The sequence below is a fragment of the Coccinella septempunctata genome, chromosome 3 (assembly GCF_907165205.1).
Source record: "Coccinella septempunctata chromosome 3, icCocSept1.1, whole genome shotgun sequence".
In the NCBI taxonomy this organism is placed as follows: Eukaryota; Metazoa; Arthropoda; class Insecta; order Coleoptera; family Coccinellidae; genus Coccinella; species Coccinella septempunctata.
In genome coordinates this window covers 41935258-42077482 of record NC_058191.1, presented here as the reverse complement: position 1 = coordinate 42077482, position 142225 = coordinate 41935258, and the positions used below count along the sequence as shown (strand labels likewise).

General features: G+C 36.7%; 16 protein-coding genes and 1 non-coding gene across 20 annotated transcripts; 8 read left to right on the top strand and 9 right to left on the bottom strand.

Moving 5' to 3' along the window:
* Positions 1–1800: 1800 nt before the first annotated feature.
* On the bottom strand, positions 1801–31761 carry LOC123309993 (protein decapentaplegic). 2 transcript variants are annotated; one of them, XM_044893331.1, is made up of 3 exons: positions 31391–31761; positions 5237–5548; positions 1801–3075 (listed from the first exon to the last, which is right to left on the bottom strand). In XM_044893331.1, the coding sequence occupies exons 2-3, from the start codon at positions 5535–5537 to the stop codon at positions 2219–2221; spliced, it is 1158 nt and encodes a 385-aa protein (XP_044749266.1). In that variant the 5' UTR covers positions 5538–5548; positions 31391–31761; the 3' UTR covers positions 1801–2218. The 2 variants fall into 2 exon arrangements, with proteins under 2 accessions (XP_044749266.1, XP_044749267.1); XM_044893332.1 differs by lacking the exon at positions 31391–31761 and adding an exon at positions 13194–13405.
* Positions 31762–34542: 2781 nt separating this feature from the next.
* On the top strand, positions 34543–35522 carry LOC123309491 (protein cornichon homolog 4). The gene is made up of 3 exons (XM_044892642.1): positions 34543–34684; positions 34756–35078; positions 35134–35522. The coding sequence occupies exons 1-3, from the start codon at positions 34607–34609 to the stop codon at positions 35198–35200; spliced, it is 468 nt and encodes a 155-aa protein (XP_044748577.1). The 5' UTR covers positions 34543–34606; the 3' UTR covers positions 35201–35522.
* Positions 35523–37967: 2445 nt separating this feature from the next.
* On the bottom strand, positions 37968–43211 carry LOC123309014 (chromatin-remodeling complex ATPase chain Iswi). Its single transcript, XM_044891854.1, has 8 exons — positions 42996–43211; positions 42746–42939; positions 42289–42670; positions 41272–42045; positions 40792–41033; positions 40498–40732; positions 39267–39509; positions 37968–39017 (listed from the first exon to the last, which is right to left on the bottom strand). Exons 1-8 carry the CDS (start codon positions 43044–43046, stop codon positions 38103–38105), a joined length of 3036 nt encoding a protein of 1011 aa, XP_044747789.1. The 5' UTR covers positions 43047–43211; the 3' UTR covers positions 37968–38102.
* A 260-nt stretch (positions 43212–43471) lies between these two features.
* LOC123309015 (caltractin-like) lies at positions 43472–44253 on the top strand. The gene is made up of 2 exons (XM_044891855.1): positions 43472–43647; positions 43722–44253. Exons 1-2 carry the CDS (start codon positions 43645–43647, stop codon positions 44241–44243), a joined length of 525 nt encoding a protein of 174 aa, XP_044747790.1. The 5' UTR covers positions 43472–43644; the 3' UTR covers positions 44244–44253.
* A 208-nt stretch (positions 44254–44461) lies between these two features.
* Positions 44462–45397, bottom strand: LOC123310439 (ribose-5-phosphate isomerase). Its single transcript, XM_044893906.1, has one exon. The coding sequence runs from the start codon at positions 45215–45217 to the stop codon at positions 44462–44464; it is 756 nt and encodes a 251-aa protein (XP_044749841.1). The 5' UTR covers positions 45218–45397.
* A 1479-nt stretch (positions 45398–46876) lies between these two features.
* On the top strand, positions 46877–54514 carry LOC123309844 (ETS-related transcription factor Elf-5-like). The gene is made up of 8 exons (XM_044893129.1): positions 46877–47318; positions 47375–47453; positions 47974–48042; positions 51064–51372; positions 51770–51844; positions 51959–52027; positions 53445–53640; positions 53936–54514. Exons 1-8 carry the CDS (start codon positions 47271–47273, stop codon positions 54039–54041), a joined length of 951 nt encoding a protein of 316 aa, XP_044749064.1. The 5' UTR covers positions 46877–47270; the 3' UTR covers positions 54042–54514.
* A 132-nt stretch (positions 54515–54646) lies between these two features.
* Positions 54647–78341, bottom strand: LOC123309842 (soluble guanylate cyclase 88E). 2 transcript variants are annotated; one of them, XM_044893127.1, is made up of 13 exons: positions 78155–78341; positions 69159–69337; positions 67404–67685; positions 64659–64864; positions 64181–64304; positions 63967–64129; positions 63786–63912; positions 62819–63023; positions 62295–62441; positions 61664–61796; positions 60967–61194; positions 58491–58724; positions 54647–56206 (listed from the first exon to the last, which is right to left on the bottom strand). In XM_044893127.1, exons 2-13 carry the CDS (start codon positions 69324–69326, stop codon positions 55416–55418), a joined length of 2808 nt encoding a protein of 935 aa, XP_044749062.1. In that variant the 5' UTR covers positions 69327–69337; positions 78155–78341; the 3' UTR covers positions 54647–55415. The 2 variants fall into 2 exon arrangements, with proteins under 2 accessions (XP_044749062.1, XP_044749063.1); XM_044893128.1 differs by having other exon boundaries at positions 63967–64105.
* Positions 78342–83704: 5363 nt separating this feature from the next.
* On the bottom strand, positions 83705–86199 carry LOC123310155 (transmembrane protein 165). Its single transcript, XM_044893563.1, has 6 exons — positions 85868–86199; positions 85602–85815; positions 85372–85547; positions 85149–85322; positions 83981–84086; positions 83705–83920 (listed from the first exon to the last, which is right to left on the bottom strand). Exons 1-6 carry the CDS (start codon positions 85976–85978, stop codon positions 83847–83849), a joined length of 855 nt encoding a protein of 284 aa, XP_044749498.1. The 5' UTR covers positions 85979–86199; the 3' UTR covers positions 83705–83846.
* A 287-nt stretch (positions 86200–86486) lies between these two features.
* On the bottom strand, positions 86487–87386 carry LOC123310156. The gene has a single exon (XM_044893564.1). The coding sequence runs from the start codon at positions 87236–87238 to the stop codon at positions 86522–86524; it is 717 nt and encodes a 238-aa protein (XP_044749499.1). The 5' UTR covers positions 87239–87386; the 3' UTR covers positions 86487–86521.
* A 110-nt stretch (positions 87387–87496) lies between these two features.
* Positions 87497–88580, top strand: LOC123309884. Its single transcript, XM_044893183.1, has 2 exons — positions 87497–88001; positions 88135–88580. Exons 1-2 carry the CDS (start codon positions 87681–87683, stop codon positions 88513–88515), a joined length of 702 nt encoding a protein of 233 aa, XP_044749118.1. The 5' UTR covers positions 87497–87680; the 3' UTR covers positions 88516–88580.
* Positions 88581–88718: 138 nt separating this feature from the next.
* LOC123309883 (sphingomyelin phosphodiesterase-like) lies at positions 88719–97368 on the bottom strand. 2 transcript variants are annotated; one of them, XM_044893181.1, is made up of 14 exons: positions 97028–97368; positions 92428–92636; positions 92118–92223; positions 91836–92006; positions 91559–91689; positions 91326–91474; positions 91162–91240; positions 90823–90995; positions 90578–90769; positions 90415–90515; positions 89993–90145; positions 89820–89929; positions 89110–89294; positions 88719–89056 (listed from the first exon to the last, which is right to left on the bottom strand). In XM_044893181.1, exons 1-14 carry the CDS (start codon positions 97074–97076, stop codon positions 88918–88920), a joined length of 1947 nt encoding a protein of 648 aa, XP_044749116.1. In that variant the 5' UTR covers positions 97077–97368; the 3' UTR covers positions 88719–88917. The 2 variants fall into 2 exon arrangements, with proteins under 2 accessions (XP_044749116.1, XP_044749117.1); XM_044893182.1 differs by having other exon boundaries at positions 92500–92636; positions 97028–97358.
* Positions 97369–99259: 1891 nt separating this feature from the next.
* Positions 99260–100448, top strand: LOC123309318 (programmed cell death protein 2). The gene has a single exon (XM_044892371.1). The coding sequence runs from the start codon at positions 99398–99400 to the stop codon at positions 100418–100420; it is 1023 nt and encodes a 340-aa protein (XP_044748306.1). The 5' UTR covers positions 99260–99397; the 3' UTR covers positions 100421–100448.
* A 299-nt stretch (positions 100449–100747) lies between these two features.
* Positions 100748–100819, top strand: Trnae-uuc. Its single transcript has one exon. It is a non-coding gene; the product is annotated as a tRNA-Glu (tRNA).
* A 536-nt stretch (positions 100820–101355) lies between these two features.
* On the bottom strand, positions 101356–103302 carry LOC123309850 (putative mediator of RNA polymerase II transcription subunit 26). Its single transcript, XM_044893138.1, has one exon. The coding sequence runs from the start codon at positions 102872–102874 to the stop codon at positions 102161–102163; it is 714 nt and encodes a 237-aa protein (XP_044749073.1). The 5' UTR covers positions 102875–103302; the 3' UTR covers positions 101356–102160.
* Positions 103303–103828: 526 nt separating this feature from the next.
* Positions 103829–105116, top strand: LOC123309316 (40S ribosomal protein S2). The gene is made up of 4 exons (XM_044892369.1): positions 103829–103956; positions 104140–104416; positions 104473–104706; positions 104764–105116. The coding sequence occupies exons 2-4, from the start codon at positions 104141–104143 to the stop codon at positions 105070–105072; spliced, it is 819 nt and encodes a 272-aa protein (XP_044748304.1). The 5' UTR covers positions 103829–103956; position 104140; the 3' UTR covers positions 105073–105116.
* Positions 105117–105252: 136 nt separating this feature from the next.
* Positions 105253–106229, top strand: LOC123309317 (protein FAM177B). Its single transcript, XM_044892370.1, has 3 exons — positions 105253–105372; positions 105431–105631; positions 105685–106229. The coding sequence occupies exons 2-3, from the start codon at positions 105455–105457 to the stop codon at positions 105949–105951; spliced, it is 444 nt and encodes a 147-aa protein (XP_044748305.1). The 5' UTR covers positions 105253–105372; positions 105431–105454; the 3' UTR covers positions 105952–106229.
* A 72-nt stretch (positions 106230–106301) lies between these two features.
* LOC123309315 (queuine tRNA-ribosyltransferase catalytic subunit) lies at positions 106302–107943 on the bottom strand. Its single transcript, XM_044892368.1, has one exon. The coding sequence runs from the start codon at positions 107875–107877 to the stop codon at positions 106690–106692; it is 1188 nt and encodes a 395-aa protein (XP_044748303.1). The 5' UTR covers positions 107878–107943; the 3' UTR covers positions 106302–106689.
* Positions 107944–142225: the final 34282 nt, after the last annotated feature.

Here is a 142225-nt window from a genome sequence, read left to right as displayed (position 1 = left end):
ATATTCTGAAAGGGCAACTCTTCTTATGATAAATCTCAAGATTTCATCCATTTCGACTCAACCGTTCGGTCTTGTGGAAGTTTTAACTGACCCCATCTTTTTGGGAATTTTTCGTAGGTCAACTTCCTTTTAAGTCGCGTATCTTCCAGGAAAATCATCGCATATCCGAATTTTATACATATTCTGAAAAAGCAACTCCTCTTGTAATAAATCTCAAGATTTCATCCATCTCAGCGCAACCGTTCGGTCTTGACGAGTTCTCAAGTGAAATTTGCAATTTTTGAAAAATGTTTCCAAGATGAAAATCTAAACGAGGGGAGATAGGCTTCCGAAGTTGCTCGCAATAGATTCAGCGTGTTCGAAAACCTATATTTTCATACCAAAATTTCAAATATCTAGCTCTGTTTAGGAGAAAATAATTTGTTTTGTTTTTCACTTATTCCTCGAGTTCTACGAATAGGTACCCAGAAAAGTCTAGTCTCCTCTGATACCACTTCTGAAATAGTTCTTTCAGCTTTTCCAAGAAATTTTCAGGGTGTTAAGTGGGGGCAGTTTCAGGTAAATTCAAGATATATATTATTACAGAGGTTGTTCGGAGACAGTCTTCATGTTTCTTTTGTTCGGGTAGGTGTAAGCCTAATTTTTTTCATTTTATTCATCTCCACTCTTAAGGTACCCAAAGAAATCAGGTAAATAAGTAACATATATTGCGTTTTAATACCTTATTTTGTTTTCTTACAAAATCATTGTGAGAGAATATATATGTTTCGATTTTTAAGACTTCATCTATTCACACGATTGCTAAGTATATGATTTATCATTGGATTATAATTTCTTATGACAATACTAGTCATTTATGTGAAATTAAATATTTACTGATATTTTTTCCATGTTTTCTCAACTTATTTCTGATTATCTGGAATTTATTTTTCTTATTTTCGTTTTGTTTTGTAATTTATTAGGTTGAGTTCTACCAATAAAGTATTTTAAGGATTGTTGTTATCAATTTTTTTGCTCATCTGAAATTTGGAGAAAAAATGAATTGAAATATATAAAATTATCATCTATCATCTACTCGTTCTATTTTCTAGAAAACTTATGATTTATAATTGTTTTTCATAAAAACTATTTTACCGAAAACCATATTATTTAGTCTGTATCAATTGTTCATTTTGTATTCTGGACTTGTTCAGTTGAGAAATTTTTTTTCTATGAAATGTTTGTTTTTTTAGGGATGAAATAAAAAGTTTTAGTGCCTATACTGCACCTCTTCCTTTTTTTATTCTTCATCTTCAACTCAATTCGATCGATATAGGGGTAAATAAAAAACCAAAACAACGAATAAAACATGTGAACAAATATTTTAATATATACAGTCTGTACAAAATCTTACATTATTCTTCTTACAATAAAAATATTTTCTAATAATTTACATCTAATTTCTGTACAATATGCACATTAAAGTAAATAAATATCCTTAGCCAGGTACTAATATATTACAATTGACTGAATGGAATAGACTCGATGCCCTCAGTGATAACAACATTTTTTCCAAAAGTGGCAGAACATGGGCGTATCAGATTGGGGGACAGTCAACGAAAAGATAACGTTGTTCTCTGGAGAAAACGAATTTAACGTTACAAATTCAATATATTATAATATGGATCTAAACAACTATACAAAACACATCAACAATAATTCATTGACTATAGAAATGGAGATTAAATATATGGTGAACTATTAGAGTGGTTTCGACGGGTTACATCAAAAACTGAATATTCCTTGAAATCTTTTTGGAATTTATTCAGTTATTGTCTAGCTCCTGTCGAATTCCTACATTCTCATTCTAATTTATACATTTATAATCACAGATGAAGGGAAATGACCATAGTTCAACCCGTTTTGCACTGGGACAATGCACATATACTTCACAAAGCCTCGAGCCTCTTGATCACAGATTCGGTTAAAATTCTATACGCCGTCCTATAACCATCGAAATCTTAATCTTCATTTTCAAAATGGTAGGTTTGACACCAGACAAATGTCAAATCTGTTAGAAAAAACAACAGTGGAAGTTTGTTTCATACTCGCTATATTTAAAGACATAAAAATAGATGATATATAAAAGTTGAATAAATTAAAATAAAATTTGTACAATGAAGAATCGATTATCGACTCGATTCGTATAGAACGACGAAGAATGAGGGATGACCAGCGACTACCGACAGCCACACCCGTTCACAACCATGTCCCTGTAATTTTTCAGGGTCACTTTCTGCTCGTCGTCCACATACAACATGGATATCGAGCTGAGCTGCGTCGGTATGCAGCAAGGCTTAGGTACTTTGGTCGGATTCACCGAATTGATCAGAGATTGAACTATGGCGTGATTGGTGGCGTTCAAGTGATCGGGAAACGGGAAATTGCACTCCCCCTTGCAGTGGAAGGCCTCGTAGAAGGCAGGGGCGACGATCCAGTCGTTCCACCCGACATGCGCGAAGTCTACCCTCATCGCGTGCCTCCTGCAAGGCTCCCTCTTGTCGTCTCTCCTCTTGCCGCTCTTAGCCGCCCTTTTCCTGCGGTTCCGCAGGATCTCCTCGCCTTTTCTGTGGATGCTCCTGCCGTCGTCTGTGTACACGAAGAGTAGGGGTTGCTTGTGCAGCCAATCACTGCGATTGTCTCGCTTCAACCTCAGGTGGTCTTTGGGGGGACGTTTCTTGCCCTTACTGACGTTCTTGACGGTGATGAGGATGCCGTGGTTGTTCTTGGGGTTCTTCAGCCATCTCTGGACGGCTGGGAGGACGTCGACGCTGATGGTGTCGTTGCCTCTGATGTCGATGAGCTTGGAGTCCATCAGCCTGGTGATGGCCTCCTGTTTGCCCTTTATACCTGGCTGGATTATGTCGCTCACCAGGATCCTCTGGAAATAGGACTTGTCCTTCTCTCGGGGCCCTTTGAAAGGCTCCCGGTTTATCGTGACCTCGGCGGCTTTGAGGGCTTCGTTTGGCGGGACGTTTCCAAGGTCGAACTTGAGCCTGCACTTGTGGTAGCTGAATTTCTCATCCATTGGGCTTTCTGGAACAAAAAGGAGGTTCAGGTAGGATACAAATGCAAGGACGCTACATAGAACAGATTGTATCTGTTCACAGATTCAATGTTATATATAGCATACACTCAGAATATAAGAGAGCACAAAAGAAAAATATGAAAATGAAAGAAAACTGGTAGAATAATGGGAACAGATTCAGTATGAAGAACCTCTTGAACCATTATGTGAACTATCACATCAGTAAGTTCTTCAGACATTAGAGATAATCAAAATGGTGATCCTTCACTCAACTCTGCACACTCAACGGTTGAATCAAACCGTTTACGAGTCCACCAGGTATAATAAAACTGGAGTTGGAGTTCAAGACGAAGAAATAATTACCGACTGCCCGAGAAGGATAATAAAAATCCTCGAAAAGCTCCTTGATTGCCATCCACACAGATAATTCATATATAGTACATATAATTCATAATTATAGACACTCTGTATATTGCCCGTCTAAATCAAACGAGCAAAGACGACCACTTGCTCGCTCTAACCGTAGATCTTTGTAGGTGTTCGACTGAAACAATGTAACTTTTACACATGACCTCCAGCTATAGATAACGTAGATAGTTATTATTTTATTTATAGATTGTGGTATGTTGAAATACACGTGTATCAGGTGTCCGTCAGGTCAAACCTTCCTTAAGACCCGCCCTACTTACTCTGAGCAACTCGATCAACAATGTATAACGTGCCTATCAAAACAGATCTCGATATTCTGCAAGTGCTCTTCTAGATTCAGTCATCAACAGAGCTCTTTCCATGATATTAGGTAAATATGTTCATGAAAAATTATTCAATCCAATCCAAATTCTCAGTTGATTGATCTTAGGTCAGGTGTAGAGGGTGTCTCCCAAAATAGATCGACTCTAACACCTTGCCAAGACGTAGGAAGGTCTCTTAAACAAGGGTCAATAATCAAAGCTTCGTTTTCCTTATGGCATCTATATTTCTCAACATAATGAAGATTCAGTTTACCTTCACCCTCCAGAACCATCAGAAGATGCTACTGTTATAGAGAAACACGTATCTTGGTTGAAAAACTTGTGTTAATGAAAACCATGTAATTCAGTTTTTAGTTGTTCAAGATTTTGAGGGAGCAAACCAAAGAGTCAGTTTCAATGTAAAGGATTTGTTGGATCCACAGCGAACACCAGTTACAGCACTTTGTACAATCCAACATTATAAACAAGAAAAGAGCCCAACAGTAGCGAAAGTGGGACGGTCACATTATACAATACATGCAATTAATTGAATAACTTCGTTGAATATTTAATCACCACTCGGACTTTGGACTCAGAAGTGAAATTCGCCCTTCTGTGACATATCTCTACAATTCAAGAAGATTCCGTTGCTGAAACGGATGTTTTGAGAAAGCCATATAAATTCGATGACATAGTAGTCCCAATTCCTCTGATATCCTTCGGTATATCATTGTCGATTACGAACTGAAGCACACAGAGGTTTATAAAGCTAGAAGCTTACAACTGGTGTAAGGATATCTCTAGATTGTAGACTTCAGAAGGGGTTACGTTGAACTGAGACCTTAAGATCTATCATGCCACCCATAAGAGCTGTTTTGGTCTTTGTCCTGTTCCACAATTCTAATGAACTCCAGAATCTGGAATAGTTTCAAGGAGATCAACTCCTCTGACTCCTGCACTCGTCAATTTTTGCTAGACCCCTTCGTATAAGGTTCTTACTGAGGTGACAATGCCCTGTAAAGAATCCATACAGCGTATTCTTGGTATCCAGATCCATAGTATCAAAGTTCCTTAGGAACTTTTTAGAGTGTTCCAGACTTGGAGGATTGCTCCAGAGTAATACTTTATTCTTCCTTCACCTGAGACTCTTCCATGTAGGTTCATTTTTCTATACCAATGGAAGAAGTTTATGCTGCTTTCCTCGTCATCTCAGATACTGAAGCTCATTAAAATTCTGAAACTGGAGGGCAAGCTTGCAGCAAGAACAGCTCTGATTAAACCAAATATGTAGACCTTTAGGTCACAATGTAGTAGACCTTTAAAACAATGGTTCACAATATATATCTAATGTTTCAAAGAAGAGGAGGAAACTTTCTTGACAATCTCTAAATGAAAAATTGACAGAAGAACCGATAAAAAATTGAATAAATGTACTCACCAACATGAGTATAACTCCTTATCGTGTTCGCAGTTTGGGTGAACAGTCCAGGCCTGTTGATGGACGTGATGTCCAGCTTAGAGCCGCTCTGCTGCTCGTACAAGTCGATCAAAGCTTGCGGTATCACCAGTTTGGATCTGTCGACTTTTGGTCGAGCCTTGAAACCGAATAGGGTCCTCAGGTTCGTCTCTACCTCGGCCAAAACTTCCTTGGACATCGTGGACGAGGAATACGTCGATGAATCGCTTCTGTGAGGTACGGCCAAGAAGACAAGCAACCACCAAATGTAATTTCTTTTCATTTTAACAACTCCTGCAACCAAAGAGAAAACGTTCAGGTGAAAAAGTCAAAAAGGGGCAATTTTAGAGAATGATAGTTATGTTTTCGTGAAGGTTTTCAGGTAAAACGTCTAGTAAGTTAAATCTTGGAAAGATGGAACAAAATATAAAGTCTACATCATTTTTCGCGTTTATCGATTAGTCAAATCAGGTTGTCTGCTTCCTCTAATGGTTTTCGAATAAAAAAGATCGATACTATGCTGAAACTCCGGAGCTGGCCCTGAAGGTTAGACTAAATATTGTGCTTAAAAATCACAACAACCGATCCGAACGTTTAGCCGTAAATATCTCCGCAAGTACTCCAATTTGTGTGGGTTCCTTGACGGTGATTTATATCGCCATGAACACAGAATAAATTTCATCGATACCGCTGACAGTTTGTCGATCATTCTCCTCAACCATTCAAGGTTAACACGGCTAATCTCTCGGTAATAAATCGATGTAATTGATACAATTATCTATAACGAAGAATATGTTCTTGAATTCGAAATACACCAACAGGCCAGCGCTCCAGATTAAATCTCCGAACTCTGGGGCGATGATAGCTGTTGGATCCTCGACAAAAAACGGTTTGGAGAAGAGAATTCCTTCCTCTTCGGTTTGGGCAGTGTCGTGAAGGAATGTTACTTAATTAAAATTTGATGTTTCAATGTCACTGACATAGTTTGTGAAATCTCTCGTATCGAAAGGTTGTATTTTATTGCTCCGAGTGATAGGCTCGGACACCGTTTTCGTTCAGGTGTCGAAGAGCGAGAAATTTCACGCACAGAAACGTGCTCGGCTTCGATGAAATCGATGCCACTCAGGAGATGCTCACTCTGGAAGTTTCCAACATTCTTGTATTGTTGGAGTCTGGGAAACACCTGAAGAAGAGCTTCATCGGGGCCTCATGCTACTCAGTTTATGCCCAAAATATCATTCAAGATGTTTCTAAAAACCCAATATTGCCGACCATCTAAATCTATGTCTATGGTCCGAACATAAAGTCGCTATGACAGTAGATTGGTTAGCAACTGACAACCAACGATTTATGATCTTTCTGACACAAAATGTCACGCTAGGTTAGCGAATGACAACCGATGTTAGCATCATAGACATAAATCATAGATATCTCATAGATAAGTATATAAATCTTTGGTGTTGCCAGGGATGGGTATATCAATATATACCAGATCTACCAGGATGTAGGGCCCACTGATACCATAACTCTAACTCATGTTTCTGATCTTAATCATCTATTTGGAGTGAAACGTGTCGATAGTCGTCCCCATCCAATATTCCATATAATTAATCATTATAATCTTCCAATCAAGATAATGGTAGACTTTGGTCCCAGCACCTCCATTGCGAAATTCCATCTAGCATTAAATTTATTCACGCCAGCTCATTCTCGCTGCACCAAAACATGTCCTTAGACTATCAATAAAATCAACAAGAAAACCGCGATCAGCAGCGCGTCTCCCACGCTTTAGAATGCCTGGGATTCATCTAGGGATGGCAAAACCCACGATAACATCGACAAAACACGTCGACAGATCCATTACGATGACTTTTGTTGCCATTTTTTGTTTGGTAAGAGTGGCAACCACCAGGAACTCGCAGAATTTGTTGATTTCAGTCTATTATTAGTCACTTTCACATCGTGCAGTAATGGAGGCCGAATTCAAAGCCAAAAATGTCACCTCTAGAGATACATTGAACCAATTGCTTAATATGATCTGCCCATACGTAAGTTACCATAAGGCGAACAATCTTCTATGATTAATCGATTAATCGATTTACCTACCCCTGAAGTCGACAAGCTGGGTGATTGATTGAAAAAAAAGTGTACCAGATACGCGACGCAAAATCGATGCGATCGTTCGTTGTTTCCATCCCTGGATGGAGTGAAACAATTAAAATTTATTTTTATAACAGTCGAAGGCCAGGTGTGCAAAGGTAGGCATCTAAATAAATTTCATTAATAAAAATATACCTACGCGTTTTACTTCGAAATGATGAATAATTAATACAAAGTGCATTCCTTCTTGTAAACCGAAAGCATCCTTGAACTTTATTCGATGTATGATTAGATATATGCTATATGGGATCCGAGCCCACCCAAGCGGCATAGACGCCAATGAAGTACAAATTATTTGATAATGACGCATCGCTAGAGGTGGCATTAATTGATTACAAACAAGAAAATATTCTCATCTTTCTGATGAAATTGATTGGGAATTCATAGCGACTACACGTGGAAAAAATGATTTTTTAATTGCACGACCAATCTAATCCATAGAAACGGAGACGTTTAAGCGATGTAAACATTGGAATATGCTCAATGCTCAATTACATCTACATTTACCACAATTCAAACTAATGTGAATGAAGAAAAAAGGATGAAATGTAAAGAAGAATACAAGTGGTTCAAATAAGCAATAAAAATCGATAAAATTCTTTTGGGTTTCTAACTGAGGAGAACTCAAGAGGCAAATATGTAGAATTTAAACACACCACACATTTCTGATGGTGAATAGTACCAATTTTGCCGTCGTTCGCCTCGACTGAAACGTCTTTTTTTGGCGTTTGAATCGCGCAAAAACTGATACTATTATTTTTAGCCGTTATAATATCGCTACAGTAACAATTTTAGATCCGCATCAAACCTCGGAATGCGTGTATAATACCAATAATTACTGGAATTACTGGAGCTATAATTCATAGGCTGTTTCATGTCATTTACCTTAATGCCTTCATCATGCAACATCTATGAGTGAAAATAAAGAACTGGACCGATACAGTTCCTTCATACCTATTTCTTGTGAACCACGGATTTAGATTTTTCAGGAATTATGCACGACTGTGAAGAAAAAACATAAGACGACGAAATTTGTGCCCAAATATAGCCTAAAATTTGAATTTGACAGGAGCATAGATAATAGAGACTTTTGTAGATCTTTCAACAACCTGTATCCCTAGTAAGGAAGTGTGAAAACGATATTTGTCGTCATTTATCTGACTCACTCTATAAGGATCACAAATATTGATTAATTCAAGCAAGTTGCAATTTAAATAAGCCATCGGTTGATTCTTGGAATTCAAGTTGATTCAAGTTTAACTGTTACCTAAGAAAGGCGAAAAGTTTCCGCTAGCATTGTGGCATAAACATGTTTACATTTCGTCCTGTAATTGGTTAAGCTTATTCGGTTTGTTATTCGTTATTCTGATTTGTTTGAACGCACGCATGGGGGCATATATACGTACGATACGATGATTTGCAACCTGTCAATTATTGAATCCGTACAAATTGAGCAAATTAACGAGGTTTTATTGATTTTCCCGAGGTAAATAAACATGGGAACGGTAAACGGAGGATGGAATGCGATGTTGGGGATATCCAAGGTGGATAAACTGCCCGACAAAATCGTGGAGATGCATCATACCCCTACAAGTCAGAAACAAACATTTGCTTCTCCTAAATAGTAATTGTACTGCAAAGATTTCAATTTATTTCCTACGAAAAACTATTATAAATTTTTTTTTCGTTTCCTGTCTTTTTTCTTCAAACATGGAATAATTTAAGAATTGTAATCATTTTTCGATAAAATCCTGTAATTTCTGATCTCAAAATTGACTAGTTCGATTTGATATAACTGAAAAAACCAGATTTAATCTACAAGGATTCATAAATGACGATATTTTCCATCTTACTTAATTCTTCAGAATGAACTAATAACACTGAAATATCTCCACAAACAATTCTAAAGCTCTCGCCCTGAATATTAATACAGGGGTTCCGAAAATATGAAAATAATGCCATACAATTTGGTCGCATATTCTCGAGATAAATTTGGTATTTTTGATTTCTTCTTCCCTCTTCAAGAGGGAGACTTGTTGTCTCAGAAGCTGGTCATACAAAAATCACTGAATTTGGTAAACAGGAGTTATGATAAACATGCGACCTCTTATAGTTCTACCCATTTTGGCGATGGACACTTTTTACTAGGCAACAATGTCTGTATAATTATCTAAACTGCGTATTCGAATTTTTCGAAAATTGTTAAAACACGTATTAGAAAACCCATTTAATCAAAAAACTTCCTTGCCTCTTGCAATTGAAAATGCAAGGTCTAAATCTAAAAATGATGAATAGATAAAAAGAAAAGAATACAGGGTCGAACTTCAGGGGGCTGCAACAGCGAAAAAGAGGGCATCCTAGCAAAAATGGGAGTTTTCAGTGTTTGTCTCGAAAATCTGTGATCAAAATTTTGTTTCCAGACAGCCTGTGTAAATAAATTGACCCTCAATTTTCTGAGATTTCCCCAAAAGAAGTGAATTTTTCCATCTTCGATCGAAACATTGCATTAAATTTTGCATAACCGTTGCATATCAAAAGATTCTTTCGCAAATAAATCTTCGATGCTTCAATAACATGAGAAAGTCAAACAGAATAAAATCGCAGCACTTGTTCTACCAATATTTACTTTTGCTTTCAAGTTGAACATTCCAATTCGAGATAAATATCAAGAACGTATAGAATAAATCCCATGTTAATTTTCATCATTTGAACGAGAAACAGAAGTTATTCGAAGATAGATCCATTAAAACGTCAAAAGCAATTCCAGAGGGTCAAGAACTGAAAATAATGAAGAATCGTGACAATTCAAGGCACCACAGGTATTCAAACGACAAATAAATTCAGAGAGTTTCAATTTTCTCCCCTTTGATATTATCAGGAATCAGAAAAGCAGTAGCTCTTAGAAAAAAATGTAAAGGCTTTATGAAGACTTTAGTATCTCAATTTAAGATAACCAAAGTTTCAACAAAGATTTTTCTGTTGCTTAAACGAAAAGTTGACTTCTTAGTTCGAACCAAAATCAATGAGAAATAGGAATCTATCAAGTCATCGACAGACATGGAAGCGAGGTACAGCTTATAGCAGTCCGTCGCTACAGAGCCAAACTGTTAACTTCGACAGACTGCATGACGCTGGGGTCGGTGATATCAAGTTACCATAAACAGAAGGTTGATTGTTTCCTTCTTACACGGTCAATTTCGATGTAATAGCAATCCAGCACCTTATTGACAAATTGGACTAGACACATCGAACGTTTTGAACAATGGACATGGTTATCGATCAACCTGACCACGAAGAGGGTGCAGATCAACCAGTCCTTTAGGTTAAGCATTTAGGGAACAGTAAAAAGGTATTCTTAAAATTCGGTATGAAACAATACTTGCTGATTTGAATCAATAGCTTTAACGCAACCGTATCAAGACTATCAATTTAAATACGATAATCACACAATTGTCTTTCTCAAAAAACTCCCTCATTTCGAATCCAACTTCAGTCTCCTGACTTCCTGTTTGGAAATAATAAACTGAAATATCTTTCTCTGAAACCGTTAGGAGATTCTTCAGGAGGCACTTCCACTTTTCTCTCGCATATGGGTTTTCCAACTGAACTAAGAACGAGTTCCTCTCCAAGTTTGCAAGATGTAATGGGTTAATTTCAGATTGCAGCTGAGATTACGGTAGCGTTAAGTGTTATGAAAGATCGTTTTCTCAGTGGCCGTTCGCAAAGCCATTAAGTGCTTCATTGAAGGAGCCATAGTAGGAGAGTATGGGGAGGTTGATCGATTTCGATGAAATATATTAGAAGTTTATGATAGCTGGTACTATGGGTGGTAAAAGAGTGTGAATTGCAAGAAAGAGGGTAGAAAAATCTCGCCTCATCTCATCGTGAATGTTAGTTCCTTTCAATTATTATCCGAGAAAATTTCAAATGCTATTTTTATTCAGGATATCGCTGCTACGTCACAGAATCATGGCCGGTGTATTATATTAGAGCCTGTCATGTTATATTTCAGGGGTAGATTCTTTAAGTCAAAAGAAACACTTTTTCTCTTTGCCATTTTTTTCGAATCGGCTCGGTTTAAAATATACAGGCTGTTGCAAAACCATACAAAAATGTTATTTTTGGTTGTATCTCACAAACGGTTTTACCGAATGAAATGAATTTCGGAATATAGTTTTTCATTTATTTGATGAATCTTTTTCGAACACAAGATATCACCCACGCCTTCCAGTTTTCCCATTATGACCATAACGTCAAATAAAAATACCAAAAATTCAAAGAACCCAACTCTTGAATCAAAGTTGGATGCTATTTAAGAAATATTTGGACGTTTTGTGAAATAAAAGTATTCCTCATATTTTCTCGTATAATGCGACGTTTTTGAGTAATTTGATGTTCAAAAATAAAAAATATCTGTGAAATTCGGAAAATTGGGTACTTCGGCTGAATGCAACTCTGTTCAAAAGATCCACAGACCTCTAGTGTCATAGATTTAGCTTGTTATTCTGAAGGGAATTTTGTTTTGAGAGGGGCGGCACAGCACATTGTGAAAACTTAAAATGGCTATATCTTTTTATAAGGGCCGAATCGGAAAAAATGCTATAGGAAAAAAGTGTTTCATTTGACCTCAAGAATCTACTGTTGAAATATTTGTACGAGTCAAAGATTCACTCTGTATAACTTGATGCTGCACTAGAACTAGGTTTTGACTAGGTTACGTTGAAAATTATGATTATTACTATTTGTTATTCTATTAAAAAAAAAATCAGTTGTTGTCGTAGATAGAAGACCCAATACATTTGATAAATTTTGAATAATTATGAAATAATTTCCATTTTCAGGTAGTAAGTGTAGTTAATATACAAATCAAGAACAAAATTGATGAGAAAAATACTTCCAGTGAAGAAAAAAACATAAAGGATAAACAATGACAGTTCAGCAAGATATATTTTTACCAGGCAATGAAAAAATGAAACTTGTATCTTGATAGTCATCAGTATTTCTTACATGTCGCGTATTGATATCTAGCCTAAGTCGTGAATAATATGTAATGAAGTGAAAAATGAATTGGATTAGAGTACTCTGAAGAAGAGCTAAACGTTGAAGTTGAAAGATTAAGGTGTGAAATTGACTTTCATCGTCCATCAGCAAATTCAAAAGTCGAGCTTTGTAAAAAATGCCATCAGTAAATTCTTGGTCTCTAATCGAAAAAGATGGGGTAGCTGTTTCTTCCTCTTCATATTGAGCAATGTTATTAGAATCGTTTCTATATTCTCAAGTATCAAACCGACTGATGGGTCAGCAGTGTCGTTAACGATGAACGGTCTAACGTTTTTAGAAAGAATATCGTAATGATCAGTGACAAAAGTGCGGAACTTTCGGAATTGCCACAGGGAAACCAGATAGCTATCACAAACTTCCAAGGTGTCGATAAAAGTATCGTTTACTTGTCATCAGAAAGTGTAATTTCCAGCCATTTCTATTCGACATATTTCGTAACAGTCAATGGTACTAAGAAATTCCACCGAAAACAACGGCCATAGATATGAATATTCCGTGAATCCTTTCAAGGGAGAACACGCCGTAGGTGATCGATCTGACAGGGTTGATATATGGATGATCCCAAGTATCTCATCCTCTCGATCCCATTCTAGCTATTCCATCTCGAATATGACGTTTGGAATGGTAAATACGCATTTTCAAGGTTAGTAGATGCACCACACGAATGCAAAAACCGGCTCGGCAATTACCCAGACATTCTTCACATAACACTACTCACCAAGAGAGCCTGAACAAGATCCCGGGAAGAAGAAGATAATCCACAGATCAAACCACAAAAATCTGGCACGAGCTGCACATAATACGAGACCACCGGGCGTCCAACACAAACAAAACACTGAAAGGTACGTGTGTGTGTTGTGTGTCTGTGTGCGATTAACAATTGAACGATGACGTACGTCGTACTTTAATGATGGCCTAAGAAGAACTGAAGTCTTGGAGGCTCTCAGCCACCCTCTTACCTGGGAATCAAGGTGTGGGATGGTCTGTGACCAATAAGAAGGTACCATAGAGCAGGACACGTGCGCCAACCAATAACTAACAATGCCCCTAAGTGTATATTGTTGGCCCATTGTATTTCTTTAGTGGCTTTTTACCACAATCAGATCGGGGACTGCGGTCAGCTCTCTGATCTCTTTTTTCCTTTTCGTTCCACACATTTCAATCAACCATGGTCCTCTTTCAGTCCTTGCCCCCTTCGAAGGACCAAATGATTTACGACAACTCGATGAGAGCATCTCAATGTGAGCTGATCGTATGATTGAAGAGAAGATTTTGCAGTTTTTGCATGTGGTATTTTCGGAATGACAGTGTAACCCTGGGAGGGCTGAGTTCAGGTGAGAAACATCTCATTTCGTTTTCTCTTATCCTTAATTCTTCATAGAGAAAATTGTGAAAGCACTGACTTGACTCCCCAGCTTTTACTTTCTTGTTCAAATTGATGGGCGGTCACCCATTCAGATCCTGACCCAAATCATCGCTGCTTGATTCCCCTTACAAGAAATTCATTTCCTAGATATTTCCAAAAATACAAATCAGATAGTGTTCAAAGCTTGTTCTTAGCTATAAAATAACAATTTTCAAGTTCGTACAGAGTTTGAGTGTTATCTGACTAATATTTCTCGAGATACATTCGCCTCTATTTCGTAAAGTTTCAGTGATACGAAAAACATATGTAACATTCTATAGACACTTTTTCATGTAGAATGCAATGGAGTAGTCAAAGATTTTCTCACTCCGCCACTTCAGTGATATAAACCCCATGTTTTTCACATATTCCCTATTTTTTTTCTGATTCGTAATAAATAGGTAGTATACTTAGAGGGGGACTATCGAAAACTGTTAGAAATACACAGTAGCTTAAATCACGAAAAAGTTGCGTTATTCAAGGATGAGTGGGTGGGTTTAAGCAGTTCCCAAATATCTCTGATGCTTCCTGAGATATCTCGAAAAAACTGAAAATCAAGATTATCATTTTTTTCTTCATAACTCATTTATTTTTGGAGGTTACTACACGAAATTCGGTGTGGAGTCATAATCCTATATGGCGTGTATACTGGTGTACTAGTTTTTTGTAATTTAGCCACCCTTTATTTAAAACGGTTTTCGATATTCCTCTAGTCAGCCTCTAAATAGTTCTAACCCTGTATATCGTGTCTCTAATTGTTCTTTCTATAAAAAATACTCAAAAACTAGTTCGGACAAGTTGGTAATTTTCATTGATGATTTGATAATCGTATGAGAGATTCTGAAGATCACTTTCATTCCAGATATTTGATAAGATGAAAAATTTTCCAATATGGAAATTTCGTAGAACCTGAATTGAACTGAATATGAATATAAAACTTTTCAAGTAATATATATAATCGATATATTAGTACCTACCACAGCCTTTTTAAACACCTTCACAAATAAAGACGGCTGTGTTAGTACTAGTATCGGTAGGTACATATAAAATAGTCATGGAAATGACAGTGATCTTCAAAATCTCTCATAACCTGACACAGCATGGAAGCATCATTACCATATTATCAATGAACATAACCTTCCAACTTGACCAAACTAATTTTTGAGAAGAACAAAAAGAGAGACGACGAAAAAAATGGCACTGGAATATGTAAAAAAGCATAGGATTTATTCTAAATGAAAAAGTCTCTTTAAAATGTTATATTTGTTTTTCGATATCACTGAAATTTCACGAAATAGAGTCAATAACTCAAAGAGACGAAAAATGAGTTTACACTTATAAAAAATGTTGTAAACAAGATGGATTCACTCAAACTGTATCATTCTCAAGAAACGCGTCTAGTATCTCATAAATCCTTCCAGTTTGACAATATTTCTGTAAAGCTAGCTATATATACCCACTCAACGACAATCTTTAAAATAAATTCAAAGCCATTTATATAATTGAAGCATCAATACTTCCTTTCTTCCCTTGAGAAAGAAGCTATTACCCCGATTAGTTCTGCACTCTCGAATTTGTTTACCCTATACCTAATAGAGATACTCCCCAGGTGTCACAATACCCATCAGTAACTCGTTAAAGATGAATGAACCATCTTTGAAGGGCCAAGTACTGCTCATTTTGGGATTTTTCGCATTTCATGCAACAGAAAGTCTCGTATTTGTTTGTTGGCGGGTAATTAACAATAGAATATAGTACACCAAATATTCCCCTAGCTAGAAGACTTGATTTCGGTTATTTTTCAATTTTTATGTCATAATTTCTTCAAAATATATGTGGTTTTCGAATTGTCAAAACGGACGAAGAATCTGTGGTGAAATTCAATTCTATCTGACCGCAAACAGTCCAATATTCGAATAAAAGTCACTCAAAACGTTAAAAACAATATTCTCTTGTTCCATCCATAAAAATTGACTCATTTGAAAGTCCCACATTGCTAACTTTGTCATAATTTGATTTGCAGGTGAAGAAAATGGTGTATTACAACTGAGGACATTTCCGAGTATGTTCAACATATTTTCCGGTCAATTCTCAAGTAGGATTGATGTTAAATCAAAAACTTCCCTATTTCCCGTACTTCTAAACGTCCGATGAACTGGAGACTCCAACGACAGGTCAAGAAAGAAACCTTAGATTGCAACCTTCCAAGAATAATTCTATCGAAAATTTCACCGAACTTTTGAATCGAAAATTGTCAGGATTGAGATTATAGCTGGTAACCAAACGATCAATATTGATTTCTTTCGCCTATATCCCATGAATTTATCGATGTTTTCGAATGCTCTGAACTTATAGCGCGAATTAAGGCAATATTCTCGAGCCGTGTAGATACACGTTGATTGGGTGTCAGTTACCGAATTTACAGCCTGCTACTTTCATGGATTATATACATTTTTCGATACATTCGGGCAGGTGTTGATATTGCGTAATGATTCTGAAAGTAGATAAATTAGAAAGTGGCATTGCTGCTACACGAAAAGTAGAGAATCGATCAATGGGCTATATGTGCGAGATAGAAGTAGGGGAGATACAGATAACACTTTATTTGTTTTAGATACAGAGGAAAATTGGAAATAAACGTTGAGTTCATAAACCGAGCGGTCACCCATCCAGATACTGGCTACGAAAAAATACAAAGTCGCCCATAAAATGCATTTTAGCAAAATTATGGAAAAGGTCTTTTTTTGAATTACACAACTCCTGTAAATTCAGGAGTTTTCTACAGGACATGAGGGGTGAAGGCTTCTTGAGATTTTTTAAATGGCAACTCTAACTTATTTTGCGAAGAATGAAGATAATTTTTGTTGCTGGAGATGATTTGGTCATTTGTGGGTGTTTGATCAGCCCTTTTCTATCGTTAAAAGTGTTGAATTCGAATTTCAACTCAGAATGTAAAATATTCAAATAGAGCAATGATCTGTGGAAAATATGGATGAAAATAAACAGTCATGTTTTCGTTAACACTTCGAAAATACATAAAAAAAGTGAAAATTCGAATTCAGTAGGTTTATCCAATGATTGAATCAGCCTCAACAACAAAAAGTCTATCGAATTCTACTGCAAAGAGTCTACATGACAAACTGCTCGATTATACAGGGTGTTTTCAGAGGTGAGGCTTTCTTATGACAGAAGGTAGAACTCGTCAAACAGCAGATATGAATTTTGTGCGTTTTCCTTTACGCACCCTGTATTTTTCCCCAACTTTAAGCTCCGATCGAATATTTTGAGAGTAGAAGATTGAGAATTAAAAAAAAAATCATAATTCCAAAATTGTTGATTGGAATCTTAAAATTCGAAGTATGTTTTGCTGAAACGACACACAAGTTTTATAATTTTGATTAAATTTTGACAAGAGTACTCTGTATTAATAACTCACCTGTAATAATTTTGGAAAATTAGCCAAAAGCACTTTCTTACACCGTCACATACGAAATCCTCGACCGAAACCACCATTTTCAGAACCACAAGGACACTAACAACTTTTACCATGATATTCTCTCGTCTTTACTATATTTATAATATCATTCCCTCCCTTCGTTCATGGATCTTTGACACCTCATGACGATTTCTCGGTAAAATTTAAAGTCGTCAATTAGTTAATGTTATGAGACGTATTGAAATGACAACATTAAATTTCGAAGCAGGAGTGAATGAAACCTTTGGTCGTCTGATTTATGGCGGTTATTACATGAAACGGTTTGATGTGACACCAGCATTCACGAGAAGAAACTGCACGAAAGTTAACGTAAGATGATTCAAAGGAGCATCCCGATACAACAGGTCTTACTCAAATGACTGTCGAACTGCTTTTATGATTCCAAATTGCAAAATAATTTCCCCAGTGCTCCAAATATGGCTTTATCTAAGATATCTTCCAGATGATCAGTTGGAAAATAGATCGTTTTTCGGAGTTTTCATATTATTTTCATTGAAAATTCACTGTTTTCTTGCAGAATCGAAAATAATTTTTCAGTTTCAATAGATATCTAATAATACAACTACAAATGGTGATTTCAGAAATGTTGTGACGCCCAAGACCTACCACTCCTGCACAAGATCGGTTTCTGACTGTGTATACCCGTAGACAGCCCTTGAACACTTGTCGAATCATGCAACCGCGGCTTTTCAACTATTGTGGAGTTTCTATTTCGATTGAAACTGTTCGTAGAAGACTTCCAAACGATAATCTACATTCTCGACGACCAGAAAATATTCCTCCACACTTCCAAAGCTCAAATTCCCCCATAATGAGATACCTACTCCGAATATTTATGGCCAGAATCCACAAGGTCTTCTGACCTAGTCCTTGGCTGCCAAAACCACCAGGGAACAATTAATTTCCAAAAAACATACCAAATTGATATCGAACAGCTATTTATGCAGCGTGAATATTTCGAATAGCCAGTGATTTGATCGATGATTATACTGCTTACAGTTATAGAGTGTTGAAATTTCGAAATTTATGGATTTAATTATATATCTCTCCCAGATATTCCTCGAAGACGAATTGTTTTTATTGGTGCGTGGAGAATAAACAATGTAAATTTATGGTCGATCGATTGTTGCCCGCGGCCTAGTACGCGTGGAATGTATTTTTTACCATCCAGCGTGGGCTCAAATGAAACTCGAAACTAACTACACATATAAATTACAATGGAACATCTGCTATTTCGAAAAATCACAATTCATGGAACCTTTATGCTTATTTCCACCTATTTTTTTGACCGTCAGTATGTCAGGTGTCAGGTCCCAATAGATTTGAACAGTAATCTTGGTTACGTAACATAATTCCCAAGGTTACTCTTTTCAGGAAATAGATTTATAAGATAGAGGGAAGGACCTATTGTAGATTCCATAGTGTAGTGAGGTTGCAATTAATATTGGCCACAAAGCAGGGACTTACAAAACTACGAGAAAAGAAAGCAGAAAGCGTTGTTTTGGGATGAAATCTCCTCTTTCCAAAAGTTTTTCTAGATGCTCAAACCATCTCTCGATATCATCAAGTATATTCGACTAGAGTTCAAAGACACCTAACTGCCGATGCTCTATCAAATATCAGCGTGTTCCATTACAGCCTCTGTCGGAGCTGTCCCAAAGCTCGACCGAATCAGTGTACACCTGGTTTAATAGGTTCCCCTTAATTGCATTCTTCAGTTTCATAGAATAAAAACATTAACGATCGAGAAATTGTTTATGGTTCGGTGCGGGCACCAGAAACAAACAATGGGTTAATTTTGATAAGGGCAGGTAACCGGATATTTCAATTAATATCGGACTAGCAGCTCTGATTTATTATGCGGCTCAATAAGATGAGAGATATTCCGGAGAACGGCTCGGACCCTACAGGGCCGTATTGACCACCCAGGTTCGAATCTCTTCGGAGCACAGGGCCGTTTGACTATCAACTGTATGATTGTTCACCTCCCCAAACCGCCCAAATCCTTCTCCCAACATCCTAAACCATTCTCTGGCCTCTAAAGATACCACTCAGTGTTGACAGTTATTCCCCAGAGTCCAAAGCCAAATTTCTTAGCGTCTGAAGCTATTTCCTAGGATCCAAAGCTATTGCACAGGGTCCAAAAGTATTTCTTAGCGTCTGAAGCTATTACCCAACGCCCAAAGCTATTCCTCCGTGTCCAAAGCTATTCCTCAGTATCCAAAGCTATTCCTTAGCGTCTAAAGCTATTATCCAGGATCCAAAGTTATTTCACAGAATCCAAAGCTATTTCTTATGGTCTAAAGCTATTACCCACAATCCAAAGCTATTCCACAAGGTCCAAAGCTATTCCGCAGAGGCCAGAACACTTACCCAACGTCAAAAGCTATACCCCAGCGTCCAAAGCTATTCCCCAGTGTCCAAAGCTATTCCTTAGTGTCTAAAGCTATTACCCAGTATCCAAAGCTATTCCACAGGGTCCAAAGCTACTTCTTAGCGTCTAAAGCTATGACCCAAAGCTATTCTACATAGTCTAAAGCTGTTCCTCAGGATCCAGAGCAAGTCCCCAGCGTCCAAAACTGCGCATGCCAATACACTCAACAGTTATACGTGTATCGTGTGGATTTGTTGAGTATAGCTGGTTCCCCAGAACTGAATTCACAAGTTTTTCCCGGCACATTTTATTTAACGAGTACCTAACTCAATTCCACCAGAATCTCTTCGAGAAAACTACTGGCAGATAATGAATTTAACAGTGTCCATTATTGACACATGATAATTCTTCCAAAACTCACTTGATTACAATTTGTTCATAGAATTTCTTTGATTCATACCGAGATCTATTTATCTTTGATTTCATACCACTCTGTTCGATAAAATAGAACTGACTTTCTGCCATCTCCTTGAGGGTACTCCAACAAAAGTATGCACAAAACCCAACCTCGAACATCGTGGAACTCGAGTCTGATCGATGTTTATTTTCGACGAATTCATGGTATACGTACAGCAATCATTATGCCATGGCTATGCCTCAGACGATATGGGATATTATTACAAACAATAACTTTACGTCTTGCAACGGCGAAACGCTGTAAAAATGTGAGTTATTACTACGAGCAGTAGTAGCTAACAGGTGTTTGTGTTCGATTGTTATTAAAAGGATATTATTTTCGTTTGAAAACATCGTAACTCTTTGGTATTTCGATCGCCTATGGCTCGTTATAAGGATACCATTTTGTCTGGCATTGGCTGAATAGTTATGTACGACTGGGAAAACAACCGACTCAAAGTGAATTATAGTGGTATTGAAGATGAAAGCGTTTTGAGTGATGAAACGAACTGGAGAAATATGCTTCTCCTTCTTCCTTCAGCTCATCTCCTGAAACGTTCTTGGACTTTCCTAGCTCCTGATGGTGTTTCTGTAAGCTTTCTACGAACTAAGACCTAAGATAAGAACCAAGCAGATGTCCAATGGTACAGAAAGTCCATTTTATTGTTTCAATTGCATGACAATTACTGACTTTGAAGTTCAATAGGGTTTTCTTCGCTCCTTAAACCGCCTCTGTGCCACACAAACCCTCACAGCAAATCGATTACCGAGATATAAATCATTATTACTCGTTCCTATTCTAAACTGCCTCCAATATTCCAAAACTAGAATATCAGGAATAGATACAAGACTACTATGCATACCAATTAATGGCTTGTTTATATCTCGAGTCGAGTGTGAAAAAAACGTTGCAAAATATTTTTAGGCATTGAGAAACTTCCAGTAGGAGAATTACATCCAAAGCGTTCCAAAAATAAATGGCGTTACATAATCTGATCGACTAATAAGATAGCCCCTTCCAGCTATTTGTGGCTTTCGAACTGACATCTGGTTCTAAATTGGTCTCATTTTTAAGCAGCCAATAACAATCAGGATATATTCATATTGAACCGATCTATGGAGAAAGCATGTTGCCAATAGAATAGATGTTTTTTGACGTGTTGTAGCAAAACATATCATTGTAAATATTGTTCCATATTTGAGGAAACAAAGGGTAGAGGTCAGGGAAGTATCGAGTATTGCCAACAAAGGGTTGCTTTCCACCGATTAAAACACGCCGAATGCACACTTTGGGTCATTATAAAGTACCAGTATCCCATAATGGAACAACCAAGGCGCTGCCAGGTCTACCAACAGCAATCCCACGGCTCGGCCACACGTGACTCGGAGATGCACACCTGTATCTTTTTATCTTCAATCAGTGAAGCAACCACCAGTGGCGGAGATGTTATCTTTTCAATTTCCAACCGAGATGTATCTCTCTATAAATACCAACTGGGAGCAGTCGTATCGCTTTCGTTGCTTTGTTTTTGTTTCGTGGAGTTGGTAGTATGGTATCAGATTACTTGAGGGATATGCTGGTGGCTTCGGATGTTTGTTATCCGATTGTGTCCACGGATAACCATCTGATTGTGAAGGCTCTTTTCCTGGTTATTCGATGGAATACTTTTGCTTTTAGCGTACTGAAGGTGTATACCACCGAATTCAACCTTCAATGAGGATACATTTCCTCAAGTTATCGTGAATCTTGAGTTAAGTCACGTTTATTTTGTGAAGAAACCACAAAGAGATTGCCAAAAGAGTGAGAGAATCTTAAGGATAAATTGGCAGATAACGCTCAAACCAGAGACTTTCTCTATGGCTCTAATTTGACTTGAAGACAGAGGACAGTTATGTCAACTCAGACCAAAAAGGGATCAATTTCCGGTACAACTTTTGCAGAAACTGTTGTGGAGCTTTTTCGAGCTGAATTCGTAAACTTAAGAGCTCTTATTCTCACATGTATAAAATAATAATCTTCCTTTTCTAATCATGTATCCCATGGCACTTATAAGTGTAGGTATCTTTTGAATCTGGGTCAAAGAGAGGCAGATATATTTGATATTGTATTATGAACCCTTGTGTGAAACTGGCTGCGTATTCTCGGGGGTCTCTCAAAACCTGAAATCTTGGCTTTCAGTGGACCTTCACTATGATCATTTCTCTTCTATTCAGTGTTACCAATCGACATCCTTGTAAGCGCGCCTCTGTGTATACATCTCGACATAACCCTCCCAGCGTGATATCTGTATTTCTTTTGTCCACGTTTCTGTCATATCTGGTTTTGTTTTCCAGAGGCCATTTCAATATTTCTTCTTGTAACTAGGCATCGTATCAAATTCTTCAGCCTCTCTAGATCCCAATTTGAATATGGGAAGAAATCTGAGTGGTCGACAAACATCATGGAAAACAACTTGATCTGAATGTGAAATTGAAGATTTTGAAACCCCATCTATTGAGTGAAACAAATCACCGAACTATAAGGGGCATGAGGAAGTTTTGAAATGTTCCTGGCCTACTGTAGAAGCACACAAAATATGTTAAAGTCCAAGTACACTCCTCAACAACTGATAGGGATCATTGACCCTCTATCAAGAAGTTTATTTTAATCAGATACCAGAGAATGTTCAGTTAATATTCTTGTTTATTTTTTAAAGAATACTGGGGGTAGAAAATTGACAATATGAGATATTTTAGGCTTGAAAGACTGGCTGAAGTTAGCACTTGGGTGATCCCTAAACAGACTTCGAGGCATACTGTTGATGAGATAAAAATGGTCGAATAAACAGAAATCTATAAGTGATCTCGATCAATTGTTGATCAAGAGCCTCTCTTGATGGTCCAACAACAAACTTACAGATGCGTTGTTTAGTTATCATCTGTCAAGAAATGACAGCTCTCAATGTGACAGCTGTCAAGATGAAGGTTTTGTTCCGAATGAAACCTTCATTTCTAAAATTTATTTCATGATGGAAGCGTCCAGCAGCTATATTTTTGAGAGCTTACTCTGTTCAAAATTCTGAATTCGACTGACCGAATATACGTTGGGAAGTCGCGGAAGACGTACAGTGGTCAATAAACTCTTCAAGACCATCCTGAGCCCGTAGCAAATGGCCAAGAATTAATACACCAATCAATATTCCTCTCTAATAGTATTGGGTACAATATCGAAACAACATTGAATAAAATGAATAAAATAAACACTCGATATAACTGACAGACAAGGTTTCCATCGGGCAACACTTCGAATATAAATTTATGTATTTATATAATAGAAATCTCAACGCGCCTGGTAAATGTTAAGGTTCAGGCGGTGTGGGGAAATAAACTGGCAGTTAACGTGAATGTAGATGGATGACCTCTATCTAAAATTTTCTCTTTGCTAGACAGCATGACGCTATTCCAGCCAAGTTCGCCGGAAAGCAGGAATTATCTTTATTATTTCAACTTTACTAACCGTACTTAGGAAATGCCACGGAGGTTTTAAGTTGTACGTGTTCAAAACGAAAGGAGCAGGGCAGAGTTGCATCGGCAGATGTGAAGGGTTTCATTTTGATAGCCCAATAATCAAATATTTCATTTTCTGTGACTCTTAGCTTATGCTCTTATAAATACAGTTGGTCGGCCATGGAAATTTGACATCTTCCACACTCTAAGTGAGGTTACGAAGCTTGTCAAAATATTTTTGGGTTTTAAATCAGCGCTACCTACGTTGTCTGTTCAATTGAAGGTATTGAAGGCTCTTAAAACAGCGTAATAATCTGTATATCCACCTTTTGCCTGAATGCAAGCACGCAATCGTCTATAATGTATGAGTCTTTAAGCGGGTTTCAAAAAACTTTGATTGTCAGATCAACTATTTGACAGTCACTCGACTTCTAAGACGAAATCACTGAAACCTTTCCATTTCTGAGTATATTAAAGAAGTAGCAATTGAGAATAATCGAATGGACGTAAAAACATCATAATTTGTTGCGAGAAGGATATTCTGAATGATCATTACTGAATTATGGATTGAAAACAAATTGACGTCTATTTGTCAATCAAGCGTTGATTCCCAGATCAAGCTTTATGAAATACGGGGATAGACGGTTCAAGTTTACATAATAAGCTGTGCCACCTCTGGAAAAACAAAATTACCTTCAGAATCGTTTAAACAGAGTTGTATTCAGCCAAATTATCCAATTCTCCAGATTTCACAGATTCTTTTAAATCTTTGAAAATCAAATTACTCAAAAATGGAGCTTTATACGAGAAAATATGAAGCATACTTCTATTTTATAAAACGTTCAAATATTTATTAGATATCGTCCAACTTAGTTTCAAGAGTTGGGTTCTTTGAATTTTCGGTATTTTTATGGTACGTAATGGTCATAATGATAAAACTGGAAGACGTGGATGATATCTTGTGTTCGAAAAAGATTCACCAAATAAATGAAAAACTACATTCCGAAATTCATATCATTCGATGAAGCCGTTTGTGGGATAGAACTAAAAATATCATTTTTTTATGGTTGTTTTACAGCCTGTATCTTTTAAACCGAGCCGATTCGAAAAAAATGGTAAAGGAAAAAAGTGTTCCTTTCGACTTCTAGAATCTACCGTTAAAATATTTTTACGAGTCAAAGACTCACCCTGTATATATGAGACTTCTTCACAGGAAAACCCTTTCATTGTTCAAAGAATTCTAGAATTAGTTGTTCTGTAACCATTTCACAAAAATATTCAATAAGATCCAGATCAGGGAAACAAGCAGGCTGACCTAATTCCCTTCACTCAAATAGACGGATATCATCGTAAACCATTGTCTGAACTTTCCACTATTCCCTAGAGAAGAAAAGGAATCGATTATGAGCACACTTTCGAAAACAACTCGCTCCTTCCCTTGGAATTGTCACAATCAAACCCGATAATCTTTCCTTTATCCTCAATTCATCTAGACCGCGTGGTACTCCATCCATTCATAAAAACATGCCCCAAATACTTGTTGTGGAAGCGTGCCAGCTTAGGCTACCTGCCCAGAGATGTTAAGTACACTCGACTTTGATCCCTCAACAAAGGGACCAACCCATTGTCAGAACAAAAAAGTTTTTAGTATGAATAAGCAAGTACTCCATATATTTGTGGAATATTGGAAATACCTGACCTGGGACAAACCTGGTTTGAAGCGTCTTCTGTCGGGAACATTACACAAGTGCGTGTTCAGTGAAAGGGCAATATTTTTGCCGTTATAAGAACGTGAAAGAGAAACAACACAGGTAGTTCCCACGAAAATGGGAAGACAAAAGTTGTCCACTTACAGTAATAGGATATTATGAGTTAGGAAACGTAATTTATGGTGAGAATTAGAACTGAGGGATGAGAAATCGGATTTTCCCCTGTTTCAAGCGATACAGGGCCGTACGAAAGGACCAAACGATGTCCAGAATTTTTTCTGGGTAATTCCTGCTGATACAACAGAGGTATATCCATCTAAAAAATTTATTTCAGAGCATAAACACCCACAGAACATATCAGGGTCCAAAGAGATCGTTTAATTCGACGAGAACTTTAACATTTTCTGCATTCGGAAAAGTTGGTCCGTCGAGACGAGATGGAGCCAATCGAGGCTGTCCCAGGTCCAGATCCACAAGCGAGAGGAGTACACTACAGCGTTGGAATGGCCCCAGGCCCCTGCAACCAGTTTGGTAGGATTGTAGACATCTGTTCTCTCAATTAATGTCATTGCGCGGTAACTTTTCCAGTGAATGTTTATCAGCTTGCATATGTATGAGACTTTAAAGTATTAACTGCGTTGCTACGAGGAAGTTTCACCAATACTTCTCTTACACATGCTTCACATTGCTATCAGGCCCGGCCTGGAGCGAATCGCAAGTCCCAAAAAATTTTGGGAGGAGGTGATTTTGTGCTTGGAAGGGGTTTTCAGGTCGAGTACGGCCCTGTGTTGGGCCGTTTTGGTCATCTAATCATGTAGATACTCTTCTGGATCTTTCTGTATCTGGTCCAGCTTCATACACCTGAAACTGCCATTTTGACATCGAAATTCTCAGAAATGTTTTCGCCACTATTTATTTACACCCTCTACTAAGAAAATATCGCTCTCCAATCAGCCTGTCAGACTGATAGTTTCGTATTAATAAATGATAACTGTGTAGGCTTGAGGACTGATATTCTGTTGAATACCAAATGAATAGGTAAGTGAAACATTTCGAAGAATTAACATGGGAAACTATTGTTCGAATTTGTTTATTTTCACTTTGAAACTCTCGAATTGTTCACTTTGAGTCTTGCAGACTTCTTTGGAGAATAATTTTCCTATCGTTTTTCATTGTTTGAAAGCCAAAGTATCTCAGAATGTTTCGATAAATCGTGCACACGAGCCAAAATTTAGGACGCACGTGTGCGTAAAATACAGTACCCTCAGTTATCAACCGTAAAGACTACCGATAAAAACAATTGTTCTTTCTACTCATTAGATGTTTCTGACCTGAATTTGAAGAATGAAAGTGAAAAACCTCTCAATCAAAATCAAAGATATGGTTATTACGAAGAGTAGAAAAGGATAAGTTTCATTGTACCATATCTTCTAGCCATGAAATCAAGAAGATTAGTTGATAAAAGTTCAAGGAGTACTGATCTAGAACTTATTTGAATTATGATTTTCACTAATATGGGCTGTTTAACCACGACACGTGTTTCACTATCAAAATAGCATCTTCAGTTGGGTGATTATCTGTTTAACTTCACCCTATCTGGTATTCACCATACAAATAAGTTGTTGAGTGAAATAAAAATGACCAAATTTCTCAAGCCGATCCTGACACTGATTCTACCACTACCTTGGATATATGTCGAATTTATTTTACAACACACCTTTATAACGAAATTACGTGTATGAATACATTTGCAAATGGAATGAGGATAAATCCTGGATAAATTATCACCAACGTAAAGACCGTGGGGATAAACTCATTCCTCATCCATTAACGCATCTGTTAAATTCGTTACAGTCTCTTTTTTGGTTCATCTACTATAATTGGACATAAAACAATCTATAAAATAAGAAAAAGTGAGCAAAATCGAATTTCCCTTAGGAAAAATTCACTATTCAAGTACAATACCATTTATTATATTCGTGATGTAAACATCAACCTATACTTCTTCATTTCATGATTCAATTAATGTGTGCATCTCGTTGGAACACCCTTTATATCGAAAAGAGTCATCGATGGCCCAAGGCAGCAGAAACGTTGATTGTACACCGAGTGTGTTTAACAAGAATACCGCTATAGTTTAACAATATACCGTAATATTTGGTGTGATAACTGCTACTGAAATGCTACCACATTTTGAAGAGCTCCATCACATTAGACGTGGTATTTCATTAAATGGAAACAGGTGGTCACTTGAGAAGTGTCCAGCAGGACTGAGCGTTCGTTAGCAATGAAGCAATCGAAATTTTTAGCCTTGATAAGAATCAGGAATGGATCAATGAGACCTACAAACTTCGGTCAGATGGCTCTTATTGACATACTGCGTTCATTGGCTTGTTGGATGGTACCTATGTACCTTTCACAGGTCCAGGACTCCTTTTTTTGACCACAAACTTTCATTGAGTTGATATAAATCATGGTAGTTCGGAAATAAAAGAACAAGCAATGATTAACAAAGATGTATTACCTCGGTATGTTTATGGAATTCCTTGGATTATGGTTTTTCAAGACAAATCGTGGCATACTTGTCCCTTTCAATCAAATTTCCGCTCACCAAACGGTAAATACAGTGTTCCACAATGACTAACTCTAAGTTTAATTGATAATTATTCAAATTTTTCCTGGAAACGGTCGGATTTTTTAAACAATTATGTGAATCACCCATACCCTCGTATTTATAAGCAATAGTTCGCTGATAATTACACAATAGAAATATATGTTATTATAGAGAACAGCGAAGAGCTTTTCTACGAAAGATCCTCGACGACCTGAGGTTTTCTTTCTCCAGAAATCTGAAATCCATTTGAGGAAGAAAAACTTTTATATTGATTCATGTCCTCGTTGAATATATTTTATATTGTAAGGGTAAACCTGTTCAGAATCAGAATATTCGTATACAGATGGGTTTCCGCGTCGGTCAATAACAAAACGTCTCAACCTAAATCATAACCTGACAGTCGGATGTCCAGTTCAAGTAACGCCCTACTATTTGTGCCATAGAAATAATCGGAAATCGTTCGTTACTCGGAAAAATGGATTAGTCACAACATTCTGCGGTTTGAAATATATAATTTCCTTGTAGAAAATAGACGCCACATAAACTCCGTTTTCAGTACCTGCATTCACTGATGTTGAATTTGAATGCTAATCATGATTAAAGTACGAAGCATGCTGCTCAACAGATATGTTGCTGTATTGTGGTCGACAGTTTGATCAGGTAGATGATTGTAATTCATAATCATAACCATTCTTTGAGCGCCACTTCATCGTGCATAAAGATGACTTGCCGACATTATTATTTGATATAAACAAGACGTTTTTGGTTACTGGGACATATCCGTCTCGTTTTAAATGTTCATTCTGATAATTAGTCTTGAGTGAGCCATACCCGTTGAATTCTTTATGAGATGACTAACTTATTAGGATATTCGGGTGTACTCTAGGGTCTATAATGGAATTTAATCAATTGCGACTAATTTCATGCGTTGTGTTTTAATTATGCATTTTGAACAGCAACTAGTATTTTGATTGGAACATTTGGCAACACTATTTCTAATTTATGCCTCAATATTCTGTGATACTACACCAGAATTCAAGTGTAAAGAAAATCCAGAAACCCACAAGAAATTATTGACAGAGAAAAACACTTGTGGATTTTAAAAATCCGCAAATTTTGCGATCTAAATCCGACTAACTATACACCATTACTTAGTGTGCCCAAGAAAGACTGTCTCGTCAAGGAAGAGTTGATGTTGACAATGGTTTCGATCTTGTTTGAACTCGTCAGAGCAACACAACTCCATCCCTGATGAGAACAGTTATGGAATTACCTTAGACCAGTAGAAAAGAAATGTAAACTGGGCTTTGCAGTAATCTCTTGAGACTACAGTCCAAAATACATCATCCAAACGCGTTTTAATCAAATTCAACCAATTTATATGAAGGTTTCTTCTCCGAATCAACCTTAGAAATAGAAGTCTGTTTCACAAAATTAACCCATTTCAATATTTGATCAATTTCAATGTAAGACTCAACTTCCCAATTCCACTCAAAGTTCAAGGATTTCTTAATGAGAGCAAGGTTATCATATTTCTAATCGATCAGTAATTTGTTGAATATTTCCGTGAAAAAAAATTCGATGGATGTCGGAAGTTTGAGTAGAAAAAACGAAAAAATATTTTGGATGCTCAAGAAACTTTTCAGATCAAATAATTATGATTATTATTATAATGTTGATGTTGAATAAGGCGAATAAAATGTTGTGTTTTCAGCTCTTGGAACCTTTGAAAATATATTTGGATAATTTTCCACATATCTATAGCAGTTTTGAGGGAGATTATTATGAAAGTATGAGTGTTAATTAAAAGTTACGATATTAATGTAATAAATATGAAAGGAATAGGTATTCATTTTATACCAATTAAGAATGGAAAATTGATTAAATAGCCATTTAATTTTTGGAATGGACAAAATTTAAAATACCTATTAGGTGTCCGATTATGGTTTCACACAGTTGTTTGAAATCAAATGATATTTGTGACAAACAAGTAGCAACTTTCAAGTTATTCTAGGATGCAGAAATATTGTTATGTGGAAAACAGTTTCAATAATCTGAAATCTATACAGCATACCAGATATTTCAGTTACAACTATTCTATATTGAAATTGAAGGAAAAATTTAAGTTTCCTAATATTGGAAGACCATTGCTAGTTAATAGCATATTAATTCTCAAAGGAGGTGACTGAGCTAAGCTCATGTTGTTGAAGCTTTTGTTTTAAGTATTACGAAACACAATACTTATTCAGGGTTTGATGAATACAGCAACACTCATAAATATTATCATGTTTAACCCTCCATTTTCCAAACCTCGAAATGAGTCGACTGGAGTTCAGAATTGTAAAGATGATTTTGCCCCAAAAAGAAACACTTAAACTTCATGGGACTTATAAATTTTGCTCGCACTAGCTACAGAATTATTATGAAGGTATACCGTAGATGAATACAAGACATTTTTCACGAAATTGGAGGAAAACAATCCTCGCAGTTCTTGCAATTGATACACAAGTTGTTAGCATTTGAAAATTGAGGTAAAATGCATTAAAATAATAATATTTCATTCATTTTCGTGGGTTGTGTGAGATAAACATTGTCAACCAAATCAATTGCAGCTTCGAAATTTACTCAGTTTGAAAACTTTTCAATATGAACTAGAGTTAATTCAGTTAAAATGGGATTTGATAGTTGAGTAGTAAGCTAATCTTCCTAATAATCGTTTATATGGGCTATTCTACATATACAATAGTGATATACTTTTGATATTTCATGGTTTGGAACTTGGAGATATCAAATAAGGGCTTGATTCAGAATTAGGTATTTATAAAACTGAATGACACTCTGAAAGAACCAATTGAATTGGTGTTTTTTTATGAAATGAAGGTATTCATTGAAGAAATCATATTTGTTCGAACTGCTGATCTTGAGTGTAAAAAAAGAGGTATTATTATAAGAATTTCAGCGAATTAGGTCGTGAACAACCTTATAAGAGCGATCATATTTTCTCTGCCGAAAATCGGAGAGTCAGCGACCAAAACTCTCGTTGTTCGAATACCGGAATTGGTGGATTGAATCGGAATTTTAGGTCACGCAAGAAATCGAAACACTCGGAACATTTCAATGCTAAGGTAAGGGTCAAAAATGTTACGATAGAACGACGCGTCAGAGCAGCCAGTCCAAAAGGCCAATTTCTCAGGTCCCTGGCATAATCCAGTGTTCCTCGTCATCATCATCAACCGGCAGAGTTCAACCGACAAGAATTCTCAAGAATGTACATAAACGACAACGTCGGAAACCGCGGACTGGAATACCCGATACTTTTTCCACGATTTGAGCGAAGTTTCGGCTTAAAAACGTCCATATGGGATGGAGGTTTACCTTTTGACGTGAAATCGACCAAAAATCCTGATTTTCTGGGCCGGGTCGAGAGTGTCCAACACTGAAAAGCCACTCACTACATGTCTAACGCCGCGGGAGATCGTTAAAAGGGCATACTCCGCACAGATCTCAATGGTCATAGCACAAAAAACACTGAATATCCGAGTATCTCGTTTGGCGTAAATTAGGATATCACCGCCTACGCACTGCTTATTTCTAAAGTAATGAGACTATTCAAGAAGAGCGGACAGATTGAACCGCTAATTATTGAACTCGCTCTCTGGTTGACGACTGAAGCGAGAGACTCGACCACGGGCAGGTTCTCCTCGCTTATCTCCATCACCATGGAGTATGGCGATAGCTAGTCTAGTCTGCTTTTTGCATCAATCATCCATAGACCATTCTTGATAAATTTGCATGTATTATATAGGTACGATATCTCATAGGAGGCTTATTGGTGAGCCTGGACATCGCCGTTGATGATTGGGCATTGGGTTACGAAATGGCGGGATGTTTAATGGCGGACGATCGCAAAAAATCCAGATTTTCCTGAATAATGCATCGGTTGATGGATTGAGACAGTTGGTGGAGAGTGGAAGGAGCGAAGAAAGCTGCGGGTTTTTTGCCAGGGGCGAAGAATGCAGATGCTAAGGCGTAATCCGCCTCCATTTGTTCTTGACTAGAGCGTGCTTAGGTGCAAAGTAACTTGCTAATGCGATCTTGACCTTGCTGATGGAATATTGAAGGAATAGGCTAGAGTCCTGTGTGAAACACTCAGCCATAAGGGAACTACCTGTCTCTACAAGTTTGCTCAGAAATTTCAAGCTGATAGATAGACGAACTTTCAACTGACCCCATCTTTTTGGGCATTTTTTCGAAGGTCAACTTTCGAATCACATATCTTCCAGGAAAATTATCGTAAATCTAAATGTGATACATATTCTGAAAGAGCAACCCTTCTTGTAATAAATCTGAGAATTACATCCATCTCGGCACAAACGTTCGGTCTTGAGGAAGTTTTAACTGAACCTAATTTTTTGGGAATTTTTCGAAAGTCTACTTTATGTTAAGTGGTTTTTCTTCCAGGAAAATTATCGCAGATCTGAATGTGATACATATTCTGCAAGGGCAACTCGTGTAGTGATAAATCTGAGAATTTCATCCATTTCGGCACAACCGTTCAGTCTGGAGGGAGTTTCAACTGACCCCATCTTTTTGGGAATTTTTCGAAACGAAAGTCAACTTTAAGAGTAGTTTCTCTTCCAGGAAAATTATCGCAGATCTAAATGTGGTACATATTCTAAAAGACCAACTCTTCTAGTAAAAGATCTGAGAATTTCATAAGTTTCGACAGAACCGTTCGGTCTGGAGGAAGTTTCAACTGACCCCATCTTTTTGGGAATTTTTCGAAACGAAAGTCAACTTTAGAGTAGCATATCTTCCAAGAGAATCATCGCAGATCTGAATGTGATACATATTCTGAAGGAACAACTCTTCCGTTGACAAATCTCGAAATTTCATTGAGCTCGGTGCTTTTGTTCGGTCTTGACAGTTTTTTAACTAACCCCAACTTTTTAGGAAGTCAACGTTCGACCAGCGTACCTATATTCTTTTCCGCGCATATTTTTCTTATTATCGGTTTTTCGAGGCAAAACCTGAAGTTGAAGTGATGTTCTTTCAATATTTTTCTGGAAAAGAATTACTCTTGATACATCAACCAACAATCGACAATCGAAATACGTGTCCTTATTCGCATATTGGGGTCCATCCATCAAAGAACCTCTATCCGAACGCCGAGAATGAAATGTTAATATTTCCAGGGTAGTTTTACGACATCCCTTTATGAGTCTCAAGTGGTTCTTGAATGCCAGCACAATGACACTGTACAGGGGTGAAAATCAGATTTGTCAAGTATCACTTCGGCTCTACCTGTGAACGTCCATTGAGACAATCTTCAAATACAGGTGACTTACGTACATATTTATAGGGTGCAATAAAAATTTTTGCTCAATGACTGGGGCAAACCGAGGTGTTTCTTGCAGAGCAGGAAGCGGATAATAAAAACGCTCTTGAAGTACTTCACAATGGCGGTATTTACAGGTGAAATTTTTAAGTTTGCAGGGGCGGAAGTGGCCATAAAATCATTCATGAAAACGGGGTTTACCGGGAAACGTAGTGGGGAAGGGTAAATTGTAGTATTTCGTGTAGAAGGTGAATTACATCCTAGAGCAGTGGTCCTAAACCAATGGATCATTTTGTGACAAAATAGAAACTAGGTAATAGTACAAAAATGTTATTAGAAAGTTAGAACTGGTTTAACACTTAAAAATTTAATTCCATGTTCTAACTTCTGATTCGTATGAATGGATTTAGTAGGAATAGATCGTTTCACAATGCATGAAAAGACGACATACATATCTAGAAATGAAATATTGGGAAATATGACTAGATGAAGCGGCGGGTATTCAATAAAATGATGAAGAATGTCGCAATTACAACATATATGCGTAACGCAATGGAATGTGAAATTTACATTGAAAGAGTATTCATAAATTGCCAGGCCAATGCGGACATGAAATATACAGAGTGTGTCAAATTGAATATAATAATTTCATGACAGGTTAGTTTATTAAAGTTGAAGATCAACATTTTCCTTTAAAGCTCATAGACATATTTGTGCCATAGACGTCTTTATCTCCTCTGGATTTTTTTGAATTGAGCTACTGGTGTAGGTATTCCAAATTTTAAAATTAATTCCTTGTTTTGTTTGCAAACTTTTTGAACCTTTTTTTCGACATTTTTCCGCATCTCTATAACCAGTTTCGAGAAAATCGCTGCTGAACGAAAGACTACCTTTATCAAAATTAAAAACAGAAGGACCTTATGATTTGAAAAACGCCTTTCTACATCCGAAAGAGCTATAAAGAAAAAACTAAACTGCACAATGCAACTGGAGAACAACTCTGTGAAACGACTTTTCAGCAGATGATTATCTCAAGGTTTTCTTCAAACTGTATCAGCTACGACAATATGCACTTCCGTTCTGGTTTCAGAAAAAGAATTTTCGCGCGAATAACTTATTCCGGTCCTGCACATTCTGGATTTCTGATAAAAAACGACGACCAAGTAAACACATGACAGGACCACAGAAAACATACCAGGTGGCAGGAAGAAAAGTTAACCTCAATCAACAACATATAAACAAATCTTTTCGAAATGTTCCTTTCTGAACCTTTCCTATTCATTTTAGCCCTAATAGATACCGGAGCGATACTTTTTCTTCTGATATATTTTGTATCCTTTTACCACGAATTGATTCTTTGATACAGTACGAATTAATATGTTTTTTCCTTAACTCTTCACAGGTGATAACGCTTTCAGATTTAGAATGTGATTACTTAAACGCTCAACAATGTTGCTCGAAACTGAATCAGTGGATGCTTCCAAAACTTATAGCACATACTCTATTATCTTGCCTATTACTAGTACATGGACATTGGTTACTGGTGTTAATAAACTTCCCGATGGCACTTTGGTGTGGCTACGAGATTATATCTGTGCCTAGTGGAAATCTTGGAGTTTTCGATCCCACTGAAATACACAATAGGGGACAACTGAAGAACCATATGAGAGACTGTATGATACACTTAGGATATTATTTATTGTTCTTCTTCCTCTATCTTTACTGGTACGTAGATCTAAAATCCAAGGTATGCAAAAATTAAAACCTCCGTTTATTTCAGCCTCATCATTTCTTTCTTGAAGGGTGATCCTTTAAATAGAGATGAAGAAGATGAAGTGATATTCTGAAAATTTCTCCATGTATATGTATATATTGAATTTAATTTATTCTTAGTTTATATCTTATATATAAGTCATTTTGTTAGAGTACTTATACTATTGTTGAAGTCGTTAAATCTTCCAATCAAATATTGCACTCGCCTAGGGTGTCATCACTAAAAATTCTTCCTTAAGTCAACAGAATTCTTTGAATTTTTCCATTGCACAAATCATATTAACATTAAAAATTAGCTCAAAAATGATACTCAATATTTGTACAATTTTATATCTCTCAAAATAAATTCAATCTTTCTGAACAAATAAAATAATAAATGAAACATTTCGAACATTACTCTTTTGTATTGAATTATTCCTTGATATCGCCTTTTTTAGAAGAAATTGTTGATTCGAGGGGGAAGTGGGTTTTGTTCTTTTCAAAAATTAAAAAAGACGAAACATATATTTAAAAAAACATAAAAAACGTTGAAAAGTAAGTTTTAACAAAGTTGAGTAATAAAAAATACTGGTAACATCAAAATGAGACTAAATATCACAACAACAAAACTGGATCAGTGTAAGAGGAATGTGTTGAAGTCTTGGGTTATGTCACAGAACGTAGTTAAACCTTCATTTTTTTGCTCTGTCTGCCATCTGGACTGGAAACTGTATTTTTTCGTTTTCTGTTTGTCTCACTACTGAACATCTCCGTCAACAATCTCTGCTTTTTACTTGAAAATGATTCCGTAATCGACATGATCCTTGTACTTCTTCTTCTGTTGGATGAATCTAAAATTGTAGGATTATTCTCATCCTGAGGCAAATTCGTGAAAGGACTATCATTAGAGTTCTTCAGAAGCTTAGTTCCCTTGCTGGAATTTCTCTGTAAAAAAAGATATTGATCGATTAATTCAGATACCTAACGTCCATCGATATGAAGAGAAAATCAATAAATGTTACGATTTAAATCGACCAAGTCAGGGCAACACAACTCTCCCCTCGACGGAAATATGGCCTTTATTCCATGCCAATAGTCGTTGTCGTTACATAGTAGCGCCATCTGACAGGAACGAGGTCTAACTCAATTCACTCTCAGAGTGAAGATAGCCGCATGTATCCCTTTGCAGAAACCGCATATTGCGATCACCGAGCATACGAGAAGGAGCTTTTTTCTGTATGTTTGTAAACTATTGTTTATTGTGAAGACGCTCTCAACGGTTACACAGTAACAGACAGAGCAATCAATTGAAAATTGGTGCAAAACGAGAGTACTATGAGATAACCACTAATCGTTGGTTTCGAGAAGTGCAGAAGGCTGAGATCTAACATGCTTATCGAGCAAGATGAATGAACGTGATAATGTATCATGAGAGGACAGATTTATAATGAGTAGAACATACCAATGAGAAGTCACGATAAGTGGCAATAAATACCATATGTAAGTAGATGTTGAGATTATGTTGGGCCACGAACTTTGACTAAAAGCAAACCTAAATAGAAACACTTGGGAAGCATGTTGAGATGATTATCAAAAACAATGTTCGAATTTGACGAAGAATTAATATACATTACGTTGGTCTTGAAGAGTGCTAAACTTTACAATTGAATGCAACATTAACAGAGACGGACTGCTTGCAAGTAAGCACGATTAGAACGTCCATCAGAAAAACAGAAATCACAATTGATAAATTATGAGACGTGCAAAACGAGAGTACTGAGAGATAACCACTAATCGTTGGTTTCGAGAAGTGCAGAAGGCTGAGAACTAACATGCTTATTGAGCAAGATGAATGAACGTGATAATGTATCATGAGAGGACAATTTATAATGAGTAGCTCATACCAATGAGAAGTCACTATAAGTGGCAAAAAAATACCATATGTAAGTAGATGTTGAGATTATGTTGGGCCACGAAATTTGACTAAAAGCAAGCGTAAATAGAAACACTCGGCCTTACTTGAATGGACGGTATGTTAGTTCAGTTTAATTATAGGGTCTCATCAAGTATTTACCACATCAAATCCTCAGAATATCAGTAACCAAATTAGCAATGCGAAATAAACAGGTTTCAGGCTGTTCATTTCTATAAATTCGTAGAAGAATCTGGGATAATAAAAAAAAACTCGGTTTCGACTCTTCATTATGAGACGTGCAAAACGAGAGTACTGAGAGATGACCACTAATCGTTGATCTCGAGAAGTACAGAAGGCTGAGAACTAACATGCTTATCTAGCAAGATGAATGAACATGGGAATGTTTCATGAGAGGACAAATTTATGAGTAGATCATACCAATGAGAAGTCACGATAAGTGGCATAAGAATACCATATGTAAAAAGATGTTGAGATTATGTTGGGCCACGAACTTTTACTAAAAGCAAGCGTAAATAGAAGCACTCGGCGTTACTTGAATGGACTCATGTTAGTTCAGTTTAATTATAGAGTCTCATCAAGTATTTACCACATCAAATCAGTATATCAGTAGCCAAATTTCATTCAATTATTAGCCATGCAAAATAAACAGGTCTCAAGCTGTTCAGTTCTATAAATTCGTAGAAGAATCTGGGATATTAAAAAAAAACTCGTTTGCGACTCTTCATTATGAGACGTGCAAAACGAGAGTACTATGAGATAACCACTAATCGTTGGTTTCGAGAAGTGCGGAAGGCTGAGAACTAACATGCTTTTCTAGCACGATGAATGAATGTGAGAATGTTTCATGAGAGGACAAATTTATGAGTAGATCATACCAATGAGAAGTCACGATAAGTGGAATCTGGGAAAATAAAAAAAAAAACCCGTTTGCGCGACTCTTCATTTATTAAAAAATAATAACAAATGTACTCAAGTAAATAAATCTAACACGCTCAGGATCCACAGAATAAATAAATTTCAAATTTGAAGTTTCACAAAATTCAACTAAAACTCGTCAACGTTCACTTTTTCTTCTTCTTCTTTTCCGGCACGCCACCCATCGAATCGTTTTTCCTCTTCTGTCCGGTTTTAGTCGGAACCTGCGTGGGCGTACCGGAAGAAGACGCGACCTTCGGATTCTTCTTCTTCTTCTCGTTCTTCTCCCTCTCTTCCAACTCCGCGTTCTCCCTCTCGATCAGAGTGATCAGAGTGTTACACCTCCTCTGCAGTTCCATCGCCGTTCGCGACTTCAGGAACCAATCGAACCGGAACTGGGGTGAACCCCTGAGCGCAGCCCTCAGTTCTTCGTAGACGTTCTCCCGATCGAAACCCAACTTGTGCAACATGCAGATTAGGAAACGATCTTCCTCTTCCATGTAGTTCTTCCCCTTGTTCGTACCGTAGGAGATGCGGAGTTGGTGGAAGGGGGCCCTATACCTCGCCATTTTAGCCTCTAACGCCCTTTTTATACCAGCCCGTCTCTGGATTTTAGCCTCTCCTCTTTCTATCTGAGCCATGATCTTGTCGATGTCCTGCAGCTCGTGGCAACGCTCCCAGAACACCGCAGAGTATTCCATGACTTCTTCGGGAGTCTTTCCCTCCACCTCCTTTCCTATATTCTCTATATCGTCCCTGCCATACTTCTCGTTGGCCTTTATGAACTGATTGAAGTCCCTCTTGCTCCAGTTCGTGAAACCCTGGGTCAATAGTTGTTCTTTCTCCTGTTGCTCTTCTTCGGTCAACGGTTCGGAGTCGTCGATCTTTCTCTGTTCTTCTTTCTGTTGTTTCGTCGCTTCCGGTCCCAACTCGAAGTTCTTGGGGACCTTATAACCCAGGGACTTTCTGTAGAAGTAGATCTCTTGGTCGAGGAGCTCGAATAGACGAGGCGGGAAAAATTGGAAGTCTTGGACTATTGGCTGTTTTGGCGGTCTTGGTGCCTAAAAACAAGAATCGATGATAAAAACAACTAAAATAGTCAAAGGAATTAGAAACGAAATGAAGAAAGAAATAAGAAACGAAGAAAAATTTCTCTAAAAGCGGAAGAACCCAACAATCAACTTACCAACAAACATAACATAACCTAACCACTCATTCACTGAATGATCGAAAAAAAATTAAAAAACTTACGAAGCTATAAAAGAAAGAAGAAAAGCGAAAGAAAAAGAAGTAACTAAAAATTATCTTACCTTCGGCGCTTTCGGTTCAGACACTCTCAGAGCCTCCCTGAAATAAGCGTCCACTGCGTAATTAGCTTTCCTCTCTCGTTTAGGGGGTTCGATCCATGTGTTCAAACCGATCGATTTCTGTTTTTCCCTGTAATCCTCGCCTTCGAAATGGTACACCGTCGAGTGTTCGTTGGGCGTGTCCACGGTGAAGTTACGTAGAGAGGACTCGCCTAAGGAGTCCAACTTCTGCTTCATTTCTTGCGTCTGTAGAATAAACGACGTTGGTGAGTACCACGATCACCGGACAGATTAGTTTAATTTGGACCGGACTGTTCGCCAAGCACCTTTATATCCTTCGCGAACTCACATAAAACACTCGAGTTTGGAGTCGGAAAAAAAAAGCGAACTTTGGTTCGTACACTCAATTTGTATCAACCCTGTAACCGTGATGACAGCAACCCCCAAAATCCCAAAAGGAAAAAGGCTGAGTGACACTTTGTTTCAAAGGTGATTCTATTGCCTTTTCGAAAATGCCATACACTTGACCTTTTCATTGGTACTCGCGAAAAAAATAGAACAGTTACGACAGTAAGAGCTGCAATGAAACATGAGAATAATGAAAAAAATTTTTACTATAAAAATTTTAAAACTGTTGTCCATTCTGTGGAGAAAAATATAAACTATTTTCAAATGCGGCCGTTACGTTTCAACTTGAATTTCCGGCATGCTCTGCGTATTCTTACTTTCAATTCTTCTTCATTTTGGGGCTATGTTTTACACACAATCGACTTTGAATGTCCGCAGTGGAAAAAATCTAAAGGTGTCAAGTCTGGGGAGAATGGCGGCCATTCAATCGGCCTTCTATGTGGTGTTCTACATCGATCGGACACTGAACACTGTTTTAAGCCACGTTATCAATTAATTTCACTTTATTAGGTTAATAGATTGAAATTTATTGACATCTTCGAGTGTTTCACGTTTTGAAATATTTTAACATAACGTTAAAAATCAGTAGAAGGCGGGAAATGGCCAAAATCTGGCAACATCCGACTATTTACTTCAAATGTCATAACATTTCTATGTTTGATTCTTCGTGGAAGGGATACACCGGTGAGTTGATAGAACAGCCTTCAAGTTAGGTTAGGTACATAGAACTTTGAAATAAAAACAATTCCATATGTCGAAAACGCAAGAATTAGTTCGAAAATCCGCATTTAAAAAAATGAAAATTGTTCGAATTTTGATCACTCACCTTTTCTTCTCCTCTTTGCAAGATGGTATCGATATCATCGTCCGTTATTTCAGAGTCCTTAGAAGCAAACACGTGATTTGCACCGTGTCTGATCATGTTCAGCATCTCGTCTTTGTTCAAACTTTGCGCTTTGGAATCTTGCAGTCTTCCTTGCTGTATCACGAGTTTATCCAGGCGAAGTTTGATCTCAGCCCTTTCTACGATTTTTTCTTCGACAGTGTTTTCAGTAATGAACCTAAAACAGCAAATTATCATCAAAACTTCGTACATGGTTAAAACCAAAAAGAAACCAACCTAAACACTCTCACTTGCTTCTTCTGACCGATACGATGGGCCCTGTCCATGGCCTGGAGGTCCATCTGCGGGTTCCAATCAGAATCGTATATAATGACGACGTCGGCAGTGGCTAAATTGATACCCAAACCACCCGCACGAGTCGACAACATGAAAATGAATTTTTTGCTGTTGGGCTCATTGTACTCGTTGATCTGCCTCTGTCTGTCTTCGTGGGGCGTTTGACCGTCCAAACGGCAATACTTGAAAAAACACATTGAAAATCAAGACGATATTCGAGTCAAAATGTTCATAAAACTTAATTTTACGTAGAATCGGTATTCATAACATAATAAAAACAATATCTATTGATTTTTCTGTGGTTTTGACTGCATAACCTAGAAACATCCGACAGAGTTGTCAAAATTCAGGAGTGCCAACCAAGACTGTCAAAAAACGTCATAACTTAACCATAGATTCAGGAATTGCCGCAAAACTCACCTGATACTGTCTCCAATGGCAATAATCCTCCAATATATCTAACATCCTGGTCATTTGAGAGAATATAAGAACCCTGGACTCCTGTTCTTGCAACTTCGGTAAAAGTTTATCTAATATCACCATTTTACCGCAATTATAAACCAAATGTTCATCGGTTGTGTAGGGCGGTCCAGGTTCGGCTCCATCGAACAAATATGGGTGATTGGTACATTTCCTCAGTTGCATAAGAATGTTTTGAAGCCTCATTTTTTCTACTTTTCCAGCTCCGTTAACAACGTCGATGTCTTTCATCAGTACCTTCGTGTACCATTCTCTTTGCATCTTACTTAAACCTACGTAAACTTTTATTTCCTTCTTTGGCTTCAACCTTTTCTCCACTTCAGACTTCAACCTTCTGAGCAAGAAAGGCTTGAGCACAGCATGTAAACGTTCAATGAGTTGGTTATCGCCCAAACATTGATTGGTATTGAACCAAGCATCGAAATCCTCAGACGAATTGAAAACGTCCGGTAATAAGAAATTTAACAGGGCCCACAACTCGTGGAGGTTGTTTTGTAGGGGAGTACCTGTCAGCAGTAAACGATTCGTCGTTTTAAATTCCCTGAGATATTCTGACAGTTTAGATTTTTCATTTTTAATACGGTGAGCTTCGTCGATTACCATGTATCGCCAGTTGAACTTTTTGAACACAGATTTTTCTTTCAAGACCATTTCGTAAGATGTGACACAAACATCCCACTCCCCCGGCATCATTACATCTCGAATGAGCGCATTCTGAAAATATTACAGTTATACGAAGCCTCAACTTCACACACAGTGATCGATTACATAAATCAGAGGAATACAAGTATTGGATCACATCAAAAAATCAATTGATTATTCTATGGTTTAACCTGACTTAACCTAAAAAACCCAACAAACTTGTCAAAATTCATGGAAAAAATTTAAAAAAACATGGAATCCCCAAAACTAACACCTTGACAGAGTTGACACTTATACCAATATAAACAAACTCACTCTTTCTTCCTGGAGACCAATAAGACACACAGTGCGCAGAGAAGGACACCATTTTTCAAATTCGTTCATCCAATTCTGCAATGTAGATTTGGGAACGATAACTATGTGAGGCCCAGGGATGTTTTTGTAATGCTTCATAAAACCTAGGAGGGAGATGGTCTGTAATGTTTTACCAAGACCCATCTCATCAGCTAATATTCCGTTGATTCCATTTTCATACAAAGAAACCATCCAATTCAGACCTCTAACTTGATAATCCCTCATTTCACCATTTTTTATATAAAAAGGCGAAGCATCAAAACGAACTGTAGGTTTAGCTTTGGTATTTGTTTCAGCTAAAAGTTCTTCATCTTCTTCTTGTTCTGTCTTACGATGACGATGACTAAAAGACAATAAATATTAAAAACACACCCAATAAATTCACAAACAATATTGAAACATTGAACAGATTAATTACTCGTTAACGGTATCTGGTTCCTTGATCTTCTTGGGTCGTCCAGATTTAACCTTGGAAGGTGTTTTATTCTGGTTCATAAAATGGGAAAAAATCTCTGTTTGTTTCAACAAATAATCAAATCTCCGTCCACGATCCGTTTCAATTTTCGTATCGAAATCTTCGCCTTTAGATGCCGTGTCCGACGAAGACGCACTCTAAAATTTTTGAGAAAGGATTAAAAATGTGCTGTTCAAATTTCGAACAAACATACCGAATTTTCTCCCATTTCAGGATGTTCAATAGGTTCCTCTGTAGTAGACATCCTTACAGATATATGTCACACATTAACAACTAAACACGAACAGCTCGTCAGCTAATAAATCGAATATTTCACAGTGTGAGAAACATTAAACTAATTTATTGATATGAACCGGCAAATTTTGCAATAACACAAGGCAAAACGACCAGCTAAGCTTCTGTAATGGCTCCACTAGAAAATCTATGCTCTACAATTTTAACGGATGACAATTTGGCGCGTTTCTGGACAACGCGTGCGCCATTATTTTGAAGTGTTTTTCGGCCTTTGAAATTACTAGATTTTAGCCAAATGTCTGATTATGAATATAATTGTTGTGAATCGTAATGGCTGAATTACTTTTCGACTTTTTCTGCACTTCATCAATAAACCCCACACTCAGAACAAAATTATCGATATTCTCATTTTAATGACATATGACACATACGTCAACATTTTGTTGTGATAGATTTGAAAAATTCTAATCAATTGCGAATTGAAAAACCATGGAAACTAAATCATAATTTATTATTATTGAACCTGTAAGGTACAAATAGAAAAAAAAATTAGCAGCCAAAATTTGATAAGTTAATTAGACTAGCGAAATAAGAAATATCACATAAATATGGTTAGTACCAAGTGCGCTTTCAAATTAAGTTATGTCTGTTAAGTGTTCATTTTTACTGATAATATACATTTAAGTCTTCAGGATCATCTACCTATAAAAAGAAACCTGGCAGTGGCTCGTACAAAAAATCAGGAGGATTAAAGCTTGAACTGAACGAAGAGCAAAAAAATGATATTAGGGAAGCGTTCGATCTTTTTGATAACGATAACTGCGGTAAAATCGAAAGCAAGGACTTGAAAGTTGCTATGAGAGCTCTAGGATTTGAGCCCAAGAAAGAAGAAATTAAAAAAATGATCTCTGAGATTGATAAGGATTGTACGGGTAAAATTTCATTTGAGGATTTCCTTGAACTCATGGCAGTAAAAATGTCTGAAAAAGATTCCAAAGAAGAAATATTGAAAGCTTTCAGACTCTTTGATGATGATGATACGGGTAAAATAACGTTCAAGAATCTCAAACGTGTTGCTAAGGAACTTGGGGAAAATCTGACAGATGAGGAATTACAAGAAATGTTGGATGAAGCAGATGTCAATGGTGATGGAGAAATAAGCCAAGAAGAGTTCTTAAGGGTTATGAAGAAAACTAGTTTGTACTAAAGCATTCTATTTCTATTTTTTCCACTGATTGTTCCACCTAGTGATTGTTTCTTTGTTAATTAAACTGTATTTTTAATGAAGTGGTTATGTTCACCATATAAAAAATTATCAAGATCTGATTGTCTCTGGTTATTTGGTAATGAAATGACAAAACAACTCAAAGAGGGGATCATAAAAATATATAAATTAAATATATAGGTGTATAAAACTTTGTATTTTCACTTCCGATTGTGCCAATTTTTCTTTACTCTTTTTTCTACCAAACCATCTACAAGTCCAAAATAAACTCTCGCAGCCATATCAATGAATAAACCTGTCTCGACGATCCCAGGCATTTGCTGAAGCTGTTGGTTCGTTTTCTCCCAATCAAATTTATCATCAAAAACAAACCAGTCCAGAATGAAATTACCATTATCTGTAACTACTGGACCTGCTTTGGCTTGTGCCATCCTGAGCAGAACTGTCCCTCCAAATTGTTTTTTTATTTTGTTCATAACAGGATAGTAGCACATAGGTACGACTTCCAAAGGTATGCCCTTCTTGTATTTCTCTCCAAGATAAGTTGAATCTTTGGTATAATCAGCAACAATAACTAGAGTTTTAGCGCAACTTGCAACGATCTTTTCCTGTAGCAAACAGCCCCCGCCACCTTTGATCAAATTTAATTTTTCATCAACTTCATCTGCTCCATCGAAACAAATGTCCAGTTCTGGGTTTGTTTCTAGATCGGTCAGATTCAGATTGTGCTTATGGATCAATTGTTTCGCCTGAAAAGATGTAGGAACGCATTTTATGTTCCAGCTGAGATCCTTCACTACTTCTGCTATACGTTCAACGGCATAAACAATGGTGGATCCACTTCCTATGCCGACAACTGTGTTATTTACCAACAAATCGTCCACTGCTCTTCTACTTGCGACCCTTTTTGCACTTTCCAAACTCATCGTAACAAATTTTCTACAAAAAAGAAACATACAGTGAACTGAATATGATTTATTTCGAGAGCAAGTCACTATAATTCAATACACGTTGAAATGAAATAGATAACAAACACAGATTACAGTAATCTGTGATAACAAAACTCTGCGCCGATAAGCGAGCGAGTTTAATATGTCCAATTTATTTCATCTCAAATTTGAATAAAGCAAAGAAACTAAAAAAACAGAAACTCAGAAAGGTTAATGAATTAGGGATGTCACATTTCAACGAGTTGAGGGCGATAAACGAGAAAGCTACATTGTCGTTTTTGAAGACTGGGCACTCAAATTGATGAATTCAGGAAGTAAAGCCGCATTCACAATCAATTAGCGGGCCGAAGTGCACTTCGGCACGAAATTTACCATTCGCAATAATCTTGGAACCAAATACTCAAATGAATCAAAAATGTAACTGATCTAAACATAAGCATCAGCATCATCTCTAGCCGGCACGAAATTCCTTGCCGAAGTGATAGTTTGCAACTTGCAAGAAATTTTGTCTTGAATTTCATTGTGAATGGTAACGGAGAACGCCATCTGCTAAGCTTCCGTGCCGAAGTGCACTTCGGCCCGTGAATTGATTGTGAATGTACCTTAATTGATCTTTGATTAGGATAAAATCCAGATAATACCACTAAAATGGCACAATAAATGGTCTGGAATCAACAAGCCTTCACCAGATACGTTTTACTCAAATATTCGAAAGGTTTCTTAACTTGACTCGTTGAAAACAGGAATGTGTCGCAGAGCATTACGGTACAATTGCGCATCCACCATATTATCCATCCATATTATCATGTGTTGAACACTCAAATATTGTATGAAGACTACCTACTGTACTGTAGTTTTTATACAATGCTATTTGTCCTAGGGTTGTAAGGTAGAAAACTACGTTTGTCGAGAAGGAAAATAAAATATAGAATTTATATACTTAAACAGTGAACATATACAGGTACATTTTTTCAACTCGGATGTGGGCACATGAATTAAGAGCAAAGTCCATATTCTCGCTATTTACTATTAGACAATATTTTCTTATGAGTAGTTTCCAAGAATGATCGAAGAGTTCCTCATTCATTCCATACTGAGTGTTGGAGAAGGGTATAATTGTTTTTTTTTTATGGCAACCTTAACTCTACCTACTCGCGATAAGTGTCCTAAGTTAAAAAGTGAAAATGGACCTTATCGAAGATATGAATTACCTACTTGATTTCTTGAAACCGAAATAATTTAGTTTCCAAGCATTTATCGATATCATAGATGCTCAATTCTCATATAGCAAGAAGAGAACAGTTTTCGTTTTATGAAAAAAGAAACATCCAGAGAACGATTCAAAATTAAGGTGCCTTTGTAATAAATTCGGTTTGACAATTCGGAAGAACAATTGCATAAATATGATGTTCATATTTCACATTGAATGTTCATTTCTCACTAGTAAGTTTTTGTTTTATACTCGTGAAAAATGAGTTAAATTCCAAGCTTTTTCGTGCTCGATTTTTAATTTCGATCGAATCGTTTCAACGAAAATTCTCATACAATAAATAAGTAAGAAACTATAGAGGCGCTATCGACACAAAAATAAAAGTTCCAAGCGATAAGTTCAAATACCTATTTATTTCCTGGTTGAATCCAAATCAGCATTTGTGGTTATTGGAAAATGGTTGAAAATCAAACTATACGTTTTATCTATTTGCGGTTTCGCACTACTATTAGAGCAAGATGGAGAAGTACCGATGAAAAATCCAGTCCCACATTTCGGGGCAATTTTTTTCTTCATATTCGCCTCCTGACCCAATCTAGCTTCTATCTGTTTACACGCCAGAAAGTCTAGATAAGTGACAAACTCACTCTGAGGTCGCTTCCCAAGAAGATTCCCATTTTAGTGACACCTATCTGGTCGTGATGTCATTGATAAGTCTTATCGTTACTTTTTGAAAAGAAAGAACATATAATAATTGTTTGAAATTGCCGCTGCATAAAGTGACAGACCGCAGCAAGAATAAGGCGTCAAAAAGTTTTGTTGAAACATTAATTGGTGAAATTCGAAAAAATGTATTCTCTAATGGGGGCCAATAACTATTATGAGGGGGACACTAACGTGAGTTGATTCTGCGTGCGTTTTGCGAATTATGGTTTCAATTTTGTTTTTTTTAGAGCTTCGATAATTATTTTTATTATAATGAGGATTTTCAAGCTAACATGAATAGTGATTGGTCATACCTGAATGATATAGGTGAGTCGAAATTATGTATATTTATAACTTCACCACTTTTCCTTAAACTTTGCTTTCTAAAAAATACTAGAAAGAAGTTATGAGCAGAAGAATTTTTGTATTCAGTACGAAATTCAATGTCTAGAAAGCTGTGAGTTATTTAATTCCTTCCTGAAATTAATCCAAAAGTTTGTAATTATTCGTAATGCATCTTTAATTAAATTAGACTTGTCTCAATTTTTATTCTGGTTGAAAATTGGGTAATGATTTAGAATCTCTTCTTCGAAAGAGTTCGAAAGTTGATAGTGAAATCCCTGAATCATTTGAATAAAAAAAATTGTGAAAATTGGTAAAAATGCATAATTGAACTAAAACTAAAGAACTGAGTTTTACATGAGTTTCACTGACGATGTGTTTTACCAACACACGAGTTTCGCTCTATCATAATAGCTTCTTCCAGGTTTGTGAAGATATAAATTGTAGTACCTATTTCGATATTGGTTTAACTTAAAGACCTCTCAAGAAGAATTTGATTTGACAGGTAACAATTACATGTCAAAGCCGCGACCAGATACCATACCAGAATGGATAACACATGTCGAGCATATGAGTAAGTACATTTTTTCATACCTATTTTAACCTTTTCAAATATTCTGGACAGAATTACAAGACGTGAAGAAATCTGCAAGCATTTTTATCGCATTAGTTGATTTCCCTTGCTGTCGCACTTCAATTTGATCAGCCTGTATATAGTTGGGTATCTTTTTTGAGAGTGAGTGTATCAAATGAAGAAAAATTGCAGTAGTTTTCAACTTTGCTTCTTTACAAAAGTTGAAATTCGAGGAACCATGAAGATTCGTAACTTATATTTGAGAAATCCTTCGTGAAAGTTGCAGCACAGAATGATCCATGGAGGTATAGGAAAGAATAACTTCCTTTACCAGCAGTTTTTTTAACGCACCAGAATTTTTCGGATTTTTTAGTGTTTATATAGGGAAATTTAAGGTCAAGATGAATAAATAGCTGACCTGAAAACCTGAAAACGGATTATTTCTGAAAGATTTGAAAGGATATCAAGAGAAAGTTGTACAGAGTACTATTTTGATACGTATCACTATAATAAATAAAAAAATAGGCCCAGAAAAGAGTAACTCGCCCCTTGAAAAATACCTACCTTTATAAATCAGAAGAATCGAAGAAGCATAAGCAGTCATGCAGGAAAAACCCATTATCGTTATGTCCTTTTTAAGAGTTGTATAGTTGCACCCTTAATGAGAGGAGTCGTTTATGAATTTATTAGACAAATCTCCTAGTTTTTTATTTTTATCGACCCTAGAAATATTGCTCGACATTTCCAATTCAACTTCTTTGTATTTTAATATTTAATTTGTTTTATTTTTTGCTGTTTTTGTGGTCTGAAAAAAAATCAACATTGTGTGCAGACAATAAATGACAAAATTTGCAAGAAGTTAATATTTTTCAATGTGTTTATCACATATATTAAACTACTCTTCTTACTTCTCTTCTTTTTGGTACTTTTTAATGATGTTTTTTATAATTTATCAATTTTTTTCCCAATTTTTTCTACCTGGGCGAAAACGTGAATTGGCCTCCAGTATTCCCATAAATCGTTTCAATTGTGCAATAATTACGAAAGACCGGCCAAGAGCTGGGCATCTTGCCGGATGCCCGATACCGAAATTAGATACAGAAGAGATAAAGCTGTTAAAACCGTAACCGCAAGAAGTTCTTATTGTCTTTCTGATAGATAAAATAACCTTTCAATAACCAACCGCCTGACTTGGGGTCTGTATACGGAAAATCGGCAAACTGAGGGAGTATTCGTTTATTATCAGCGATTTCCGATATTATTTATTATTGTCGAAAACCGCAAAACTGTTCATGCATGCATGAGAACCCATTGCCATTGGCATGGGAATTTGGGCATTTCCCATGGACGCCGGTAACTATACTGTCGACACAAACAGGGGTTGAACGATAAGTGATTAATGTAGATTAAGAAAATTGTACCCCTACCATACCCCTACACCCCACAAAGTCCGGAAAAAGAATGTTAGGTATTTCATTCAAAAACATGTATGTCGAACTCACAAACTCGAAATAATAATTATACAGGATACAAGACTAATTAGTCTTTGACTCGTACGAATATTTCAACAGTAGATTCTTGAGGTCAAAAGAAACACTTTTTTCCTTTACCATTTTATCCGAATCGACCCGGTTCAAAAGATACAGGCTGTTGAAAAACCATAAAAAAAAATTATTTTGAGTTCTATCTCACGAACGGTTTTATCGAATGAAATGAATTTCGGAATATAGTTTTTCATTCATTTGATGATTCTTTTTCGAACACAAGATATCACCCACGTCTTCCAGTTCTCTCATTATGATCATTACATACCATAAAAATACCAAAAATTCAAAGAACCCAAATCTTGATACTAAGTTGGACGCTATCTAATAATCTAATGAATATTTGAACGTTTTGTAAAATAAAAGTATTCTTCATATTTTCTCGTATTATGTGCCGTTTTCAAATAATTTGACGTTCAAAAATTAAAAAATATCTGTGAAGTTTGAAAATTTTGGTACTTTGGCTGAATTCAACTCTGAAAGATCCGCAATTGTGTAGTGTCACAGATTTAGCTAGTTATTCTGGAGGTAATTTTGTTTTTCCAGGGGTGGTACAGCTCATTATGAAAACTTGAAATGGCTATATCTTTTCATTAGGGATGAATCGAAGAAAACGGTATAAAAAAAGTGTTTCGTTTTACCTCAATAATCTACTGTTGAAAAATTTGTATGAGTCAAAGACTCACCCTGTTTTTTACAATATTGACTTTCCAAGTCCACAAATTCGAGAAATTAATTATATATAGAGAGTATCAAAATTCAATACAATAATTTTAGGGTTATATTCCTCAGTAATTTTAAGTCAAAAAATTCATACAAATGTATGTGTGCAATATAGCTTAGTAAGAGGTGTTACAAGTTTGATTTTTTTTTAATGGAAGGTTGTAACTTGAGTATAGGGAAGTATTTTCAGCATCAATGTCAAAATACGTTCTTTTACTAATAAATTAAAATGATTAAAAGCAAAAGAAAGGCACATACCTACTACGTTTTCAATTTTGATACAGCCTTCCGTTTAGCAGCAATTTTTTCGAAATTGGTTAGAGATACCAAAAAAATCAAGAATTCATGAAATTTGCGAACGACACAAGGAATAGTTCTGTAATCTACCAGTAACTCACGTTAAAAAATTAAATAAAGGGTGAACTACCCGTGAAAAAATATCACCCTGCAGATGTTTAGTATTATTCGACATGCCAGATTATGTAGGACCTTTAGCTCAGTGAATGATTCAAATTTGAGCCAAATATGTCAGAAACTGCAAAAGCTTTAGAGAAGAAACTAAAAAAAATTCAACTTTTAACACCCTGTAGCTCAGTAGGCATTTGCGGTACTATGTTTATAAAAATTATTTTTCCCCATATTTTCAACCGTTGAAATCCAAATAAAAAAATCAAATTTTTATTTCATTTTTTACTGAACCTTGTTCCACACAACGATTGGTCAATGGCACATAGATAAATGTTCTCATCTTCAGATCTTTTCAACGAAAATGTCACCAACGAAAAACCGACATATGTCGACAATCCCGACTCTACAATCCAGAGAACTTGGCAGGGAAAACCCATGGAAGACTGGACTAACGACGAGGTTCTGGACTTTATCACGTCAGAGCTACTTCTAGAATGTTACGAAAATTCTCCGGAAAAATCGCAAAGATTCAGATGCATCTCCGGTTACATTTTTCAACAGCTGACTGAGGAACATTGCAAGGAGTTGTCCGGATCTAAGGATGTTGGGGAACTCATATACAGGGCGAAGAACATGTATCTCACTCAACAAATTGGTGAGTTGTTTGGCGAGGGTATTTCCGTTTTGGCTTATGAACAGAAATGGCACAAAATTCCAAGGGATGAAATTCTCGTTTTTTAAAGATCCAGAGATGTGTAGTATCACAGATTTAGCTATAATTTTGAAGGATATTTTGTTTTTCCAGAGGTGGCACAGAACATTATGAAAACTTGAAATGGCATAGGAAAAAAGTGTTTTTTTGACCTCAAGAAAATACTGTTAAAATATTTGTACGAGTCAAAGTCTTAGCCTGTATGAATCACAGTTAATTTGAGTAAATCATGGCTCAAAATCTTCAGTTCATTACATTTCTCTGATTCCCGTGAAAACTGTGCTAATTCTCTGAGTTACATTTGGATAATCTGAAATCACAGTTCTTAATTTTTTTTCAGGTAATAGATTCGAAAATTGTACTAGTCATTGGAATCATGATAACAACTGCATCATATCATATCCGGTCAAGCTAGGTATGTAAAATGTGTGTATTATTGTATGATTCTATTATAAGGGAATAAAGATTTTACTGAGAGTTTCTCAATGGTATGTGACAGGATTTTGAATTTCTTTAAATTTTTCTGCAGAAGGCGATGTTATTCAAGCAAGACGACCAGGAAGACCTAGATCAGTAAGCACAATAAGGAGAAAAACACGTAAGTTAAAAACCCTTAAAATTTTCACATGAAAAATCTATATTTTCTATGTTTCCGATGTACCTACATAATCCATAGTTCACCACCAAATGAGAACTGAGAAAAAAACTCTGTTATGTTAATCAGCAACTTTTTCATACTGTACTTAGTTCAAGATTCGAAATCATCATGAATCTTTAAAATTTCTGGGTGGGTTTGATTTTTTTCAGTAGGCATCTCGATCTTCTACCAAAATATTCAGCACTGTCAATACTTTTTTGGATGTTGACACTCCGTTTACAACGAATCTATCGATTTATCTATGAAACGGTACATATTAATATGCATCTTAAATATTTGTTCGTTGAATTTCAAGTAAGCCCGAACTTAACCTTGGCTGATATAATTTCAACGATGATGTTTAGTTACGTTTGAATACAAATATTTTATTTGCATTTTTCTGATCTTGAACTACGATGACATGGCTCCGGATTGTCTAGCAAATTCTAGTTTTACGCCCGATCTCAAAAACGTGCGAATATTTCATAAGATATCAGATCCCCAATTCCCATATTATCATACTGTGCCTTATTAATTTAAACAATGAAATACATAATGTATAACGTTGATGAAAATCCACATTCATTCTCGGGTATCTTATTTAGATGTTAGTTTATCAACAAAGACAAAAAATTTGGGGTGGAACAATTAGACAATGAATGTGCTTAATCCAATTAATTAATTCCTCAAACAATTTCGTCGAACCACTTTATCATTTGGAAATTAGTATCAGTTCCGTTATCTATTTATTCGCCACATTGAAGAACTTTAGTAAGTCTTCTTCCAAAGGATTTACATTTGGTTTGACTTCCGGCGTAGAAATAGATAGTTGGGTGTTCGAATACTTGATGAAGATTACCGCTAGATTACGTAATAGGAATGAAAAACTGACAGCAGTTTTTATTGAATGAACAGCCTTCAGCGAATCAGAACACATTTTCATCCAATAATTGACCACAACAAACTAAAAGTTTCTAATAGTCACAGAAATTTGAGAAAAGGATTGGGAGATTCTTATCACAAATTGAACAAAGATTCAAAACTGATATTAAGTTCGAAATATCGCAGTAGGGTAGCAGTTTTTTCAAAAATTGAGATGCAGATGAAAATATTAATTGCTTGTCGAAAAAGGCACCATAATTACCACTTAAAACCCACCGAATTTCGTTTGTATGTATCAATGTATCGACTAGTTTCAGAAGTTTACAGCACTTATTTACTTACACCCTGTATAACTACCAGACTATGCAATTTCTGGAAGTTTACATGATTAAGACTCAAGATTTGTGAGAGAAGCTCTAGAGCTGAAAACACAGAAATTTTTTCGAATAATTTTAAAAATAATAGCACCTTTTGATAGAGGTTTGATTTGTTCCAGAAAAGAGATCTGAAAAATTGTGGGAGTTCATAATAAATCTCCTCAAGAATTCTAAAACCTGCCCAGATCTGATCAAATGGGAAGATTTTGAAGAGGGTACCTTCAAATTCGTCCAAAGTGAAAAAGTAGCTCAGCTTTGGGGGGCCAGAAAGAAAAATGGCAATATGAACTACGAGAAATTCAGCAGAGCACTAAGGTAAGTTTACTTCATGTGCAGAATATGATCGAAACAAATATAATAATAACGAAAATCTGCAATAAATCTTATACACTGTATTCTTTCGTTGTTTTTCTATTAAACTCTTCATTCTTTCCTGAAAAAAAAACAAGAATATCAACTTATTATTCTCTGATATCTGATTTCTTCGTTCAATGAAAAAAATTTGAAATACAAAATAACTATCCAGTTTCTCAGGACTTAAACGTTAATCATCAGATCCCTTCCCATCTCTCGATTGGTCACGTTTTGAAATTGAAATATATTTTTACAGGTATTACTACAAAAGCAAAATCCTTCAAGCTGTGCCTGGAAAGAGGCTGGTCTACAAATTCGGCCCACAAGCCAAAGGCTGGAGGATAGCCACCCCTTTATACTAAGAACTATTCATCTACCTACCAGAGGTCCCAACTAATTCCTATTCAGTTCAGGATAGATTCAAATCCTCCCTGAATGCCTTGGCCAACCTTCACTAGGATCAGTAATAGTCACTGATTAAACAGAAGAAATTTTTAATATACTCGCAATCTAATTTATTGATTCAATGGAGTCTCTCATCAAGGTAATGTTAAAAATTAGGGAGATAATGACTAGGTATTTATTTTATTGACGATGTGAATGCATTTGAAGATATGGTAGAGCGATGTATGTAGCTTTAAATCGGAGTGTTGGATACATTTCTTGGATTCCATATCTCAGATTCATCTGATTAAATCGAATCTTGTATTTATGTTTTATTAGGATAATATTTGTGGTAGATAATCGTTGAATAGTCATAGGTGTTTATCTGTAATTAGGTAGTTTGTTTTTAAATGTTGTAGTGTTTACAGATGAAATATACTCATGTGTTTAATTTTGTTTTTTTTTCGAGATTGAATACCTCAGTGATGAATACGAGTATTCGACAATTCGACAATGAAACTTTGGGAAATTAAGGGCAAGTTTTTTCGTTGAGACAGGTATGGGGTAAATAATGAATAGCTCATTTTATTAAACATATATATTGAGATATTTCCAGAGAATTAAACAGTTTTATGTATAACATCTTAAAAGAAATAAATAATTTACCTGGAAAAAATTATGAGAATTATATTTCATTCGAACTAAAATAACTTTGTACAAACTCCTTCGATGTTTATAATTTTCACAATAGAGATATTATAATAGATATGTCTTCTTCAAATTCCTTTCAGCATTCTCACCAATATCTTTTTATTTAGAAAAAAATTCATCTGAACGCATTTTTAATAAAGAAAAGTCGAAGCTTTTTTTATTAGGTATATGTACAGTGCGAATCTCTAAGTTTAAATAAATACCGTGAGTCAAACGCATATTTTTTGTGTGAAATATGCTCGGATAGGTCGAGTAGTTATATCTCAAATTTGGGACACGCTATGTGAAATTTTCTTAGATCAAAAGTACAAATTAACCTGTCCTGTTGCAAGAAAAAATTCTCTTTGGTTTTCTGGATTTATTCCAAGTTAGAGACAAGCACTAATATCGAAGAATATACTATGAGATCACGATCCACAGTGCCTACAAAGAGATCCGAAAATAATCGAATGTATTTTGTGAAATTTAATAATTACTAAGGATAAATCACAACAGAGTAGACACGACTATTCTCACAGCATTCGGTTAGAGAACAGAGGATCCCAAACTCCTCAAAACTTGCTCACCAACTATACAACCTATATTTTATTGGTCAATGGGAAAAAATCGTCTTTACCTATAGCAAAACTGAAATATATAGACTAAAATATCACACAAGCATTACTTTGGAATCTATGTCTATTTCCAGCACCAAACCCCGAACAACATTGCTGGTGATGCGGATTGTGATGCCTCATATGAGAGTTGGTATAATGATGATGATGACCAGCTGATTTCTTCAGGTTATGGTTGCCTGAACTGGAGGGAGAGGATGCGCACATATGAGCCTCTGTTTCCTTCACGTGAACCTTCTTGTCGGCCTTGGATTTGCTCAGCTTCTTAGCATATTCATGCATGCTTTTACCAAATTCATACTTGTTCTCTTTAGCGTTGCACTGTTGGTTTTTGCAGGAGTTGGTGGCTTCCTCTTGAAAATTCTCGAAGTTTTCCCTGGCGGTGTACAACACCTGGCTCCTGGTCATCGTCTGGAAGCTGCAGACTGGAGTTTCAACCGTTTGTTGCTCGCAACAACTTCCGCTTTGGATCTGGGGCAACTCTAGCGTATTGCAGGAGGGGTTCTTCTGGATCTTCTGACAAGCGGTGGTTTCTTCTTGATTCGGGCGGGTTTCCCTGTTTCCGGTGCACGCCAGTTGGCCTGGGGGAAGATCCGAAGGCTTTCCCTGGGCCAGCAAGCTGACCTCCGTCTTGTGCTCAGTTCTGGGTGGTGCGGTGGTGCATCTGCTCCTGAAGGGGCAGGCTGGAGGTACTGCTATGTTGGTGGGGGAGAGGTCAAAAGATGTTTCTGGGCTGAGGTCGGATATTGTCGAACCGAAGATTTCGGAAGGGTTCACACTGGAGGCGTAGAAGGCTCCTATGGAGTTCGAACGGGACTCTGTAAAAAAACTATTTTTGTTAGAAGGAAATCTGGAAAACGCTTGAAGTGAAGAAGGAATAATTTGCACTTGGAAAATTGAAGAGGAGCATCCTAATTTTAAACCAGGGCAGACAACATTCCAGGTGTTCTTGATACAAAAAAAAATGATTCCCAAAACTGAGGACAAATGCCTGGTTATGAAAGAGTACTCCTTAAGAGTTCCTCAGAATTCCGGACATAACCTGAAGGAGATTCCTGTGAATAAACTTGATATACACCGTATATCACGTATACGATATTATTACATCCACTTTCTGGACTTATCAGTATCATACTTAGTTCATCTACGAGGATGTATTGATATTCAGTTAGCCTAGATGATTTCTATGCATAAAAATAATATTGTGTTACCATAGAAACGAACAATAACTCATTAGAAGTGTCAATGTGAAGTTCGAGGTCAAAAAAGTAAACCATCAGAGTTACGCAATATATTAAAGGAAAGAAGATGTCTACCGAAATTGTGAAAATCGAAAAATTGAAGTATCGAGTCATCATCGAGTACCTGTATTTAAAAGGGTTAAGATGTGAGCAGATTTACGAAGATGTGCTTAATACCCTTGGAGATCAATGTCCTTCGTATGCGACCGTGAAAAATTGGACTGCAAGCTTCAAAAGAGGTAAATTTTCCATTGAAGAGGATGACCGATCGGGAAGGCCAGTTTCTGTGTCAGTCCCCGAAAATATCGATGCAGTCCATAACATGATTTTATCAGACCGTCGAATTGGTCTGAAACGGATATCTGAAGCACTGAATATTTCTTACAAACGCGTTCATCATATAGTTCACGTCAATTTGACATGAGAAAAATTGATGCAAAATGGATCCCCAAATGTTTGAATGTTGATCAAAAGCGTGCAAGGGTAGAAGCATCGCCTTCGATCTTTGCTCGATTTTAAAACGATGAAGACTTTTCTTAAACCGAATTGTTACTATAGATGAGATTTATTGGGTACATTTCTACGATCCAGAAACAAAGCAACAATCGATGGAATGACGACACTCTGGTTCTCCAAGACCTAAGAAGTTTCGTGTTCAAAAATCTGCTGGAAAAGTTCTTGCTTCAGTTTTTTGGGATTGCCATGGAGAAATCATGATTGATTTTTTTGGTAAGGGTAGAACAATAACAGGAGATTACTATTCGACATTACTGACTACTCTACGCGAAAAAATCGAAGAGAATAGACTCGGAAAGCTATCCAAAGGTGTTTTGTAATTCGTGATTTAGGATTTGAGTTACTAGAACACCCCTTAATTACCAGATTTGGCTCCATCCGACTATCATCTCTTTCCTCAACTGAAAAAACGTTTAAAAGGTCGTAAATTTTCTTCCAACGAGGAGGTAATAAAAGCTGTGGAGGTCTGGTATGCAGAGCAAGAAGAAACAATTGTTTTGAAAGATCTAGGAGTCTAGAGACGTTGCAGGTTCGCTGTAATAAATGTATCTAATTAAGAGGATAATATGTTGAGAAATAAAATATTTTTACATTGAAATTTTGTTTGGTTTTATAGTAGGCTAAGAATTTTTCAATATATCCTCGTATGTATATTATATATGTAAAATTATTCATTAGGAATAACTCTTTGAAAACCACAGAAGACTATATAATGTCGTCCAAAATGATTTTGAGAAGCTATTTTAGTGTTTCATTTCATTTTTGTGAATCCTTCGAATTGAACATGGAGTCTAATCATTGTCTCCCTCAATACAGAATTCCTGGCAATCTTTCCCAGTTTCTAACCGATCTGCTGAACATTTCTTCCCATAACTTGTTTTTCCTAGACTCCGCCAGGGAAATGAGAAAATCTTGCATGCCCTACTCGCTGTTTCATAAACATCCTCAACGTATTTCCTAGGTACACCACTATTCCAGTTTTTCCGCTCTGCTGAATTACTTTCTCTTGGGGCACGAATAAATGAAAAAGCAAACTTATATCGTCCCCATCAGTTAACGGAATTTAAAACCCTTTTCAGGGTGAACCACTTCTGCCTTACCTAAATTAAACTAATTTTACCTTCCCAATGTACTTGGAAACTCAATTTCAATGTTTTCCCGAAACTATTTGGAACAGAGTTAGGAATGGGAACGAACTATCCGCCGTATTTCTACGTTTTATTGGTTTTCAACTTTGACAACGCAATTTTTTCCTTATTCTTCATTTTCTGACCAAAGTGAACATTTTCTGTTTTCGACTACCAGAACTTTTTTTGAATTATAAACAGATTGATAATTCTCTTACCTTTAACTGAAGAATACTTCATTGGGGAATTCGCTATGCTTCTTCTAGCAACATCTTTGAACGTTATTGGCGTATAACTGCCAGTCCTCCTATCTTCACTTTTACGTACGGGAGAAAAGTAAATCTTATCCTGGTTCACCATGATCGATTTGCTGGTTATCACCGGCGGATCCAGATTTCTATCCAAGGGTATTCTGTTCTCTTTGCCTTCCAGCCAAAAAGTCCTCATGCTTCCTGAATTCATGCGGAAAAACAAATATTTCAGTGTAACAGGCGGTGCATCTTTGCTTCAAGGATAGGAAGATAAACATGAACATACTGTACGGGGTTAACTACACACGGTTGTGCAGATATGGAGATTTATTACTAGAAGAGCTGCTCTTTGAGAATCTGTATCACATTTGGATGTGCGATGATTTTCCTGAAAGATACGCGACTCGAAAGTTGACTATCGAAAAATTCCCGAAAAGGTAGAGTCATTTGAAACTTCCTCAAGACCGAACGGTTGTTCCGAAATGAATGAAATTTTCAGATTCGTTACTAGAAGAGCCGCTCTTTCAGACTATGTATCACATTTAGATCTATGATAATTTTTCTGGAAGATTAATCTCTCGAAAGATGACCTTCGAAAAATTCCCAAAAAGTTAGGTTCAGTTGAAACTTCCTCCAGACCAAACGGTTGTGCCGAGATGGACAAAATTCTCAGATTTATTACTAGAAGAGTGGCTCTTTCAGAATATGTATCACATTTGGATTTACGATTATTTTCCTGGAAGATACGCGACTCGAAAGTTGACCATCGAAAAATTCCCAAAAATGTAGGGTCAGTCGAAACTTCCTCAAGACCGAACGGTTGTTTCGAAATGGATGAAATTCTCAGATTAGTTGCTAGAAGAGTTGCTCTTTCAGAATATGTATCACATTTAGATCTACAATAATTTTTCTGGAAGATTAATTTCTCGAAAGATGACTTCGAGAATTCCCAAAAAGTTGGGTTCAGTTGAAACTTCCTCCAGACCGAACGGTTGTGCCGAGATGGACAAAATTCTCAGATTTATTACTAGAAGAGTTGCTCTTTCAGAATATGTATCACATTTAGATCTATGATAATTTTTCTGGAAGATACGCGACTCGAAAGTTGACCATCGAAAAATTCCCAAAAATGTAGGGTCAGTCAAAACTTCCTCAAGACCGAACGGTTGTTTCGAAATGGATGAAATTCTCAGATTAGTTACTAGAAGAGTTGCTCTTTCAGAATATGTATCACATTTAGATCTACAATAATTTTTCTGGAAGATTAATTTCTCGAAAGATGACTTCGAGAATTCCCAAAAAGTTGGGTTCAGTTGAGACTTCCTCCAGACCGAACGGTTGTGCCGAGATGGACAAAATTCTCAGATTTATTACTAGAAGAGTTGCTCTTTCAGAATATGTATCACATTTAGATCTATGATAATTTTTCTGGAAGATTAATTTCTCGAAAGATGACCTTCGAAAAATTCCCAAAAAGTTGGGTTCAGTTGAAACTTCCTCCAGACCGAACGGTTGTGCCGAGATGGACAAAATTCTCAGATTTATTACTAGAAGAGTTGCTCTTTTGCTCTTTCAGAATATGGTTCACATTTGGATTTACGATTATTTTCCTGGAAGATTAATTTCTCAAAAGATGACCTTCGAAAAATTCCCAAAAAGTTGGGTTCAGTTGAAACTTCCTCCAGACCGAACGGTTGTGCCGAGATGGACAAAATTCTCAGATTTATTACTAGAAGAGTTGTTCTTTCAGAATATGTATCACATTTGGATTTACGATTATTTTCCTGGAAGATACGCGACTCGAAAGTTGACCATCGAAAAATTCCCGAAAATGTAGGGTCAGTCGAAATTTCCTCAAGACCGAACGGTTGTTCCGAAATGGATGAAATTCTCAGATTAGTTACTAGAAGGGTTGCTCTTTCAGAATATGTATCACATTTGGATTTACGATTATTTTCCTGGAAGATTAATTCCTCGAAAGATGACCTTCGAAAAATTCCCAAAAAGTTGGGTTCAGTTGAAACTTCCTCCAGACCGAACGGTTGTGCCGAGATGGACAAAATTTTCAGATTTATTACTAGATGAGTTGCTCTTTCAGAATATGTATCTCATTTAGATTTACGATTATTTTCCTGGAAGATACGCGACTCGAAAGTTGACCATCGAAAAATTCCCAAAAATGTAGGGTCAGTCGAACCTTCCTCAAAACCGAACGGTTGTTCCGAAATGGATGAAATTCTTAGATTAGTTACTAGAAGAGTTGCTCTTTCAGAATATGTATCACATTTAGATCTGCGATAATTTTTCTGGAAGATTAATTTCTCGAAAGATCACCTTCGAAAAATTCCCAAAAAGTTGGGTACAGTTAAATCCTAATTTTTCTGGAGATACGTGTGTCGAAAGCTGTGCTTCGAGAATTCCCGGAAAAGACCAGTTCCATTACCTTTACCCTTAATCTGTATCTCTCCCCTCTCGGCCACCTTGTAGCAGGACGGCAGGAACACTCTGGTATACTCCGAGATATGCACTTTCATCTCTTCCGAAGTCGACTCCATCCTGGATGCTGTGTTCACGCTATCTCCGAACAGGCAGTACCTCGGCATTTTCAGTCCAACTATTCCTGCCACAACGGCTCCGGAATGGACCCCAACCCGGATCTTCAAGTGGAGGCCTGCAATAATTCGAGGAAGTTTGTTAGAATTCCCTTATCTCTTCTCGTTCCTTACGGTATTTGAGTTTAGCGAAGTCTTTTGAAGAGGCGGAATGTATGCAATTGTATCGGGTAAGTTAGGGATTCGATTGTGAGTTTGTCGTTCTTTTACTTAAGCGTTTCATTCAATTTTGTAACTTACGAAGTTGTTGCAGTTGGAGGGACTTGGAAGGGAATTAAACTGTGGGGTTTTCATGCTCGTTTTTATTTCTCTCTCGAAACTTGATGAATTTTAAGAGGAAAAATAATCGAGTGACTTTTAACGTCGAAGAATGTTGATGTACAATATAAGACATGAAGAATTTTCGATGTTTTCAAGATGTAAAGAATCCAAACACTTTTTTCATAAAACAAACTACCCCTTCTGTCTTCTACATTGCCAGGAAAGGGGTTCATGTTGTTGTACTCTCAAATTAAATGATTCATTTACCTGTTGATGGATCCTTCAGATCCGTTATGGCCTCCACCATGTCCAAAGCCATGTCACAAACCCTTTCAGCGTGGTTTCCTTCCTTCTCAGGAGCTCCCGACACCACCATGTAGGCATCGCCAATGGTTTCTACCTAGGACCAAGGAATTGTTATAATAACAACAAGATTCTGTTGTCATTCAGTGACCCTAGATTCACTAGCAAGAAAAAAACGTAAAGAACACAGAGGTTGTTTGAATATACAAGGTGTGCTTCTTTTGGCCTCAAGAATCTACTGTTGAAATATTTGTACGAGAACAAGACTAGCCCTGTATATCTCAAGAATAAAAATTCTGTATACAGAACTGTATACTATACACAGAACTGTATATAGAACTCTATACTAAAAACAGAATTGTATACTGTATTGTATGTTGTTTTCTGTTTCAATTTTGTTTTATATCAACTAAATATTTTATGTAATCTTCCTTTATCTTTCTTGTATTTTCGACTCCAAATCAAACAACCATTTATTGCAAAGGAATAACTCTTAATCTGTTCTTACGACAGAATTCCATCAGAGAATACTGCGTACCTAAATCAACAATTTACGCACAATCGGAAACCTGTCGATATGCTGTTATTTTCTCACCTTGTACACATGGTTTCTTTCAGTTAATTTATCGAAAATTGAGTACATTCCATTCAGCATAGAGACAACTTCCATAGGTGTTATCCTGCTACATATTTCGGTGAAAGTAACTACATCGGAGAAGAGTATGGAAACAGAGTCAAACATCTGAAAAAAGATTGACATTGTGGGTGAAAGTATTGGGTCTTTATTCCTTTGGAATGCGCAGCAAATTTCAAACTGTGGTTTCATATCTCACTAGTCAGAATTCTAAAAAAAAGATCTATTGAAATAAGAAAATTGAGAATTTTGAAAAAATGCCATTTCAACGATGAAAATCTGAACAGGAGGAGATAGGCTTTTGAAATTGCTTCCAATATGTTCAGAATATTCGAAAACCTGTTCCGAGAACAGACCAGTAACAGATTACTGTTCTCAATTTTCGTTTTAATTACACACAATGGTGGAACCGGCTCATAAAAAGATGTGATTGGGGAAACATCAAAGCCCTATTTCATTCAGGGGAAATCTTCACCAAAAGCTACCTCACACGTATCGATGGGATTCTCGCCCTTCCTCAGTCTGTCGGCTACTTGTTTCGGAATCATCTGATAAAGAAGCTCATCCGTTCGCCTCATTTCCTCATCCAATTTTCTCATACTCTCCTCCAACTTCTTACTCTTCTGTTGCTCCTGGTCCAGCGCCAGTTTCAGCTCGACCGATTGTTGCGTCCCTGCCAGCATCAGATCTCTACGGAAAAGGAGCCAATTTATGTGGGTGCGGAGACGTTAATTGGATTTCAAATGATTATCTGATTCTTCCGAAGAGTCAGCAAATTAATCATACGAAACTCTGCAGATTAAATCAGGCACAAACTCATGAAGGGTTTTCCAATAAGGGCAGGGTGATGTTGCTACGCAATAAAGCAAGTTTTTCTATAGAATTTCACGAAGTTTCCTCTTTATTCGGAGGTCCAAAGCTTGCCTTTATGTGTAGAATATGACATTGTCATTTAATACTGAATTCTACTGAAGAAATCAGTGACTTCAGGATCGAGCATCCAAATGATGCTGCAGATTATAAATCATTCTGAAGTACTGTTTCGCGATTGATTAACGTTTTTTCTGAAACAGTAGCGTTCAAAGAAAACAAGTTAGTGGTAGACCAATAAGAGAACACCAAAATACCATGGTCACCGCTGCATCTGCATGTCAACATCAACCCTCTCCATTTGGAAAACACTCTAGGTCAGTGGCCTGGAGGTTAAATCTTCGGCTCAGTATTTCGCAACCGCAAGATACCGAGTTCGATCCCGGGCTAGAGAAGAAATTTTCTAGTCTACATGGGTACGGGCCACCATTCACTGTTGGGATAAAATTAACAGTGCTGTGCCTAAGGTTGGCGTAAGGACACAGTAACAAAGCCTACACAGAACACAACTGGTTCTCCGAACTCGAACAAGCCCACAGAGCTTCTGAGGGGTACCTACGGGGAATCAGGATAGCAACTTACCTGCTGAAATCGTGCATGGACAAATCGTTGATGTACAACCCAGAGTTTATAAGCGAGTTCAGGTCAGGCATCACAGGCGTTCCCAGGTACATCATCATCTTCCAGTTGTCCATGTATATCATCTGACCTTGAAATTCAAACCTACATATAAATCATCCAAAAGAATTTCCGTCTACAGTACCTTTGAGCCTGAGGCTCTTGTCCTCAGTGGACTCCATGTCGTCGCTGAAGAGAACCTCGGCAGGCCGATCGTTGGGCTTCTCGTTGATTATGGGTTCGACCGAGACCAGCTCGAAGATGTTGTTCGTCCTATTCAATATCTGGAAAATAGTTTCGAAATATTCCTATGAGGCGTTTACGCATAGAATGTGAAGCTCTATTACTCGAATACTCACAGTTTGGAATTTGAAAGCCGTTAAGGGTCTGACTAGGTCGAACCAATTGGTTATCCTTTTTCCTATGAGATCTGGCATGATCACCATCAAGGAGTTACCTATGCTCCTGACGACCATGTCGGATCTGCCGAAGAACGGTCAGTTGTTAACTGCATCCTGAACTGGATTTTAATTTTATAACTACGTACTATAACTTGGTGCCCCACATTGGGCACCAAATTGCTGTGTTGTTAACCTTTATTAAATTTTGCCATCTATATTCATAAGTATTCTAGAGCAAAAACTTCCCTTGCTTCATAGGAATAAGTATGTATTGTGCTTGCACAGCCAGACACTGTATGAATACAAAGTTTCAGGGCTTTCGCCCATGGTATTTCACCTGGCGTTTCGCACACAACTGCGTTAGGCGTCTTCAGAGGATTAAACTATTCAGAATAATTTCCTGGTGTTGCAACATCATCCCTTTCCCTCTACTCACCCGAAAACTATGCAGAAGGGGAAGATCTCAAAAAGAACCGAGGCACTTATCGGCAGGTGTTTCTCCTCTCTAGTCATCGCCAAAGAAGCGAAGGTGAATGCTCTATTATCGAACGTCAACTGGAAAGTGACGTGCACCATATCGAAGAGAATTTCCTCCCTTATTAGCTCAATCTTCATTTCCTTGTGGTAAAAATGCCTGGCTACCTGAAAGAGATCGTTAATATTAAGGGCGGCAGAATCATAACTCACCCTCGTTTTTCACTTCTACATGGTGGAAAAGTTTGGGATCCTTGTTACCAAAGTGGTGGTATGACGTCCCAGCTTTGAAGTCATGTCACGGATCTTGGGAGGAAAATTGATTTCAAACGGCTGCAAAAAGCTCGGCCACCTAAAATTATGCCGAAGTTCGTTGTCCAAGAACTTTCGTAATTTTTCATCGATTTTGTTTGTTTTTAGGTCAAATTGTAGATGAATTCTTTGGTATTGAAACAAACTAAACAGAAGTGTTTCAAAAATTTTGATAGCTTATTTACACAGGGTGAAAAAAAAGCTATTTATAGTCCATTTTCTTAACATCCTGTGAAACATTTCAGGGAAATTTGTAGAGTTTACGCACAGTTAATTACAAAGGCCATCTGGAAGATGAACTAATGAAAAAACTTCCCTTTTAAACCATAATCTAGATATCCGGCATCAAGGGATCATAAACGGCTAACCGCTAAGTTATTTCAGCATCCTCCCTGCTAACGAAAATCTCTTTTTCGAACGAATAAAGAAACCGTTCGTTTGACGGTTCCTTTTCAATCGGAAAAGGGACACTAAAACCCTCGCGGATTGAAATGAACCTGTGTAATGTTCCATGGAGGAAAACCCGCATAACCTTGAGGGGGATTGAAACATTTCTTCGAATTTCCATCGAGCTCGCATCTCCCATTTTAAAGCGGTGCATTTCTATTCCAAACTCGCGGTTTTCCAAGGATATATCCTTCTATATTTCGATCTAACACTGATTCATGACGGCAACCCTCTCGATTCGAATTAGAAAAAATTGTCCCTCATTTCCAATGACAATAGATTTATCTTCGTGACGTTTATTCGGCCACGAGTCACTTGTTGGGGCGAGGATGAAAAATGAACAATCGAGGTTTGCTCTTTCAGACGTTTTAACATTTCAATCTGTCAAATAGAAAATATTTTTTCATATTCATTTATCTTCCTTCACTTTTTGAGTTATTTACAGAATAAATTACATTCTTCCCTTTGCTATTTGCCCTAGATTTCAAGGCTGGGACCTTCATCCATTTCGGCAGAACCGTTCGGTCTTGAGGAAGTTTCAACTGACTTTTTGGGAATTTTTCGATGGTCAACTTTCGAGTAGTTTTTCTTCCAGGAAAATTATCGTAGATCTGAATGTGATACATGTTTTGAAAGAGCAACTCGTCTAGTAATACATCTTAGAATTTAATCCATTTCGGCTCAACCGTTCGATCTTGAGGAAGTTTCAACTGAACCTATCTTTTTGGGAATTTTTCGATGGTCAACTTTCGAGTAGTTTTTCTTCCAGGAAAATTATCGTAGATCTGAATGTGATACATATTTTGAAAGAGCAACTCGTCTAGTGATACATCTTAGAATTTAATCCATTTCGGCTCAACCGTTCGATCTTGAGGAAGTTTCAACTGAACCTATCTTTTTGGGAATTTTTCGATGGTCCACTTTCGAGTAGTTTTTCTTCCAGGAAAATTATCGTAGATCTGAATGTGATACATATTCTGAAAGAGCAACTCGTCTAGTAATATATTTGAGACTTTCGTCCATTTTGGCATAACCGTTCGGTCTTGAGGAAGTTTCAACTGACCCTTTCTTTTTGGGAACTTTTCGATGGTCAACTTTCGAGTAGTTTTTCTTCCAGGAAAATTATCGTAGATCTGAATGTGATACATATTCTGAAAAAGCAACTCGTCTTATAATAAATCTGAGAATATCATCCATTTCGACACAACTGTTCGGTCTTGAGGAAGTTTCAACTGACCCTATCTTTTTGGGAATTTTTCGATGGTCAATTTTCGAGTAGTTTTTCCTCCAGGAAAATTATAATAGATTTGAATGTGATACATATTCTGAAAGAGCAACTCGTCTAGTAATACATTTGAGAATTTCATCTATTTCGGCACAACCGTTCGGTCTTGAGGAAGTTTCAACGGACCCCAACTTTTTGGGAATTTTTCGATGGTCAATTTTCGAGTATTTTTTCTTCTAGGAAAATTATCGTAGATCTGAATGTGATACATATTCTAAAAGAGCAACTCGTCTAGTAATACATCTGAGAATTTCATCCATTTCGGCACAACCGTTCGGTCTTGAGGAAGTTTCAACTGACCCCATCTTTTTGGGAATTTTTCGATGGTCAATTTTCGAGTAGTTTTTCTTCCGGGAAAATTATCGTAGATCTGAATGTGATACATATTCTGAAAGAGCAACTCGTCTTGTAATATATCTGAGAATTTCATCCTTTTCGGCAAAACCGTTCGGTCTTGAGGAAGTTTCAACTGACCCCATCTTTTTGGGAAATTTTCGATGGTCAACTTTCGAGTAAGTAGGTATATAAGCAACTTATATTGTTGTCATCCTTTCTGGAATTTCATTCCTATTCCCAATATTCGAAATCAAATATCGGATTTCCCGCAATTCTAGTCACGGGAAAAGCAATAAAAATTGAGCATTTCGATTGACATAGACTCACCTCCCTTATTTGCCCCATGGTATAGTAAACAAATCCTCTCCGCTTACTCCTATAATGCAGGGTGAGCCCTTGTTTAGTTTCATTCTCGCAGATAAAACTGGGAGCTCGCATCCTGGGATATGAGAACTTCAAATACTCGTGCAGATTGTCCAACCCGTTGAGGAAATCCCTCATGTGTCTACCTAGAACAGAGAGCACCCTGTCGTAGCCATATTGGCTGACGAAACTTATGAAGAACACTCCCATCTGGTCGAAGAATTCCTTCTCACCCACGTTCAGGATCTGGAAAACAAAATATGGTGTTTCCTCAAAAGATTTACTGCTCAATTACCTATTCGTAGACGGTACACTATGAATCGCAGAGGTACGTGCTTGAAATTAGGTCGAAATGTATATATTGCGCTTTTCCTACACCAGATTTCAATGTAGGTAGGGGAGAGAACGTCGAAATCAATGAAATTAACAATAAACGAAATTAATTCAAATGCTGATATTAAATCAACAGATGTTACGATCTAAATCGAACAAACAAACTAATATCACTCAAAATATTAACTGAAATACTATATCGTCGAGGAAGAGTGGATGCTGACAATGATTTCGGTCTCGTTTGACCTCTTCAGAGCAATACAACTCATACCTCGACGAAAATATAATGGTTCCGTTCTTTCTTTGTTTCTCCGAGAAAGCTGCCATCTTTGCTTTGGCTCTTTTAGTTTACTAGACCCTTCACTGGGCATCTAATCTGGTTTACTCTTTGGTGTCACTCCTGTGACACCCTGTATACGGTATTAAAAGATGAAAAGATATAGTTTTTTGCATTCAAAAGAAATCAGCATTGTAATGAGTACAATATTTAAAAGGATAAGAGATGACGACAAGTTTAATTGAAGAATATGTAGTAGTAATCCTCAGAAAAAATGACGAAATCAGATCTGGGATAAATTCAATGTCAGGCTGAATAAAATGGTGAAAGATTGGACCCAGAAACGCTCCATCCATGATTCATGAAAACAAAGGAAATATCTCTGGATGCTAGGGTGGACATCTGCAAAGAAGAGCGGTGACAGGAGAATAGATTGAAACAATTTTTTCTTATTTATTCATCGCAGTGGCTACCATGGAAGTGCATGGGACGTTTTTTCATCTCTTCTCCGTAGATATCCAGTGTATTCAACAATGTTTATAGTCCGGAAGATAGATTTCATATTCTCATCTAGGGATGCGCTCACTGTAGGTTTATAATACCAACTTGAATATCAATCTAGCCTCAAGGCATATTCCTTCCTTCGAATCGCTACAGGAAATAATATTTTTCGGAAGGTTTACTTTAGTGGAAATGGACATACGGAGAAAATGAGAATTTCGAAGCGGAATAAGCTCAATTCAACAATACCGTGTCTCAGGAAATAGTCCCACATGCCAACTCAGCCAAAATAGACGAGGCAAAAAAGATTTTGAAGAACAATAAAAAAGGTAGAGGACACAACGAATGAGGATGAAGAATATCTCCTTAAAAAATTGTAATTAACATTGTAGTGGATATTGGAGAGAAAACTTTATGCACCTGAATGCACAAAATATGGTCCTCATGACACTTAATGGCTTAATCGAAAAATAAGTTCTTTTTAGTGTATGATTTTTTGTGTGGTCCGTATAACTTTTTATAAAAATGATTTTCTCAAGTGATTGAATCAAATTTTTAGTTGTTGTACTTTTAATTTCAGACTAATCGTCTTTTATTTAACGTCTTACCTGTACTGCTTTTTTCGATAAACGTGGTATGAAGGCTTCCGAGTACACTTGATGGGTACTGAAACAGGGAGTTTCTACGCCTGCAGCCCTTCGTATTTCTTCCCATTTTTCCTCCCCATAAGTCTGTTTGATGTACTCAGCCATATTTTCCAGTATAAGGCCATACATTATAACTTTTTCTGGAAGCAAAAAGTCAGCATTGAATGAATCGTCCGATTTTCTACCACAGATATTAAAAAAGTTAAACTATTCGATTTAATTATTGTGAGCAGGGTGGAAAATTTGTATTGTAACCGACGATGAAAACAATTTTCACCTCCCTTGCGCTGGTCGCGCAATTTATAAGCAGATTAACGTCACTTATGATGAAAAATGTTCTCGATGAATCTGTTCCGGTTTCAAACCCTGCTTTATAACCTTCGATATCGTATTTCCGCCCTGTAAATAAAAAAATCCCTGAAAAACTGCTGTCTACAAGCACGCAATTTTTTCCTCTTGTGAAATACAGCATATACAGGGTGAGATCATCACCTAATTTTTCGGTTTTATTCTAAGTCGCAAAATATAACTCAATTTCGAAAGAATACTTCCAACAAAAACTGAAAAATCGTCATTTTCTCAAGTTCTTCTGATCAAAGAAGACGAAATCTCTTTCAAGTCCCAATTTACTCAACCAATACGTCAAAATCTCAGGTGAAAATGTCATCGTGGGTTGAACAACCTTGAAAGTGTTGAAAGTTGCCAACTTTCACCTAGATAGATCGCTATCTTCGTGAAAACTCATCTCCTCGTGCTGCCAAGGAAACCCTCAACAATTTCCATGGAACATGATACGCCGGGAATATCAAATGAGTCCTCAAGTTCGTCATAGGCATCACGTAGTCGCGCTTTTACAAATTTGGCGGACCTCAAATTAGCAACTGACCTTAAAAGGCGACAATAATTGTAATTGATTATATAAGGTCCATAATAATCTCCTACAACATGCTTGCATACTTTTGCAAGTGATATTCAGTTTGCAATTTCGAATTGTCGAAGCAGGCAATCGATGTAGATATAAATAATGTAATTATTTAGTTGTATTGCTCAAGAACTTCTTAAGCAAGGTGTGGAATTTCTGAGGATGTATGTTGAATACCTGGAAAATGGAACAAATACATATAACAAAAACTGCGTCATACTTTCATTATTTTGTAGGTTCAACCCTAAGACCAGCTATTTTTGTTATATATTTCATTTTCTAGTTATTGAATCTTTTAGCCCACTCTGTGTACAGGATATCCCAAACTGCTTGATATTGGCTTGTTGTAGTTAAACACTTTCAACTCGTTATCGTTCCAAAGGCTGTATCTTAGAAGGGGAGTCGATTTCGAAAAAAAATCATAGGAACTACCCCTACTTATTTTCATCAATATGCAGACGACTGCTCACTTATAGCTAGCAGCCCAGAGGATCTACAGATAATGCTGGACACCTATAAACATATATACGAAGCTTTAGGCCTTAGACTCAATATCAAAAAAACCAAAATCCTGGTAAGTCCGCCAGAAAGCCTTCCAACACATATCAGCCTGGAGAATGAAACTCTAGAACAGGTCGAGCAGTTCAAATACTTGGGAAGCTTCATAAATACTAGGGCTAATCTGGACACGGAAATACACAACCGTATCAATTCGGCATCACGGGCATTCTGGAAGCTAAAGGACAGAGTGTTTCAAAATCACGACCTCAATCTGAAGACCAAGACAGCTGTTTACAAAGCAGTGGTCCTCCCAACGCTTCTTTACGCAAGCTAAAGCTGGACGCCCTACAGGCGACATATTAAACAGCTTGAACAAACGCAACAACGTCATCTAAGACAGATAATACACATCAGATGTTTCACAAAGTTTCGAATGCAGAAGTCTTGCAACGCGCAAGTTGTACAACAGTTGAGACTCAAGTAACGAGGGCCCGACTCAGATGGAGCGGCCACATTCTGAGGATGCAAGACACAAGACTCTCCAAAATAGCTCTGTATGGCGAATTCACAGAGGAAGTCCGAAAACCAGGAGGATAGTATGAGCGATTTGAGGAAATACTACATCAATCCCTAAAATCAGTTAATGCCAATCATAACTGGGAACAACTAGCTTTGGACAGGTCACAGGGAAGGTCTTTGGTACACAGTTATAATGGAGACTCGAGAAGGATACAGCGGCGGCCAAAGATGGTTAGTGACTTTCCATGCCCTGAGTGTGGAAGGATCTGCAGGTCACGGTTGGGTCTCTTCAGTCACAGGAGGGCACACAGTCGCAATTAGCCCTAAGAAATTACAAGTCTGTTCGCACCTTTAATTTTCGTTTTTTGTCTTTTTGTAGATTTATTTCCGGTAACGGGATAGAGCAATGATGATGATGATGACTTAATTTCATCGAGGAATCATCTCCCTAAGTCCATCATCTATAAAAATCAAGCCACCCTCTACAAATATACCCAATTTTTATTTCATTTCCTCGATCACAACACAAACAGAATCAGAGTAAAATTCCCTCGAAGTTTTAAAGACGTACGAGAAAAACTTTCTAGAGTCCTCATTGACTGAGGCTCTCATTTTCGCAAGCTTCGAAACCATTTAATGTTTCCAGAAGCTTTCCGTCAGTTACAAAGCTCAACGCCTACATAATTTAATTGGAAAGTTTGCAGACCGAAGAATAGATTTTGAATAATGCGACTATTGTAACTCTTATTGTGCGCAAAAGTATTTTCTAACATCAACAGGAAATGGACCAGGTAGGTACAATGGGGTTTGAACTGAAAAAACGTCGAGAAATTTCACAAAATTCAGTCCAAACTATTGATCAGAAGGGCTGCATCAGAGAGAGAAATTTGAGAAGGAGCTTCCCAGAAAAAGATGTTTGTGAAAGAGTGAAAGACCCACACTTTTTTTGCCAAGGAAACCATACTTAAACTTTTTCGCAACTATTCATTATGAGTGAGTACCAATACATGCAGATTCTGGGCATGATCTTGAATAGATTGTGTTCCTTCTTCTATAAACTCACATAGAAGCAGTCGTCACGTGGCACTGCAGTCCTAGGATCAATCAATATTTCTTCAAATCGTCCAAAATATTCTCGAAGAAATGCTGTGAGGAATTAATGGCGATGATGATGGTCACTTTCATAAAATCTGAGGAATACCTCGGATTAGAAGTTTACCATTGTCTGGTCATGGCTCATCCAACCTTATGAATGAAATTACCAGTTATCACGGTTATCGAAGATGTCAACAAGGAGGCAATTAATATGAAAAAGGAAACAGGAAATCTGTGCGTTAAGTGCACTTCGAGCACGTACAGAGCGATTAAATAATTGAATGAAACATACAAGCCATCAAGTCCTAAATAAACGAAATGAAGATATTAAATTTCTCCGCGGAACTTGCGGGACATATTCCTGAAATTGGAAGTAGCTTCCTGCATTTCCCCAAGGACGTCGTGGACTCTGACCTCGTAAATTATTGAGAATTTTCCATCAGCGGTATCTTGTTCTGGCATAAATCATGCAAGGGGGAGATTTCGATGGAAAGGTGACCAAAATGGACGATATTTTCGTGTACTTTTATCTGAGTACTGCTTGATTTGTGTGCAGCTTCTAAAAAACCATTAAAATATTTTTCCAAATCGGTCGTTTTTTGGTCTTCTTCGTGTTGGAACCATCCAGCTACAGAAATACACCCCTCAACAATTGGGGGTCAAGTATGTTTGATTGATATTCTTGTGTATGATTATAAATCCCTCCTGTACTTATTTTGATGCTTCCACAATGTAAGAAACAAGGAAATTGGTAGATTATACTTCTTCGCTTCATCCCAGCTGGCAATATCATAGAAGAGGATGAAAAAGAATCAACTGGCAGTCTCAGATGTCGCACCTTGAAAGTTTTGGACTCCTTTCTTGCTCAGTTTCCTCTCTCGATTTGAATTTCCGATGAATTGAATGAAAACATCTTCAACTCATCGAAACCTCGTGAAAAATCTGCAGTATTTTCAAATAACACAGATTCCCACAGACCAAAATTACTCGTGAGTGCTAGAAAACCATCAGCGGAAATCCAGCGTTTCCTATAGCTAGAATTCCATCCACTGAAATCCGCGTGGAATTTTCGACGTATCCGGTATGGGTAGAAAAAAGTTACGCAGATATATCCAAAAACAAAAGACTCCCTCTTCCGCTCCGATCCTTCTCTAGCGTTAACGTGATTACGAATGACAAAAATCGATAAATACGGAATTTTAATCCTGCGTTCACGAAATCGAATATTTGGTAGGGGCCTATGACATTCGTATTTCCCAAGTAATCGAGCCACATATGCTCGATACGTTTGATTTATCTGATCGCTATAACAACAAAGAGAACTTTCAACTCTCACACTCACCTATCAAGGATGGTAAAACTGTATCAATTCATTATCATATCGCTGAACTTATTGAGTTACCTTTGACTAAATATAGGTTGATTAGGCGTATTTGTGATTCTCCTTATTTATAAGGATATGACCTATGCAAGGATGCTTCCATTACATCGACAAAGTTCCACTTAAATAAAAAAATTGTTTGAAATTTTTCATATTCATACACTGCGCAAAAAAATTAACGCACATTCTGAAAATCTCAATTTTAATGAGAGTTAACTCTACATTGACTCTATAACTTATTTTTTATGTTCTCTCGGGAAGGTTTTGAACGAAACAAGACACATTAAATGGAAGAAAAATTCAGGATTTCACCGAATCTTATGTGAAAGAAGAGAAATGAACAATTTTCAAAATACTGAAATGCTGATAAGTGATTTTATACTTGGTATTTCCACCCCTTGCGTTAATTACAGCTCGGCAACGACGGTTCATACTCAAAATGAGTGATCTTGAAATGTTCTGATCTAATCCTTCCCAGATTTCTCCGAGTTGGATTCCTAAGTCATTAAGAGTAGCTGGATGATTTTCTGAACTTCTCAGCCTTCTATTGAGGTTGTCCCAAACCTGCTCAATCGGATTGAGTTCTGGACTTCTTGCTGGCCATTCCATTCAAGTGACTTCAACCTCTTCAAGGTACTCCTGAACGATGCGCGCACGATGGGGTCTGGCATTATCGTCCATAAAAATGAAATTTTCACCAATGTATGGGGCAAATGGCACTACATGCTCTTCAAGAATGTTCTTCATATACTTATCAGCATTCATAGCTCCATTATCAACGACCACTAGGTCTGTGCGAGCAGTCAAAGATATTCCACCCCATACCATAATCGATCCTCTCTCGAAACCAGTAGTATTCAGGAAATTGCACTGAGCATATATTTCATGTGGACGTCTGTATACAAGGGAACGTCGATCACAATGGTAGAGGCAGAATCTAGACTCATCTGTGAAGAGAACTCTTTCCCAATCGGCCTCTTCCCAATGGATATGCTCTCTCGCAAAATCCAAACGCGCCCTTCGATGGGCTGGGGTAAGAGCTGGGCCTCTTGCCCAGCCTCTTGACCTTAAATCATATTCTCTGAGGCGATTTCTTATTGTCTGAGTGCTAATTTGCACCTCATGAGTTTGCTCAAGCTGAATTTGAAGGAGGCGAGCGGTTGCAAACCGTTGTCTCAACGAAGAAATTCTCAAGTAACGTTCTTGAATGGTAGTTGTTACCCGTGGTCTACCCTGTCCTGGTCTTCGGACATTCATACCTGTCTCCCTGAATCGCTGCAACATTCTGGACACACTTGTATGGGAAACTCCAAACCTTTCTGCAATTCTTGTGTATGTCCACCCTTCTTCTCGCAAAACTACCGCTTGGGCACATTCCTCTTGGGTCAAATTGCGTATTTCGCATTGCATAGCGATCGAGTGTAGAAAATCAAACGAAAGAAAAACTATTGATCACTAGAATTGAGCGAGAACAACTGATTTTAGAATGGAGCAATACATTCAAAATCCTGATAATATCATCTTTTTTTATTCCTGCTGGGAAAAAACATCTGTATTGAAGAAAACCGTTGAAAGTGGATAACATATGTATGCATAATTCTGATAGAAATAATTATCATTGAGAACACCTTCAGTTGTAGACTTAATTTGAGATTTCCATAATGTTTTTGCGCAGTGTATATAGGTTGGCAGTAAACTGAAAATGGTTACACCCAGAAAGACCAATATCTTTCACTTGTGATGAAGCATAAAATAATGTTATATAAGGACACATTTTTCTTCTACCTGTACGAAGGAATTATAACATTATTTTATTGAGGAATGAATCTAGTTGAAAACATACCAGGTGCATTGTTTCCAGTCCTGTAGAATGAACAAGAGCTCTAGAAGCTATTAAAATAAGTCAGACTCATCTTCAGCACCTCGAATTCAGTGTTTTTGTTCTATGGAGAATATCATTTCATCAGGTGGATATGAAAATTTCAACATATCACCAAAACCATACGAAATTTGTGCCAATCAAACAAAAACAACATGTTCACACAGTTTTTTCGTTCTTTTAAAATTTTATTCGATTGTTTTATCTCATATGCAGGGTGATATTTTTCTACTGACACCTAAATTGAAGTTTAAACCACCAATACTCATTCAGTTTAAGGTCTTCCATCTCCACTGAACATTTGTCCTTTACGTCACCAGTCATCCTGTAGATACAGCCAAAATTATAATCAGCCCAGTTATTTGCTATGGTCTTTACGTTTATAATTGTATTTTTGAACACAACCCTTTCGAATGTAACTGGATGAAATGAATTCGTACCCTAAAAATAATTCATTGCGGGGATATTTGTGAAATTACAGTAGAAAATATGCGAATTATTGCTCTTTGAACAAAATTGCTGAAAACTCTCCAAACGATTGAATAAATATGTTATGTTTCATCAGGCAAATTAAAACGAGCACACCGCTTCAATTCTGGTTTTCAACTCCGGTAAAATAGAGAAATGGTCAAAATGGAAATCTGAAAAGTCACAGCGATGGGGATGGGTTGCCAGGGGTAGCAGTAATAGATCAATAGTATATGATCTAAATGAATTTCAAACAGAATTCCTTCAGGATTCTCACTTGATGAGGTTACCCGAAAAAATATGTTAAAATGACTACCTGAAGAACCAATATTGAATACCTATAAGTCGATGATACTGTATGAAATTCCATGGTAGTCTTGATTAACTTGTGAACACCTTTTCTCGGTTCAAAATGCTGAAGATGTACTTATTGTTAATCCACAGTTTTGGGAATACCAAACCTCCCATTTTTTTCATATTTTCCAGAATCAAGGACTCTGTTCCATTCCCTCCAGAGCCAAATTGTTGGACTCGAATTTCGAATTCGCCTTCACTTTAATCATAGTGTTTATCGACAACGAAATCTCGTACATCTGTCGAGTTTCTTGAGCAATTATGTTACATTATCGGTTCGGCCAATTCATCCTGATCAAAATAGTTTCATTAAATTGCATGCGGTTAATTTACACACTGCTGGATTGGGTCTGCCCAGCTTGATGAAGATTGACGATATGGAGAGAGTGAGAGCATTGTTTTGCTGAACCCTGAATCCGCAGAGGTAGATCTAGATCTCTGATCTCAGAGGTATCGAAATGATACTAATTTTTTTCTCAATCCAGGTATTCAGGAAGAGGTTTTTAATCGAAATTGGTTGTTTTCCTGTGTCGAGAGTTTTTAATATTCGATATTCGATTGTATCTGAATATACTTAATTGAGCAATCAATTGAATTTTGTAGGTAGATATGTGCAATTCTAATGATCAACAAGTTCTTGAAAAATGTGAGTATTAAGCTCAAACTATATTCTACCAAAAATTAATGGTTAATATTGACACATACAGGCTGAGACTTTGACTCGTACAAATATTTTAGCAGTAGATTCATGAGGTGAAAAGAAACACTTATTCCTAAGCCATTTTTTCCGATTCATCGAAATATGGAAAACTATATATGTATTCCGAAATTCATTTCATTCGATAAAACCGTTTGTGAGATAGAACTGAAAATAAATATTTTTAGGTTTTCCAACAGTCTGTATCTTTCAAACTGAGTCGATTAGGAAAAAATGGTAAAGGAAAAAAGTGTTTACTTTGACCTCAAAAATCTACTGTTAAAATACTCTCCCTGTATAGTCCAGACCTTACTCCAAGTGATTACCATGTTTTCTTACATTGCGAAACTTCTTCAGTGATAAGAAATTGTCATGAAGAGAAGATTGTGAAAATCTATCACGTCAATAGGGATGAAAATTTCCATGAGAGACGCATCATGGAGCTTTTTTCTTTGACCTAAATCGCACAATCCAAAACATGATAAATTGGGTTTTGAATTCGCGACAAGTATTAAAATTCTTTTTCCCCAATCTATAAAGGTTTCAAAATTAAAAAAACATTCAAGTTCTCAAACTATTAGGACACATTTGAATCGTTACAACTTTCTTGCACCACGCTGTATATAACCTATAGTAGAAAAATCTGTATTGCCCACTTCCCCTTGGCTTGTCTTGAAGGTAGATATAGATAGCTAAAAATGCTTGAATTGGTAATTGTCAAAAAACAAATTATATGAAATAATTGAATAAAAAGGGGAGAAGAAGTATTCATTATTTATTTAAACTATATTTGATATGGTACAGAGTGCAATTTTTATTACTCGAAAAAATCTCAAGATTTTCTCATAATTTCTACTTACTCAATTCGACTCTTTCTCAATCAAAGGCTTCGAAATTTTTAATTAATAAGCTAATATGATATGAGAAAGAGACAAGAAAATTGATCCACTATCTCTTATCATTATTTAAATATGATTCTCATGGTATTCGTTGAGTTAAAACCAAAATTTCTCCATTCTTTGTGCACAAGCTTTTCTGTTTCTTTTTTTATTTATAATCAACCTTTATTTGGAGTTCCCAGCCAAAAAATTATCTCCTGTTTCAAGTTCTCGGTCATCATGTTCCAATCTTTTCCACTTACTTGATTCAACTTCCTCTCAATCCAAAAACTTTTTTTTCTACGATATCAGCACACGATCCACGAAACCGCGCAAAAGGTTTTTCCGCCAAGCATTCCGTCCCTAGATCAACGAGCGGGAACGGTTCGCAAAAGCATGCTTTTCCGCTGGGTACGAACAGCTGTTCACCAGTTGATCGGGCGCGATGAATTTTCGTAACTGAAAGCGGGCAAGAGATGATGGGACCGCGACAGAACGCGTGAAAATTCGCGGGCTAACGCAGGCGTGGTTGTTGTTCTTTTCCGGGGCGGGAATGTGATGGGTAAACCATTCCGGGATGTCGCACAATTGAATGGTTAATTTTTCATGAGGATCCCCCTCGAGCATGATTGTTTTTATCGTCAATTTTCCCATTTGCGTGCGGAAAAGCGATGTTTTTCGTGGAGTTTTCCTTGCACAATTGATCTAATGAATTTCACTTGAAAATATTGGTAGTTCTGTACTTTCCACTAACTTCTTTTATGTCATAAAGTTAGCAGACGTTCTTATAGCATAATTCTGAAGTAATCACAGTAGCAGAAATTAATTTTCTCTCCACCAAAGAGCACAGATTGTAACATTCTGTTTGAACTGTGTTTGAGTTGTCCATACCAGGCAGGAATAACGAAAAAATGCCCATCAACTCATTTAGTTTGTACGAGGTTTAATCAATCTCAATCATAGTCGCAGTTCACACTTTTCAGAAGAATAACTTTTTCTATACCCGGCGTATTCGCCTTTTTGCAACTTGTCCACAGAGCTCCAATTTGACATGACATTTCTAAAATTTCCTCATGGCTAGATTCATTGTAAATCCTTACATACAGTGATTCGCAAACCCTTGTACAAGCCTCAAGAAACAGAAAATATCATCAGAGTCGATGAATTAGTTTCTGTATGATACTCGAACAACTAAACAAATGCACCTTTGTTTAAGTTATATGCTGATACAAGTTATCCTGGATTTATAAACTCAATCAAACAAAAAATGGAATTGATAACTAAAAATTAAGTTGGATGAATACAGGAAATTTCCCTTTGGGTCCTAAAACCTTCCATCTCATCTAAGTCTTAGTTCAAAATTCATAGTTAAGTAACGATCTCATCAATTTGAATTCAAACTGATCCATTTAGGCCCGGTACTTTCACCTTCCAATAAATTTCATTCACTGTCAATAGGTATCTGACAAATAATTTCCTATCTGATGGATATCTTATTTCGATGCTTTCAGATGAAATTATTTGACGAATAACAATTCTATGAAAACATGGTATACTACTTTTCACTGATTAATGTAAAATAATACATTGCATTGTAGAAATTGTCATAATTCCAACTAGAAAGCAAATATTTCGAGAAAATCACACAAAGAATAAACATATATCACGAATCTAAAAAATTCAACCAATAATGACGTACCGACATTCGATCTATGACAAATAAACTCTTATTATTGAGTTTCAATGACAGATTTATTCGATGAATAACACTATCTGAAACTGAAAAGACAGCATTTTTACTCATTCTATGAATAAGACTTATCTATAGAATAAATTTATTTATTCGCACGTGAAAGTACCGGGCCTTAGATAACAAAGAAATGATCATAATGCTGAGTTTTTGCTACTAGCTACTGGGATCAACCCCGAACATTTAAACTGTGGTCTATAAAAATTGAGGCAACAATTTTTTTGATGTCTGCAATTTGACTGATAATTGAAACAATTCTATGCGAATCAATTCATTCACCTACTTTTTAAAGTGCAAAAGCCATGTTTTCCTTGAGAGTTATGAATGAAAAACACTTAATTTTAATTTCATGATTTCGAAAGCAAAAATATCAATATACGTGGTTGACCCCAAAATACATAAAAAAATAGAAATTCGAATTCAATAAGTGCAACTATTTCATCCTTCTGATGAAAAAGGGTTGATAAAAAGACCATCAACAGCAAAAGGTCTGTCCACTTCTGATGGCTAAGAAAGTTAGGTTTATTATAAAAACTGTACTACTCTGCTCTTCCCCTTATATATAGATTCTTCATGACGATCTCCTCATTTTCATTTATAGATAGATGAAAAGTTGCTTATTTTCTGGCATTGTTCCTCAAAATAATAAGAAAAAAAAAATTAAACATAATTTTGTATGATTTTCGAGTTATTCAACTACCACACGTGTTTCGCTCTCCCAGTATACTCTTCAGGGGGTAAAGGTAAACTCAAAAACGATCTTCCTTCATTCAAATTTGAGGGGAGGGATTCTCCATGCACAATTCCATATGTTCGTTATTAAAAATAATGAGCCAAAAAGAGCGAAAACTCTCTATTATACTAAATCAATTTTTCCGAGTATTTTCCGTTCGTAATGCCAAATTAATAAGTGAGCTCCTCCATTCAGAACTGAATCGTCTCAGAATAACCGCAATATCTGGGAAATCCCCATCAGAATTGATTAAATTTGGACGGAGTTGATATCATGATTGTTCGAGAACTTTTTCATCCATAATTAAGCCATCCTTCTGCTGAATAAGGGCCCCATTAAAATTAATACAGCCCAAAAAGGGTACAATAGGAAGCACGCTACTTCGTTGGGACAAACAGTAACCAATTAAGAAAAGCATGGCAATATTTCCCTTTTATCATTAAATTCTGAAGATTAATACAATCGTTGCTATTATACCGGAACGTCTATTGACAATAAGCTTCTTGATGTACGTCCTGTACTCTGGAAATGGAACATTAATGAATGATGTTTGGCGTGAAATGATGATGAATTCTTGGAAGTGACACTTTGATGTCCAAAAGCTCCCAAATAGCAATTCATAATACGCTCTGGAATAAGTTTGTTAGCCGATATTCCAAGGATAAACCCTTTAGAATCGAGGAATAACTTCAACATGTACCTATTGCTCGAATGTGCTCAGTAAAATAAATTTTTTAATCCTAGGAACCATATGAAATCTCAAGAATTATGTGTAAAATTAAACAGAGTTGCATTCGTCCAAAGTACCCAATTTTTCGAAAAGCGTAACAAAACGGCGTAGCAGAAAAGCACAGTTAAAAAATGGGCAATTATGACCATAGCAAACTTTCAACAAAATTGCTAAAAAAGTAGTTGAAAAAGTAATTCATCCTGAGTCGATGATTTCTAATGTCACTTTTTACAGATTCGTTAGGGTCTAGTTTCATTATTCATCTAGAAATATCGTATCATTTTCATGTTTCTAGACAGATGCCCATCTTGTCACTAATATCGTCAAAATCTTTCAGTTGAGTGGGATAATTCGAAAGTCCTCAAAGAAAAAATTATCGGAGCAAATCAACAGTGCATCTCGATATCCCGTCAATGAAAATATTGTCCCACCGATCCCGATAAAAGACAAATTTATCCCGACATCTTTTGAAGATGGGACGAGGTGATCCAAGGAAAACAAGGTTTAGATGAGTCCTAATTTAGATCACAGCGCTCTGTTTCGCTCTTTCCTTCGCGTCCTTTCCTCTCGTTTCTAAGTTTATTCGAAAAACGTGGCAGAACAGGTGGAAGTTTCGACAAATTTGGATTATGGTTTTTTTTAAATTGATCTCATACTTTTTCGAGTTCACCATTATAATCTCCACTCGTGGTGAGGGTATAAAATTGAATATCTTAAAATGCCTCTAAATTCGAAAACTTTGCGACCTCCAAATCAACTCATATTGTAGAGTAGAGAATTGGAGAACATTCTCACCACAAACAAATATATTTCAAAGAAAGGGTAGGCAGTAAACTGATTCAACCCTGAATTCAGAAGAACATTTCTTTCAGCTCATCCATACAATCATACTACGCAAATACACCTTATCAATCATGTGATAATAAAGAGGAAAAAATAACAAAATAACAGTCTCAGAGTGATAGCTGATTATGGGGATTTCACACAGGTTAGATTTAAGTCTTACTTCATATTGCCTTGAATTCCATACAAAAACCCTGGGTTTCATTGTGAGGAATATCTCAGCATTTGCAAGAGGTTTCAATTTAAAGAAATTTGCAGCTGAAATACATCGAATGCTTTGTAGAACTTTATGGTGACAATGCTCCAACTGTGAAATCATGTAGGGAATGCTTTCGACGAAAATCCGAGCCAAACACAAGAAGTGTTTGTAGAATCGTCTTGGCAGACTGAATAAAGTATTTCCATACAATTGAAATACACTAGAATCGCTCATAAGCAAGGAAATCAAGTGCCACAGGATCTTAACAATGATACGTTGATATACCTCGTATATCTGTCCTGAAATATCAGAAAAATGCATTGAATTTATCATTAAAATCACTTGGGATGAGTGCATCCGCCATTTTGCTTCCACCAAATGAATCATTATAAGTTCTTCGTCGTAACTACGACTGTAACTCAAATGCCTTGAATTTAGGCATTCGTCTTGTTTAGTAGGACTCTAATTAAGATGAAGAAGTCTTAGTTAGATTGAAGAAAACCATAATAACTTTAAAATCTAAGCTATGACTTATGAGTCTATTTGGTATCCAAATTTCCCAACTAAAAGTGATAGTCACATCTCCATTAGTAAGACTGACAATCTGACGCACAGATCTTTCTCATATATTGGTTCCTGGTTCCTCCAAGTTTCAATATAATGGAGAATAGATCGAAGAAAAAATTTCATAAATTATAATCCTATGCAATGTGAAAACAGCAATTTTTTCCGGAAACGGCAGGTCCACACTTCTTCTTCACTTTTCAATTTCCTCAAACAGGTCGAGCGGACGAAAAATATCCGAACACATGCCCTTCAGTTTCGGTATTTACTTAAGAAAATTGAGGATGTGGCAGTTGGCACGTACACACACACGTTCCCGGTTTCCCTATTATTCTTTAAATATCCCTATTCAATCTTGGCGATGCAGATTTCTCGACCTGCTGGATACATTTAAGGAATTGAAAATCAACCGCTAACAGGATTTAATCAAGTTGAGAGACGCTTCGCGAATTTTTCTCAACTCTTTTTTCTGGGATAACAGAGAAGGAAAGTGGATTTACATATGTAATGTTTGGGAGGTAGGTTCTTACGGATCCGGTGATGTGTTCGTGGGCTCTGGACCAAGAAGGGTTTCATGGCTCTCATTACTTCATCATTTCGAAGATGGGTCGAGCGTTTCGCAGAAGGTTACGATGGTTACGAAGGGATTATTTGGGAAGTGTGTCAAGTACGCGGAGATGCAAGGAAATAAAGGCTTAAATATTTGCAGATTTTGCAATTTAATGATAAGAATCTCGTGATAATCTGTCGCAGGAATTTGAAACATTCTTTTTTCTACCTCAGAGGTAAGGCAGTGAAATTTTCGTTCTGATGCCGTTTTGCGCATGATGCTTCGATGGTGCTTCAGACCGCACTTTATGCACCGGCTGTATACTCTGTTAGCGTGAACTGAATGCCAGTAAAACTGCATCATTTTTCATTTTTGATTCAAGCAGGAAAGACTATTCCTACCTATTTGTTGTTAATTTGTAAGGAGGGGTAAAAAAACGACAACTAAAAAATATCAATTTATTTACATCTTCACTTTTTCTTATACAAGTATGTACTTCGATACAATGAGGCAAAATTTCTCAAATCTATCGTGAATACTATTTCACATATTTGAAGGTCACAAAATGACGTATATATTTTAAGTATTATCCACCATAGGGGTCAATAAATAATGCGGAAAACGCGAAAAGTAAGAATACAACTCCTCCAATGATGGTCACTGAAAAAAAAAAAAAAAAACAGTCATTATGATAAATGGCACTGGAAAACTTGGTCTTACCAGTTCGAACTGATATCTTTTGAGCAATCATTTTGCCACCAAGTACTGCCATGCCTGTACAAATGCTGTGCCCCAAAATTCCGCCCACTATCACTCCATAAACATCCTGTAATAGAATTTCGTCTTCAGAAAAATTAAAATGTGCAAATACCCGATTTTTTAGAAAATATTAAGAAATGAAGTATATAATATGATTTTTTGGCTATGAATGTTGCATAGCTTTCCTTCTTTGATCAAAATATTTGTCGAAAAGTCAAAAGATAGGTTGGAAATTCTGTGAATCCTGACGTGAAAAAGAATGGAAATGGAATATTGCAGATTCATAGACAATTAGACAAATTTATGTTGCAGATGTTAGTTTGAGCGCCTAAGAATTGAGCGGAAGCAGAGTGATATTTCTATTACGTCACTTCTCGATCTACGAGCGGAAAATCAGGAAAATTTAAGAGTCTTCAAATTTTTTGAATGGAAATCGACTAATATCTTTGCCGACTAAAGTTTTCGAAAAACAAATTCGAAATTTCACAAGTCATCAGGAGAAACTATAGAATTTACGGGATTCCGCTAACTTCATGTTATACTACTACTACTACCGATTAGGCTTTCGAAATGACGTGAAGATAGCTCGAGAACGGCTCAGACATGGGCGTAACATACGTCTGGGTATTCACATTGAAAATGACCAGTGACGTGTCGTTTTCGCATCTTTCGGGGATTTTTCGATTCTAACGGATTTTATCGCATTTTTTCGAGCGAGAGAACATAAAGATTGCACAATAGTGATAGATGGTTCTATCGGCATATTTAAGACAGGATTATTTGACGGGTTTTCGTGTTTTGTTTTTTTCAACGGGGATAAAAATGCAAATTATTTCATTTTGACGAGTTGCATTTACTAAAAAAGTGTATAAACCAATAAAACAATATTTACTGACATGGTGCATCTACTGGCAACTAGTAACAACTATTTTGAGTTCATAACTGTTATTAAGCCCACAATATCAGTTATCTGAGGAATATAAATTTGTTTAAATATCAAATCTCTGTGTTTGACAAGCTTATGATGTTATCGGAATTAAGAACGACCTAGATAAGTCAAAAACCTCCTCGCATAATGAATTTAAATATTTACTTCCTGATTTTTATAAAACATAAGATGATTATTTACCTCTCTTGCACCCAATAAGATAGTGGTTAGCTGCGACCTATCGCCCCATTCTGCTAAAAATGTGAGGGTAAAAGACTGCATCAGAATCCGTGATGTTGCTAGGAGAGCACTTTTTGGTTTCGTTTTTTTCTGACCACCCAATTCAGGGTCTGGTAACATGGCTTGTTTTTCATACTGAAAAATATACGAATCAGAGAAAACAACGAAAAAAACTGAAACATACTTCTTCGTCTTGCTTCCTTAAGTCAGACTGAACTTCATCCAGTTCTCCTTGCCCCTCTGTAGGAGACATGTAGTAACCTTCCTTCAACATCTTCAAGCCAAAAATAGCAAATAATGCCGTGCTAATGTAGAAGGTATAAATTCTAGGAACTACATTCACTAACCAACCGAAAACAGCTGGAAGTATCTGTTTTAATTTCAATTATCTCAAGAATCCTTGAGTTAACTCACCTGACAAAACAGTCATCAAAGCTAAAGCTCCAATAGCTCCGCTGAAAACTGTTAACCTTGGATGCCTCATGGCCATTATAGCTGCAATAAAAAACGTTTTGTCCCCAATCTCTGATACTAATATCACGGAAAAGGAGGCCAAGAAGGCATGTATGAAACCAAGGTTTTCAATTTCCAGAAATTTGAATTTGTTCGCTGGTTCATCGTTTGTGTCCTGTGAAGAAATGATTGTCAAAATGTTCTTTTTAATTTCATCTGTTTATTACCTTACTACCCTCCACTTCAATTGGTTCATCTTCTGCTGTCGCAATAGGTAAAATCACGCAAGCAAAATATATTACAGAAAATATAAAAGAAAGAACGGATTCTTTGTTCATATTTACAATATTTCCTACACTAGCTGTACAAATAATACTCAATTAATTGGAAATAATTAGAAAAATGTGGGTTATGAATTTCAAATGAGGTAGTTCCAATGAGATACGATCATTTTCTGTTACAGATAGACATACTTGAACGAAATTACATTGTTTTCTATCTGTTATCTTGGAGTTAACGAGCTACACAGCTGACGACTTAAAGATTTATTCTAACCTCAAAATATACGTCAACCTGACAACAAACGTGTGTTCAGGAGTGTCCAAATCCAAAGATTTCGTCGATATTCCGGATCGCAGTGCCCTCTAGCAAAAGAACATTGAACTACTCAGAACAGTCCTGTAGGTACATACCAATTTCTTTCAGATTGAGATTCAGGAAAACTAGATATTGATCCTGAGTTTAATTATATTAGGTTTCATCAGGGATATTGGGGATTTTTCATTTCACTTCTCGATATGGGCTTCTGGAATTCATCAAAACCAAGTAAATGTGGAATTAGTTTTAATGTTTAACAATCGAACAATTCTTTTTCGATTTATTCAGTTGAAAAACTTCGCTGTGCGATTAAAATTTTTGTAATCTATTGTATGCTGGTTGGTATATGCTTCAGACAAAGAGACCAAAGCATAATACATTTTCTCTGGGTCAGCATCAGGCCAAATTCCAGTTTCTCTTCTTGGTCTCTTCTTTCCTCCATTATTCTTCCTGGTTCTCGTAGGTTTTGTTCTCCTAGGTCTACTCGTTCTTTTTCTAGCTATTTGTTTCTTCAAAATGGCGGCCATCATCTGCATGTTAGCCATCTGGGTCATTTGGTCCATATGTTTGCTCTTTATGGCTTGTACGATAAGGCATAAAAGATAGCCACCAAAGGCCAGGAAGGCCAAGGCTGTGACAGCTAGTTGAAAAAAGTTTTTCACATCCTTACCGCCCTTTTTATGATCGTGCTCATCGTACTCGTAATGCTCGTGCTCGTGTTCATAGCCTCCCCTGCTGGGGTTTTTCAGTCTGAGAGCCACAGGCCCGGGGAAATCTATCCTGCTTTCTGCTGAGTCATCCGTCAGATTTTCGTCATTTATTTCGAAAGATCTCTGCACCAATAACAGCCTTTCCAATGGCAACTCACTCAAAGCTTTGACATCTTCGGATGTCGAAAAATGTTGGGTGTTTGAATTATGGACGAAGATTACACAGAAAAGTAGTGGTATGAGCATGTTTACTTCTTCGAGACAAGGTTTTACAATGGCAATGTGCCTCATCACCAGAAAATGTACCTAGTCTTGTTCCAGACGATCGTTAAATCGAACAAGTTTCACGCCAAGATGAATGAGAAGATGGAGCTGTTTAGGTAGTGAATTATGAGATAACTGTAATTTTAATGGAGGTGCAGTCGGCCATATCAAGATTTTTTCAGTTCCGATAAACGGAGGTGATCTATATTACAAAAAAATTTGACTCTTTGCTTCGAATTCATTAAATGTTTGTCCAAATGTACGTATTTTATTGTCGTTAAACAGAATCATTTATCATGTATCAAGGCGGATGAATAATGATCAAAAAATAATTTCCACGTAACTTGTACCTAGTTCCCCTTTCGATAATTTCGGAAATTATATCACCAAGCCAAGCGGTCCACACCGTTCCAAATCCACACATGACAAACCAAGCATTCAGTATTCTCGCGCATCTAAAACACTCAACATGATCTTCAGGATCGTCTTCATCTTCCTACTTTTTTGTGCCACCGTGTATCCGCAGAAAATCAGGGAAAGCCGAACAATGGGAATGTTCGGGAAGATCAGATCTGGTTTGGAGATGGCCGGCAAGTTTCTCGGACTTGATACCGCTAAAGGAGTGGCCGAGCTGGTCAGCAACGCTTTTGGTAAGAACGACCACAGGAAGGAAGACAATGAGGAGGGTGCGGGAGGTAATATATTCTCGGGGTTCCTGAGGATGCTGGGGTTCGATGCTAGGAGGATAGGGGCCATAGCTGTCAATTCTATCGTGTTTATAGCTCAACTGGTGAGTCCTCTTATATATAATATGGTATATTCGACGAGGATATAGATTTGTATTGAATGAAGTGTGCTTTTTTGAAGAAAAACCACAATAAAATAGTACTTTTAGAATATCTATTTCACTATTTCTTTTTCAGATTGGTAAATCTTTGGCGAGATCAAAACCCTTCCTTGTATCGGAAGTGAAGAAACTCCCAAATGGTTCTCCTTTGGATTGGGTCATAGAAAAACCGGAAGTGAAATCCAAAATGTCATACATGGTGAACCCAGAGCTACCAAACGATATTGTTGAATATATCAAGGAAAGATCCTTGGATGAAAACACGGATTGTATCCAACTCTTGATATGTAAAAGTGCTCCTTTCATTTGGGGTATGCAGAGGTCTTTGACAGGAGAAAACTCGACAGTTGGGGGTATATCTGCCCTTTTTCAACACTTACCATCAACAGAAGAGTTTTTGACGAATGGTGAGAGGTGTGAGAAGCAACATCCGTATTGTTTCCTAGACGTATATTGAAGTTGTTCTCAAAATAATTCCTTAAATCGAAAATACCTCAAACAAGTGTGAATTGCATAAAAATAGGAGAAATTTTCCATATCAATTATTGTTTATTTATTTCATTTTAGTAGTTTTGGTTTTTATTCCTAAGTTTTTTGTTCACAGCTTCACCAGGAAGAGAACTATTGTGTTTCCCATGTATAAGAATAAAAAACCGTATGTTTTCAGTCTATTCTTTGGTAATTGGGGGATTTATTGTAGAAAAATTGTATAAAACTATGTACAAGAAACCGATATCTCAAAAAATAAATCACTGGGTTATGCAAGTGTTTTCTGATGGCAAGAATTAGTCTTCTTCCACTCCATCACAAAAATTACTGGCAACAATTGGACTGATGCGGCTCCCTTCAAAATTCATGATCAACCTCCAAATTTCTCCTCTAAATCGTGACACAGCAAGTGGCGACTTTGAGATTTACCACTCCTCAAGTCGCATAAAATTTGAAGTTTGCATTTATTGTCGCATTTAGGTCGTGCTGGACTGTCCCTGTAGTAATATCTGAAAAAAAGATGATAGATAGGTATTTTTTTTTCCAAGAACAATGTACTAACTTGTAGAATTGGTAGAAGGCATCTGGAACATCTATTAGCTTTTTCAGGTAACTGTTCCAGTCCTCTGGATTGAGGGTTTCTATATCTAGATCTCTTCTGGCAGAGTATAATCTATACCATTCGGGATCCCCATTTTTATTTGCTTCTTCCAGGTTCATTGTCCAAGTTTCATGGTCCAAAATCGCCTTTAAAACCAAAATATTATTCAATGACCTCAGGTATCTCATACACCACAAAGAAGAATAATAATGACCAAATTGTTTTGATAGATATAAAATGGAAAAAACCAAAAGAGGGTCCAAAAAAGTTAGAGGTAAAATACAAGATCTCTGAAATCTGAGCTTGGGAACAAATGAATCTTCAACCTTCATCAAGAAGCTGTGTTTTGTGAAATTTAGTAAGAAGTATAGCACTCACTATCATGACCATAAAGTCAGTTTAAAAGACCAGAAACACCAAAGCATCGACAAATTAGTTAGATTGCAATTGTTATAAGTGCCCTCATGCAGACTCTGCTTAGATTTATACTCATGCAAAAATCCAGCGTTCAAAAACCTGCATTGAGACAGTGATAGAGACTTGAAATACCATTAAAGTCTCTCAGACCAAGAAAAAGAAGATATCGAATGAAAAAATAAAAAAACCAAGCTCATCAACCACCACCGAAAAGACCAACCAAACCCTCCATCCAAGACACCACAACATCTTACCCTCGTCGAATCAGGGTAATCGCCATCCAGGTAATAAACTCTGTAGGCAGGGTTGTGATTCTCGAACGTGGTGACAGAAGGCCCTAGATAGGCGACATTCACAGGTCGACCTGTAAAATTTAACGGGTTTTTCAGATTTGGTCTCAGTCTCCTCCTCTTCGGCTTATTCTTACTCAGATCCTTCGGATCGTAGAACATCTGGAACTCGTCAGCGTGCGTGTGACCATAGAATTGGGCTATGATGGTATTCTCGTATCTGGCGACAATGCTGTAGAAGTTCTCCGACCAAACCTTCATGCAGTCGTGGACCCCCGGTGGAATGTGACCTGTAAAATGATTTTGATAATCTGAGATTCGAAACTTGGCCAAAAATATCTATTTTTAAACCCCCCACTCGTGTTTTCTTGACTTCAGTTGCTAGATTTGCCAATGTAGCCAAGAACTAACAAGTTGTTACTCCTTTGCTGTAAGTAGTTCTCCTAACCTGAACTAACTTATCCCAACCTAGGGACGGTCTAGCAAAACAACTGTTCTTCTTAAGTTAGGTTATTGATAACCTCAAAAGCCTATATAGTATATTATTTTGAGGACTTACCAATCAGCAGAACCCTCTCTTGTTTATTCTCAGCTTGCTGCAGTTCATGTATTAGCCACTGTAACTCCTTCGCTGGATCAGTACTATTTACTAACAACCACCTGATAAAAATTACTTGAGTAAAAATAAAATAGAAGCTAAACAGTACCAAGATCAAGATTACCAGTTATAAGTATGACAGTAGTTAGTATTCATCGATATAAGCCGAAGCTTAGGCCTCAACAACACTGAGTAAAAAGCTCCTCTCATCACTGTAGTGGTGGAATACTCTGGTAACCAACGTTTCCAATGATTGGCCAACTCATTGAACAACCAAGCTGTGGAATTTTCACCCTCGACCCAGGGAGGGGCAAATCTGCGAAAGAAAACGTTCAAGTCCAAGAAGGTCATGAAATGGTTTAAGCTCACGTTCCAGCTGGTATGGATTCATGGTTTCCTACTGCCGGGAATATGGGTTTGGTCGGAAAATACTCGAGCATTTGCTTTGTCGTTTCCTTGATTATAGCAAGGTTCGATTCTTTGGTTTGCCTCCAAATATCGTGTGGGGGTAGATCACCAGTCCACAATATGAAATCTATATCCTGAAATGTGAGAACTCGATAACATAACATCATTCAATTCGAAATATACGTGTTAGAAAATTGAGATCCAAGCAAATCTTGGACGATTAAGCCAGTAGCAAGTGTCAACCTCATTTTCCTAAGACTGTAAGACAACACCCAACACAAATACTTACTATTAACTTACCGGATGTTGTTCGTTGATATGCTTCAACATATGATCTATCAGTATTTTTGGCGAATCGCATTTGGCATAAGCTCCCCACCTGAAACCCGATATCCTACCCTTAGTATGAACCCTTTTACGGATTGAAAAAATCGAATTTACGCCGAGAAACATGGATATCTTACTTTCCTGCCGTTACAACATCTGGAATACCTTCTGTGCTGTCGTTTCGACAGCAAAGTGGCTCATTGCAGTTGGAAACAGTACCTTCCGTATAGTCTGGATCCAAATGGGTGTCTGTCAGATGGAGAACCTTCAGTGTGGGTGACCCCATCTGAGGAAAAAATCGAGTTTGGTTCAGGGGAATTTGGATCAAAGAGATTTCGGTCGTTTCGAGAAAGTTTTCAGGTTTTCTTACTTTGGGTGTACTCAATCTTTTAACTGGTGGCTTCACGGTATCGGGAAACTTGACATCCCATTGGTGGAGAGGATTATCGATCTTTTCTCCACAGGTCTCACCCAACGCTAAACTGCAGATCTGCTGGACATCTGGAAAGTTAAGAAAGAATATGGACCTCTATTTTATAACAACACTCATGCAATCATATTCTTTCCTTTCAGTCTTTTCATTGATAAAACAAGAATAAAGTGCTTAAAAGTACAATTCATGAATTATTATGGATTATCCCACCTACTTAATTCTGTTTTCTTGGCAGCAGCAAGAACAGTAGGGCCAAAAACATCTATAAGACCTGAGCATACTTCTTCGGTGCTCAGGTTGAATTCAACACACATCTTGGCTATTTTGGTCTTCAAGGTATCTGAAGGTGATCCTTTCTTGATTTCATCCATGAAGAGAGAAACACCTGAAAGATATTTTTGACGTATAAGCAGCAGGTTTTTAGAAAGACACACGAAATATTATTTTTCATTGTGGAAATATGATTTTCACCAGACATTCTTTCGAATGGACTTACCTATGTGACACCAGTTACATTTTATCACGCTGTAAACGGCATTTCCCATTTTCTTGGGTAATTTTGGTTTCCTCTTCTTCTTCACCAACACCTGTATGTTGTGCACCTGAAAAGAACTAGGAACATTGTAACAAGACATTGAAAAATCTAGGAAGAAATAAGTAATTTGACAAAAACTAAACGATGAATTATTCTTGGACGGAGAAATAAGAAAGACCAAGAGAAGAACATTAGAAAAGCATCAATTTGAACTAATCTCAAGTTAGAAATCGCTTAGGAGAATATTTTTGGTGCCCCCTCAGATACCTACAGAACTTTTCATTAGTTTGCTCGATGTAAAATGATCCACCACCATATTATCATAGACTTCATCACCACCTACCTTGGGAGGAGGAGGTAATTCATGATTTGTTGAAGAAATATTCAGCAAAGGCTCACTGTGTGGCTCCAAACGATAGTCCCAGTCGTCCACAAAATTGCTGACCTCATTTGGTCCTATCGGACTGGCTGGCAAGCAATCTAGAAAAACGCCATCTTCCATGAAGATTTCGTAAAATCAAAGTTTCAAGAAGATGCAATTTATCTACAACTAACTCCTAGATATGTATTTTTGTTGCTCGTCAAAGTGAGGTAGAAATCCCAAACCATTCCTTAGGTTTCTACATTATTTTACCATTTGAAACATTTTGGGTTGATTTTTATAGAGGTCATAGGTAATATGTACAGATTATGCTTCATCAATTATTTACCTATAATTTTATAATAAATTTCGAAACATAATATGCATGATCATCAAGTAATTCATTAGATTCAAATGATTTTCTATCGTATTAACTACGAATATGGGGAAATCAAAAATACTAGATAGGTATTCCACTAAGTTCAATATAATCATGCAAACTTTTCATGACACAATAGTTTCCAAACAGAGTGATTTAAATGGTAGATTCGTACCGGGAAATTGATGGTGGCCATTCAAAATAATCATTTGTAATTATCATTATGACCTACAATGAATATAAACAAGATATATAACACGAAACACCAATAACAAGTACAAGTTTTTTTTTATTTATTCATGCTACTTCCTTATTCCGTATATGATGGTAAAAGCGAATTCAACAAAATGGTTCTTTGTCAAAATACAAAAAAGTAATTACCCAGTATATTTTCTTTTTTTTCAGAATTTTTTTTATTCTCACCAAAATACATCCAACAGACCTTGAGGCCAAGTATAAGTGTAGGTAATAATAATAACGTTGAGATATTGTTTACAACTGATCATTTTTGAAAATAATGGAAAAACCCTATTTTTTATTCGAAAGATGAAAGGGCATATTTTGCTTCCATGAAGCAAGTGTTAGTTTTTATTTGATGTAGTATATAATTTAAAAATTTCCAGTTCTTCTCTCAATGATGATGTTCATAAACGAGTTTCTTCAAATGATTGCTAGAGCAAAAAAGTTTGAAAGGTTGAAATGAAGTAGTTGAGATAAATACATATATTTTTAAACACATATAGGTAATGGATTTTTAGCATTTTTTCTAATGAGACTAGGCTCTTTTATCTTCTGATTCTACAAATCCTAAATGTTGATAATCTATTTACACTGTCAAAAATTATAGAATGACTATTCGTAATGATGAGATTCAAATTCAAGCAATGAAAATAAAAAAAGAGTAAAACCAACTATTTTCTATTTAAAGCATCAAGAATCAACTAGGAAAAATATTTTATGAAAATTAGCTTGGAATTCATTTCCAAAGATTTTTGAATGCCTCTCATTTTTCATTCTTCATACTCAGGTTTATCCAAAACTCTAAAATTCCTGAAATTCAAAAAATAGACGCAAGTTAAAATTCATCAATATTATCCTCGTGCATGAGAGATTTGCATAATAGGAAATAGTTTTACTGAAACAAATCTCAATATATTCCTTGTTTCCAACGTTAAATTATCTGGTTCATCGAAGGTTATCTACCATACCATGAACTAACCATGAAATTAACCGGATTATACTTCCCCATAGGGAATTAAATGGATTTTTCAAGTACTAGGACAAGAATCTCGACTGTCATCTTAAATCTTCGAGTTCAGAAAGATCCAAATTGTAAAGTCAACGTGGGTACATTCTTGGAATAAATCGATGTTGGTGTTCATTCTGCCGATGACTTGGGTGATTTATTTGCATTTAAATACATCCTTGAGCTAATCTTAAGTCCATATACATCAGAGAGTGAGAATGTAGGTAATCCAAGTGTTTCATTGTGTTGGTAAATGCACCAAGGAAGTCTTTCATGGATAAAATCATAAAATGGTTTTAGTAGAACCAATCTGTCATCGAGTTGTTAGCTGGATGGTTTCGAAGTTATAGGCACATGATTTTTTTTGATTAAATACCTATCCAATTGAATTATAACTGAGTGAAAAAAATTATGTATCTTGGAAACTTCCAGAATATGCGTTATTTTTTTTTGTTTTATTAATCTGAGATTCTGCAAGGCCTGTGCTTTCTTCATTCTTTAGGTATGAATTTTGCATACCCCTTCCCAAAAATATGAACAATCGTAATCAATTCAGAAACTTAATAGTTCAATAAGTTTCCCATGAATTCGATAACGTTATCTTGGCTAAAACTATATAGATAATGAAAAAAATAGTAAAAGCTCAGACACATATACATCAAGGCACTTTTTACTTATCGATAGACCTGCAAATTGTAAAATATTTCCCAAATTAGCTACAGTAGCTTAACTACACCCAATGAATATGGTATTTATATTTCTGACCCTTGAAGAGTTGTAAGAATTGACACAAAGATTCAGTTAGCAAACAACTAAATAAAAAAAAATCCTCAAAAATAGAAATCATGAAAGATACATAGTGTATGATCTGCACGAATTTTTCTTGAATTTTTATTTAATTATATCCCAGTATTGTAAATTTCTTCAGAATGTTGATCACAATGTGTGATAGCTGATAAATAACGAGGTTACTCAATTTTTTTTTGGAGAGGATAGAAAACCAGATCAGCTTGGCGTTTCTGGTTTATTCCGCAAAATACGAAATTTTTGTAACTGGAAATTCACGTTTGTTGAAGGCGTTGATTTGTTAACAACAACGTTTTAGAAGGACAATGATCTCAATCTGGAGCTATTCTATACCTTCGTGAGAGCGATGGACTCGAAAAGAATACAATTATTGAATGTAGACACAAGACAAGTTTATTATATAGGATGATCCTGCTTTTATTCAATCAGCACCACAGATTAATTTGACCGTGTGCCTAATTTAACACGCTTAAAATCTTTGGTTTTGACCGTTGAAGTATTGATCCTATATGGATCTTTCTGACAATGTGCCGAAAGTTCGATATAGTTTCAGTGCAATGTTACTGTATTATAACATAAAGCCATTTTATTGATTTAAACATCGTGAGTTAGAAAGTTAGCCTAAACATACTGGATAAAATAATGCCAAAATCAAAACAAAACTCACTGAGATGTGAAAATTACAAAAATGAATCACTTTTTTTATGTTTCATCTACCCCAGGTAGAAATTTTAGTCTTCAAGACGTCTTTGGTTGGTCATGTTCGGACGTATGGTGACCAACTTGGTGACGTCAGTGAAACCTTATGGTGACGTTAATATGTCACAGCCTGAAGACGTCTTACGGTGACGTCTTGAAGACGAATTTGGAAGACGATTATTCGGTACTTTTACGTCTTGCGTACGTCTTTCTTACGTACTGAGGACGTCAGTATTTTTCAGAAAATTTTAGAATTTCATGGATAAAAATGAAACATAAACCAACATGTTTTTTTTTCTTCCCCCTGGCCTTGTGTTCGAGCATATATATACATTATTTGAAATCCTAGGTACAAGACACCCACAAACATCTATGATATCGGCGGGATTCGAACCCGCTACCTCCGGCATCCTAGCCGAGTGCGCTGCCATTACGGCCGTCGAGGCTGTGTAAGATGTTGGTATTATTGGTATTTAGTATCATCAAAAAGTGTGTCAGAAAAAGTTATTTTCAAGACTATGTACAAACGGAAATGAAGCAAAAGATCAATTATCAATGCGTTGACACATGCATTTACCTAGGATAAATGGAACAGGATAGCTAGTCATATTTTTTTCAGGCTTTTGACTGCTAATAATTTCATTTTCCTTGAATCTAAAGGATATGAATATAGCGATTTATAATTTAACGGACGTTATCCGTTTATGTTTCATATCTACATATCTATATTCAAAATGTCCGATATATATCGAACCTTGAAAAAATTATAAGTCTAAAGTCTCAGAGTGGTCTAAGAATAACGTTATTCAGACGTCTTTTGTGTGACGTCTTACTAGCCCACTTGAATTGACGTCTCGGAGACGTTATTGTACGACGTCTTACTAGCGTACTTGAATTGACATCTCAGAGACGTTATTGTACGTCCGAGTGACGTCGAAGACCAATAAAGACCTAATGAAGACGTCTTCGAGACAACACCGTTCTACCTGGGACATTGGCTAAGTTCAAGAATTTTCGTATCTAAGGAATTGAAAATTATGGATGATTTAAAGAGAAAAAAGGGATCCACGCACTCCTTGAATGAAAGTCCTAAGTCGAGTATTTTTGGAGATATTTGTGAAGAGACTAATCGAATTTCAGAAGATTTTGAGTCTCATGAATTCAACATATTGTTATATGTATGTACCTACTCAAAAAATCAAAGGATATAGTCATGTTTTTTGGATTGTCGATTTTGAAAAATCAACAAGCTCAGTTTTGCTTTTTACGTAAGGATTTATATGAGAATTCCTTGCATTAGTGGTAGATTGAAAATAGTTTAAAAAAAAAAATCAATTGAATATTTTTTTTATTCTAAGATTTCTAAGAGAACATCTTACCAAACCCTTCAACAGCCAGACACAAAAAAATCACCGACGACCAAAACATCGTCAAAAACACCAAAAAAATCACTGGAAACCTCTCAAAGCACGACTACCATCGCAAGTCAGGAAAAACACCAGCGCTATTATGTCGAAATTCGTTCCACAAATGTTTTTATAAATGTTATGATGTACCAAAGATCCCTCTGATCAACATTCAAGGTTGGCAACTGAAACAAAACTAAAAACACCACGACCGGATGAGTTGAAGCGATGATGATCTTCCATAGGTAAAATTGACCTCCCATCACAACAATAAAACGAAGGAAGTTTTGCTATCCCAATTATTGATCACTTTGTTGGGCTTAGTAAGCAATAATTTAATTTTAAACACTGCCTGGGCTTGCGACATTGCATATCCTACATAGCGCAGTCGGGATTTCAAGAAAGTTTCGGTTCATTTATATCAGTTCTTGCTGTATTAATTTCAATACTCACTCCTCCTACACTGAGGAGTATATACGGCCGTTCATTTCGAAAAACATTGCGAATTATCGTTTCCGTTTTGTAATAGTTGTTCCTCCATTCTGAAATAATTGCTTACCTGATATCGTTTCACCGGTTTGCGACGTTTCAAAAAACACGCAATTTTCTTCACACAATATACGCTTTCTTAAATATGAAATGTCTTTTCTATGCCTACTTCATTAGATCCATGTTTTCAGTGAATTTTTTGTGGAAATCATTATATCTCCGAAAGTATCAGGAATAGAAATAGGGAAGTACTAGACAAAAATACTGAGATGGTGATCTGTCCCTACAGAAATATTTTTTGTGAATATATCCCTTTCAAATGACACATAAAAATTCCTCGCACAATTTGCGACTGAAATTATTAACATATCGCTTTGCTACCAAAATATTTATGAATTCAGGATACTCGGATTTACATGGAAGACAGATAATTTAACAGGTAATTAATTCAAAGACCAAACTATATCGTCCATTGTTCCATATCATGCAGTAATGATTCATATCATAATCATATTCGAAGATAGCATTCATTATAGCTTTTATTTCTTCATTATTTCCGAATGGAAATAATATATAAATAAGGAGATAAACGCAGAATTAAACTCAATTCATTATAGGTACAGCTGAAGTAGACAAAATATGAAAAATAGCCTAAGTTTCAGATGAAGCAATTTGGAAAAAAATATTATAACATTATTTCGAATAAATACCGCTGTATGTACTTGTATGAAAATCATGATTACCATTATTCCCATGTATTATTTCACGGTTAGTTCAACCATTAAATATACACTAACTGATCAAACAAAAGCACTAATTCCCACTGATGACCATTAATAAACGTTGGAGGTCGATACATAGTTTATATTTTCGAGGATCTAACAGAGAAAATTATATGTGCTATTCACATTTTCAAACATCTGCAGAGACAATGATTGTATGTAGTTAATTTTAAGGTTGAGAAACTGACGATTATGATTTATTGTCTTCATTAAAATCAGTTGAATATACGCAATGATTGAAACTTTGGAATCATTTCTTTTATAGTACGTGACTAATTTTTAAGTGACTCCACAGTAAAAAGATAAAAGGAATTTACAACTTGCAGAGAAAAAATCAAATTTTGATCAAATTTTGTAGTCGCCATCTAAAATGTTTTCTTCGAACTGATTCTTTCCAGCAAAAAGGAATATCTATTTCGATTCTTTTTCGTCAGGCAAATATTGAAAATAATATTCTCCGAAAGAATAATCGAAGACAGTTCGATTTTTTCCTCATAAATCATATCCAAGAGAACCTTAGAATTTAAATTTTTTGTCGAATCGACTACCGACATCTATCAAGGGAAGGCAGAACACGATCAGTAAAGACAAATTCCTGTGTTGTTTACGATAATCTTTGGCAGCGCCATCTATACGGTCGAAGTGGACGCATAAAGCAACCATTAAATGTACTACCGGGTTTCAGATTAACTCCAAATGATTAGAATTATGAATTATATAGGTTATTTTGCTTCGAGAAAATTATTTCTTTATGCCCTGTAAAAAAATTATTACATTGATATCCTATCTATGATTAGCCTCAAGCCTAACTCTAAAAGAAAGAAAAGAAAGAAGTTCAAGGAGCCCATAGACATAGAGTCTCTATGTCTATGAACGAGCCTAACCTAACCTTTGCCTCAAAGAGTTTGCCTAACCTATTTTTAAAGAGCGACACTTCAAGTAGTAGCACGTGTTCATAAAGTAAGTCATCATCGGTGTGTTCTTTGCACGTGTTCATAATAACCTGTTAATCAGACGTTATATTTTTTTATTTTCCTGTCGCGGATTTCCCCAAGGTTTAAACTGCATCGACATGTCGAAAGTAGATCTCGGTTACTCAGAACCAAGTGAAAGTTGGAAGCTGGAGAGCAAATTTTTTCCAAGTAAAATTGGGGGAAAACCGGCATGGTTAGCTTTAGAGGGTGTTCCATCTGGCGAAGACGTAAGCTGTGCCAAATGTGGTGAACCTATGACGTTTCTATGTCAGATTTATGCTCCTTACGAGGATGAGGACAGCAGTTTTCACAGAACACTTTTTGTTTTCATCTGTCGGAAGGCAGAATGTCACGAGAGGAACAAATCAGATGGCATAAGAGTATACAGGTCGAATCTCCGGAGAGAGAATAAATTTTACTCCTATGATCCCCCTAAGGATGAGCCTGATCCGAGTTTTTCATTGCTGCAATGGTTAAATTTGTGTGATGTTTGCGGATGTGTGGGAACTAAAAAGTGCAGCAAGTGTAGCTCAGTATATTACTGTAGTAAACCACATCAAGTATTGGACTGGAAAGAAAAACACAAAAGTTATTGTGGAAGAACTGACATACACCACAATCAGCTTTCATCCTGTTTATATCCAGAAAGTGAAATTGTAATCGAACAAGAGGAGTGGAATAAAACAGGAATAGATGAAGAGGAAGAAAAGCAAAAGTTTATGAACCTCATTGCACAGAGGGGTTCAGGAACTTTAGCCGACATGAGTGAGGATGACCTCAATCAGTATTCAGCTAAAGATCCTGATGTAACATTTACCAAATTCCGTAAACGAGTGGATGTTAGTCCAGACCAGGTTTTGCGTTATGAGAGAGGTGGCGTCCCTCTTCTCATTTCGAATGAAGGTATACCTGATGAAATTCCGAATTGCGAGTATTGTGGGGCACCAAGACAATTTGAGTTTCAAATAATGCCCCAGATGCTGTGGGTAATCAAAGAGGAAGCTGTGGACTGGGGTACCTTAATATGTCACACCTGCACTAATAGTTGTACAGAATCTGTACAATATAAAAAAGAATACATCATTAGGCAGGATGTATCAAATGTCGATTTAAAATGTTGATATGTGTAAATATATTGTATATATTGTATTATTTATTAAAACCTTGAAATAATGCCTTCAATTTCATTTCGCACAGAAAGTGTCATAATCTCAAAAAAATTTATTTGGACATTCTCAGTGTGACCCATTGTCAAACGATATTGGTACCCATAGTTGTTATAAAATTCTAGGACTTTCATCCTAGCTAGAATAATCTCTACTTTTGATAGTATTTCGAAAAACATGGATATAGAAAACAAATTCAGGAATATAGTCAGATTGAAATAAAAAATTGGCGTTTGGATAGTCTTCCTTGATAATTTACCAAAATCGACTATTTACCAGCAATCCGATATGGTCTAGTGGCTAGGATACCTGGCTTTCACCCAGGAGGCTCGGGTTCGATTCCCGGTATCGGAAAAATTTTTGGTCTAGAAAACGAATTAGTTGCTATTGAGGCTTATTCATAGTTACATTAATTTTTCCATCGCATTTAGCAAATCCAGTGAAATATAGTTTTCTATCCTTTGTTTGTTACACACAAGACGTCAACATTTCTTGGAATATAATCATTTCAAATCACCTTGCATACAAATAAATGAGGTAACCATGAGCTGACTACTTCATTTTCGATTTCCCAACTAAATTTTGCAAGAAAGGTTGAGTTTATCTTAGATTTGAATAAAAACTCTTATTACATCAGAATTTTCACAATGGATTGAAGATTTCCCGATCTGATAAATCAATTGAGTTCCCATCATTTCCTCTTATTAGTGATATCATTTTCATTGATAAGGATATCAGGGATCTACAAACATCGAAAATATAACAAATTGATTGTTTTCTTCTAATCTGATAATGTAATCCAATACAGCAATAAAAAAATCGATTCCTGATACATTTTATGTCGAAGATATGGAAAGCTCTAGATTATATAGATCGAATCATACAAACAGTTTCAAATCCAAACAGTTTATTTCTGAAAATATAGGTATTTTGATTACAATAAAATTTCCCATCAAACAATTTTACATAAATGGCAATTTGAACAGTGTAAAAATATGAAAATATCACGGGTACTATCATTGGAAGGAACGTGCTTGGCAAGTGGAATGTTTCAACTGATAATACTTAAATAAATCTAGCATTCCGAAACTTAATTAAGTAGATACAATACTTGAATTCTATGGGCAGACAAACATTATCTGAAATATATGATAAAATACAGCAGCCTCAATTTTGTAGTGAAAATTCAGAATATACATATGGTTTCAAAAGTTAATATATAAATACTTCTTAATTATTTCAATTAGCTGCAAATCACTTGTACCGACATTCTATACCTAAAAATTTAGATAAATATTTAATTAATGTGATTTCCAAGTTCAAATAGGTTCAATTTAACAACTTTCTCTTAATTTCCTCAGCTAATTGGCAGGTCACATTACATGCAGTCTCATCAATTTCTAACACATTTTTGATAGCACCTTCTTAATATAGTGATTTGTTTAAAATAGGAAAGAAATTCCTTGTTTTGAAATAAAATTGAATATTTCAACAATTCCAATAGCTAAAACCCCAAAAACCAATATAAAATTCCATTTAGATTATAACTAAAAATAAATAAAATAAATTATTGGCACAAACCTGACTTAAGTACAGCATTGGCTATTTACATCATGAAATAATAAACTTGAAGTGTGTTTCCAGAATTAAATAAAACTCATTCTTCGAAATATCAATTGTCCTAAACTCAGAAAACTACTGTATTCTTTTAAGATTCTCAAACTGTTTTATCAGGTTGTAAGTGCCAGGAGCATCTAAATCCTCCTCTGGTGTATTGCACAGATCTGCCAATGATCTGGCTGATTTCATCTCCGAAGCTGAAGATGTAGAACTTGAACATGAAAATTCAGGGTAGCTTTCATCCTTGGTTACATCTTCATCCTCTAGTTTCAAAAGTGCCATCAATTCCGGTTGAGACTTCCTTCTTTCTTTTCTCAGTTCTATTTCTCGTTTCTGGAATTCCTGCACTTCATTTCTCATTTTCACCTCTGCCGGTACAAAGCCATTTCGGCTGAGGGTGCCAGTTTCAGAGGTCACCCTTGGAGGCTGGTAGGTAAAATCAGGAACAGTACCATTTGGTTGAAGGTTTCCATTGAGTGACGGTGTCGAGGCTGTTAATTTTCCTTTAGATTTCAAGAATCTATGCATCACACCTTTAACCTTCACGTTTTGTATGAATTTATTCACATTTTGAGATGAAAAACTTCGCTTATCACTAGTTTCGGAAACTTGTCTTTTCAACATACCATTCACTTTAGGAACATTGTTATTTTTACTTTGTGAATTGTTATTCTCCATGTTATTATTAGATACTCTTTCCAAATCTCGTTTCCATTCCTCTTCTTTCTCCAAATTTTCCTTGATTTCCCTCTGTATTCTCTCTAAAGTTTCGTTTCCCGTGGTATTCATCTCATTCAAATTATCACCTGTTGCACATTAACTGTAAAAACTGGTCGGAATTCAAGTTTGCACTGTTTCAGTTAAATTGCAAGAGCATACTGGGATAAATATGAATAGCACCGTGCATAATCTAGAGGTTTACTGGTTTTACCGTTTATTGGCTTTAATAGCTTTCCCACTTTCCTATCTGAATCTTATCAGAGCCAATTAATTCGTCAAAAATTTCTAATGAGTATAGTAGATCACGGACAATGCGCAAATAACTAAATAACGCCACTATAGCAAAAAAATATGGAAATTCGAGCAGCTTTCATTCGAGCGAAGATAGATCTTTATATCCGATGAAGAATTTGTGATAGAAACTTGAAAGGCTTCATAATAGGGACCAAAGTGTAGGAAGATGGGAAACGACCCTAAAAAAAAACGACTACACTTTGGGCCTGTGTTTCACATACTGAGAAATTAGATGGCGCTGAAATCGTAATATCAAACAGTAAAATTAGAGTTGTCTGCTTTATAATTGAAGGGCGCGAAATTCGAATTTTATTCCTTCTATCGGATTCGAATATCGACTTAGTCGAGACCAGAAAAAAAAAACATCCTGAGCGACAAAACAAAACCAGGGCTTTCTTTGTGATCAGGATGTTTTTTTCATGTAAACATTATTTTGAATCAATTAATATTAATGAAATACTCTGTTAGATTTGCTATATTTTATTCTCTACAATCCTTAGATTAGGGAAATCTCTTCTCTAGTCTAAGCTACAATCTTTGGTAGCCCCATCTAGTAGTCATATCAGTAAGTACGGCCACATGCAAACTAATATCATTTCACTTTGATTCTCAAGAAATCGGGAATTCGAATATTCTATAATTGGAAAATTTCCCCAATTATTTCATTTTTTTTTCCTGAATGTGGATAAATATGCACAATATATCGAAAAAAATAATTAATCTTAGTAGCTGAGGCCATAATCAGGAAAAAAGAGTTGAATATTTTGTGGTTTCTCTTGCGGTAAAGTAGGAAACCGCGATGCTCCACCATTTCTCGTTCACTTTTCCGTAAATCGTAGAACGGTGAAGAAAGACACGTGAGTGTTTGTGGTTATTATTTATATTCTCATTGTATTTTTGTAACACGTTTTGTCTTAGTCTAGATTCATATTTGTAATTTTAGTTCACTTTTTTGCCTTAAATATTAATATTAGTGTCGACGCTTCGAAATTTTTACCACATGGCCGTCTTAGTAATGAGTAAAATAAATGCTGTTATAGAATGGCGGATTCTGCTCCTGCCGGTGGACGTGGTGGATTTCGAGGTGGTTTTGGCGGTTCTCGCGGCCGTGGTGGCCCCAGGGGACGCGGTCGTGGACGCGGCAGAGGACGTGGACGTGGTAAGGACGACCAGAAAGAATGGACCCCTGTCACCAAACTGGGACGTCTAGTTAAAGAGGGAAAAATCCAAAGTCTTGAACAAATCTATCTGTTCTCTTTGCCCATCAAAGAATTCGAAATCATCGATTTCTTCATTGGTTCAACCCTTAAAGATGAGGTATGTTACTTCGATAATACCAAAGGTATCGTTCTAAATTATCTTCTTTTGGTTAGGTTCTCAAGATCATGCCTGTACAGAAGCAAACCCGTGCAGGTCAGCGTACCAGGTTTAAGGCCTTTGTAGCTATTGGAGACAGCAATGGGCACATTGGTTTGGGTGTGAAATGCAGCAAGGAAGTAGCAACTGCCATCCGTGGTGCTATCATCCTTGCCAAACTTTCTGTCGTACCAGTACGTAGAGGTTACTGGGGTAACAAGATCGGTAAACCCCACACAGTACCATGCAAGGTAAAATTTCGTGCATAATTTGTGTTCTTTGGGTTTAAAAGCTTTTGTTTCCACTAGGTGACAGGCAAGTGCGGTAGTGTAACCGTGAGGCTGATTCCAGCACCAAGAGGTACTGGTATCGTTTCCGCCCCTGTACCCAAAAAGTTACTGCAGATGGCTGGTATTGAAGACTGCTACACCTCAGCTAGGGGCTCCACTGGTACATTGGGTAACTTTGCCAAGGCAACTTTCGCTGCCATCGCCAAGACTTACGCTTACTTGACGCCTGATTTGTGGGCAGATATGCCTTTAACTAAGACTCCCTACCAAGAGTACTCAGACTTTTTGGCCATAACTGCCAAACCTAAGAATGCTGTTCCCGAATGAATTGTGATTTATTCTTGAAAATAAATAAATCACCTTTTTAGGAAGTCTTTGTTTTTATTTCAACCTTTACAGGGATTTTTGTGTCGATTTGTTACTTGGGATTCAAAATTTTGTAGATTGAACTGTTCATCTATCAAAACAAAATCCGACCACGGTTGAAAAAAATCCCATGTCAGGTGTCAAAAGCCCAACGACAAGTGACAGATGACAATATGACAAATTGTCATTGTTTATGTTTTTTGGTTAATAAATATAATAATATTCAATTTTACCTTGAAAATCTGCAATTTATAAGGACTGGTGGGAAATTTAATGTGACAGTAAGGCAACACGAAATTTAATCATTGTTTCTTTACAGAGACGTCATCTCTATTTTTTCATAATGACGTTAATCGACCCAGATGAGTATAAAAATTCACCAGAAGGAGATTCCAATTATTCCGCCATAAAATTGAAGACACCTAAGCGTGTACTACACTTTTGCGATGGGGTACTAGAAGAGTACAGTGATGATGAAGTCGATTGTACCCCTAGTCAAACTGTAGCTGCTGTCGATACTGTGTGTTAGCATTTTCATTTCACTCCGATCGAAATTGAATGCTTATATTTCAGGGCTCATTATCTTGGATTCCATGGACACGATACAAATTATGGTCGGCTGGTTCTACAACATTTGGTTACATGGAAACAATGGGTGAATATTTAGCAGCCTTTTTTGGAATAACAACACCAAAGTACTACTTTGAACTTGAAGAATATAAGAAGAGGCAAGCGGAAGAGCAACAATCTCAGAAACTAGGGTGGTCCAAACCAGGTGGCAACGATATAGAATTTCATAACATCAATGTATCACAGCCAACACCAGCTTCAGTTGTATGATTTCAAATATTTAAGCATTGTTATTAAATTCATATACTTACCCTTTTATGAATCGTTGTTATTTAAATTTGTCATATTAATTTCTTATTGTTTTGTGCTCATCATCAAATGTTGCATAATATATTTTTACACTTACTAATGTACTTTTACACTACTGCAAGTTCTAATGTTATTTGGGATTAATATTCTAATGATAATCCTGTGAATAATGATATATTAGAGCACATTGTGTTCCTTAAAATGCATTTTTAGTGAATAATAAATTATTTTTGAAACAATTTTTTTTACTTACTTACTGACGTTACTGAGGGTCTGAAGGAAAAGGCATGGTTGGTTTTGGAAATAAAATATAAAATATGTGTTATATTTATCAAACTTAATAAATACAAATAAGTTAACAAGCTCCTTCGGTGAGGGTGCTTGTTAACAAAGTCAACTAAATTTCAAGTAAAGATTAATTCACAGATAGGAATGTTAAAATTAAAATAATATTACCAACATTATTATTGAAGATAACCCTGTATCATACACAATTAATAATTATATTAAAACAAATGGTCATCATATAACAAATGAAAAAACTTTGGTTATAATATAAGTGAGAAAGAAACTAAGATTTTAGAGTTCAAAAGAACTGTAAGGAACCCGACAAAAACTCACGAGTGTTAAGTAAAATTACTTAGAGTAAATAAATTAAATTGTAAAATACTGACTAAAATCACAAATTTCAAATAAAATTTAGTGTAAACTGATATTCACAGCCCCCAAAGATTCCTTTATCCATGTAGGATAATTTTTATCTGGGTAATTTTTTAACATGAAATCAGCAACAAACTCGGGAAAAGTTCCACTGGTTATGCTATCTCGAATTCCTTTCATTAACCTCAACTGAAAGTGCACATTGTGAATGGTCACTAAGTGGCAAGCAACAGGTATATTAGTAACAATACAATGCAGATAAGCCCTAGTATACCTTTTACAAGTATCGCATTCACAATCTGGATCAATAGGATTATAATCATTTTTATATTTACTTATTCTCAAATTTATCTGTCCATTCATAACTAGGGCACAACCAAATCTGGCAGTTCTGGTTGGAAACACGCAATCGAACATATCGACCCCAAGAGCACAACAAACAACTAAATCCGTTGCAAATCCTACACCCATTAAATACCTTGGCTTATTCTTTGGCAACAAATTGGTGGATAATAAAACCATCCTCCAGAAGTCATCTTTGCTTTCGCCACCGCTCAAACCTCCTATAGCATATCCATGTACATCCCTCTGAATCAAATCTTTAGCACTTTGTTCTCGTAAGTCTTCATACAAAGTTCCTTGAACAATTGGAAATAAACTCTGATCTTCTCTTTTGTGGGCTTTCAAACAACGATCCAACCACCTAGTCGTCCTTTCGACAGATAATTTTATTCTTTCCTTATCAGGATTTGTTGTTTTAACAACATCATCGAGTTGCATCATGATATCAGCTCCAATCGTATTTTGAATTTCAATGGAATGTTCAGGAGTAAGCATTACTTCTGCTTTTTGTTCATTCAAGGACTGAAATTTCACTCCTTCCTCTGTGATTTCAGCCAACTTCAAAAGCGATACCATCTGAAATCCTCCAGAATCTGTTAGTAAGTTTCTGTTCCAGTTCATGAATTTATGTAAGCCCCCAGCTTTTTTGAGGATGTCAACGCCAGGCTTCGTTCCTAAATGATAAGTATTTGCAAGCAGTATTTGAAGATTGAGTTTTTCCAACTGTTCCGGAAGAATGCCTTTGAGGGTACCTTGAGTGCCAACAGGCATGAAAACTGGCGTGTCCACTGGGCCATGAGGTAGTTCCATCCTTGATACTCTTGCCCTGGACGTTTTACATTCCGACAAGACTGTAAAAAGCAGGGGCTTACTTTTACCGCTCATTTCAACGAGTTTTGTATGTACAAGAAAGTTAGGTTAAACTTTAAGGTTAGAAATTTTAGGTTAAGTTAGGTTAGGTTAGGTTAGATCTATTATCATTGTCACCAACACTGAATAAATTAAGACAGAATTTCAATTCATTCGTGCAGAACATTTAACTGAAGTATTTCAAAATTTGCATGGTTGAAAAGTAATAAAGATCAATTTAATGTAGCGTATCGTTGTTTTCGTTTGAAATTATATTTTGCATCGAAGTTAGGTTGGCTTCACTGGAACGCCCGATGGTATGCAACACACAATACACAGACGTGTATCGTTGATAATCTAATCAGCAACATCGATTCATTGAATCTTTCGTTGATTCAATTCAGAGGTTTTGTGAAGTGAATTTGAATTCTATTCGGTTATGTCACGTTTTGACAGGAAAAGTAGAGAGGTGGAAAGGAAAGTTTCAGAAAGTATCTGAGAAGAATGATGTCTAGTAATTCAAATAAAGATTATATGCTTGTGAAAACGTTCTCCTTCATCATTTTGCCAAATACTTATCTGTAATTTTCTAATTTTGAGTCTCAAAATTGAGGGTTGGAAGAATTGATGAAGAATTTGTGATTAAAATAAATTCTGTCTGTCCGCCGTAGAAATATGAAGATATGTGTGTGTCCCTTGGTGGATCATATTCATAGAATAGAATATTCTCAAATAATAAATTCCCTAACTCAGAAAGTATTTGCCTGTAACACTAGCTAACTCCAATATTTCACAATTTTCAATTTACTAAATGAAATAAAGTGATTAAGATTTGCGTCCATATTTTTCACCATGATTTATTTATTAAAAAACTGATGTTTGTTAATGGGTTAATTAAAGTTTATTCATTACTTAGTAAATTTTATTTGAATTTTCCTTTAGTCTATCAGTAATACTACAATACCTCTGAAAAATATCTCTTTGATTAGAATAGACTACCTACTTCGATTTTTTGATTAATTCCTTGCAATAACAAATAAACGCCTAGACGTATGGATGAAAAAAATACCTCCGTACATCCCAGATATTCCCAGGTAGAAACGAGAAGAAAATGTCCTGGAAAATGAGGAGAGAAAGTGAAAACTACAAATGCGATGATGGTGCCGGGAAATCTTAGTCAGCACAACGTTAAGTGGATATATTTCGAGGAGATATCCCGCCAGCAAGCCCGAGAAGCACTAAAACAAAGTTGGAATTTTAAACAGCAATTTAAAAGCTGTCCCGCGCTTGCCAACTTTTTTCAAAAAGGAGGAAAAGAACAAGAAAACGACGGAGAACCCTGACCTAGCCCTACTCTCCTCCAAGTTTTACTCTACGCAAGACTTCCCTCGTTCGTCTTCCGCGATTCATTCATAATTAGCGGCACTTTTTAAACTGGCGAGGTCGATGGATCGTTTGACGTGACGTCATCGGTCGAGATGATGTCGATTTCTTTGGTTGGTACACTCCCGCAGCGAATTATCACATCTCCAGGATTCGGTGAATGGGACTCATCGGCCTCTCGTTCCTTAATTGGATTTTTCCCGTTCTGCCCCATAATTCTTTATTCAATGATGGCTTGATTTTTCGTTTTGCGGTTGGTTTGGTGACCTTCTTTCGTTCATTATTTACGATATCGCGAAGTGCGGGAGTAACATCTGTCGAACAGAAGGTTTTTACCTTGTTTTGAATAGGGTTGATTGTCATGTCACTGTTTGAATTGATTTTTTTTAATTTATTTGAAAGTCACGCAGCTTTGAGTGAGTTCAGTAACTGGATGGGTGACCGTTCCTAACTTCCCAACAGTGCTTTCCCATTTTTCGACACTTACGGTAGAATACGAACCTTTTACACTGCTCTATACAATTGAAGTGGATAATTTGTTTACAGGTAATGATATATGAAGGGAAATGAAAAACAATTCCGTATACAGGTGAGGCTTTTATTGGTAGAAGTTAAAAAAATAAGTCATTTCACCAAATATTGTCTTCTTATATAAAATATTCAAGATGGCTGAACTTCAACCCCTAGAATTTCGACAAAATTTACGGGACTGTGGAAGGTGACTTCGGCATCGAAACAAAACTTAAACCTATGGCTGGACAATGAATGTGGTTCAGTACATCCGAGTCATCTGATTAGTTGCATCAGGTCACTTGAAAAAATTGTTATATCTTGCGATTTGGGCTGAAAACAGTGTGGAAAATTAAAACAGTTTATTGAAAGTGCTTATATTTTGACAAAGTGCTATTATTGTTACATATTTCACCCCTTTTTTCCCATTGCTTCGCGATAGGTAATTCAGATAACAAATGGTCTGGGGTAGTATTAGCATTTATTTCTATTTTTTTTTGCCAACTTTGTGTTTTTTGAAGTTTTTTATAGGATATTTTTGATGAAACGATTCATTTTGACCGAGTAGTTCTAACTACTCTTGAAAAAAGGTCCTACTTTGAATACACCCTGTGTATTACTACCCTCACGCAAATCATTTGGAACGGTGTATTTATTCACTATTATATAGTAGGTATAGGTATATAACCACAAAAGATCAATCGTGGAATATTTTAACAGTAGATTCTTGAGGTAAAAAACTAACAAAACCATAAAAAAATGTTAATTTTAGTTTTATCTAACAAACGATTTTATCGAATGAAATTAAATTCGAAATATAGTTTATCATTTATTTGATTAATATTTTCGAACACAAAATATCACCCACGTCTTCCAGTTTTCTCATTTAGACCATTACGTACCATTAAAACACCCAACTCTTGAAACTACCTAATGAATATTTGAGCGTTTTGTGAAATAAAAGTATTCTTCATATTTTCTCGTATAATGCGCCGTTTTCAAGTAATCTGATGTTCAAAAATAAAAAACATCTGTGATGTTCGGAAAATTGCGTACTTTGGCTGAATGCAACTCTGTTTAAAAGATCCACAGATTTGTAGTGTCATAGATCTAGCTTGTTATTCCGAAGGGAATTTTGTTTCTCTAAGGGTGGCATAGCTCATTATGAAAACTTCAAATGGCCATATCTATTTATCAGGGCCGATTCAGAATGGTAGAGGAAAAAAGTGTTTCTTTTGACCTCAAGAATCTACTGTTGAAATATTTGTACGAGTCAAAACTCACCCTGTAGGAGGGGCACGATCATTTTGTAATATCGTGATGAAGTCGTATGGCGTAGAGTTTTTTTTTCAAGACATATTATTTCTTTTTTATTTCATTTTTCATAGTGAGGTTTCTAGATTTTCTGCTGATTTTCTTTCTTGAATTATTCTAATGATACCCCAACTACTCAACTACCGTTTTACTATGAAATATTGCGCAAGCTAAGCTAGTTCCTGAATATATCAGCAATTGAAATTCATTGAATGGACATATGAAGAACATAGTTCGATGAAAAAATGCTAATCTGGATGCTCATGACTGATTTGAAACAAACTGACTTTATGACTGACCCATTGATTCGAAATCAGCATTGCTCCGACTTCCTGAATAGATTATAAAATTTCTGGGTCTAAAATGAACAAGGGGGTAGAAACCCCTAAAACAGCCAAGTTGCTCCTTCCTCTTGGAAAATCAACATCCTATTACTGTCCTTGATTGAAGAAGATAAAAGTTGTTTTGCAATTCATCTTGATTATTCCCAACAGCTTCGAAGAAATAAACCCCTATTTCTTTCTGAGAAGTACAAAAATATCACCACAATTACAATAATAGCCTCATTGAAAATTAACATATAATGCGTCATACTATAACGTAACATCCGCATCAGATATAAGTGTTCCCCCACCCACACAACCGCCACACTCCCCTCATTTCATCTCGCGGTCATCCCCACTCGACCTCTGTCCAACTTACTTACTCGTTGTTCCGTGACCCTCCGCTCTGGTCACTAAACGTCCGGTGGTCACGCATGCGTACAGACTTGATCGATAGGCGTTACGAGGGGAACGTGAACGCCGACCTGTCATTGGTCCGGGCGGAGCTCCAGCATCCGTAATTACCCTGGACCACGGACGAGTCGCCCCCCCACCACCCTTTGTACACATATACACGGCACACACACGTCGGGTGGCTGCGACGGGGTGAGATAAGGGCCCTGTTACGGCGGCGTTGCCGGGTTGGGCGATTGGATCTCGGATTATACTCCGAAAGGTTCCAGAGTTTAGCCAGGGTATTTTGCCCCTAGTTATAAATAAGTACTTGAATATTCTGAGGATTGTCCTGATAATATTAAAATGGGGAATTCTTCTTAACTTGGGTTATCACAGCATATGAAAAGTTCAAACTGAATAATTATGAGTTTCATTCATGAATTTTTCAAATACACCTCGAAACTATTCGAAATCATTCTTCAAATATGAGGTTTTAAAATTTACATCGCTTCGTTTCTAGTTTACGATTTGGCAACATCGCCTACTAAAAAATAAAAAGAACAATGGCTTGTTTACAAAATAACAGCTGTTGATTTACAGCCATCATAAGGCGCGTACTCACTCGCGAACCTCAACAGCTATTCCGGCCATAAAAATCCCATAAAATTTTACGACCTTCCTCGTTCGTCGCATACTTCATAGACAGCCATCTTTGTCAATCTCATCAAGATAGTCTATTTGTTGCCCTTTATTATCAACGCATATTTCAGTCGATGTTGCCAACTTGTGCAATCGAAACGAAACTTTAAATTTGAAATATCCATTTCTAGTTTTCATTTTTAAGTACCTCAAATAATTTTTGTTGGGAATCGGTTGAAATAGTTATTTCGAAGTGTGACGTTTCAAAGATATTTCATGAAAAATACATCACTTTCGTCAAAAAGAGTATTTCATATCGTATGTGCCATGTTGAAGAGTTATTGGAACGAGCCCAAAAAATTTCAATAAAATCGGACCATTTTTTCCCAAGTTAGATTGGGGAAAAAATCTATAAATCATACGACAACATGAGGAATGCAACTTTTCTGAAAGGTCTTTACAGGGTGAGCTGGATGAGTCTTCGACTCGTACAAATATTTCAACACTAGATTCTTGAGGTCAAAAGAAACCGTTTTTCCTATACCATTTTTTCCGATTTGGCCCTGATAAAAAGAAACAGACATTTCGAGTTTTCATAATGAGCTGTGACACCCCTGGAAAAACAAAATTACCATCAGAATAACTAGCTGAATCTGTGACACTACACATATGTGGACCTTTTAAACAGAGTTGTATTCAGCCAAAGTACCCAGTTTTGCAAATTTCACAGATACTTTCTAATTTTCAAACATAAAATTACACGAAAACTGCGCATTATACGAGAAAATATGAAGAATATTTTTATTTTACAAAATGTTCGAATATTTATTATTATTTATTTATTTATTTTATTATTAATGGACGTATGAACATCTTAATTTGATGTGAGAATGATATTCTGAACGATCATGACTAAATTATCGATTGAAAACAAATTGACCTCTATTCGTCAATCAAGCGTTGATTCCCCGATCAAGCTTTATGAAACCCAGCGTTTATCTTTTAAACTGAGCCGATTGGGAAAAAATGGTTGAGAAAAAAAGTGTTTTTTTTGACCTCAACAATCTACTGCTAAAATATCTGTAAGAGTCAAAGACTCAACTCATACGTGATCCTACATTTAAAAAAATAACGAAATGACTAAAACTTGAACCTTTATAGAGAATTCGCGAAGAACCGTGTCTTCAAATTGATGGATTTCGATTTTATGCCATCGCCGGTGAGGCGAAAAGCCCCAGCCCTCTTGTTGCTGCACAAGCCCACCCCATTAAAGTGTGTATATTATTCGACCATTGTCCAGCCCATGGTCACCACATCGGACATCGGGCACACTTTCGTGCTCAGGTAGGAAAACCTTTGACCTCTGGCAATCCATTCGATTCCTGGACCCGTCAACCGTCTGACACACCGCTACCTGCCTTGAACTTTAACCCGTAACGGGGTGAAAATAGAGCGAGCATAAAAAGGGTTATACGTTTGGAAGTGCAAAGAAAACATTGGGGATGATGTACGGCATAATCCATGCATATCGAGGTAGATATATATAAAGAAAGGGTGGTATTTCCTTTTTCTATATATGGAAAAAACGATGAGAGGTATCCAGTTTAAGGGATGAATTTGAAATTTCTCTGTTTTGGTTCAAGGTAAGGCACAATCAACTTGTTGCTGCAACTGAATGAAAGTTTTTTCAAGAGCAGATGAAATTCTGAACGAAGAAAATCAAATTTTTATTTTTCCATTTTTCAACTTTCGAGTACCTATCTAGCAGAAAAGAACATCTTAATGGATTTAAAACGTGATACATACTCTAAAAGAGCAACCATTCTAGTGAAACATCTCGACATTTCATCCACCCTGGCAGTTTTAACTGAACCCAACTTTTTTGGAATTTTTCCAAGATCACCTTTCGAGTAATTTTTCTTCCAGAATAGTTTTCGTATATCTGAATGTGATGAATATTCTGAAAGAGCAACTCTTCTAGTAATAAATCTGAGAATTTCATTGATCTCGGTGCAACCGTTCGGTCTTTAGGAAGTTTCAACTGAATCCAACTTTTTGGGAATTTTTTGAAGGTCAGCTTGTGAGTAGTTTTCCTTCCAGGATAATTATCGTAGATCTAAATATGATACATATTCTGATAGAGCACCTCTTCTAGTAATAAATCTGAGAAGTTTATCCATCTCGGCGAAACTGTTCGGTCTTGAGGAAGTTTTAACTGAACCCAACTTTTTGGGAATTTTTCGAAGGTCAGCTTGTCAGATGAAGATCTGAACGGAAAGAGATAGGCTTTCGAGATTGCTTGAAATAGATTTGACGTGTTCGAAAACCTATATTTTTCTACCAAGATTTCAAATATCTGGCCCAGTTTAGGAGGAAATTTTTTTTTTGTTTTTCCACTTTTCATTTTCGAGCTGACTTCGAAGAGCTCTTTGGAGTGCAATTCTCTATTGAATCATCAACTGTTTGGTTTTCTCCAATCTTCAGAACAACTTCAATGCACTCCATATTCTAGGCCAGTAATAGAACATCCTGATTTTCAGACAGAGCAGATAGTAGGTCATTTTATGGGGTCTAACCCCTTGCTCATTTCGACCCAAGAAATTAAGAATTTCGAGATCGAGTTTTTATGCTAGGGTGGAAGCCTAGGCAACGCTGATTATAGAACCGGAAATCCCTATTGGATCAGATGAATATAATACGAGATATTGCAGATTGAAATTTGCAATTTTGAAAAATGCCATTTCGGAGATGAAAATCTGAACGGAAAGAGATAGGCTCTCGAAATTCCTCGCAATAGATTCAGCGTGTTCGAAAACCTACATTTTCAGACCAAAACTTAAAATATCTGGCCCTGTTCAGAAGAAAATAATTTTTTCTTTGTTTTTCCACTTTTCATTTTCGAGCTGACTTCGAAGAGCTCTCTAGAGAGCAATTCTCAATTGAATCATCAACTGTTTCGTTTTCTACAATCTACAAAACAACTTCAATGCACTCCATATCCTAAGACAGTTAAAGAACACTCTGATTTTCAGACAGAGTAGCAAATACGTCATTTTAGGGGGTCTAACCCCTTGCTCATTTTTGGCCCGAAAAATCGAGATTTTTGTGCTAGGGTGGAAGCCTTGGCAATGCTAATTATAGAACCGGAAATCCCAATTGGATCAGACGAATATAACAGGAGATATCGCAGGCTTTTGGAATTGCTCGCAATGGTTTCAGAGTTTTCAAAAACCTTGATTTTCATACCAGGTTATGGACGTCTGATTCCTATTTTCCAGTAAATCGAATTTTCCAATTTTCTTCTTACCTTCTTCTTTGCTTTTAATTATTTCGTTTCTGGGAAACTCTCAGGTTTTTTCTTTAAAATATATGTAGGGGAGACTGGGGAGGGTTGATACGTTTTTTGGAATTTTTATTCTGGAAACGGAATTATATGAAGAAGCAGGACTTTTCTTATATTATATAATTCTTCAATTAATCGTTCAACAAAATAAATATAGAAGTCGCAAAACATAAACATCTTATTCTGTACAGAACGTTGAACACAAAAACATGCAAACTGTCCCAAGCCTCCCCACATATGGGAGGATTGATACGATGTACTGGGAGAGTAATCGAGAGGATTATTCAGCTCAGTAGGTAGGTCAGCAATGATACTGGCTTGCTTTGGTCCTATAGGTGTAGAAAAATCAGGAAATTGTCAATTAGTCACTTCCACACAAGAAAAGTCGGCCTCGTTAAATACATGGGGATTGTACGGTTTTTAAAAATCCCTTTGATATGTTGGATGGTGGAGACGCCTTCATGTAGGCCTATCCAACTAGCTACGGAATTGAAGATTATACATGTATCAGGCCTCCCCACGACAAATGTCTCAAACCTCCCTGAAAGCAATTTTTAAAGTGATTTATGTTTTCATCTTATACCCATATATTTTGAAAAGCGAATAAAACTGTAAATTGAGTAGTTTTATGCATATTTCCCAGTGAAATGTTTGTTTATGCCGAAGAATTAATGCATGATCATAAAACCCTTTGGTAACTTGAGTAAAAACTTACAATTTCTCACCTCGAAACACTCTTCGTTGAATATTTCACAAACAAACTACTGTTAGCCTTACATATTAACGTCATGCAATGCCCTCTGCCAAAGAATAGTGTTCACTAGTATAATACTTTTGAAAACGGCTACAGATCGCGGATATAAGCCTGTATCAAGCCTCCCCATGTATCAATGCTCCCTAGTCTCCCCTAGATGTTTCAGATTCACAATGAAATTATGAACTTTCTGAGGAAAACACGATCCCCAATCTCAATCAACGAAAAAACCGACCTCAACACCCCCTTTCTGCACAACGTGTACCAAAATCCGTCCAGTCCTCCCCCAACAACCCCCCAGCACCACAACCCGCCACTCTCCCCCGGAAAAATTCCTCTCCCGTCTCCAATAAATCTCGCAACCCTGCCTCCCTTGTTCGTACATGTATCAGGGTTGCGTATCGCAACGCCACCGCGGTGATAAATAACCTCAACAGGCAAATGCTTTCTCGATGTGGTGCGGAATGATTAATTAGCCGGTCCGAAGAAAGAGCCCCACTCCAACCTTAGCACGGTTCACTTTTTCCCTTTGATCTGGCGACTCTGGCCCACAATAAACATCAATTACTACCCTTGCCGGCGGATTGTCGGAAAAATCGGATTTCTGGAGTGGGCAGGGGGCGCGGGGGGTGGTCGGGGACGTTTTGGAGTTTTCCTAGTGAAAATACATAATGCGGAGTATCGATTTATTAGGGGGAAAGGGCACGTTTCCGTATTCCAGAAGCGTACGACATGATGGCCATTAGTCGTCGGAAAACGGGTGTAGCTTTGTATCCGCCAAAGGGAGGCTTGATGCTATACCTATAGCTTCCTCCATGTTTATTCGACATTAATTTTGGGAGAAATTTCAAGTTTCAAATTTGAGATAAGTGCGCTCTTTCCACTTCACAATTACACAAATCCACAAATGTATTGTAAACTTCTTACAGCTCCGCTGATACATCACTCGATGAAGTTTCTTTTGAGTTTATCGATTGAACAGAACGAGGCAGTTTTCTTTTATGCACTCTGTATAAAGGGATAGGAATAGAACAGAGGAGCAAATAGGTAGTTCAGTTGAGGAGGGTCTAAAACCTTGCTCATCTTTCGACCACAAATCGAGGTTTTCAGAATCAATTTTTTGTGATAGGGTGAGATCAACTCTTCTAGTAATAATTCTGAGAATTTCATTAATCTCGGTGCAACCGTTTGGTCTTGAGGAAGTTTTAACTGAACCCAACTTTTTGGGAATTTTTCGAATGTCAGCTTTCGAGTCGCGTATCTTCCAGGAAAATAATCGTAGATCTAAATGTGATACATATTCTAAAAGAGCAACTCGTCTACTGATAAATCTGAGAAGATCATCCAACTCAGCGCAACCGTTCGGTCTTGAGGAAGTTTTAACTGAACCCAATTTTTTGGGAATTTTTCGAAGGTCAGCTTTCGAGTAGTTTTTCTTCCAGGAAAATCGTCGTAGATCTAAACGTGACACATATTCTGAAAGAGCATCTCTTCAAGTAATAAATCTGAGTATTTCATTCATACAGGCACAACCGTTCGGTCTTGAGGAAGTCTTAACTGAACCTAACTTTTTGGCAATTTTCCGAAGTTCAACTTTCGAGTCGTTTATTTTCCAGGAAAATTATCGTGGATCTCAATGTGTTACATATTCTGAAAGAGCAACTCTTTCAGTAATAAATCTGAGGATTTCATTGATCACGGCATAACCGTTTGATCTTGAAGAAGTTTTAACTGAACCCAACTTTTTGGGAATTTTTCGAAGGTCAGCTTTCGATCAGTTTTTCTTTCAGGATAATCATCGTAGATCTAAATGTGATACATATTCTGAAAGAGCATTTCTTTTAGTAATTAATCTGAGAATTTCATTCATCTCGAGTCAACCGTTTGGTCTTGAGGAAGATTTAACTAAACCCAATTTTTTGGGAATTTTTCGAAGGTCAGATTTCGAGTAAATTTTCTTACAGGATAAATATCGTAGATCTAAATGTGATACATATTCTGAAAGAGCATTACTTTTAGTAATTAATCTGAGAATTTCATTAATCTCGAGTAAACCGTTCGGTCTTGAGGAAGTTTTAACTGAAACCAACTTTTTGGGAATTTTTCGAAGGTCAACTTTCGACCAGTTTTTCTTTCAGGATAATCATTGTAGATCTAAATGTGATACATATTCTGAAAGAGCATTTCTTTTAGTAATTAATGTGAGTATTTCATTAATCTCGAGTCAACCGTTCGGTCTTGAGGAAGTTTTAACTGAACCCAATTTTTTGGGAATTTTTCGAAGGTCAACTTTCTAGTAGTTTTTCTTCCAGCAAAATTATCGTAGATTCCAAGTGTCATACATATTCTGAAAGAGCAACTCTTCTAGTAATAAATCTGAGAATTTCATTGATCTCGAGTCTACCCTTCGGTCTTGAGGAAGTTTTAACCGAACCCAATTTTTTAGGAATTTTTCGAAGGTCAGCTTTCGAGTCTAGTATCTTCCAGGAAAATCATCGTAGGTCCGAATGTTATACATATTCTGAAAGAGCAACTCTTCTTGTAATAAATCTCATGATTTCATCCATCTCGGCACAACCGTTCGGTCTTGAGTAAGTTTTAACTGAACCCAATTTTTTGGGCATTTTTCGAAGGTCAGCTTTCACTTTTTATTTATAATCTTAAGCCCGTTTGTAACAGCCGAAAATTCTTTGGCAATTCTCTACAGAATTTTGGCAAGAAAACAGCAGACAGAAATTATTTTGCATGCAACTGAACAGTGAATTCCACCGAAAGTACGTATATTACTGCAGAGAATTCACGGTGTGTAAATTCACGAGGGAATTCTCTACACAACTTTCTGCTTTTGCAAAAGGGCTTCACTTCATAGTTCATATAGTTCTAATTATCAGTCTCATACTGAGGTGATTTGTTACAATTCCTTCAACAATGTGAACAGTGGATAAGAATGAAAGGAATAGTTTCCCTATTCGAAAAAGCTAGACAAACTTTCCGTTTCCATCACCTCCGAAGCATATTCCCGAATTTTTCCATTCACCCTGCAAACACAATCTGGAAATAACCTTATCTCGGGAAGCAACCCATCTCCAGAGTCAACAAAAACACTATCTAAACATCACACACACCCGAAATCGATCCATCGCCGGGGAATCAAATTTTCTGTTCCGGGAAACCCTTCAGCGCCATCCCCCTTGAATATTGAATCATAAACATGGAAATGCTTTAAATATAGGTCATCCATATTAATCAGCGGCGAACTTCGTTAACATCTCACTTTGTTTCTATAGTCCTAGATTCGCCTACCTCTCGTTTGAATTAGAAGGGGGTGTTTTAGAGTCAGGGGGTGATGGATGGGAGGATGGCCAAAGTAGCTGACTGGAGTAGAGTAAGGTTTTTTTAACGGAAAGTATAACTGGTAAACTTTTGACACGCGTGTCTCCCGGAAAAATCATCCTACATCTAAATGTGATACGTATTCTTAAAGAGCAACTCTTCTTGTAATAAATCTCGAAATTTCATGGAGCTCGATCTTGACGATCGTTTAATTGACCACATCTTTTTGTGATTTACGGAAAAATCTTGTAATCAACTTGTTTATTGATTTTTAGCTATTATTGGGCTATTTTGGTGGTACATATTAGTAAATATCGAAAAATTCTTAGAATATTATGGAAAGGAACAAAATTTCAATGTCAAAATATTTTATTACTCAACAAATTCTTCTCTTAATTGGATAAATTCATTACAGTGAACCTGCAACGTCTCTAGACCTTCAAAAAAAATGCTTCTTCTTGCTATGCAAACCAGATCTCCACAACTTTATAACCTCCTCGTTGAAAGAAAATTTACAATCTTATATACAAACATTTTTCAGTTGAAGAAAAAGATAGAAAGTCGGATGGAGCCAAATCTGGTGAATAAGGGGGATGTTCTAGTGATTCAAACCCCATATCACGAATTTTTGCATTGCATCATGAGATTTGAGTGCAGGGGTGTTATCCTGCAAAAACAAAACACCTTTGGATAGCTTTCCGCGTCTTTTCCCTTTAATTTTTCACCGTAGAGTGGTCAGTAATGTCGAATATTAATCTCCGGTTATTGTTCTACCCTCATCCAAAGAATCAATCATGATTACTCCATGGCAATCCCAAAAAACTGAAGCAAGAACTTTTCAAGCAGATTTTTGGACACGAAACTTCTTAGGTCTTGGAGAACCAGAGTGTCGCCATTCCATCGATTGTTGCTTTGTTTCTGGATCGTAGAAATGTATCCAAGTCTCATCCATAGTAACAATTCGGTTTAAGAAGTCTACATCGTTTTCAAATCGAGCACAGATCGAGCGCGATGCTTCTACCCTTGCACGCTTTTGGTCAACATTCAAACATTTGGGGATCCATTTTGCAGCAATTTTTCTCATGTCCAAATTGACGTGAACTATACGATAAATCATAATCATGCATGAACTGCATCGATATTTTCGGGTACTGATACAGAAACTGGCCTTCCCGATCGGTCATCATCTTCAATGGAAAATTTACCTCTTTTGAAGCTTGCAGTCCAATTTTTCACGGTCGCATACGAAGGACATTGATCACCAAGGGTATTAAGCAGATCTTCGTAAATCTGCTTACCTCTTAACCGTTTTAAATACAGGCACTTGATGATGGCTCGATGCTCCAATTTTTCGATTTTCACAACTTCGATGGACATCTTCTTTCTTTTAATTAATTGCGTAACTCTGGCTCACTTTTTTGACCTCAAACTCACACTGACACTTCTAATGAGTTATTGTTCGTTGCTATGGTAACTCAATATTTCTCTAGGCTAACTAATAGTTATCAATACATCCACGTATGTGATTTGTGACATGAAGTATTGGAGGTTGTTCCGGTACATTCATTGTCTGCATATGAATATTGAATGTCTTCGGAAATGACGAATATTTTAATAGCAAAGAGGGTTGTGCAGTCTAATCTTTTCCCCTAGAAACGAGAGGCAGAACACCTGACGTGTAAATAAGTTATTAGCCGTTGGGATCAGGTTGTTCGTGCGTTGGATGTATTGATCTATATGTGGAGTCATCCATCAGGGTATCTCCTACCCAGGACGTCGAGGCAGCGGCCCTACGCTATCTTGTCGCCTGGCCCCTATCCCCCAGGACCACCACTCACTTGGACGACGCTGCCGTGACAAAGACGATCCATTAGCCGCATTTGCAAGACGCGTCTTCCTCAAACTTGACATCGCCCCATGGCTGCCGGCTGAATCCCGAGCCGGGGGCTATTTTCCCGTACCTCCGCCGCCCCCATCCCCCATTCCACATAACTTATTCCGAACGGGGATGTGTATGGAGGAAATTGAAAATCCACTACGGCGACGGGGTGGATGGGGGGTGAGTTTGTTAGCGTGGACCGAGGATGAGGTGTCGGGGATTATTGCGAGGATCCATTGTCTCACGTGAAGGGGGTGGAAGGGGAGAGGGATCTGCCCCTATGCTTCGTCTTGTTCCAAGTTTATGGATGAGATCTTTGAAAAAGGTGGATTTGAGGAATGGAGGATATGTGAGATTCACGAGTTTTTTGGGATTCATGAACAAACAGGTCGTCCATCCAGATAAGGAACTTGCTGAACGCTGCTTGGCTCCATGATGATGTCAGTTGCTTTCAGACAAGGAAGTCTGTGCATCTACTTGTCATGACTGTCAATTCTTTTGGGGTAACACTTAAGCCAACATAGTGAAGTCCAAGTGCTCATTGTCTGTCCTTCAGGCAGAAATACTCGGAGTCAAAGGATGAAACTGGAAAGAAACTACCTGAAATTTAACAAGGGATCCATTCTGATAGTCAAGCTCCTATCAGAGCACTGAGCTACTTTGCTACTTATGAGAACGTGCCAAGCTATGGGGCGCTATAGAGATCATTTGGTACAGATCTCACATTTAGTGATATACACGGTGTATTTAAAGGATTTCAACAGAAGGAAGAACTGGTCCCAATAAAGCGTTAAAACAAAAACCACCCATGCAAGACTTTCAAAATGAAATGGATGTCCCAAATTCGAAGTCCCTTGAGGGAATCTCGGAAACTAGAAAAGCTAGACCAAAACCGATGACACGATACCTGGCTCTTCTTCAGAGAAACAAAGAATGATGAATACCGTAGCCTCCTACGATAATACGAAAATTGAGATTTTGACGATTTCGAAAATTGCTCATAACTTTTCTGTCTTTGAAATTACAGATCTTAAACTTGAACCTTCTTAGCACTTTTACGAGGATGTATTGTTATCTAGTTAGTTTAGACCATTTCCATTCCTAAAAAATATTTCGTTACCATATAGCAAATCGAAAATTTGGAGTATCGAGCCATCATCAAGTACCTGTATTTAAAAGGGTTAAAAGGTAAGCAGATTTACGAAGATATGATGAATATCCTTGGTTATCAGTGTCCTTCGTATGTGACCGTGAAAAATTGGACTGCAAGCTTCAACAGAGGTAAATTTTCTATTGAAGATGATGACCGATCGGGAAGGCCAGTTTCTGTGTCAGTGCTCGAAAATATCGATGCAGTTCATGACATGATTTTATGAGACTGTCGAATTGGGCTGAAACGGATATCTGAAACACTGAATATTTCATACGAACGCGTTCATCATAAAGTTCACGTCAATTTGGACATGAGAAAAATTGCTGCAAAATGAATCCCCAAATGTTTGAATGTTGACCAAAAGCGTGTAAGGGTAGGAGCATCGGGTTCGATGTGTGCTCGATTTGAAAACGATATAGACCTCTTAAACCGAATTTTTACTATGGATGAGACTTGGGTACATTTCTACGATTCAGAAACAAAGCAACAATCGATGGAATGGCGACGCTCTGGTTCTTCAAGACCTAAGAAGTTTCGTGTCCAAAAATCTGCTGGAAAAGTTCTTGCTTCAATTTTTTGGGATTGCCATGGAGTAATCATGATTGATTTTTTGGAAAAGGATAGAACAATAACCGGAGATTACTATTCGACATTACTGACCACTTTACGGGAAAAGATTAAAGAGAAAAGACGCGGAAAGCTAACCAAGGGTGTTTTGTTTTTGCAGGACAACGCCCCTACACATAAATCTCATGTTGCCATTCAGTAAAAAGAGAAACGTCGAAAAACTTTACTTGAGTCGAATTTCCTTCATTCTTTTCAACTTCTTATTGACCTATAATGAAGATTTGCACTTCAGAGCTAGCAATCTCCACAAATATGATCTTCTAATAGGAAAATACCCTCTCGATCCACGTCGCCCGTTTGTTTTTTTCCAAAGGGAAACCCCGAGCGAACCTGAGTGTTTATAAAACAAAATTCAATACAGTCGACTTCTAAAAGTGCGGTGAAATTGGAGCGCTATACGAATATTAATGAGTTTTCCAGACTTTGGAGAGTTTCCATCGGCGGTCGGGTATCCAGGGCCAAGGGCGGTACGTAAAAAGGGCGTAAAAATCGGGGATTTATATATCCAGATTCATCATTGTGACTCCGAATGGACGTCGGAAATATTATCCTCATATTTTGTACTTCTGATTCTTAAATACTTCCTATCCCGCTTCATTCGCGTCTTTTGATAATCGAGAAAGTTCAAGATAGTCGCAAGATAGGTTTAAAAACATACAGGACTTCGAAATTGTTATTAGATTACTTCTTATAAACAAAAATTGAGATTTTGACGGTTCCGAAAAGTTCTCATAACATTTTTGTCTTTGAAGTTGCAGATCTGAAACTCAAACCTTCTTAGGCACTTTTATACGTAGAATTTACTGACAAAAGACTGACAAAAAATAAAAAATTCAATGAGAGTTTGCATTTCAAAAAATGAAAGTTCTCCTAATGTCCTAATTCGAAATGATTCGAAATAAACGTAAAAAAGTGCCTGTAGAAGGTTTAAGTTTCAGGTTTGTAACTTCAAAGACAAAAAAGTTATGACAACTTCACGAAATTGTCAAACTCGGAAACGAAGTATCGTAGAAGGCTGTGGTTTTCACCATTTTTTGTTTCTCCGAAAATGAGCTCGGAAATATGTCATCCGTTTTTTCTAGCTGCTTTAGTTCTCGAAATCCTCTCAGTAGACAACGAATTTTGCCTACCCTGTACATCTGTGGATCTTTTAAACACAGTTACATTCAGCCAAAGACCTCAATTTTTAAAATTTCATAGATACTTTAAAATTTTTGAACATCAAATTACTCGAAAACGGCGCATTATACGAGAAAATATGAAGAAGAATGAATGAAATCCCCAAAAAAACACTGAATGGCTAAAGATAGCCTTAAATTTAAGCGCTCCTGTAATGACCACTTAAGGTATTTAAGGGCGGGATTCTAACCTAAGATAATTTGTTGAACTCATAAACTGGCTGCAGAACTGCTGTGGTTTTTCTAATAACGTCAAGTACCTTTTATTTGACAATCCATTTCATTATCAATAATAATGCTAATTCAACAACAAAAAGTTGTTACTCTCTGATAATATAATAATATCCTTGACACTGACTGACAGGACAATAAAGTTAGGTTAATGAAATGACAACGATCATCGGTAACCGGACAACCAATGAAAAGGCTTTATTGGACTAGAATGAAGTTGCACCAAAATAAAAAACTGAAATATCACTAGATATAAAAACTTAAGGGCCCCTTACTTAAGATTCTGTTAAGCCGCAGTCGTGCGAATGACAATAAAATTAAGCGTCCATTAACTTTAAACTACGCTTAGTTAAGTATACTCATTTTAAGGGGGATTGGTGCAAACGGGCCTAAATGTCACTTAACAGTTGGTGCAACGTAATTTGAGTTAAGAGTTCATTTTAAGGGACACTTAACACTTAGGCGAATTTTGGCGCTGTAACCACAGCTTACTATGGTTATGGTTATCTCTGACGTCATAGTTACTGATGACATTTATGTCATCAGCTGTTAAGTGACAGCTGTACGTTTTGTTTGGTTAGTTTTCGATAAAAATAAAATTTTGGAGAGTAGAGACCCCTCTTGAAGAAGATGTACAAGAAGAATAATAAGAAAATATTCTTTAACTAGTTTAACCTACCTGGTGTATACTGGTGCCTCTCCAAATGCTGTTTTTTGCTTACCTCTTTCTTTTTTCATAATTCAATACGCATTATAGATTCCAGTAGTAGTATTTTATAATTTGTTATATGTATGAGTTGTGATGGATCCACCAATGGCAAAAAAAATTAAACTATCGCTGTTTACTTCATAGAAGGGAAGTTTCCCTTCTATATGGGTGTGCTCTGTGCTTCGTGAATCCCGCTACCAACGTCTATTATTTGTGTTCTGTGCGTCTCTGCTAAGAATCTATGGCACTAAAATTCATTCCATTTCACTCATTGAAAGGAGATAGAACTACATACCATACTCTAATACTCTTTAACCCATTGAACTCTATGGGAACTCCATAGAGTTCAATGCTTCAACCCTACTCAAGAGGAAGGTTACGTGTAGTTACGTGGTTAACTTCCTGTGACGTCATTGAAACGTCATAGTTACATGGTTATCATCGCCAAAATGTGGTTACCCAAGTAACTACAACCTAAGCATAGTTAACCACTAGCGCCAAAATTCGCCTTTAGTATGTTTGGTGCAAACGGGTCTCATAGTTAATAATTTGACATTCCTAGAAAAAGTTGACGTTGGAGTTGTCAAATACAAGCATAGAAACCTACTTTGGATATCGATTGTGAAAAAATCTGTTTTCGTTGTTTTTGCAAGCAATATAAAGCTGGATCGGCCAACTGCGGTATATCGAACAGCTCCTCATTAATTCATTCTTTGAACCACCCTTTCGAGAGATCGTTATTTTCGGGACATACTCCCGGGCCAGGTAAAAACCGAATTACTGTTCCGGTCGTGGGTCAATATAGACCGAACAGTAACAATAATTCGAATTTGCATACGCGCGTCCCAGCTGTGTACCTGGCATCGGAAAACGTGAAAATATCCGTCTGAAAAAAAGGGGTTTGCGATTAGAGTGCTCCGTCGGCAAGGGAGGGCGTACATCCTCTCTCTCTCCAGCCTTATACATAATGCACGTTACAGATGTTTGGCCAAGATAAGCCCCAGACTGTGATTATGGGGTAGTTTCGGGACTGGAGGACCCTCACATTCTACGCGACGAATTATATATTCGCGGTGCGAGTACATAATTTGGTTACAACATTTGCATATGGCGGCTGCAAGTTCGGATTGCTCGCTGGATGTGGTCGTCGGGATGTAGCTCAAGTGTGGCTAGAGGCCTGGAGTGGCTGGTTGGCTGCAGGGTCGGCTCATCGTGCCTAAAACCAAACAATGTGATCAGATTATGTTGTGCAGAAACAGTTGTACATTAATGTTTCATAAAAATTGCAAACAAGCTCAGTATATTGTTCTCTGTGATATTCGGAGTCGAAAAGGTCTCTTAGCCCTTTGTCCGGAAATGCTTCGTTTCCGAGATACAGGGCGATTAATGCATTCCAAATGAATAACTACATAATTCGATAATTTCGAAACGGCTTGAGATATTTGAACGAGATTTGGTGAAAATGCATAACTCATTAAGGTCATTCGACGTAGTATACCAGTATACCCGGATTTCATCACCTACAGTGGCGTGCATACTGACATTGACTTTCTTATTCTTGAAGAAGAAAATGGTACGCCAATGCCTTTTTCCAAAATTTAATTTATTCCTACAATTCATATTCAATTTAGGACGATAAGAGTCTTCGCGTTTTTTTCTGTAGGATGCACCAATTTTCAGTCAATAATTCAAAACCTCTTGTTATCCTCCAAAAATACTCGAGTAGAACAATCGGACATCGAGATACTTGAGAAAAATATGGTTGAAAGTCATACACCTGTAATTAACAATTACAAAATTCCATTTGAACCTCGAAATGCGTTAATTCATATTCAGAATCTCGCGTTTCATGTGAAAATTGCAAGAGACAAGAAAATTTTTGACCCTTCAAGAATTTGACTATATTCAAGCCATTTTCCAAGTGCTTCGAAAGTTTTTCTGATCATCCGATTCAGTCACGTATGAAATATTCATATAGCTGGTGGAATAAATGCGAAAGCCTATATGATATGTGATCGAATCTCTGATATACTTAATATTTTTTCATCCAATTCCTGCTCAGCCAATAACACTGCAGATACAGTCCTTCGGGTATAAGACCATTTTAGGAAATTATTATTCGTCCATAGATCCCATCTCCAGCATCACATCTCGAGCAATTTACCACGGTCACTGGGGAGATTTCAGACACGTAATGCTTCAAATATATGACTTCTGGAGAATGGAAAAGAGGGAGCTGGGATGGAGCTACGTACAAGGGATGTCGAAAATTTTCGTTCTCTAAATGAAAATGCGGAACACCTATTGAAACTGCTGGAAACTATCGGAATATTCGAAACTAAAGGTTTCTATTGGGAACGACCCAAATCTATTTAAAAACTGTCAAAATCTATTAGAAACTGTTGATATCTATCGAATTCTTTTTGAAACTATCGAAATCAATTAGAAATCATCGAAATATACTGTAATCTGTCAATATCTATTAAAATCTATTGAAATCTGTCAAATTTCGAAAGATAATGACGAAATCTTTTGAAAACTGTCAATATCTATTGGAAAATTATGATATCTATCGGAAAATATCGATACCCTTCGGAAAATATTATCACAATCCATTGAAAACTATCGAAATCTATTTGAAACTGTCGTAATCTATTGGAAACCATCGAAATCTATTGAAAACTGTCGAAATGTATTGAAAACTATTGAGATTTATTGAAAACTATCGAATTCTGTTGAAAAACATTGAAATCTTTTGAAAACTATTGATATCTATTGGAAACTATCTAAATCTATATGGAAATTGGCGATATCTCTTGAAAATTAACGAGATCTATTAGGAACCATCGATATATAATGGAAACTAAGGATATTTAAAAGAAACTAACGATATCTGCTAGAAATTACTCTTGAAAACTGTCTAACTTTATTGGAAACTATCGGGATCTGTTTGGAAACCGTCAAAATCTATAGGAAAATCTTGATATCTTTCGAAAAATAACGATACCCTTCGGAAACAATCAAAACCTATTTGAAACGATCCCAATTTATGGGAAACTATTAAAATCTATTGAAAACTGTCTATATGCATTGAGAACTTGCGAGATCCATTTGGAAACTGCCAATATCTATCGGAACTTACTAATATCTATTGAAAAATATCCATAAATCATGAAGGAAACTCTAGATATCTGCTAGAAATTATTGCAATCTATGGCCAACTATTTAATTTCATTGAAAACAACGGAGATCTGTTTGGAAACCATCAAAATCTATCGGAAACCATCGAATCCTATTTGAAAGTATTCCAATCTATTGAAAACTATAAATACCTTTCAGAAACTATCAATATCCATTGAAATCTATTTAAAAGTGTCGATGTGCATTGAAAACTATCGTAATCTATTGGAAACAGTCAATATCTCAGGAAAACTATTGAAATTTATGGAAACTATCGACTTCTATTGGAACCTATCGAAATCTATTGGAAACTGTCGTTATGTATTGAAAACTATTGAGATCTATTGAAAAATATCGTAATCTATTGGAAATTGTCAATATCTCATGACAACTATTGAAATTTATGGAAACTATCGACTTGTATCGGAAACTATCGCATTCTATAATTGACAACTAGCGTAATCCATTGGAAACTGTCGATATGTATTGAAAACTATCGAGATCTATTGGAAACTATCGCATTCTATTGGAAACTATCGTTATCTATTGAAAACTGTCAATATCTGATGAAAACTTTTGAAATTTATGGAAACTACAGCATTCTATTGGAAACTATCGTAATCTATTGGAAACTATCGTAATCTATTGGAAACTATCGTAATCTATTGGAAACTATCGTAATCTATTGGAAACTATCGTAATCTATTGGAAACTATCGTAATCTATTGGAAATCTATCGTAATCTATTGGAAACTATCGTAATCTATTGGAAACTGTCGATATGTATTGAAAACTATTGATATCTATTGGAAACTATCGTAATCTATAGAAAACTGTCGATATGTATTGAAAACTATCTATTGAAAAATATCGTAATCTATTGGAAACTGTCGATATGTATTGAAAACTATTGAGATCTATTGGAAACTATCGTAATATATAGAAAACTGTCGATATGTATTGAAAACTATGGAGATCTATTGGAAAATATCGTAATCTATTGGGAACTGTCGATATTTCAATGAAATTATTGAAATTTATAGATACTATCGAATTCTATTTCTATTTCTCTTTTTACTCCTGCTTCAAAACCAAATATATACAGTTTATAGTTCTGACAAAAAAAACTGGTTAAGCATTTGAAGCCAACGCCATGTATTATTCCGTTATCCGAGTGAAATATCTTTTACAACCCTTATTTTCCGAAGTCTTTCCAATTGAGTACGATCGTCGATGTCCAATAACGACGTCGCCTTAACGACAACCACCCCAACTTCACCCTTATCGCCTGGCCTCTTACTTCTTCCACGGCCTCCGTAAATTCCCGAGAGCGTTCTCCCAGGGGGCAGAAAGCAGCGATAAGATAAGACCATTACGGCAGAATGGAATGGCCAGACTCCACCCTCGCCCCCACGTTTCGAACGTACGTGACAGCAGGGGTGACCCCCCCGAGATAATGGTCATTGTAATTGGCTTCTCCGCTACGCAAAATGGAAGTGAATCCATATATTTATGGGGGTGTGGGAGCGAGAGAGGGTTTTATCGCGGATATTAGGCCGTGTGAGATATGTTCGGGCGCAAAAATTGGTTTATGCACTGGGGAAGGCCGGATATGGTATCCTTTTCGGGGCATTTCTTATATTCTTGGATGTTGGGAGGGTGGAAATTCAATAAAGGGGATAAATCAGTAATTTTCCCTGAGGGAGGAGTAAATGAAAAGGTGCCACTATCATCCATGGCTCTGCGAATTGTGAAGAGCGTATTTTTAGGTCGAAAACTTAATATACAAAAGAAGAAAGTAAAAAAATGAAACGTAAAAAAAAACAAACACATTTCTTCGTATCGTATAGTGCTTTCAAAGAACTACTTTTATAAACATCGAATATTTCATCACTCCAGATCACTTGATATTGAAGGGTTGCAATATTTTGTCTAATATTTGTGAAGAACAGACATTCCATTGTAGAAAAATGTGAAATTTTATTACATAATACAGAGTGTTGAGAATCTTACGCATCAGGCACTTTGTTGCAATAAAACACGAAATGAATGATGCTCTATAGTCAACATTTAACATATTTCTCGATCTTTGATGATCATCAAAGCTATTACATATAATATATAGGATGTAAAGATCATTATAATTTTAAATATCAAACAATAATAATAGAATGTGTGTGAGATACAGTTTTAGCTGAGGTTAGTGTAACGGGGTATACCATACAATTTGGCGTATGATACAAGAGCTTGGTGAAAAACCTCAGTAAACAACCCTTTCTCCCCGTGAGTGTAGTGGATTGTAAGAGATGAAACTTTTTTTAAAATAAGCTGAAATATTTCATATGAAACATCATCTCGCACTTCAAAAATTGATCCTTTCCTGGAAAAAAAATTAAATCCGGACAGTCTTCTTCAAGTTACCAGAAAATTGTATCTGAAATGATGTCTACGAATATGGGGCGGTACAATGTTTCAAACAACTGGTAACCATTGAATACGTGAAGATCTAATAGTTCCAGTAATGAGTTCATAGAAAGATTTAGCTGTGCATCAATTTTTTGCACAAGAGCACTATTAACCCAAAAGGGGCAACAATATTCAGCAGCCGAAAAAACCAAAGCTAGGGCTGCCATTCGAAGAGTAGTTGCATCAGCACCCCATGAAGTACCAGCTAGTTTATGCAGGATATTATTCGTAGTTTTCAACTTCAGACGCAAATTTTCCAAATGCCCTTTGAAATTCAGCGAGGAATCTAGATATTTTGGATTGAAGTTACGTTCCAAAGAAGAATTACCGAAAACTACGCTCAATTTTCTATATTTCTGATGATTATTCAAATGGAAACAAGAAACTTCTGTTTTATTTAGGTTAGGACGCAAACGCCACTCGAAGAAGTAATTGCTCATAATTTCTAAATCTGTAGATAGATTATTCTCTATAAATCTGAATGACGGAATGCTAAGGCAATATCACCAGCGTATATAAATTTCTCAGAAGAAGTAGTAGGGATATCACACGGATATAAATTGAAAAGAGGAGCTAAAACTGACCCTTGTGGAAGACCGTTAATCAAAGTTTTGAAATTACTACTGTTATCATCAACAAAAACACGAAACCTTCTATCTAACATCATGTTTTCCAGTAAGCGAACCATCTTTTCACACTTCAGATGTGTATAAAGTTTTAAAATCAAACCATCCATCCATACTGTGTGGTACGTTGCAGATAAATCCACAAATGCTGTTCCTATCTTTAGTTAATCATTGAAACCTGCTTCAATGAGAGTGGCCAGCCTCAGAACCTGATCACAATTTCTATTTTTATTGAAACCCCCTTGACAATTCTGGAAAAAGCGTCTTCTAGAATCCATTCTATCCTAAAAAGACTTACCCCGGGTTTCATAAAGCTTGATCGGGAAATCAACGCTTGATTGACGAATAGACGTCAATTTGTTCTCAACCGATAACTCAGTCATGATCATTGAGAATATCATTCTTGAATCAAATTGAGATGTTTATACGTCCATTCAATTATTTTCAATTGCTACTTCTTCAATATATTCATAACTGAAAAGGTTTCAGTAATTTCGTTTGGGAAATCGAGTAACTGGCAAATCGTTGATCGGACAATCAAAGTTTTATGAAACCCGCTGTTAGCCTCTCTGATATTCTGAAAGGAACACTCCTTAACTACTAGGATGGGAAGAATACTTTCCACGTAAAATTCCTGTGAATGTTTAGAATGACATTATAAAAAGATGACAACCAAGACAAGGCCCTTTGCCTAAAGGCTTGTTAAGCATTCGCTCCATAATAGTTATGGATGAACGTTCCTGACCAGGCGTTTAATCTCATCATCCACCCAATTTGCGCCCAGTTCTAGACCAGTTGAGGCCCAACGAGGCAAACCGAAAATTATCCACTTGACCACCGGGACATTCATCACGCACCGTGACACGCCAGTTCTTCCCAATTATGTTTTACACGAGAGTACACATGTATGACACGTACCAGGAGAACCAGTTGACCAGCGTCCGGCACGCACGAGGCAATATTTGCCTCATTACGGAGGGTAGAAGCGAGGCCTTCGACCGGTCGGCCATAAATCAACTACGCCCCAAAACTGCCCTGTTTACCCATAATATTTGCCCAGGGTTCGTTTGGTCATCAAGCCGCGGCGACTGGCAACACGAGCTATAGGCTCGCTCCTTCTAACCGGATTTTCATCAGGCTTATTGTTCGGGAGTAGTTGGCGGAAGGATATTCATTTTTGATTTACTTGAAACCAGTGGGGGAAGGATTCTTGATTGGTAGAGACCCTGAAATATGTCTTCATCCAGATAAACCCTCAAAATAGGAAGATTTACGAAGAATCAGCGAAGTTGAAATTTTCTTTTCACTGTCAACGATGAAAAAGGTTGTTCCTACTTATACAGGGTGTTCCACGAGCGGTTGGCCATATAGCCTAATAGTGAATGAGGGGCCTTTCAGATGATTTAGGAATTCGGCTTAAGTTTTCGATATCTATAACTCTCTTAATTTGAATCAATAATCAATGATAGTTAGATAAATCACAGTACCTATGTTTAATTTTCTATAAATATTGTTGTTGGCAAAATGATTTGCCTGGTTTAGGTTTGAATCACTTATGTCTTGATTGTGGTGGTTGATTTTAGCAGTGGAAAATGATTTAGTAATCGTAATACTACTATACTATTTCTTTTAATTCTACAAGTACTGCTACTTGTATTACCTCAACTATTATTCTTTTGTAGATACTATTTTGGTTGATAAGAATACTCCTTCTGACGAAATATCTCTGAAACGTCACATTTCGAAATAACCATTTCAACCGTTTCCCAAAAAAATTATTTTAAGTATTTAAAAATGAAAACTGAAAATGGGTATTAAAAATTTAAAGCGTTTCGTTTTTATTGCACAAGTTTGCAACATCGACTGAAATATGCGTTGATAATAAAGGACAACAAATACACTATCTTGATGAGATAGACAAAGATGGCTGTTTATGAAGTCTGCGACGAACGAGGAAGGTCGTAAAATTTTATGGGATTTTTATGGCTGGTTGCGGTTGAGGCTCGCCAGTGAGTACGCGCCTTATGCTGGCTGTAAATCAACAGCTGTTATTTTATAAACAAGCCATTGTTCTTTTTATTTTCTAGTAGGCGCTGTTGCCAAATCGTAAACTAGAAACGAAGCGATTTAAATTTTAAAACTTCATATTTGAAGAATGATTTTTAGCGATAGTTTCCGCGGTGCATTTGAAAAATTCATGAAGAAAACTGATAATTATTCAGTTTATACTTGCATACGCTGTGATAACCCAAACTGAGAATAATTCCCCATCTTCAATTCAAAAGATGAAAGTCAGAAACAATAACTCGACGTTAGGAAAACGTCGCCAAACAAAATTATCCACTCGCACACACACATCCTTGACGTAGATCCTCGAAGGAAACGCCAAAGAGGGTTCGCGATTTTCAATTTGGCCCCTCGCAACGATATTAAAGCCGCCGAGAATAACGGACTTTACGAAGTACATGTTCTGCTCGCATAAAATAAAATCAATCCGCGGGTCACGTGCACCTAACGTTTTAGGTTTGTGATATTTTACTTTGGGCGAGGCGTACGCAGGGGCTTCTTATTATGCTGGAGACGTAGGGGGGTCCCCAGGTCCCAAATTATGCACCGACGACCGACGACGTCGGCCAAACGACGCGTCCTTCGATCGCGACGCTATTTTTCAATGGGGAATTCTCCTCAATTTGGGTTATCACTGCATGTGCAAGTTTAAACCGAGTAATTATGAGTTTCATTCATGAATTTCTCAAATGCACCGCGGAAACTATTCAGAATCATTCTTCGAATATGAGATTTTAAAATTTAAATCGCTTCGTTCTTAGTTTACGATTTGGCAACAGCGCCTACTAGAAAATAAAAAGAACAATGGCTTGTTTGAACAGCTGTTGATTTACAGCCATCATAAGGAGCGTACTCACTGGCGATCCTCAACAGCAACCGGCCATAAAAATCCCATAAAATTTTACGACCTTCCTCGTTCGTCGCAGACTTCATAGACAGCCATCTTTGTCCATCTCATCAAGGTAGTGAATTTGTTGTCCTTTATCATCAACGCATATTTCAGTCGATGTTGCAAACTTGTGCAATAGAAACGAAACGCTTTAAATTTTAAATACCAATTTTTATTTTTCATTTTTAAGTACTTAAAATAATTTTTTTTTGGGAAACGGTTTTTTCGAAATGTGACGTTTCAAAGGTATTTCATAAAAAATACGTAATTTTCGTCAGAAGGAGTATTATAATCAACCAAAAGAGTATCTACAGAAGAGTAATAATAGTAATAAAAGAATTTGAAGTAGCAGTAGTAATAATTGTATTATTTGAGGTAATAATAGTAGCAGTGCTCGTAGAATTAGAAGAAATAGAAGCAGTAGTAGTAATCGTACTGGTTCATTTTTCAGTGATGAAAACCAATCACCACAATCAAGACATCAGTGACTTGAACTAACAACAGGAAAATCATCCTGTCAAAACCGAAAAAGCGCAGCTACGACAATATTTATAGAAAATTAAACATACTGTGATTTAACTGATTTGAATCAATGACATCACTTATTCAACGATTCATCATTGTTAGCGTAGAGTAGGTAGTTTTTTGTCCCCGACGTTTATTAAATTCATTTCTTTATGGATTTTCAAGGCAAATTGTCGTGTAAAGGATCATCCTCTGGCCTACAATCCGAATCAAAGGGCCCGCAAGACGTTGAAAGGAGTACCAGCTTCGCACCATTCATCGATGATGAGTTTTTTCGTAACCCGATATATGTGTGCGAAACATACTGTTAAAAATGCAGCCTGCAAGAATCCGATCGAACGTGTTCAATGCACAACCTCCTCAGGTAACAGATCCTTCGACATCTATCTGACAAAGATCAACCCTTTCTCACCCCTTCGAAATTTAAATAAATTATACGTCTTGCATCCTGGCGGAGAAATCACCGTGTGAAAAAAATCTACATAATCAATATGTATCGATTGATGGACATATATTGAAATGCGCCAAGGGGCTTAATAAGACGTTATAGGGGTGATTTCAATAAGGGATCACCGTATGGGCATCTCCGTGTCCCTTGTAAGGAGGGAACGTATTCCTTCGCATGGAAATAACGAATTATCCTAGGGGTGAGAAAATGAGCAAACCAAAATTCGGATTATATGAGATGTAAAGGGTTGAAATTAACGCTAGAATCCCTACGGAGATAAGCCCTTCGTTCATGACACTGTAATATTCCCTGGATATCAACTCGACTCTAATTGATTCATTTTTCTTTCGAAAGTAGCAGGTCCCATGGATGAATTTTTTTCCAATGATTCCAAATCTTAACCCTTTGAAGTAATCATCGCAAAAAATTCTATCCATCATATTAAGATTGAAATATTATTGAAAATGAGGAAAGATATTATAGAAATCATCTTTCGACTGTGGTGGATGAAGTTTTGTATTCTACTCGCATACAATGGATATATTCACGCTTATGGTCGTTGAACATTACAGGGTGTCTCACGGTGGGTGGCCTTTTAGACGTTTACCGAGAATGAATGATTGGATTGTTCTGGAAATTCGGATACAAACTTCGTTTTTTCGAAAAGGACATTGGGGACACCCTGTTTATTACACCTTTTTTCCCTATCTAGACAAAAATACTCAGATTGGGATAGAGCAGCGAAAAAAGTTACAGTAAATAGGATGTCCCATTTGAACTAACAAAGTTCAGAATTGGAGGATGAAACTTTAGAACAGGTCGAGCAGTTCAAATACTTGGGAAGCTTCATAAATACTAGGGCTAACCTGGACACGGAAATACACAACCGTATCCATTCGGCATCACGGGCATTCTGGAAGCTAAAGGACAGAGTGTTCCAAAATCACGACCTCAATCTGAAGACCAAGACAGCTGTTTACAAAGCAGTGGTTCCGCTTCTTTACGGAAGCAAAAGCTGGAAGCCCTACAGGCGGCATATTAAACAGCTTGAACAAATGCAACAACGTCATCTAAGACAAATGATGCACATCAGATGGTTCCACAAAGCTTCAAAGTCGGAAGTCTTGCATCGCGCGAGTTGTATAACTCAAGTAACGAGGGCCCGACTCAGCTGGAGCGGTCACATTCTGAGGATGCAAGACACAAGACTCCCCAAAATAGAATGGCGAATTCACAGAGGGAGCTCGGAAACCAGGAGGCCAGTATAAGCGGTTTAAGGATATACTGCATCAGTCCCTAAAATCAGTTAATGCCAAATATAACTGGAAACAACTAGCGTTAGGAGGATCACAGTGGAGGTCTTTGGTCCACAGTTATAATGGAGACTCGAGAAGAATACAGCGGCGGCCAGATCTGGTTGGTGACTATCCATGCCCGGTGTGGAAGGATCTGTAGGTCAGGGTTGGGTCTCTTCAGTCACGGAGAGCACACAGTCGCAATTAGCCCTGAGAAATCATAAGTTTGATCTCCGATACTTTTGTTTTTTGAGTCTATTTGTAGATTTATTCTCGATAACGGGATACAGCAATGGAACAAAGTTTGTAGTATTTTTTCATGTAAGCGACGTGGGACACCCCGTACACTATTATTAGTCCCATTATTCAATAATGCAATCGATGAAAACCCCACATCAATTATCATTCTCCACGAGGCAAAACCGAGCATCAGGATGGCAACACCATTTTCGAGTTTATGTGCGAAACAAACCGGCTCTGAGGGAAAAACAAAACACAAAACCGAGAACCTATTTCCCATGGAGTCATAAATCATAATCACATCTTATATACCGAAGCAATTTCTTCCACAAGAGTAAACTCGCGAAGTTCATAACTGCACTGAGTTAACCTGACATTTCGCGTATATAGAACCCAAATATGAAATGTGCAATTGCTGCATAACGTTATCGAAAAATTGGCTGTGGAAAATCCCGAGTGGATATCGAGAAAATGTCGGGTATTTTCCCGTTTTCCTCATTTGATTTCGGCTAAAACGTAATTCGCGCGGTTCGGAGAGAGATGTGTGAAGGACAGATCAATTTTATTCCGGGTGGTTTTTGACGTTTTTGTATCGTCGTTAATGCTACTGGAGAGGTGGTTGAGACTTTTTCCGGATGCTGTATTAAGCGAAGATGGATAGACACTTTCACCGAATACTGAATTATTCTCTCTCCTCCTTACATCTCCTCAAAGAGTTAATCAGTTGGGGAGAACAGTGCGTACTAAGTGGTTGGTTACCATGAACAAAAAATTCTCTAATTCACACGTCTTTCTTATTCGTTAAAGTTACATTGAATGTACCATTGGTCAATGTTGCATTTTGAAGATTAAAACCGTGTAATAATGAACTGGTAGGATTCTGTCTCGGATTCTGTTCAAAAGCTGATGCCTCAATAGAGTAATTTGAGTTGATGGTTCCATTGAATTCGTTGAAGCTCAATATTCTACCAGCAAAGTCATTTTTATTTCTCAGTGAATTACGTGCACGTAATCAATATGCAGAATTGAAATTAGTTGAAATAAGATAAAAAGTTACCTTTAATCCTAAATATGAATGATCCGGTGCTTCGAAAAGAAAACATTCGAACTCTTGATTTTTTGCAAGATACCCTTCATTGGATTTTTCTCAAAAATGCGCACAACTTCAGATATTTACCAATATCTATTTCATGTTTGGTCGCTATTTGCTACTTCATCATTAAATATCGGGCCCACAAAGTAGAGGATTTCCATTTTTTCTCTAGCCATTAAATTGAAATATGCTAGAAGCACATTCTCTTGGTAAACTGTCACATTTTTCGAATCACACCAATTTACGAAGCGCTCATAAGCTGCAGAACATTTTTCAATAGACTTCGATGGTTCAAAGGAAGAGAAAACCTCAATTTCTGAAGACAACCACTTCTCACCAGCTTGCAAATGACAGCTATCAATTATTTTACTTCATATCTGACAGAATTAATTTTGCGTGGCAACCGTAACCAGGCAAATGTTCCTTAATTCGCTCAATTTATAACGATCGTAAATGGATAGATTTATGTGCGTAAATGTAAATCGATCCAAAAGTGGATATTCAGATTTATGAATTTCAAAACGTTTGAAGATAAAATAACATATTCCATTCGGATTTCGGATTAGAAGTGATTTTTGATGGCCAGCTGGAGTAAGGGGAGCCATGAAAAGTGACACTTCTCCTCCTTATGAAATAATATACTATTGTTTTCATAGGCCCGGTACTTTCACCTTCGAATAAATTTTATTCACTGTCAATAAGTATCTGTCAAATAATTTCCTATCTGAAGGATACCGTATTTCGGTGCTTCCAGATGAAATTATTTGACGAATAACAATTCTATGAAAACACGGTATACTACTTTTCACTGATTAATCTAAAATAAGACACAGCATTGTAGAAATTGTCACAATTCCAACTAGAAAGCAAATATTTCGTAAAAATCATGCAAAGAATAACCATAACTCAAGAATCTAAGAAATTCAACCAATAATGACGTACCGACATTCGATCTATGACAAATAAACTCTTTTAATTAAGTTTCAATGACAGATTTATTCGATGAATAACACTATCTGAAACTGAAAAGACTGCATTTTTACTTATCCTAAGAATAAATTTAGTTATTCGCACGTGAAAGTACCGGGCCTTATTTGAACTTCGAATACCATAAGATCTGAACGATTCTAGATCTGGAAACACGTGTATCTGCTAGGGATTTATACCTAGTTACTTTTCAGATGAGGTTAAAGGTAACAGAGAAGAATTCTAGTTTTAGTTGATGTTGCCACAGCTTGCAAACTTTCACTGATCGAAAGGTATACGGTATATCACACACAATCCCCTTGTGTGTTTGTCCCTTTTTCTGGTTTTGTATATCTACTATTCATCTACACTTGTTGAGTTTCCAACATTTCTCCTACATCCTCAAAGGGTTGTAACTTGGGTTAAGAGGATTAAAAACACCTTTTCTATTAAAATCCCCCATCATTCCACCCAGAATTAGGATAATCGCGATTCGATCTCCATGGAAACGGCGAATTAACAACTAACAAGCTCGAACACGAAAAGTTTTTATCAGAAATTAATTCCAAATCGTGACGTTGTATAAACAACGCTGCTCCATCCGAAACACGGGAAAATTCCCCTCAGTTTTCCCTAATCGCCCCGGCAATTTCCACTGTTTATGCAACGATTAAGTATTATTTAGAGAAAACGCAATGATCCCTCAAATTAGAGGTAGCAATCTGAACTACCTTTAAAATTTAATCCTTCCGCTTCCTGAATGGGATGAGAGCCTAATCCGGTCTTTGTATGAGGGATGGCAAATTCGTTAAAAAATAATGAAGATTAGGCGGCCGCAGTGGCACTCTTCGACTACCTGGCTTACGAGAGCGGACTCGAGTCCTGAATATTATATCCGATGTTTACGGAACACCCTATAACCTGTGGTTGGTATTGATTCGACATCGGTTTTGACGCTAAATCTGTTTTGTTGACATTGTGTTTGGGTACTTTGGATTTGGGAAACTCCACGGAAGTACAGGTGTTTTACGTCCTAAATGGTACGTACCTTTTTGGTTTATTATACGCAATGACGAACCTGTGTACAAGAACAAGGCAACACTCTAACACTCATAAATTTTATTACTTCTACTACACACTGGCGTATGTAATACCTTATGGCCTAGCTAGAATAAACTGGACACAGTTCCAAAGTTTATCGCCTACAAAATAAACAGGTTGAGTCATTGACTGAATTGACTCGTACAAATATTTCAACAGTAGATTTTAGAGGACAAAAGAAACACATTTTTCCTATACCATTTGTTCCGATTCGACCCTGATAAAAAGAAATAGCCATTTTATTTTCATAATGAACTGCATTACCCCTTGAGAAAGAAAATAACCTTCAGAATAACTATATAGCTAAATCTGTGACACTACACATCTGTGGATTTTTTAAACAGAGTTCTATTCAGCCAAAGTAACCAATTTTCCGAATATTGCGGATATTTTCAATTTTTGAAAATCAAATTACTCGAAAACAGCACATTATACGAGAAAATGTAAAGAATAGGAACTTTTATTTTACAAAACGTTTAAATATTCACTAGATAACGTCCAACTTAGTTTCAAGAGTTGGGTTCTTTGAAGTTTTGGTATTTTTATGGTATGTAATGATGATATCTTGTGTTCGAAAAAGATTCATCAAATAATGGAAAAACTATTATATATTCCGATATTCATTTCATTCGATAAAACCGTTTGTGAGAATGAGATAGAACCAAGAATAATATTCTCTGATGGCTTTCAACAGCCATGCAAAATTTTTCTTTGCCATTAAATCAGTTATTCAAACCTAACCCAACCTAACCTAACCTAACCTATTCTAACCTAACCTAAACTAACCTAACCTAACCTAACCTAACCTATCCTCACCTAGCCTAACCTAAACTGTACAGGGTGTTTAGCAAAAGATCATCATGTTGTTCCGTAGAATAATCAATAATTAAGATTTTTATTTGACATTAAATCAGTTATCTCACGATGCTAAGTTATACTTGCTGTACCCGGTATGTCAAGAAATTGCCGAGGTCCGAAAATATTTTAAGGTTCAAGTTCCCTGTTGAAAATCCCAACCTGCAAATTTTTAGCACGAAATTATGATTAGTTCTCCACTAATAGGCCACCGTGGTGAATCACCCTGTATAATGAGATGAAACCTGAAAGGGGCATGAAAATTTCAATAAAATCCAAAAACTCTACTGTAGAAAAGGACCATATACAGGGTGTAAATTAATGGTTGAAAAAAAATTTGAGCCTCAGAATGAAATGACTTTCTCTGACATTCTCGCAGTTTTTGTTTTGAGCCATGTAGATTTCAAAAAACGAATGAAGATCCAGCAAGGATGAGATTTTGCACAAAAATCGAATCGAATCAATAATAATAATAAAATTACGAGGAAATATGAAGAATAATTTTATTTTACAAATCGTTAAAATATAAAATATTCATTAGGTAGCGTCCAACTAAGTTGGCTTCTTTGACTTTTTGATATTTTTATGGTACGTAATAGCCATAATGACAAAACTGGAAGATATCTTATGTTCGAAAAAGATTCATCAAATAAATGAAAAGCTATGTTCCGAAATTCAATTCATTCGAAAATACCGTTTGTTAGATAAATCTAAAGATACCCTTTTTTATGGTTTTTCAACAGCCTGTATCTTTTAAACCTAGCCGATTCGGAAAAAATGATATGGGAAAAAAGTGTTTCCTTTGATCTCAAGAATCTACCCTTGAAATATTTGTACGAGTCAAATATTGGCCCTGTATAT

What these genes read in the sequence shown, in the direction of transcription:
- LOC123309993 (XM_044893331.1), bottom strand. Translation starts at nt 5,537, where the DNA reads ATGAAAAGAAATTACATTTGGTGGTTGCTTGTCTTCTTGGCCGTACCT. An exon ending in AAGGAGTTATACTCATGTTG is followed by an intron (nt 3,076 to 5,236) that starts GTGAGTACATTT and finishes TTTTTGTTCCAG; the next exon opens with AAAGCCCAATGGATGAGAAA.
- LOC123309491 (XM_044892642.1), top strand. Translation starts at nt 34,607, where the DNA reads ATGTTCCTTTCTGAACCTTTCCTATTCATTTTAGCCCTAATAGATACC. An exon ending in TTTTTCTTCTGATATATTTT is followed by an intron (nt 34,685 to 34,755) that starts GTATCCTTTTAC and finishes AACTCTTCACAG; the next exon opens with GTGATAACGCTTTCAGATTT. An exon ending in TTCTTCCTCTATCTTTACTG is followed by an intron (nt 35,079 to 35,133) that starts GTACGTAGATCT and finishes CGTTTATTTCAG; the next exon opens with CCTCATCATTTCTTTCTTGA.
- LOC123309014 (XM_044891854.1), bottom strand. Translation starts at nt 43,046, where the DNA reads ATGTCTACTACAGAGGAACCTATTGAACATCCTGAAATGGGAGAAAAT. An exon ending in TTGGTCTCCAGGAAGAAAGA is followed by an intron (nt 42,046 to 42,288) that starts GTGAGTTTGTTT and finishes TAATATTTTCAG; the next exon opens with AATGCGCTCATTCGAGATGT. An exon ending in TGCAAAGAGGAGAAGAAAAG is followed by an intron (nt 39,510 to 40,497) that starts GTGAGTGATCAA and finishes TTTATTCTACAG; the next exon opens with ACGCAAGAAATGAAGCAGAA.
- LOC123310439 (XM_044893906.1), bottom strand. Translation starts at nt 45,217, where the DNA reads ATGTTTCTTTTTTGTAGAAAATTTGTTACGATGAGTTTGGAAAGTGCA.
- LOC123309844 (XM_044893129.1), top strand. Translation starts at nt 47,271, where the DNA reads ATGTATTCTCTAATGGGGGCCAATAACTATTATGAGGGGGACACTAAC. An exon ending in ATTATGAGGGGGACACTAAC is followed by an intron (nt 47,319 to 47,374) that starts GTGAGTTGATTC and finishes TGTTTTTTTTAG; the next exon opens with AGCTTCGATAATTATTTTTA. An exon ending in AACACATGTCGAGCATATGA is followed by an intron (nt 48,043 to 51,063) that starts GTAAGTACATTT and finishes TCTCATCTTCAG; the next exon opens with ATCTTTTCAACGAAAATGTC.
- LOC123309842 (XM_044893127.1), bottom strand. Translation starts at nt 69,326, where the DNA reads ATGTATGGCCTTATACTGGAAAATATGGCTGAGTACATCAAACAGACT. An exon ending in CAAGAGCCTCAGGCTCAAAG is followed by an intron (nt 63,913 to 63,966) that starts GTACTGTAGACG and finishes TTGAATTTCAAG; the next exon opens with GTCAGATGATATACATGGAC. An exon ending in TCCATGCACGATTTCAGCAG is followed by an intron (nt 63,024 to 63,785) that starts GTAAGTTGCTAT and finishes CCTTTTCCGTAG; the next exon opens with AGATCTGATGCTGGCAGGGA.
- LOC123310155 (XM_044893563.1), bottom strand. Translation starts at nt 85,978, where the DNA reads ATGAACAAAGAATCCGTTCTTTCTTTTATATTTTCTGTAATATATTTT. An exon ending in TAAGGAAGCAAGACGAAGAA is followed by an intron (nt 85,323 to 85,371) that starts GTATGTTTCAGT and finishes TATATTTTTCAG; the next exon opens with TATGAAAAACAAGCCATGTT. An exon ending in TCTTATTGGGTGCAAGAGAG is followed by an intron (nt 84,087 to 85,148) that starts GTAAATAATCAT and finishes ATTCTATTACAG; the next exon opens with GATGTTTATGGAGTGATAGT.
- LOC123310156 (XM_044893564.1), bottom strand. Translation starts at nt 87,238, where the DNA reads ATGAGGCACATTGCCATTGTAAAACCTTGTCTCGAAGAAGTAAACATG.
- LOC123309884 (XM_044893183.1), top strand. Translation starts at nt 87,681, where the DNA reads ATGATCTTCAGGATCGTCTTCATCTTCCTACTTTTTTGTGCCACCGTG. An exon ending in TCGTGTTTATAGCTCAACTG is followed by an intron (nt 88,002 to 88,134) that starts GTGAGTCCTCTT and finishes TTTCTTTTTCAG; the next exon opens with ATTGGTAAATCTTTGGCGAG.
- LOC123309883 (XM_044893181.1), bottom strand. Translation starts at nt 97,076, where the DNA reads ATGTTTTGGTCGTCGGTGATTTTTTTGTGTCTGGCTGTTGAAGGGTTT. An exon ending in AGAGAGGGTTCTGCTGATTG is followed by an intron (nt 90,146 to 90,414) that starts GTAAGTCCTCAA and finishes ATCATTTTACAG; the next exon opens with GTCACATTCCACCGGGGGTC. An exon ending in GCCTTCTACCAATTCTACAA is followed by an intron (nt 89,057 to 89,109) that starts GTTAGTACATTG and finishes TCTTTTTTTCAG; the next exon opens with ATATTACTACAGGGACAGTC.
- LOC123309318 (XM_044892371.1), top strand. Translation starts at nt 99,398, where the DNA reads ATGTCGAAAGTAGATCTCGGTTACTCAGAACCAAGTGAAAGTTGGAAG.
- LOC123309850 (XM_044893138.1), bottom strand. Translation starts at nt 102,874, where the DNA reads ATGAATACCACGGGAAACGAAACTTTAGAGAGAATACAGAGGGAAATC.
- LOC123309316 (XM_044892369.1), top strand. Translation starts at nt 104,141, where the DNA reads ATGGCGGATTCTGCTCCTGCCGGTGGACGTGGTGGATTTCGAGGTGGT. An exon ending in GTTCAACCCTTAAAGATGAG is followed by an intron (nt 104,417 to 104,472) that starts GTATGTTACTTC and finishes TCTTTTGGTTAG; the next exon opens with GTTCTCAAGATCATGCCTGT. An exon ending in CCCACACAGTACCATGCAAG is followed by an intron (nt 104,707 to 104,763) that starts GTAAAATTTCGT and finishes TGTTTCCACTAG; the next exon opens with GTGACAGGCAAGTGCGGTAG.
- LOC123309317 (XM_044892370.1), top strand. Translation starts at nt 105,455, where the DNA reads ATGACGTTAATCGACCCAGATGAGTATAAAAATTCACCAGAAGGAGAT. An exon ending in CTGTAGCTGCTGTCGATACT is followed by an intron (nt 105,632 to 105,684) that starts GTGTGTTAGCAT and finishes CTTATATTTCAG; the next exon opens with GGCTCATTATCTTGGATTCC.
- LOC123309315 (XM_044892368.1), bottom strand. Translation starts at nt 107,877, where the DNA reads ATGAGCGGTAAAAGTAAGCCCCTGCTTTTTACAGTCTTGTCGGAATGT.